This window comes from Chenopodium album, chromosome 9, assembly GCF_948465745.1.
Source record: "Chenopodium album chromosome 9, dcCheAlbu1.1, whole genome shotgun sequence".
In the NCBI taxonomy this organism is placed as follows: Eukaryota; Viridiplantae; Streptophyta; class Magnoliopsida; order Caryophyllales; family Amaranthaceae; genus Chenopodium; species Chenopodium album.
Genome location: NC_137842.1, coordinates 62598170 through 62717053, shown reverse-complemented (window position 1 = coordinate 62717053; position 118884 = coordinate 62598170). Strand labels below are relative to the sequence as shown.

The window sequence follows — 118884 nt, the reverse complement described above, 5'->3', positions numbered from 1 at the left end:
TATTGGTGAACCTATGCCCTAGATCCTTTTATATATTGTTTTCCCTCTATTCCAATTCTTTGTAGTTTAGTTTCATACTCAAATATAAATATTGGTTACTTAGATAATTTAGATTATAATAATTAATTAGGAGTAAAAAGACTTGTTTCCCTGTGGAGATCGACCCTACTTCCCTATCTACTTTAGTTAGAGGATTTAGGTAATTACTTTTGATTAGGGGATACGACTTTACCCTGTCAAATGTACAAAGCAAGATGTTGCATGTGACTTGTGCATAAGTACAATTTTCAAGCAAATTCAGAATGAGCATACGGAGAATTACCAAGAATACATCCTTGAGTACTTGAGAAGCACTAAAAGGAATATTTCTAGCTATTGTGTTAAATGGTAATTTAAGCAAGTTGTCAAAAGGTTACACGAATGCAAGTTTTCCAAACAGGCAAGATGACTCTAGATGGTGATCTAAATGCATATTTGTGTCTGGATGGAAAAGGACAGTGAGCTTGAAGAGTTCAAAGCAGAGCACTGTTGCATACTCAATGTCAGAATATGTGTATTAAACTATAGTCAGATAGTTACAGAGGAAGTTCGGATTAGAATGTCATGTGACTAACAGGTTACCTTTGCCCAAGAACAAAGGAGCCAGAGTCACATCACAAATCCAAACAAAAGGATATGAGATATCACCTCAATTGTGAGATCATTGACTAGCGGAAGGTCGTGTTCTGCAAAGTTTTAGTATGAGTGAGAAATCACTAAACCCCTTCCATGGACTAAGATATGAGAGTAATATTAAAGTCTTAGGATTGAAGCAAGTTATGTAATTTAAGTTGTATATGTTTTGAGAAAGCATATTACATGAGAAATGCATCAATTTGCAGAATTATGTTTAAAATAGAAATTATTATTTCTCTTATTTAATTATGGTTTTGGAAATTAAATAAAATGTCCAAAATAATTATGAATTGATGGGCTCATCAGGTTGATGACTTGGTGAATTGAAACCCCACAGGTGAACAAAATTCATACATTATTTAAAGTTCCTAGTTCGAGATCATTAAAGTGGACATAAATGATTTCAATAAATGAACTAGCATGTAAGAATGATTGGATAGCGCAGTTTCATGGGCTATAGGGGCATAGTGATGCTCGGTCAATCACTTGGATATGCATGAATGATGCATGATCGAACTATTGACCTACTTTGAAGTTCAAGTATAGAGCTTCCGTATATATTAGTGGATTCCTTTGACATGAGTGGAACATTGATTCCATTCAATGGATGTTGTGACTGTGGTACACTCAAACGTCTAGCCGTAACTGGAGATTATAAAGGGTGTTTCCCGGTTATTTCAGAAGTTGAGTGGGAGTCATGTTACCACAAGATTGGATAGAGTCTACCTATTAAATTAGGAAATGTGTCATGACCGCTTGAAGAGGGAGAATTCAGAAAATACGTGGCCGCGTTCAAATGCATTACACAGTAATAATTTCGTTTTGTAATTCTAACTCAGATTTCAAGAAACGATTTGTAGATTAATATGATCTCGACATGTGATGCAATCATATTATCAAATCGACACATATATTGACTTAAGGAATTTGAATATTGCACCCTTGTCTCAGACAAGTGGGAGATTGAAGGAGTTATGTCTTTGTCGTGTGCAATTACTAGATATATAATTGGATCAAATTATGGAGATAATTAAGTTCGTACATTTGGGTCGTCGTTTTGCCATAGCTAGAGGTACTAACGATCTTTGGACTAGTAAAATAGCCCAAAGCCCAATTGGACGGATCCTATAAGGTCACACAAAGGGGCTAGATCGAGCATTAGAGGACGAGGCCCATCATGGGCCTCATCACTCTAGGTGGCCGGCCATGTAGTGGATTAGAAGGAGTTTTGGGCTTCGTGCCCTAGTCTAATTATAATGAGATTATAAATAGACTAGGTGCCTAGGTTTGCAGTAAGGAAGCAATTAACTGATCAGTGTGATCAAACCCTAATTAGCAAACACGAAACCCAACCCCTCTCAAAGTCCTCTCTCTCACACGGCTTTCTCCTCCTCCTAGGCGCCGGTGGTGTGTCGTGGTGGTGGTGGTTCGTGCGGTGGTCGGTTGTCCGTAAAGGTGGTGATCGCGATTTTCCTCAATCACTCGACCAATCTAGTATTGGTGGACGGCTCGTTCGAATCTCGTGGACTAAGTAGAGGAGCAACGCTTGGGGCTCTATTCTCTCCCTGATTTGCCTGTCGAATAGCTTCGTGGAATTCACGCGTCAAAGGTATGATTATGTGTCTTGTGTGTTATGCATGTGATTCTTGGGATTGGTACTTGATTGAATATGATTCATGTTTTTCCGCTGCGTAGTACCTATAAACTCCTACAAAACCCTAGATTCGACCCTCTTTATATAGAGAGTCGTAGAGTAAAAGATAATAATCTATGAGATTCAGAAGATAAATATCTTATAATTTTTTATATTATCTTTTTATTTACATATATCTGACACCTAATAATTAACGAAATTTCGGTGTCAACAAATGCCCCCTCGGGACCTGTTGTGGAGATTTGATATCGGATGCAACTTGGTCTCGAAATTTTCCTGTAGAATTTGAAAGCAAATTTGGTATGCCCCCATTAAATCTACAAGTTTTGATACTTGAAGAGTGGAGATGAAGAGCGAAAATTGTCCCACCGAGCGTGCCAATTTGTAAACCATAAAAATTCAAATCTGCAATATATAATTAAAGAGGTAGAAAAATATACGGGAACAATATTTTCATTGATAGTTTGTGGATTATAACTCTCGTAGATCTCTTGATTCCTCTCTCCAAAGGGGGTTTTAATATGTTTATAGTACCGGGCCTTGTCGGCTTAAATCCATACTATGTACCTACAATGTTTGGTAGTAGGGAGGAGATGGGTCTTTGTGACTTATTCCATCTGAACCTCATTAAACCCTAGATTCGACCCTCTTTATATAGAGAGTCGTAGAGTAAAAGATAATAATCTATGAGATTCAGAAGATAAATATCTTATAATTTTTGATATTATCTTTTTATTTACATATATCTGACACCTAATAATTAACGAAATTTCGGTGTCAATAGCTATATTACACACATTTTGACCTATTCACGAGATTGACAAGTAAAAATATGTTGAGCCAAGCTCGTGAATGATTCGAAGTGAGCTTAAATATTTCACGAAGTAGTTTAGCTAGTTAATAAAACCTCAATATACAACCACCTCCCCAATCATTCAACAAGTGGATTTCAAAATTATGACAAATTGTTTCTATTGCATCAATATCAAATCTAAAGAAGGAAAAATAACATGTGCAAGTGGTACCATCAAATAATTAAATTGAGACCCAAAACTACAAAAACTCAATGTTGTCAGAGAAGATCTGATCATCACATAAGTAAAAGACTCCCTTTTGTTCTCCCATTTTAAAGCTTTCATCTTATCTTTATTTTTCCTTTTTTGTTTTGTACTTTTAAAAGTGGCTTTAAAGGGAGGGTTTCAAGCCTTGCCTAGAAGGCTCTTGTCACTCCCACAACCCACTAATTGTGAGAAAAACACAACTAAGTTAACTTCCAGATCTCATTTATCAGATTAATTAAAACAAATTACATTGCTTTTGGTTGTAAAGATTCATTCTTTTGTCGAATCGAGATCAATGGAAGAAAAATGAAAAAAAAATTTGCTACTAGAATAAGCTTGAATCGATACCCTGTAAGAAACCTTGTACAAGTCATACATATCATATAATATTATTATAGAGAAGAATGCAATATTGCATACATAGTAATACAGAAGTCTGCATTTTATCTTAGAAAATAAGTTTTAAGTCTACATGTTGTATGCTCTAGATTGCAGTACTTATCTTAGAAAATAAACTCATGTTAGATAGTCAGAACTTACAATTACATTAGACGCTATATTTAATGCCTCTCAACACAGTCAAGGGAACTACTTCTTTAACAACCCGGAAAATGTGAACATCAAAGACAGAACTTTTCTTGTTACTCAAATCTCCTTTCTGAAGCAGCTCAAATACACAAACATCATGCTCCTCGAGATTGTTCTCAAAAACAAAAGTCGACCACCCTGGTCTGAACTGACATTGCGAAGGTGTCCATCTGCATCCCACCGTCCAGCTCTCCTCTACTCCTGGAACCCGGAGTATGACATCATGATCAGACTTCTGAAGCAAGTGTTTTACAGCCCATTCTTTAGGGATGGTCTGCAGCCATAGTAAACCAAAGTAGCTTAGATTTGATTATTAAAAGATGTTCTACTTTTACATTGAGAGTAGTAAAATGGTTATGATGATTATGTCACTCTTCTTAGATTAGATCCTTAATTACTACGAAAAACAAGGTGTATAAGGATGCCATACCAGATGAAAGCCGCGATAAACATGTGTACACTTCATCACAATTTCAATCATATGACGTCTCTTACTCATATGACTAATGGCCTTGCTAAGTGCACCTTGTTTCTCTTGCTCTGTAACCTTCCGCCTGTTTGATTTGTAATACTTTTGAGGTTGTCTCGCTGCAAATAATTAACTTACAGTTGCATAACTTAGAGATATATATAGTTATCAAACAAATGAACTAATCATAATAGCATTGATTGCAATTATACACAAATTCTTGTTGGAAAATGTGTGATAGATTTTATACCTTGGCATGCTCTATTTCTCACATTCAGACTAAGATTATGAAAGCGCTTCACATTATGAGATGAATCAGATAATGATTCCAGATCTTCTTCTTCATGTACTATCTCAGTCCTGTTATCTGCATCTTTACATTTTGAACTCTTACTACCTCTGAAATTGTTTTCTTGAGATGAAGAATCTGAATCATGTTCCTCATCTTCCACTGCAATTACTTCTACAGAGTCATCAATATCAGCTTGTAATGTTCTGTCACCTTTAGATTCATCGTTCTCCACGTGTAAGAGGCTTCTACAAGTAGTGTTCAAGGACATGTTTGTATTCCTTGTGAAGTGTGAACCTTCTACCTCGCATCCAGTAGCATCAAAAATCGATACCTCAAAAGAGGAGTCTCCAACATAGCTAAAGACCAAGAAAAAACCATACTTAATACCATGATCAGTCACAAAGTTACCCCAACCATCTGCAAACAGGACATCTTTCTCAGTTTTTTGTATTTGAACTTTCCATATATTCCCACTTTGACCTCTTAGAGTGCAAGAGCTTGAAAGGTCTGCCTTAGAGCATTCAACAAATTTCCTAGGAATTCGCTGCAGAAATTTTATCAAAAATCAACTGTGTTAGAACTAATATATGACTACAGTATTAACCATAGGAATTCCTTTAGGCCTATCAGGTGTGTTAACTTACCAGCTGTTGCTCAAAATTACCAATCATCAACTTGAAAAACCGGTGCTTCCGTGAAATCTCATTCCAATATTTGTCCTCCTCTAAAGCCTTACAAGTTTCACAAACATGTGTCATTTTGCTTTTAACTCAAAATGCCCTTCAAATTATCAACCACCTGAGACACCCAACAAAAGGAAAAAAAAAAAAAAAAAAAAAAAAAAGGCATTCAGATTTTAAAAAAAAAAATACTTCTTGAAATTGAAGGATGACACAGTGGATCCTCTAATGTGTTTGTACGAAAACATTGATCTAAATTTTAATGACAACAGGAGAGATCATGACTCAACTCTGTCTATTTAATCTGATAAAAAGAGTCTAACAAACCATGGAGATTCTCAATCCAACAACAAATAATGAAAAATAAAGGACAAAAGTACCTTAAGACGCTTGGTAACTGAGAAAAATTAAAAGAAAGCACAATAGTTGGCTCATGCTCAGCTTCTTCTAGCTATGTTACAGTTCTACAGAAGTTGCAGCATACAAATATTTTGATGAGATAAATGGAGAAGATAGAAAAATGACTAGGATGATTAAATGGGCATAGGTAAAGTTTTTGCCAGTTTTGTAAAGCTCAACTGCTCAAGTCAATGAGATAGCAGAAAAGGAAAGAATCACAGAAGTGTAGAGGAGGGAATTTTGGGGAAGTTTAACAATGATATATGGAGGGTCTATTTATTTAAAACCTGAGAACGACATTAAACTAATTTTCACTGTAATGGTTTATTTCTTCTTATATTTTTTATGAAAAAAAAAAATAGGGGCTTCTTAGACTTAGTTTCCTTGGTTATTATGCAATTTGCCAATTTCCTATGTTAGGCATCTACCAATGTATGTGAATGTATATGCAACAATTTTTTTTCGCTTTTTTTCAGCTTATAATAATACATATAAGAACAATGTCAAAACCCTGTAAGAAAACTTGCAAGTAACAAGCGATATGAATCATATAAATTAACTTAGAAATACTCACAGGAACTCTGTTGAGCCTTTTCAAGCATGTTAATAGACAGCTTATTACCAACCTAAGCATTATTTTGAAAATGAAGAGCTGATGCATTAAGGGTGGGATGTCATGCCAATTATGTAACTCTCACAAATACAAAGTATAGGATACAAATACTTTCAAAGTACAATTCACACGCGAATCACAAAAACAAAGAAGGATTGTTTTTAATAAGGAAAATTAGCCTCATTCCTCAGTCAGAGGTGATCTTTCCTCGTTTCAATCATAAGAAATATACAAATAGTGGCATGTTCTCCTTTGGTGTCTCATTTTCTGATGTACAAATAGTTTAAATCACAAAAAAAGTGATCTAAAGAATGAAAAATGGAAAGTATCATAACTTAACAAAGTACATTAACGTCTAGACAAAGCCAAGGGGATTTTCAAGTGCAGTTAAATCAAACAAACGTCTAGACAAGCCAAAGGGATTTTCAAGTGCATTTCAGAAAAAACTTCTGCATAATAAGTAGTCTTGCACTCATACAGAAAGAAGTAACAAGATAACATAAGGATTTACAGTTTTACACGCATAAGAGAACCTAAACGAAGCAATAAACACAATTTAGTCCAAGCAGAAACTTGAAGTCATATTAATCTCTATTATTATACAGCTAGATCATAAAACAATCTAAAAGAGATTAACAAAAACGAAAGACAAAAAAAAAAATCTAGCAGCAGAACTGTCAACTTACACTTACAGGAGTTGTAGGCTTAACCGGCACAAAACTGAAAGGCTTCACTAATCTCTTAAGAGCATCAACAATACCACAAAAAAGTTTTCTAGCTCAAGTTCTTTTGGAGCTGCATAGAATTCTCCAATAAGAGAATAATGGTGGTGAGCGAAAAAGCAATGTGAAGGATGATTACTGAAGGAGATGGGCATAGTTGTGTTTTGCTGATTAAGGGATATGAGAGTTAAAATAGAACTGACAGAGTGAGTTGTCATGGAGGGATTTTTGGCAATGTTTAAAATGCTGTTACTTACGAACCATTAAGTTGGATTAAACTTGATTACAAGTTTACAACGCATCACTACTTTTTAAGGGAATGGATTAATAGTAGATTTAATCCCTTTTTTCCTTAATTACTTCAAGAGATAATTATTAGAAATTTAATCCCCTTTAAGGTAATGGATTAATGGATTGATATTGATTTTTAGGAATACATTGATGATTATATGTAGCTAGTCGGTTTACATATAACAAAAACCTTTATACGATTATACATAGTATTATATTAAGGCCTTCTAAATATGCTTGTTTTGTTTTCAATTTCTTCTGACATCTGCAATTGTATATGAAAAGTATTGGCACCCATATTTTCTAGCATTAATACACACTAATTATTACTGTAATAAAATTACGTACACTCCACTATATAAAAGTTGAATCATATAGCCAAAAATGCACTCATTTTGAAGCCACACATACATCTTATTTCACTATTTTTGGACCCAGGAAACAGATGTATATACTCCAAATAGTAATTCCATAAGGATCATAATCAACACACTAGGAAAATGAAAAGCTTATAGGAAGGTAACTAAAGAATAAACCAGTAAATATTCAACACTCATACACTCATTACGTATCTCTTTCGTGTACAGGCTGCATCGTTCAGTAGGAGATAACCAAGCAAACTTCAGTTCTTTAACATTTATGGTCAACATAACTTATCTCCCAGAGCTCGACATCTTTTCCTCTCTCATACTCTTGTACATATTGAGGAATTTCTGAAAGATCGATACGCTTGCCAGTAAAACCTGGAAAAGATACATTTGTGAGGCTTTCATGTTATCCAATTACAAAACTAATGCTTGTCAAACCATACAAGAATTAAGAACAAGGTTATAACATAATTGAAATGTGATTTATAACTAACCCTTTTCGTTCCTCAAAAAGCTAAGGAAATGTGAGTACCCATTGGCAACAACATCAAGATCATGCAAGCTGAAATTGTAGCGCTTCTCCAACGCAAGATACAGAACCTGAGGAGCAAAATATCTACTTCATTATAGATGAAACTCTCTTTCAATGAGGCTATAGGAAGTTGTAAAAAATGTTGAAGAAAATTATGAAAGATCTTCGATTTCCTGCTAAGCATTACTATAGTTTAATACTGCCAAAACAACAATAATCCACGACATAGTTTGGATCCTATCATAGGTTGAGCAAAATTGAAGTGCCAGAACGACATGCTGTTTACTAAGCAGGCTGATACAAAGCCCATCAACACCACTAGTAATAAATCCCAGCCTCAGATTCAATTGCAAGAGGTATTGAAAGGTAAGGAGGCACATAAATTGTTTAAGAAGCAGAATTTCGGCACTTTAATGAAAAGTTTGTTGCACAACCCAAGGGCCAAACAGTTGAGTCCCAAATCGGAGGTCTAGGAGAGTAGGAGGTAGTATCTTAAGAAAGTTTGTTGTCCGATCCTGTGTAGTTCCATTTCCTTGAAAGTGCAATATACTGTTTGACTGGCCACTGGAAGTTCCATTACCTAGGGAAACAGGGGTTTCCTATAAAGTGATTAAATATGTTTTTGCCAACCAAACAACTCCACACTTTTCCACGTACTTTGTTTTATACATGTCAACCACATAAGTACTAAGAGTTGAAGAATGCTCCAAAGTCCAAAGGATAGGAGTGTCATTAAAGGTCTTTACACCTCCTTTTAGACTTAAAAAAAGGTGGTCTACTAAAAATCATCCTTGATTCAAAATAAATTGCCATAAATTTATAATTAAAAAGTTTTTGGAATTTAGCATACAGCACAGCAATTTATTTTAAATACCTTTTTAGAATGTTGGCACATGATCTTCTGCAGAACACTGAAAAAGGCATCAGTTAACTCATCACTATATATCACATCTGCAGCTAACAGCACAGATGCTCTATTAACTTCTTCAACCTCAGCAGATGTCCAGGAATACCTGAATGGAATATTTTACTACTGTAAATAAGCATGCCCTTCCCACTGAAAAATATATGTTAACACAAATGAGGAGGATTCTGATGACCCTCTCTAATGTAAAGGGAAATTAAATCTACAATGAAAAGTCCAGTCACTCCAGAGAGGGATAAACAATATGGTTTTCTCTACCTTACTCCAGAATCCAAATCCAAAGGTGGCCATGGTTTCTGCCAATCAAGCTCTCGTACTTTGACTGGAGATTCACCTCCAAACAATCCAGAGTTGATGTGAGCATTCCTTGCACAGTTGTCGAGAATTTCAATGCCATGGTCTAGGAATGGTTATTATACAGTGCATCATTAGTAGCACATATAGTGCACAAGATTTTGCATAACAATTAATAAATTGCATAATCTCGATCCAGACTTTCAGGACATGAAATGCAGCTTGAGTAGCAATTTAATTAAAATTACCTGTTATGAATACAGCCTTCGCAACATGTGCAATTAATATACCAACCAATCCTGACAAAGACAGAATCAGGATCCTGTGAAACAATGAATAAGGGTTCTTTAGGTTACCAGCATCAGCTTCACATAACACATTTAAATCCAGATTCATAGAATTTTTAAGCATGTTAGAATGTGTAGAGTTATAGTTTGCCCAAGGGCTCCAACATCATCAAGGTAAACTTTAATTATACTATTTCCTCAGTTTTATGATGTTCCTCCTTTTCCTTATAAAATGTTTCAAGATGGATGTCCCACTTTCGGAACTTTTACTCTGTTTTAATGCATAACCTTTGATAAATCTCATTCATTTCTCAATTCAAATAAGATAAACATTATGGAAAAGATGAAGTATTCAAGATCCTTTTTACAACTAAAAGCTTGACTTGCACATCCAATTCTTACGTCATCATGATGAACACATCATATAAGAGAACATTACCTGTGCCAGCACCAAGTTCAACAGCAACAACACCATTGAATACAGACGAAGAAGACATCTTGTGCAATACATAATCTGCTAATATCAATTCGGCCCTCCAAACCTGAAAAGGGAAATTTATAGAAAAAGCTAACAGTCTAGAAAGGCACTTATAATTTCATTCGTATTCAACATTTTCATAATAATAATAACAATAGCTGTAAAATGCATGAAACCCAAAAAGAGTAAAGTCGATAAATGGTGTATGAAAAGCTATAAATTCTTTCACTGATATAGTCATATAAAACTCTCATGAGCTGTGTAAGTGAACTACTAAATCGTGTTCCAAATTTGACTACATCATTGCCATGAACTACATGCAAGTATGCAACTGTTGGAGCATAATGATACAAATAGTAACAGTGTAACACACATACACTACTGACAAATTGTGTACTGCTTTCAGCATAAATATTTATAGCTGCATATGGCTTGAAATCTTGAATGCTTGAACACATAAATAGATTTTCATTTCATCTTATCCTTAGTTATCTTTCTTATATTTTAGTTTGAGTGAATTGGACAGTCACCTGCAGACCCACACTTGGAATGGTTGATGTAATATTGTGCTGAATGCTGACAACACCAGTGTGGTAAGATTGTTCTGCACAAAAACAGATTTCTTCAAACAAGCAGAAATCATAGGTATGGTAAGATTGGTAACTTGCAATGTATCTAGATGAGTGAATTCAGAAGGAAAGGAGTCGAGGATACAATATCCCTTAATCTGATACAAATATAAATTAGGGAATGGGAAGGGCAATAAAGGGATCCATTTTTCTTCTCCTCTTCAAAATCCAGATCTTTCCATTGCTAGAAAGACATGGAAAGAAAGATCTAGCATACTTCTTCCATTCCCCCATCTTCTTTTCCCTCTCCTTCCCTCCAATTTTTTCCAAGCATGATATTTAAGGAAAATTACAGCAATTAAAGCCACTCACAAGATTTCTAATATTAAAAGCAGAAAACAATTGAACCGACACTATTTAACTTCTGACCATTGACCTAAAGCCAAATCATTCCATGATATGTTAGAACAAGGCACATATCAAAATGGCATTTCAGGCATAATAGCAACAGATACTTTACTTGACAATATGACACAAAATATAACAGAGTGAGCTTTAAGAAATTAGTTGACAATGTAACACAACAAATAACAAATGAAATTGACTTTTCGAAAATTTAAGTTTTAAAGACTGGTTTGGTTAGATATTGATCATTAAGCACCAGGGTAAGCTCAAAAGTCTGGTCACTACCTTACAAAAATGTCAGAAGTAGTAAAAGTGGATAAAGGAGAAAAATCACAGATAAAGGAGGATGATAAATGTGGACATGCTTTGACTTACTGGTTCGTGTTCGTCGAGCTACAATGAGATCACCATCTTCATCTAAATCAATAGTTTGCTCTGGAGAACTAGATTCTTCTTTGACATGGTCACCATGTCTACTCCCGGTGAGCTCATCTCCTATAACACTCAAAAACAAGAGAAACTTAATGGGTGGAATTCTTCCAGTTAACAGTTAAGACGAAAGAGCACGAATAAGCGACCATTGAGGCTCCACCAAAATGCAGGCTGAAGAGGGTTCAATGCGAAAATCAACTATAAAATTGATGGTGCAGAAAAGAGTTACTTCTATCGACACAGTATCTAACAGCTAATTATTTTTGTTCAATATGTAACTTCTATGAGCTTTGTCCATTTCCAGCAAAGTATGGTCATAGGCTCAAAGCATAGCTACTGATGTGTTTATTAGCTACAAGTGCAACTTCAATGTAATACGGTGGTTGCAACATAAAAAGGACTTTTTCTGTATTACTGAACTGAACAACCTATTATAATACCTAATGTCCTCTATCTCGTCAAGTTTTCTCTACAGGTTACTAGTGCCATTAGGTATACTGCGAAAGCTGAGAAGAGCATGTGGCCTTTTTTTTTTTTTTTTTTTTTTTTTTTAATATGTTCACCTTCAACCATTCCCTAGCTTCCCATTTGCTCTAGTCTCTCCAAAGCTTTGGATTTAAAAATAGCTGCTTCTCAATAAGTCTTATTTCAACCCTAGTTGTTTGCCTATTTCAGCGTAGGATTTGTTCCAATGACAAATAATTGCAATCATTCTGAAATTAGTTTGGATGACATTCAAAAATCCTTGTTTCGGTACCATGGCCTGGATTCAATCACTTTAGGTTGGCCCGAAAAAAGGGCCTAACCTAATTTCCTTTCCACATCAAAAAAAATTGGCTTGAATCTAATCAAGCATTAAATAAACACTAGGGCCTGCTGACTACAGAGGATGTCAACAGAGCCCCAAATATCCTCAGACATATAAACAAAAACCCCAGGGCTTGTCAGTGACTGAGTGGCACAATAAATCAGTATAAATGATGTTGTGAAAGATGACCAAAGAGACACCTGGGTCAAGTTCTGGCTCCTTAATATAGTCCCTGAAACAAACAAGAAATCTATGGACTCTGTACGAACATTTTGGATAAAGTCAGCAAATAATTTGGTACCATCCGGGTTGCAGAAGTATAAATTAAAAAAAAGGAGTCATGTACTCATGTGAGATTAGAAAAAAAATACTTAACTGAATGATATATATACTACTTTGCAGGGAGAGCTGATTTCATTGGTCACAACTGATTGTGTTTGTTAGCTACATGTTACAAGTTTACAACACTTACCACGCAAGTAATAATGAATCTATCTTACTCAGATTCTTAGTTTCTTCACAAGCACCCCTGTCAGATCCAACACTCTGACATGGGTATGGTCATGGATACTTGACACTTCATTTTGAAACAAAACATGGAACTTTTTCATACAAACAGATAGCCCAAAATTCGGATACATAACAATCTCTAACACAAATGGTCAAGTCCGAGTAACATAGGAAGTAATAAGTTTGTCATAAGATTCACAACCCTTAGATTTATATCAAATACACACTAGTCTCTACACAAATGGTCAAGTCTGAGTAACAAGAATTAATAAGTTTGTCATAAGGCCAGTCTCTAACACCATTGAATCAATGATCAAATCCAAGAAGCATAGGAAGTAATAAGTTTGTCACAAGATTCACGACACTTATATTTACGGACTTAATTTTCCAATTTGCAGAACAACTGAATAGTCTATAACATTCCCTCCCAAATTTTCTTCTGATGACCACAATTACTTGTTTCCCTCTCATCAAGGTTTTCCTGTAAGTCAATAGTGCCTACTACACTTGTACCTTATAATGCACAATGCTTTTTCTCTAACAAACTCCACTATTTGTGAATCAAATCTTTCCACAGATGATAGAAAATAAGTAATGCCTCAAATAGACAGTTGATTATCCCAAGCTAAATTGAAATAAATTCATCAATCTAGGCCCCTAATTAGTTGATTGTACCACATTATAAATGAATAAAAGCCTATTCCCTAAGTCATTTTACAGATTCATTATTAGCTAGCAATTCAATCCCTCCCTCATACCAACATAGCGCGTCATTCAATTCAAACTTGTCATTTGATCTAATGTTCCTGTGTTGACACTATGACATGGGTATGAATCCTACGACACTTGGTGTTGGATTTTTTCACAAATTAAACGGGTCTGAAACAATGCCATGTATCACACGAATACCCAATTCGAGTAACATTATAAACAACAGCCAAAAACTCATACATGATGAAAATCAAGCTAAATTCAGTAAATTTAAAATAAAAACACAAACCAAAAGTAGTAAACACTCAATCCAAACAAACTTAAACATTAATCCCCAACAGAATTCACGACACAAAACGCAAATTAAAGGCGATAATAGCATAGAAACAGTAAGAAGAGATGAATGAAACGAAGAAGATAGAAATTAGGGATTACCAAATGGGAGAGAGAATGTGAAGTGAGAGGTGTAAGGACCAGAGAAGTTAGCAGGGCAACCCAGATGAACTTCGCTCATCACCTCCTCATTTTCCGCCATAGATATATTTGCACTTTCGTCTTTGTGTTCTTCCATTCGTTTATGCAATTTTATTGCTGAAACCACCAATATAACCCCTCATATATATCAACTATCAACCTTATAAACTTGTCCTCGAGTATATACTTCAGTATTCAGTAAAAAAAAATACTGGTAATTCAGCTTAGCAACAATAATTTAAGTTTAATAAATACTCGTCTCAAGTAAATATAACACGGGCTATATACCGAAATGATCAAATGACCCAACATTTAGCTTATAAGTAAGGGCATGTTCATATTTACTGAACTGAACTGAACTGATTGGAGCTGAACTGAACTGAAAAATTAAAATGCATAAAACTGAACTGAACAGATTAGAGCTGAACTGAAAATAAGTAAATATGAACAGGCCCTAAGCCTTTATGCTAAATATTTTAATCTTAATTAGTTTAAAGAGTCAAACTCAATTGTATTTCTTGTCAAAAAAAAAAAACTTGTACTAGTATTTTATTTACTGATGGTTTGTTCAATCTAACTCTTAACGTTGAAGCAGTGAAGCCAAAGGGCGAGCTAAGGCTTAGCTCAAAATAGTTTTGAGCCCTTCTTTTTGTTATGGAAACTTCGCAATGATGTATAAGAGTATAAGACGCGGTTCAAATCTTATATATATGCTACATGTAAGTATGTAATTACAAATTGTATGAATAATGAACTAGTAAAATTATATATATCTTAATGAAACACTGCACTGTTAGTATTAATACTTTCATATAATGCCCATCTGCATGGATTTTATTGAACTGAATTAAGCAAATTTACACAGTTCAGAACCCAGAAAAAAAATTTTTTTACAGAGAACCAAAGACTAGTATAATTCTTCCTACAACTGTGTAAAACAAGATTTTAACAAACTAGAAGTTTTTATAGGTGAAAGGACCAGCATCTTTTTATTACAATTCAAAATCACCTTGTACATTTTTCAGGACAGCTATCCTTTCTGCTAAATCGTCGAATTCTGGCATCCTCGGATGCACATGCCCATCATTGACATATGAAGAAGATCTTACGTGTCTAATAGAAGTTTTAAGCGATTCAGACTGCTGCTGATCAGGTTGAAGAGATATACTCTTGTCCGGTTTCCTTTGACTGTCGTTTGCTTCCTTAATTTGTGGAGATGCAGGCTGATCAGGCTCAGAAAAAAAGTATCTTCGTCTACCTGGAGGTGGAGGCAGCTCAGATTTTGGTGTTCCACTATCTTCTTTTCTTAGAGCAGCTGCAGCACTTTCAGGTACCTTTTTTTTTCCGAATTGAGTCAAAAACTTATCAAGTTTTGCTTCTTCCTCTGCGTCATCATCATCCAGATCAAGATCGTGTCTCCTTAAATCTGTGACCCTCGCACTTAAGCTACCCCTTGGATCAATCTCATGCTCAGCATTTCTGGTTGTGCTCGCAGTGCTTGTTGATGGCTTTAAGAACTTTGTTCTCACTGATCTTGGTCTAGCTTTAGTTGTGCCAATCACGTCATCAACCTCATTCTTCTGATTATTATCTTCGTCTGTATTATTACTGGATTTGATGTACGGAGCAGGAATTATTCTATTAGTGAACGGCTTTCTATAAGCATTGTTTGGAATTTTTTCTTCTTGCATGCTATTTTCTTCCTGTGATTCCTCTGCAATGTTTTCTTTCAGTCCTGTGCAAGAATTGCGCCTTCTGGATTTAACTGGAAGAGTCTGCTCTTCATTATTCTGTTTGACATTATCAACCTGTTTTCCTTTCACAAGATCTGTGGTAGACTTGTTTCTGAACAATGTTTGGCTATCACTATCCCCATTTACAGAAGCAGTTTTTGCAGGTTTTGCCTGAAAATGATTGGCATTATATGAGAAATAGTGGCCTAGAATTAGCAGGTACTCATACATGAAACCTTGTGGTAAACCAACTTACTTGAGTAGGAAGGCTAGGACTTTGCAGTTGCTGCTCCAATTGTACAGGATCCCATGGCACGGAGAATTCTTGTGCTATTTCTTGCATCAATTGCAGCTTCATTTGTGTTGAAGGAGGTCTCGACAATAAGTTCTCCGTGAACTAACCATATTATAAATTTCATACAAACGATCAGGTATGGAATTACAGACAGACCCAATTTACTTAAAGCCATATCAGCAGTAAGGCTATCAAAAATACCTCTTTACTGGTGAATGGCTCTAATGCTTTACCATATTTATCATAGAATAAATTTCTTAGCTCACGCAATTCAGGCAGATCAGAAAATCTAGCTGCAGCGTGTATCAAAGATGCCACGGCAACTCTGCATTCTTCAGGGCACTCACTGCAGAAAAAGCACTTGATATCAATACAACTGTGGTATGTAACGCTATTCTTAAGCAAACAGATGAACATAAGCACAATATAGAAATGACCTTGCAATTAAGGGAAAAGTCTTAGGCCCTCTTCAGTGTTATCTCTAGATTTAAAGACTTGTACTTTCATAATCCATATAGCACAGTTTATTTAATTTCATTCTGTATATCAAATGTACCGTTTGCAAATCCTATAGCAAGCATAATGTCCCATGGTCTAAACAATTACATGTGGTTTAAATGTTAGGTGAGTTTACAAACTATACCATCTAATCCATTTTCAAAGTTAAAACCTCTATACTCCCTCCATTTGAAATTAGTTGTCATATTGTCTCAACCTTCATAAACGACGTATAACAAAATCAGGACCACTATTATATTACAACACAAGTGACAATAGACGGCTAAAATTAGTACGAAATATATGCTAGTAATGTTACCATCAGTATCTGTATACCTCAAGGAATATTAGATATTCTTCCTCATATAACTAAAATACAAAGAGGGAATTAATTATTCTGGGGTCAAAACAAAATGAAAGGCAGTTGATATGATTGCTACCCACAACTTCAACAACCTATTTGACTTTACAAATTCTCTAAAAAACTAAGACCAATTTGACTTTACATATTACTTTATAGCTGAAATACTTGGTAAAACAATTAAAGTTTATGAGTAAACTCTCCTTAATGAAGAGAACACATGCTTGCCAATCACAATCATAACTTGGTAGTTGTAGACATGATATTGAAATATCATAAAAGTCTTCTATCTAAAAAAAAAAAATAGCAGTACCATAGTATACAAAGAAATAGACATTATGATCACAATTCACCAAATGCAAATGATACCTTTGCCTGTGCATTTCCTTGAGATTTTCGATGACGCAGGTGCAACATTGCTCTACGTACCCGTAACACAAGGACAGGTTTAACTCGACATATAGCCCTTCCGCCTACATTAACAGAAATAATATGACACGTAAGTCGTATGTCATGCCTAAATATCATTACGTAGGTACGACTAGTACATTTGAATGAAGATCACACCAAGAAATATCCAAAACATTAAGAATTACCATAGATAAAACATTTGCCCATTCGAGACGACTCCATAAAAAAGCTAAAAAGCTCACTCCAGTTTTCTGTAGGAATGTTGATCATATTTTTTATAAGTCGCTCAACATGACATGGGGCATGTTAGCACTCACCATATAACAAGGTGCTTGTATATAAAATTAACAAGCTTGTGCTTAATGAAAGTAAGTTACTATTAATTATCTACCTAAAGTTTATTTTGCATTAAATACAATCATTGAATTGCTGATGATTAGCTCTATTATTCTTAAATGTAGTTAACATTGTTTAGCATACAAATCATTTTCAAAACGTTACAAAAAGAATGGCATGCAAGTTCCATATACCCTTATACAGAATAGAGGGTTAATAATGTAGACGAGATTCGATCACGATATAATAGGTGAAAGAATAAGAAGATACCCTGCCATAGGCATTACGATCGAGGTTGCTTTTCAAAAGTTCAGCTATATCTTTCTTCAAAAACCTCTGCATTGCATTGCGTCTCTTCTTTATCACCTCTAGTCGCGTTTTTGTGCGACTCAACAATGATTTGCTGTTTAACATTCACAAATCAAAATTAAATTGAAATACTCAGAAACTCAATGCAATTAAAATCTTCATTAACAACTAAACCCAGATTCGCATTAGTTGATACGAGCAACAAAACCCCAGAAAACATGAAAATCTGTAACTACAATCAACAAAGAAAACCCAGAAAAAATCTTTAACCAGGAATCAGCGAAAACTCAGAAAAATCTTTCACTAGAAATCAATATGAACCCCGAAAAACCCAAAATCACATTGATAAAATCTACACAAAAACCCACAAATTTCAATAGAAAAAACAGAGTATCAAAATAATTCTAAAAATCATACCATTTTGTTCTGAAATTACTGCGAAAAATTCCGTCCAACATTTGTTCAGAATAATTTGATTTCCTCAGAATATTATAGTATATATAAAAGAAAAATAAGGAATGAAAAATTCGAATGTGGGAAGTATAATTGTTTGTGTTTAAGCCAATCAAGTCACGGAAAGAATGAGGTAAAATTTTGGATAAGAACAAAATTCTACCCAGAAAAATTAATAATCAAGAAAAAGAAAAAATAGGAAAAGAATCTGATAATTGATGAACTGTGACGAAGAAAAAATAACCCAGAAAAATGAAATTTATAGAGAGAGAGAAAGAAAGAAGGAGCAGCTGAGGTGGAGGGGGGATGCCACGTAGGAGAGAGAAAGCTAAATAGAGGCCAAGAGAATCTATTAACAAAGGTGATCTGAATATAAGGGAGTTGGTTTATCACTGTAATAGTCATACAAAAATATACAATATGGTTATAAAATGATAAAACAGGGTGTAAGAAATTAGGACATGGTTGGAGATGATTTGAACATTTCTAATGTCAAGTTGTTGTGATTGCCTCAACTTGGAGGTTTCAATTTGTAAGGTACTAAGGTGTAGTGTGGCCTATATCGATTGGGTTTATGGGTATCATTGGAAAAAAATTGTCACAAGTTTTTTGGTATAGTAATGTGACAACTTATTCGAATGCTTGTATTTAGAAATTTAGAAATAAAAATAGAATTTGACTTATTATGCAAAAAAAATATTCTATTTTTAAAATTATAGTGATTTATAGATAGTTAACACAAAACCGAATGTATATATTGCAATTGAGGTCAAGCTAGAATAATTTAGGTTTAAATATCCTAGTTATTATTTCGAACATCTAGAAATGATGGAGTAACAAAAAATAATAAATACATTAAATAAAATGTTATACAAGTATGTGATGATTGAGGGAAGTCAACGAACATATCCTTAACTTAATGGAATTTTATTCATGTATACAATTTTTTTTCATATTATTAAAATGATATGTTATTGATTGATAATACTTCATATCAGTTGATACAAAGTTATTTATAACAATGATTTTATCACGAATTCCTAAATTGATACAATACGAAATACATAGTATGTAGTATAATTATAAGTTATACTGCTTCACATATAGTGTTGCACATATCATAAGATTCATAACCATTATAATATAATTTCAGTTAGCAAAGAATATTTATTGGTTAAGATAAAGTTGAAGAGGAAAAGGATGAAAAAAAAGATAGGGGAAAGAATATGCAAGGCAAGGAAGCGAAAAGATAGAAATGAGCTGGATGATTGCAAGGCAATGGGTTGTAACAAACTAATTAAGTTATGCTTGATACTTACGTAGCCGGCGGAATAGGGTTGTGGTGGGGGCTCTGCTTCTCTACTTCTCTATCTCTTACTATATGATATGATATGATATACACAAATTATTTATAAACGTCGTCCTACGTTATACTTTTAGATTTGGTCTTCTTGTTCATCATTTTTGCAATTATGCTTCCCTTTTTAATACTACTTGGATTCTTTTTCTTCAACCTAAGCATACAACATAATATATACTTGTTGTTTTATGGTTTATTCTTCCCTTTTTACTAAGGTTTACATTGTGAATATGGATCGGAGTATATACATACATTAAGGTATCTACTTAGGGCCTGTTCTCATTGACTAGACTGAACTGAGTTAAGCTGAACTGAACTGAAATGAATATTTTATAAGAGAAGGAAATTAGGAGTTGAACTGAATTGAACTGAATTGAACTGAACTAAACTGAACTGAATTTCAACGTAAGAGAACAGACCCTTAACATCCAAGTGTAAACTTCTTACCTATTATGCTCTCGATCTACATATAATTAAGTGCATGAATTGAAGGGAGATGTACTACACCTTGGTCTATTATTTATGCATATGTATCATGAATATAATTATATATAATGGAAATATCCTTTACATGTTCAAAGCTAGATAAATTAAGAATCAAGCTAAGTGATCCAATGCTATTTCCTCTACTCAATTACTTTTCTTAATCGAGACAACCTTTAACTCTTTTGAATGCCTCAAACAAATTAATGAATTAAGATATAGTTGGATAGATGCCCCCATTTAACCCAAGCACTTTGACATATATAGTACCAATACAAGTTAGTATTCTAGTCCTTCTCGATATTCTATATATGCAGTATAAATAATAGATTTATAATTCTATATGCACAACAGGCATACATAAAATATTTTTAAAAACGTATACGCGGGATTACTGAATGTACATGATATATATGCTTAGATTATAATATACGATGATAATGTTGAAAGTGGTAGCTAGCTAGGTCTTGCAAGATGAATGTACATACAATCCACACTAACTCTTGTCTGTACATCAACTGGCCTTTTTCGTTAAGCATTAGTACACCTAGAGCTGTCAGTTTCTGACCCGAACCGTTAAACCCGACTGTTTCGAACCGATCCGAAAAGGAACTGAACTGTTTAAAACCCATTTTTTGGAAACTGGAAACTGACCCGACCCAATTTTTTCCAAACCGAAACTGAACTAAACCGAATTTGTGCAAACCGTTACTAACCCGACCCGTTATCAAGCCAAACCGTTACAACCCGAAACTGAAAGCAACCCAAACCGATTACGTTTAAATCCGATAGTAACCCGACCCGTTTTAAACCGAAAACCGTTAAAACCCGATAAAAATCCGATAAACCTAAATCGTTCCAACCCGTAACCCGTTGTGACCGAACCGGTTATAATCCGTAACCCGTTGTGACCGAACCGTTTACGACCCGTAGCCCGTTATGACCAAACCGTTTAAAACCCGTAACCCGTTATGACTGAGTCATTTACAACCTGTTACCCAATATGTTTATGATCTAATTTGTTTCAACCCACTACTCGATAAACCCAACTTATTTATGACTTGACTTGATTATAACATGACTCGTTCCTACCCATTATCTGACTAATTCGACTTGATAATCATCCGACTCAATTTTAACCCGATATGATTTTGATTAGAAACCCGTTTCAAATTGGGTAAACTCGTTTTCAAACCAACCAAGTTCAATCTAAACCGATTATAACCGAAACAATAATGGTTGGACCCGATTTCACCCGATCTATTTTGAACCGAAACCCATTTTCGAACCGACCCAGTTAAACCCAAACTGATTATGACCCGAACCAATTACGACCCATCCTGATTAAGACCCGAACTGTTTTTAACCGAAACCCACATTAAATGGGCTAAACCCGTTTTCAAACCGACCCAGTTCAACCCAAATTGATTATGACCCGAACCGACTAGAACCCGACCCGATAAGGACCCGATCCGAATAGAAACTGCAATTAAAAAAACCAAACCGAACTAACCCGATAATTTTCAAAACCGACCAAAACCGACCCGCTTATTATTTCAATCCGTTATAAACCGACCCGTTATAACCCGAAACTGATAAACCCAACCCAAACCCGAACTGTTTAACCGAATTGACACCCCTAAGTACACCCTAAAGTTGTCCATATTTGTTGCCAATTGTAACAAAAGTTACTACAATTAGAGACGAAATAAATACTAGAGGAAAGCAAAGGAAAGGGGGGTGGGAAGTGAGGAAAACAGCTGTGATATTAATCACATGGAATGTCTTACCTTAATTTCATGTCCAATTACTTGTGTTTTGTTATTGCTTGGTCCACAAGGTTTAATTTTTATACATGATTCATTGCTTTAATTTTGAATTAGCTAATGCTTGCAATTAAACACAGCCTGAGTTGCTGTACTCAAATGTTTCACTTTATTATAATATAAATGGATAAAACAATCCTCTAATTCATACACCAATAAATGTATCACACTATCACGTCTTCCATTTATGAGTGGGGCGAATGTTTGGTTAGGAGAGGTTTGAGACCAAAAAAAAAAAAAAATAGAGGCTTAGGGTAATTGAGGAGAAATGAGTCAAAACCTCTGTTTTCTTATAATGACAACATTTTGACATGTGTAGTATTCATATACTTCCTCCGGTTTTTTTTTTTTTTTTTTTCAGTTGTAACAGTTTGACTTTTACACTATTTATGTGTTTCACTTTGACTAGCTTTCACGATTTATAGTTATGTAAAAATATAGTCATGTAGGATCTTGTTAGATTTATCTCAACTTATACAATTTTAATATTTAAGGTCTATAATTTTTATATAGTGGTAACTAAAGATATTAACGATTAAAAACACGCATCGGCAAGCTAAGCGTGACAAGAGAAGTGTTGCACCTACTAGTATAAAAAAACAGAGGAAATACTTATTTTGTCTATATTTTTTTTATCAATATATAATAAACATATTTTATGATGTAAAATATTTTGGGATTAGTCTTGATGTAAATTTTCAATAAATCAAACTTTTATACAAGAAACTTCTTAATACTCCCTCCATTTTTAAATATTTGCTCTACTTTTCTTTTTTAACTGTTTTTAAATACTTGATCTACAACATAAATCATATTTTATTAATTTCATAATTTCTCTCCTCCAATTCTCTCTATTACTTTTGCTTTTTGCAATTTTTATTCTTCCACATACCATATTACCTCCATATTTTATTACTTTCTCCAATGTCTCCTAAAACATCGCGCATGGAGAAATGGAGCAAATATATAAAAACAGATGAAGTAATATATAATTAAAAATATTAATGGTTAAAGTTTTGGCATGTGTGTCAGAAAGTATTGCGATTATTATGAAATGGAGAGAATACCTTATAATAAATGGTAGATTGTGTCTGATTAGAAGAGGTTTGTGGTAACTGGTAAAATGGAAGGTTTAAGGTAAAATAAAAGTTTGACTCAAACCTTAAACAAAGTGTTTCGTATTTGGTTGCAAAAGGATGTAGGAAAAGCTTTGAGTCAAAAAAATACGTAGTAACTAATTTTGAAAATGCGTATATAAAGGTAAAGAATATGATTCCTTCCCCACACACACAAAAAATAAATAAATAAAAAAATAAAGAAGTTATTATGTCTATATAATAAACCATCAAAGGCCCAATATGTCTGTCCAAAACGAATAAATCAGGGGCCCAATAGGCCAGTATGTAACTCCAACATGCATTTTTTCTTTTAATAAATTTCTATCGTAATTATATTTTGAAGAGATGCATTCTTAATTTCGCTTATAGTTTTAAGCATGTAACCCTAGTACGGAGTATTACAAATATGTGACTATGGGTCTGTTTATATTTATTGAGCTGAACTGAACTAATTGGAGCTAAACTGAACTGAAATGAATATTGTATGAGAGAGAGAAATTAAGAGCTGAACTGATTGGAGCTAAGCTGAGCTGAAATGAATATTTTATGAGAGTTAAGAGCTGAACTGATTGGAGCTGAACTGAACCGGAATTAAGTAAATGTGAACATGCCCTATGTACTGGTCAATTGTGTGTGTTGGGTTCAATTCGGATATTAAAGTATCAAGTCATATTCTATTGAATTTGAGTTCTAATCATTTAAAATATAATCAAGTTGCACTCAAATCAAACTTTTACCCTCCTATAATCTCTTCTTATGTTCTCATGTAAGATTGTCCATTAATTAATGAATGACATTTTACTATTCCTTAAAAAAAGTTGCTTTCACATCGGATAAATATTTTTTTTTTTTTTTTATGATACAATTACAAATTTATGGCGATGCTTACTCAAGACCAATCGTCTTAAAAAGTGGGTAAAGAATTGTTTTTGATGATGAGAGTGTCCAAATAAAAAGGAATCGGAGAGGCAAATAATATGAGGGGGGATGGTAAAGGATTCAAGTTGAATTAGGGTCTGTTCTCATTGACTGAACTCAGCTGAACTGAACTGAATTGAGCTGAACTGAACTGAACTGAGCTGAACTGAACTGAATATTTTATAAGAGAAGAAAATTAGGAGCTGAACTGAACTGAACTGAATTTCAACGTAAGAGAATAGACCCTTAGTTTGTTTAGGTCTTAAGTTTTGATAATGCACAATATTCTTCGAATCTATCTACATTTATATCATTAATTAAAAGTGGAGGTTAATAAAAGCAGAGCAAACCCCTAAATACTCCACTATTAAAGTGTAAAAATAAATTATACTACCTCCAATTTTTTTAGTTGCAACTTTAGAATATTATTTGTGAGATATAAAATATTTCAAAGTTACAACTAAAAAAATCGGAGGTAGTACACAATACATCCGTCCAAAGATAATAAGACTCGATTGCTCGGATGCATTCAAGTATTTTTTGATGGTTATTTTTAAAAAAAATATCTTTTAACTGATAAAATTCGCTAATCAAGAACATAGTCTAACCATCACTAAAAAAAAGAACCATTGTGAAGATAAAATATGCCCACAATGTTCCATTTGGGTCAAGTGGGTGGTACGTCCGGCTATTATATAATCTTGGTGTCTCTACTTTTTAACTTTTTGTGTTGAAAATAAATTCGAAAAGGGAAGGTTACTGGGTTTATCTTTTCTGGAAAAAATTCCCAATTATTCTCAAACTCAAAAACCAGACCAAACCCTAACCCTAGACAACGCCCAATCATGTCTAAGCAAGGTTCCTCTCTCTTCTTTTTCGACAATTATCTTGAATCGATCATTGAATTTTGCTTTGAAACTGACAATTTTTGCCCTATTTTTGTTTGCAGGTGGAAAGTTGAAGCCTTTGAAGCAACCTAAGAAGGATAAGACTGAGTTGGATGAGGTATTTAATTTTCCATATTTATCTTTTTTTGTTTAATATTGATTTGTTTGTGATTTGGATCGGAAATTAGGTTTTGATCTGTATTGCTTATGCTTTGATTTGTTTTTTTGGTGACTGTCGAATGAAAAGTTGTTTGATTGCTGTTTTTGAGCTTACTTTGAATGTTAATTTAGTTATTTTCCCAGTCTTTTGCTTTTAAATCAATAATTTGTGTCTTATTTATTTATTTATGTCACTTGTGGAACTTTTTTACATTGGAGGTCCAGAAATTAATCCCTTTATAACTTAATAATTGAGCTAATACTTATTTAGTTATTTCGGAGATTTGATAGAAAGGTATAGATTGGCTCGAGAATCTGTTCATCAATCCTTCGTTGATCGAGGTTTTACTTCTAGACTGCATCTGTTTGCCCTGGATGTAGTAAATCTTTTAGTTAAGTTTGTATATGAATTAGTTAACTTTAGTGGTCCTGGTTGATCCATGATGATTACTGAGAAACCTAAGGCGGGGTGAGAGCTCGGTTGTTTGTTTTTCTTGCCTCAAAAATTGAGGTGAGTTATGATTGATCAATTCATTGTCTGTGAAGATATAGGTCGGGTTTCATACCTTATGACTACTGTTTATTGTTAAGTGGTGTACTGAGTATTCCATGTGTTCTGCTACCATGATCTTTGCTCCAAATTGTTAGTCTTACACTTAACAAAGTGTAGTGGCTTTGTTTTAGCACTATGTTTAAACTATGCTATCCCAGGACACATAATCGAGTGTTACGAGATCCACATCTAACGCAGGGTATGAGGGTAGGGAGTCTAGTAGTCTACGTCTGTATTTCCTTGATTTGATCAATCATTTCCTTCATTGGCCCTCTACTAGATAACCTTTCCTAATATTTATTTTTTGTGAGGCATCAATTGTTCCATATGTCTAAGTGGCTACTTTGGGAAACATTACTATGAGCTGTTCTCCTACTCCGAAATGCAACAATTAATTTTTCTTATTCCCGTTACCAAGTATTAGGCTCTTGTTATTTCCCTCCTATGCCAAGGATCTCCTAGTAGTGTTTTTTTAAAATGTGCTAATTTATCTTCATGTTGGATGTATGCCATGTATCTGGTTTTCCATGGTATCTCAAGTAAAATCGTATCTTCTTCTAGCTGTTTATAAATTTCTTTCTTCTATTGGGGACATGTCGTGTTTGTTATATTTTGGTATGTGTGATATGAATAGGACTTTGTCAGTATTATGTATCTGGATCCATTTTTGTTGAAATACTTTCATGACTTCATTTGTTTGTGATATAGGATGACAAGGCTGCTCTTCAAAAGAAGAAGGAAGAGGAGAAGGTGAGTACTTGGGATTTTTTTCCCTAGGTGTTGTGGCTTGTGGGAAAGACAGTTATATGATTTGATTTCTTTGTCTTGAGCAGGCTCTTAAAGAACTTAGAGCAAAGGCATCTCAGAAGGGACAGTTCGGAGGCTCAGGACTGAAGAAGAGTGGAAAGAAGTGAGGATGTTCCTGAAACAATATGCGATGAACCTTGCAATTATATGGTGTGATATTGTTATTGTGATAACTATCGTAATTTAATGGTTGATGTTATAATGCTAGTCCAACTCCTGAAATTGCTAATGGTTTTTCTTATATAAAACTAATAATTTGATGGCGAATACATTATCTTGGTCTGCATTTTTATTCACAGCCTATTTATCTTTTTATACTTTTCTTGCCCTTGATGAATATCTGTTTTATTGTTCTTCGCTACAGGTAACTGAGATATGTTCATACTTTTTGCTTAAGATGTGCTTGGTCTTGCCTAGGTTCATTTTTTATACTACGTAGATCAGTATTGGTAAATATAAGTTAGTGCAGTATGACCTAAGTTGCAATGCGGCATACCAAACAAGTCACGGTTAATTACACTACTTCTGTTTATACTCCAAACAAGTCACGGTTAGAAGAACCTGGGTACCTTGTATAGAACGTGTGGTTCGGGTTCAAAATTATCTACGTGTAGCTTATAGTCTTGGTACTTTGGGAATGTCAAACATAATAATATAGTCCTTGGAATAAATAAAAAAATGAGATTAGAGAGTAAAACAAATCTTAATTCACGAGTATAATACAAAGTATGATTTTGTATAAACAGAACACTATTTATGCTCTTATAAAATCATACTCCATAGCTTCTTAGCTAATTACAAGTAAATTCTAGGTATCTATAATTAGCACAAAGAAAAACATGGAAGTTAGAGAATTAAAACCAAAATATGAGGGAGACTTGGTAGTTGGTAATTTGGTATACTTAATAATTTCTGATTAAGGTTATATCAGTCTTCTAAGTAACATTCGACATGGTTAATCCATGAGCTATTCCTGTCACATTTTGCTATTTAAAACAATTAACTTGATTGATTTGCCACAAAGGTTAGCAAGCCTAAATAAATTACTAATTTAGAAGTCATTTATTACTATAATGATGGAAACGTAAAAGATATAAATTAGTCTTCAAATTGCCCCAAATTTTCATTTTCAAAGACGTGACATAATTTTATATTTTTATCTTTTTCAAAGGGTTACTTATGTCTCCTTTCTTCCATCGTTTTATTTTTATTTAAAAAGACTCTATTGTCATCTTTATATGTTGACTATTAATTTCGGACAGGTACGTACACGGTGTAATAGTGGAGATGAATTTACTTTTTTTTACTATGTTAAAGCAAACATAATTGAACAAATAAGTACAAGTAATATCATCATAGGCATATTTTGCCTCCAAAAATCGTCTCCTTTGCTCCCATAGTTTCCTGTTTTAGTTTTGTAACTTTTGTTACTTTTGCATCTCTGCAAGTTATCTGAATACCGTTCTCTTGGTCTTTGTTATCTGCAAGATCAAGCCAACAGGGCTTGCTTACACTTATTTTCAGGTTCTGTTTCGCACTGTTATCATCTAATCTCATCAAGATGTCTTTACAACAAGATGAATTATTTCCGATTAAGGGTCATGATGAAAGAGGGAGCAAGTATATCAAGTGATAAACTACACACACTCTTCATAAATCAAATGATAAAAGTTAAAACACAGTACACAACAATCAGAAAATCATACATCAGAGATAATTTCCTGAGACTAAAAACAGGTTTAATTTGTAAACTATGTAACAAGATTTATGTAGTAGCAAACATTTGTAAACCGTATTTAACTCTAAAACTGTTAAGCCACACTTGAAGCATATCCATCTTCATTCTGTCTGAACTGATACACCCACGCGCATAGCCTTGCTTTGGACACAACTCACTCTGCAAAATAACAGGACAAACAATGAGAATATATACTGTATAATGTATATCATAATCTATTGAAGAATATATGAATACTGAAAAACGAATATGAATATCGAAGAATTACCATAGTCTTGAAGGTTAGGATGAGTGGGTTGAAGGCGGTAAGGATAATACTGATGAGGCGATGAAGATGAAGTACCAAGCTGGAGTACGGTACTGCTACTTGGCTGGTCTTCTCCATAGATAAACGGCATCTGCCCCATTAGTTGCTGCTGCTGCTGCTGCTCTTGAAGTTGTCCACCTCCCATCAACTATGAGAATGAGATCAAATTAATTTCTTTATAAAGATAAACGCGGTCTAGAAGAGTAAGTTTTATTGTGACTTGCTTACCCAATGATACATGTTTCCATTGTCAGTCTGCAACAATTGTTCCTGCAGTACAATCAATTATAACCCAATATGAATAATAAAATTATGTAATTAGCTTAAAGAAATTATGGTTAAGAGAATTAGAATTAGTCCTAGCATAAATGGATATAGAATTAAGTACAAACACAATCATTTATTAATTTGAATAACCTTTCTGCGAAGATTTTCCATTTGCTGTTGCATGAGCTGGTTCTGGAAGACCAGAAATTAAACATTATTTCAGAATTTTTTTGACATGATTATAAACACATTTTTTTACTAAACAAAATTCTAAATAAAATCTCAAGACTTATAGTCCATTTCTTCCAGTACATAAAGAAAAAAAAAAAAAGAGAGAAAATATTAAACAGCAGTGAATTTTCTTGAGGTTCATCCAAAAAACCAATTAAGTCAGAAAAAAAAGACAGATTAATCACCTTTCGAACTCGAACAACATTCAAGGAAGACTCAAGCTTTTGTTCATGTTTATGCAAGTCCTCAAGGGGTAGAGGACCCAAATCCTCACCCAAGTAGTTCCTTATGCTTTGCTCGGCGTTGTGAATGGCTTCCCTTAACGCTTGCAGCTCCGAAAATAGTTCTGCCTGTACAAGGTATAATCCAACATTTATTCTTTATATTAGACTTATTAAAATTCATGCTAGTCATGATCATATTGGATTAAAAACAAGGGATTAATTAATTTTTCGTGTTTGTAATTAATAATTACCCGATTATCCTGTACTGGGAGCTGAATGCCTTGAACATTCAAATACCTCTGTATGGTTTGCTCTAGACTGCTGTCATGCAAACATACATAACACCTTTATAAGCTCGATCGATCACTCTAGGTCGCCGACCATACAGTCAAAATTAAGAGTACCTTAGCTCGTACAAAAAACACTCGGACCGTGATACTAAGGCCATGTAGTCAATATCAAGTTATACACAACTGATTAATAAAAACTCGTTCAAGGGTCTACAAATCGAGTAACTTAAGAGTCGATATCAAAAGCACAAATAGGTCAAGAAAGCATTGAGGAAGTTGAGCTATTATTCAACAATTTAATTGAATGTGTTTATGTTACATTGTTACATAATTATATAACATCAAGGTCCTAGCAAAATTAACAAATAAAATGAATTTATATAAATTGTATTAATTGATTAGTAGAGTAATAATATACTTATCGCCCCATCAAAATTAATATTTGGAAATTGATCGAATTATAACTTAGGTACATCACATGGATTAATCATTTTTTTTTTTTTTTTGAAACAACATGGATTAATCATTTTAGTCAGGATTATCCAAGTTTTTTATGCTATAATTAACAAAACAGCATATATATTAGAAGAAAAAAAAATAGGGTAAGAAAAATTAGATTAATTCTAATAACATAATTTATTTATTTTTTTTTAAAAAAAGACATCATGAAATTGGTCAAAGATCTCCAGAGATCTGCAGTTAAATTAAAATAAAACTGAGTAAAAGTAATCATTTCAAAACCACATGAAAAAACATCAGAAAATTAATTGATGAGAGGAAAACCCTAGCTAGCTTAGCTACATACTTATAAAAGATGCACAAGAAAATCATGTAAAATTTTATCAAAAACAATTAAAGTTATAAATTTAATAACTTTGATTTCAACTAAATCTAATTAAATAAGAATAATAATCCACATTATTAATTGACATTGACCTGTTGGAAGATTCAGGAAAAGTATGAAGTTTTCCAGTTCCAGAAAAGATAATGAGACCAATTTGAGCATCACAAAGAATGGCAAGCTCTTTGGTCTTCTTCATTAGCCCTTGTCGTCGCTTCGAGTAGGTCACCTGCCTATTAGTCCTGTTCTCTATCCTCTTCATCTCTATCTTTCCCCTTCCCATGCTGTATGTGTTGCTCAATTTTCTTCCTCCCAAAAAAAAAAAAAAAAAAAAAAAAAAAAAAAAAAAAAGCCTCCAAGTGAAAAATGTATGGTATCATTATGTAAGTTAATAATTAAAGAAATAAACTTAGCTAGATTTGTTTTCAATTTATTTGTGGGAAATATATGTTGCTGAGTAAATATGTCAAAAATAACCACAAAAAAATAACTCACATATTACAAGGTTTAAGGCAAAACCCATGTTAAGTAAATTTGTCAAAAATAACCATCATCCTCCAAAAAAATTTACAAGCATAAACCACCACATTTAATACCATACTATTATGATCATAAACTGGAAATATAAATAAACAAATGGTGTAGTAGCTAATTAGGCCGCGTCTTGTAGTTAATTAAACCGCGCCTTAGGTGTGATTGATGAAGGGTATCAAAAACAGGAATATAAGGGGAAAGAGATCAAATTCTAGGAAAAAAAAAATAAGGAAAAAGGCACAAAAAAGAAACAATAATAATTAAAAAGCCCTTTCATTAACACCATTTGAAGAGATGATCAAGGTAGCAGAAAAGTCTTAGAAGCTTACTCTTTTTTTTCCTGAATTTACACAAATCAGCCCTAATTTGGATTTCTTGATTTCTCTTTCTTACTTCTTAAACTCACTTCTACTCCTCAAGCAAGAAATCATAAGTATATGTAATAAGAAAAAGGGTTTATTTTTATTTTATTTTTTGATATAAAAAAGGGTTTTTTAATAACAATAATTGTATGTGTTATATATAGTTCATATTGTCTATTTTAAGTTAACCAACTTTTAAGTTTCTGAAATATAGTCTTTCTATTATAGGAAAAAGTAGGGTTGAGTTCAATAAACCTAAGTTAAATTTACACCTTTATTTTTGCTTTCACTTTGTGTGAGAAACTGAGAATCAACATCCAACCAACCCACTCTTCCCTGACTAATTATGTTTAATTTGTGTGATGAAGACTTATAAGTGGAATCATAATCAGACGAGATTGTTCATATATACTATCCTCTTTATAATAAACGCGTAATTTTTGGGTTTACTACTTTATGCTCCGCGTAACTAATAGTCTTATACCTTAGTGCGTTATGACCTGTATTACAACAAGTCATACTAATTACACTATTTCTATTTATGCAACAATTCAGTGTATTAACTTGTTGCATTGTAATTTTGGGTTCAAAATTATATACTTGTTGCGTATAGTCTTGTACCATAAAAATGTGATCGAGAAAGTTCATTCAAAATACAAGACAGTGATTATTGATTAGAATGAATTTTTGTTGAACAATAATGTAACACTACAAAAACATGGAAAGAAACCTCTTAAAATTGGCCTAAGAAGTCTCTTAGAGAAATCACCTTTTGTAGGGGGTTTGTTTGCTTAACTTGAGAAACCCCTTTTCTGAAAAAGGGGTTTCTTAAATCCAATTCTGAAATCTTTTTACTGATTCTTTTGGCCATTTTTGTAGTAGTGCAATGAGATAAACGAGGTTAAAGAGTACAATCAATTAACTCATAGCTACATAGCTAGTTACAAGCTAAGTAATTTTAGGTAGCAATAATTAGCATATAGAAATATATAACATATTAACATGCATGTTATATAGAGAACTAAAATCCAATTATGAGGATGACTTGGTATATACACAATAAAAACTGAAAAATGTCTAATCGTTGCAAATAATATGTAACGGAGGTAACAAATATCATCTAAGCCTCTTCACTAACTAATTACAATCTAATCGACTTAATCCTTTATATAGTTTTTTTGGTGTTTAGAGAGTCACAAGGGCAGGGGTGAGAATCGATCCCAGGATCTCCTGGAATCGGGAGGGAAGCTCTAACCACTTGAGCTATCCATCACTCTCTAATCCTTTATATAGTTTAGGTCTTAATTTAGAGTCAATCAATTTTATTTGATCACTTTTATTATAATAGAGTGAATTTTTTTTTTTCAAAAGAGCGATAGTTATATTGCCTAATTAGTTATACGTTATGACTTATGAGTATATGTTTCATTTTTATCTTTAATTAAAACAAGAATTAATCAAAACACGCAAAAGACATTACGTAGTATTACTATATCTTGAGAGGGTGGAAAATTAGGTGAAACATAAGTCAATATCATAAACATGAAAAGCTAGTGGTAACATAATAGTAACATGCATGGTAAAAAATGATTGGAAAATTCAGAAGAGTTAGTGGAGAATAAAGAGGTAAAAAACATGGGACTTTCTAAATTTAGTAATTACAAAAATAAAGGGTGGTCCTTCCAACTAGAGGAAGCTGGCATACATATTTCAACATAATTTGCATTCTTTTTGTAGTATGTTTGTTTATCTCTTTTGTCCCTCCAAAACAGTTTTTTCACATGCACCTATTCCTAATCTTCTTTTCAAATTTTCATGGGATAATACTATGGTTAATTACTAAATCGAGTAGCAACAACAATAAGACATGGAAACCTAAATCTCTCAGTAATAGGAAGGGGTCGGCTACATAAACCATTATTTTATCACGAAATTCTTTTAAAATACTCAAATCAAATACGAACTTAATTTTTACTTAGTCATGTCGTCAATAAGTTCCTAGCGGTCGGTCAGTCCACGTATCATCGGGTTACATGCTAGTATGCTACCAACCTCCATATTAGTTTGTCTTGAAGTTTGTCCTGTCAAGTTTTTCATGGCTCGTGCCATGCCCAGCTTGGTGAGGTTGTCTTGGTTGTTCAGTATTTGTGTGGTTTATTAGGCCAGTTTGTCATACAGCCAACCTACCAACAAAGTAGAAAAATTTCCTACAGCGCAGCTTATCTCAGTAAATAAGTATTTGAATGCGAGTAAAATTATAAATATGATTAATTTACTCCATAACTAATCAAAATATTGTTTACATATATATAGATAAACCAGGGCAAATAAATAGAAGATAAACATTTCTCAGGACAGTGCAAATTCCTCGATCATTACTTGAATCCAGCAGGAGACAGAGGCCGCTGGAAACTTCTGCAATTTGCACTCAAGCTCAGGCGCTTGAGCAATTCCTCCAAATCTACACTACTTGAATTGAACAGGTGACAGAGGCACGCGGTAAGTTTTGCAATGTGCTCTGAACTGTCATCATTTGATCTACATTTGCACTGGGATCCGGGTATAAGACCAAATTCTCCAGAACTAATGCATTTGTCAGGAAAAACTGGATCAAATCTATTTCCCTGTCATATCCCAAGAAATTTTTAATCACAATTTTTTTAAGATGATATCTGCAACATGTAGGAACATCTACCAGAGCTGTTCTACAAAACTGTTGTTCTGAAGCAAGTTCCTCCTCGTCATATAACTCAGGATATACAGTTAATCCCTGCAAATTAGATGATAATAAAAGTAAATTTGTTAAACCATTCCTGAATTCAATCCATGTATGTGAAAATATATCAAGTTAGAACAAAGCGACATGTACACTAACCTCAGGGAATACAAGTGTTTCCAAGACAGGCGAACGATTAAGAAATCCCAACAATATACTATCCCAAAAGCTACCTTCATTGAAACCCAGTTCTAAACACTTCAAATAACAAAACACGGGCAGTTGATCCTTTAACTCTTTATGGTTTAATTCCTAAAATCAACAGATAACAAGCAGTCAAGTCAGTTAATCAATTAAAATCAAATTGATGACAGAATGGAGGCAAGATCAGAAATTGAGACAAATTAAACCTCTAAGAATGTATCGTTCACAGTCAAATGCTGAACATTAGACAATGGCCTCAAAAGGCTGAGTTTTACTTGGCCAGAAACCTCAAATGTAATCTCCAAGGAGTCATTTTCAATAACAAGGTCTGCTTTGACAAGGCGATCCATGTTTGTGATGTTGTAATGTGATGCTAAATCACCACCGTAGTAAAGATACTCCAAATTAGGAGTATGAATAAGCACCAAGTCACTGCTGTGATGCTCCTCAAATTTGTTCAACACTTCCAGAGATAGTCTCCGAAGAGATACTTATATAACAGGCATGTTTCCAAGTTGCAAGCAAAGTGAGATCCTCAAGTATAGGGCAGCTTGAAACAAGCCTTGTCACAAGGCCATCGTCGGGAATCATAGCAGCATGTAAGGAGAGTAGTTTCAGGCTAGGAAGACGGAAGGATGTATAGGTTGAAGCTTGATCAAGACCAAGGTTAGTATCAAGCTTCAAAATCTCCAATGTCTCACACTTGAAAACTTCTGGTGGCAGCTGAATAACCCCTTCTTCCCTCACATGAATACGGAGGTTGAGCTCCTTGAGTCCAGAAAAGGTTAAAGGAAAAGAAATCCATGCATTAATATGCGTGGATTTCAAGTCTGGACAACAGCCGTTGCAACACCTATATTCTCTATGCTTGTGATTATCCCTGGACCTCTCAAGAAACGGCGCACCCACTCCGAGACTAAAGCTTGTAAGATAGCGAGAGTGGTATGATTGGAGAACGGAGTCTACAAAGGCGACAAAAGTGGGGAAACGTTCGATTGCATAGGGTGTCACCGAACAATGACTTATAGGCGAATCATCAAAGTTGAGGTGAGTAAGTGAATGGAATATATTGGTAATCATCCTCTTAGACGAGGCGCAAGCAGCAGCAGCATCCTTAGTAGGAAGTGAAGAAATTATATAAATTAACAATTCATCAGGTAGGCAAGTAAGTCTATCAAGGTTTCTATTATGAACGTCCTCCATATCATGTCCAATCGGATTCGGCTCGTTTAACCTTAACAACAACGCCAACAACACAACAAATTAGACAAGTCTATCAAGGTTTCTATTATCAACGTCCTCTTGCAAGGTAGTAGTGGTGCTGGTACAACGTTTCAACCTCATATCCATATAATGTCAGATTGGATTGGCCTCGTTTAACCTCAATAACAACAACAACAACAACAACAACAACAACAACAAATTAAATTTAGAATTAAGTATAAGATTTAAATCAAACTCAACCACATTATCAATTCCTAATAAAAACTCACAAGATAAAGGTAAAAAAAACAAAATCAAAATAATTTTGGTTATGATGTTTGATAATCTAAAATTTAGAACCCTAAACTTAAAGCAGTGATAATTAAATTAGATTGTGGAATTGATATGATGATAACAACAACAAACAAGTTACCTTAGATTCAACGGAGAAAGTCAACTGAAATAACTCTGAGAGGTAGGATGTAGGAATGGTGGCATTGGATCCCTGTTAAAAGCCATGACCAGCTAGTTATAATTAAATTAGATTAGCACAAATTCCACAACCAAGAGGAGAGAGAACAGAATAAGGGCAAACACTTTAACTTTCCAAAACTCAAACCAAAATTTGATACAAGTTATTATCCTTTAAAATAAAAAAAAAAAATAAAAAAAAAAATTAAATTGAGAAATCACATAATTATAGGGATACGTGATTCAATCATCAAATTAGGCTCATAATTTTGTTTTCATAATCTTAGTATTTAGAACTAATAATCGAGACTTTGAAATTGATATGATGATTACTAAAAGAAACAATTTACCTCGGAAACTGCTTCAATGGGGGATACAAGGCCTCGATGGAAAACGTCAAGTGCACTTCAATGGAGAACTCACAGAGAAAGGAGGCACTAGGACTAGGCAGGGGCGCAGGGCTATGCTCATCGTCGTTTTTTTTTTGGGGAAATTCTACACTATACCCCTTAGGTGTTGGCTTTTCCAAGCTGTGCCCCTCACTTTGAAAAGTTCCACGCTATAACCTGTAGGTCCCACAAGTGATTACGCTGTAACATTACTTAGTCACCATAAATGACGGACGTCAGAGATAGTTAATGCCGTCACCTAACTTTTGTACTTTCCCTCTATTTTCATTTAATTCCCTCCCATTTTGTTTCATTCATTCATTCTGATCAAAAAAAAAAAAAAAAACCCTAAATTCAAAAATTCGAAGAGCGATTTGCGAACTGGAGAAACTTTGCTGGGTAAATTCGAAGAGCGATTTTGAAGTGGGTGAAGTTTCTGGTGATTTCTACGTAAAAGGACTTCGAAGGTAACCCAATGCATCCCAAATTTTCCCTCTTTGTAGTTATTGAATTATGTATAAAGATGTTAAATTTAGGGTTTAGATGTTGTAATTTGTTGAAATTAGTTACATATGTGCTTGAATGAATGGTTTGGATGCATTAATTTGGTGGGTGGGGTTATAAACCTTGTTTCCATGCGTGTTGGGGGTAATTTTTGTGCTAGGTTGTTGTATTTGCAATGTTATTGCTGTAGTGTTTTTGGTAATTGGTGTAACTGTCAGTGGTTTGAGAATGCTTGCATGTTTTATGTTGCAGATGGATGAGAGAATTCTAAAAATCCATTATGGTGCTAATTGTGTTCGTGTAAAGGTTGATGATATAGATAGATGTTTGTTAATTAATGTGATTAATGAGATGTGTGAGGAGTTTAAAAAGAGTAAATTTGAGTTGCCAACATACCCTGGGTTGCACTATTGTTTTAGGGGAAAGAGTATAAATTTGGTTGATGATGGGACTATGATGAAGATGTTTGAGAATATTACACTGAAAGAGATAGATGTGTGGGTTAGGTGCTTAGCTAAGCCTTCTTTTATTTGGAATCTTGCCCAAACAGTGAGAAAAGCACAAAATCCTGAGCCTGGCCCACAGGAAAACCTCAATGTTGTTCAAACCCAAAGCCCTGAAATTGATTCTGGCCCACAACCACCTCCCACACATGTGACACACATTATTTCTCAACTCAGCCCAACACAACAACCCATTCTAAAATTACCTGTTAGAAAAAACCCAACAATACTAACTGACCCAGCCCCCACTTGTCCACAACTCAGTAGGAGGTTACCAAAACTTTTAGAAGAGATGGTGACACTATTAGGACTAGGCCTAGGAGGAGGTTTGCAGAAGTAGATGTTCAGCCTGAACAGATTGAGTCAGGGAGTGGTTCTGATGAGGATACTGGTTCAAGGAGTGACTCTGATGGTGAGTATCAACCACAAGTAGAGGATGAAGAGGAAGATGTGCTTAGTGAGGAAGATTTAGATGAAGAGAACCCAATGGATTTGCTTAATCAGAATTTTGTAGATGGTAATTGGGAGCCATTTAGGTGCAATGAGGCTGTGTATGAGGATGCAGGTGATTATGTGAGTAGGCTATATAGGAATGGGGAGGTATTTGATGATGCACAGCTTGGAATGATTAGGTTAAAACCTTGGCAGTTGTTTGTAGATAGGGACCATTTCAAGGATGCCCTTAGAGATTACTGTGTGCAGGAAGGTTTTAGCTTGGTGGTAAGGAAATCAGAGCAACATAGATACACAGCTGAGTGTGCTGATAGTAGATGTAGCTGGAGAATTCATGCAAGTGTGCTGATTGATGGTTGTACTTGGACTATAAAAAGCATAAAGAATGGCCATTCTTGTGATTTGAATATGGTTAACAACCCAATGGTCACCTGTGCTTGGGCAGCTCAGAAACTGATAGAAGATATTAGAGCTACACCTGACATTAGAGGTAAAGCACTTAATAACTTGTTGTGGGAAAAATTTGGTGTGACAATGGCAAAATCAAGCTTATACAAGATGAAGGGTTTGGCTATGGAGATGATACAAGGTGGACATGATGATTCTTATGGGCAGCTACCAGGCTACTGTGAAATGATTAAGGACAGAAACCAAGGTTCTATAGCATTTTGCTTATGGAAAACTCTACAACAACCTCAGAGAGCTCTTCAATTCAACTGCATATTCATAAGTTTTGCTGCTCAGTTCAATGGAGTCATAACTGGTTGTAGGGGGTTAGTGGGTGTGGATGGTTTCCACCTGAAAGGCAACTATGGTGGAGTGCTCCTCTCTGCTGTCTCATTGGATGGGAATGATGAGATATTCCCCCTTGCAGCTGTTGTGGTTGACTCAGAAAATAAAAGCAGCTGGAGTTGGTTCTTTACTCACCCGAAGAACATCCTCACTCAGACTGGAAGAGATGATTGGACCATTATGAGTGATAGGCAGAAGGTGTAGCCACTATCTCTACTTGACTTAATTCCATTCCTGTAATAATTGCGTACTAACTTTCCTTATGTGTTTATGTCTAGGGAATTAATCCTTCATTGGATCAAGTGTGGCCAACTTGTGACAGAAGGTATTGTGCAAGGCATTTATGCAAGAACTTCAAGACTGTGTATCCTGGTGTGGTGATGCACAAACTTTTCTGGGCTGTGACTAATGCTTATTCAGCATTTAGTTTCAAAAAGGCTCTCCAGCAAGTTCAGAAAGCAGCAGGTCTTGGAGCAGTGAAATGGTTCAAAGACATTGACCCTCTTCAGAGATGGACAAAATTCAAGTTTGACGCAAACTTGTGCTGTGATGAGAACACCAACAACTTTGTGGAGAGCTTCAACAACACCATAGGAGTTGACAGGACATACCCTATTTTAACTCTGCTAGAAGGTGCAAAGAAACCACTTACTTTTAGGCAATGTAGTAGTAAATTTGGCATATGATACTAATTTATCTTTGTATGATCAGGTGTCAGAAGAATTGCTATGGTCAGACATGCTACCAGACAACAACTATCAGAGCAATGGAAGGATGAAGGAGTGTGTCCAAATATCAGGGAGAGAGTTAGAGTGGTGAAGAGGGAGTCAAGACTCTGTCATGCATATCCATCAGGGAGGGGAGAGTTTGAGGTGTCAGATGGTAGAAGCATGCTACCAGTCTCTCTAAACACTAAAAGTTGTGTCTGTGGTAGGTGGAAAATTGAAGGAATTCCTTGCAGACATGGAGTAAGAGCTATACTTCATGATGGGAAAGACCCTTTGGATTTTGTGAGTGAATGGTACTCTGTTTCTAGGTACAAGGCAGCCTACAAAGGCAATATCTTGCCCATACCTGATCCACAACATTGGCTTGACCTAGATGTACCTAAACTAATCCCCCCAACTATGAAAAGGAGTGTAGGCAGACCCTCTAGGAACAGGAAGAGAGAGGAGGGGGAACAAAGAAAAGGTAAGAGGAGCTCAACTGTCCAATGTGGGAACTGTAAGCAGTTTGGACATAATACTTTGACTTGCAAGGGTGGACCTACTAAGAAGGAAATGCTAGAGAAAGCTGGAGTGTTCAAGACCACCAAAGAAGCTGCAAAGGCAAGAAAGAGCACAAGGCATTCAAGCTCTCAAGATGCAGATGATGGCAATTACATCAATCCTATCAAATCACCCAACTTTAATCAAGATAATCACCAACAACATGAAATACATAAAAACCCCTATTTTAACTACATCCTTAAAGTAACTAATCAAATCACCTAATTTGTCTACAACAAGTGCAATATCACTAGTCTGCATATTGCCCAGTCCTTGAATATTGCCCAGTCCTTGAATATCACCTTCATCCAGCTAGCCATTTGAAGAAACCACAGTCGTTGCACTTAAAAAACGCTTTCCCTGGGTTGCGATTTGTTGTCGATATTTTGATCTTCGCTAATTTCGGGGGATTGCAACAGCATCGTGGAGGCATGAACTGAAGCGCACAACTCGATTTGGCTTGAAAAGAAGAACGAGAACTTGACATGATGCTTGCGTGAGAATTTCGCAAAAATAATAAAAAAAAAAAACAAAAAAAAATTCAAACCAAATAATGTGGAAAACAGAGTTGAAGAAGGGTTATTTAAGGAGGAAGGTGGAGTACTCTGTTTGTGGAGGGTAATTTTCCCACCAAAATTAACCCCTTCCAACGTTATTTTGTTGGAAAGGGAAAACTAACGGAAAGTTGTAACAGAGAGATAACGGCAAGGGTACAGCGTAATCACTTGTGGGACCTACAGGTTACAGCGTGGAACTTTTCAAAGTGAGGGGCACAGCTTGGAAAAGCCAACACCTGAGGGGTATAGTGTAGAATTTCCCTTTTTTTTTATAACTTATGAGGGTATAAAAGTCTTTTCAATCATTTATTATGGGTATAGTGGTCATTTCCTTTTGTCTTATTAGGACGTTTTGCCACATTTGAAATTCATGTAATACTCCGTAGAGATGATCAACATTGACCTGGCCCGCTAGCACGGTCCAAAAATGGGGTGGGTTTGGGAAACATAAAAACGCCTTTTTAGTTAAGAAGCCCGAACCTCACCTGAAAAAGCCCGCAAAGCCCGTTTTGGCCCGACAAGTCCGCCACTTTTTTGTGGGTTTGAGCACAAGAAATTGTGTTAAGGCCCGGCCGATTTTTTATCACCTCTACTACTCCGCATTACAGTTGGCATAACGACACCTAATAGTAGAGATGGCAATATTAAGTGGATATCCACTAACCCATTCCCCCCGCTATAAATAAATGTACGAAAACCCGAATTAAATGAATGAGAAGCGGGTGACGGATCGGATCGGATATGGATGATACTTTTTTTACCCGCTAACAATCCACCAACTCGTTTAACATATTTTAGATTTTTTAATCTAAAAATTTTAATGATAAAATATGAAATGTGCAAGAAAATTACCTATTTTTTATTGCAAATTAATTTTTCAAACAATATATTGTTATTGTTTCAATTTTTATTAATAAAATAAAAAAAAATTGTACAAATAACCGAACATTAGAGTTTATGTGAGTTTTTTTCCACTTTAATACTCGTCCATTAGTCATCCGCTCCACCCGTTTCAGATCATCCGCGGATGATGTACGGACGGATATGAATGATGGGTGAAGTGGATGACGGATGGATGTGGATGGAGTGATTAGAGTAATGGATGGATGCGGATGAAACTCCACCCGATCCGAATCTGATCCATCGCCATCTTTACCTAACAGCAAGTACTCCGTTTATTCCCCAACAACCCACATCAATGCAATAAAAAATAATAAATGAAAAAAGGTGTTTTTTTCCAAGCTTGCCCGTAAGCCGTAGTTATTGAGTTAAGATATGCCTTTACTTTTTTTAAATCACAAGATGTGTCCTGCAAGGTACTTATTCAACCGTATTCTCTCACGTTAACTCAATGTTAATAGTTGTGTTTAATATTAATTACCCAAATTTGGAGAGAAATTTCACGCCCAAATTTCAACCTTATCAAATGCCATATATCTAATCAGATGAAGATATACTTTACCGCAGTCAAGTAAATCTCCAAGTATTCCCGGGCTGGCAACAAAGATGACAACTCCTAGTTCTCTCAGCTGTAATAATCATTAATTATTAGTGAAAAAAAATGTGGTGTGATAAAATAAATAGATAAAAGACTAACATGAAGATCACAACCAACTCACATATGTCCAGTGTTTTTTTTTAAAAAAAAAAACACGTTTAGTACCCATTTTATTAATCAGTGGACAAATTGTCCATAAGAACGTACGGAGCAATAACAGAAGGACAAAAGTTTTCCCAAACCTATTCTACACCAGAAGGTACTAAACTAGCGAGGTGATGAGCAACATAATTGCCACCCCTTCTTACATGAGACAAGACAAAAAATCAAAATCAGAGCTAAGGAATAAAACATCATTTAGGATCGAATCCAAGTCGGAAAGGAAGGTAGCAGCCTTAGAAAGACGAGACACAATCACTTGGCTATCCGATTTAATAATCACCCTCTTATAGCCATAGCGACGTGCAAATTTTACACCCAAAAGAACAGCTTTGCATTCGGCTATTTCTGCAGACCAATACCCGAGAGAGCATCTGACAACAGCAAAGAGAACCTCACCAGCAACATTCCTGGCTACAGCTCCTAAACCTATCCAGCCTTCATCCTTGAGGCTTGCATCACAATGGACTTTGATAAAGTCCTCAGGGGGGTGCCACTTCTTAGGACTTCGATCTGTTCTTTCGAGGGTGACTAGCTCCATAAATGCTTGTAGGGTATTTGCCACATTCTTCAACCAGCCGCATAACTCCTTCATGGATCACCAAATTGGGAATCTTTTTGTTGTTGAATACCTTTTCATTTCACCTACCCCATATGAAACACATAAGTTCTACTCCTATGGAAACCTTCTTTGCATTCTCACTCTTCCACCTTGTGAGGGTCTCTTTAAAGTCTTCAGTGGGATCGAAATCGATCAATTTCAGGCAGTCACACTCGCGCCATAGGTCCTGTACAACAAGGCATTCAAAAAAAGCATGGTGCATCGTCTCAGGTGGGCATTTATCATGATCTAACATATGCCTGGTGCGTAGCAAGACTCGGGTAGCCAACGAGTTGGTAAATGCTCTCCACAAAAAGTGCTTAACTTTTGGGATAGTTTCCAAATTCAAATATTCACCCAAACCCGATGAAAATCATCTAAGTTGCACAACTTCCCAAGCATGTAAGCCATTTTCATAGAATAAAGACCATCCCCAGTAAACGCCCATGTCAGCTCATCCCTCTGACTTCGAACACTAAGAGGGATTGCAAGAATGCATCTTAAATCTCTCTCATTAAAATTTAAAGCCAACAAATTGTAGTTCCAGTCTTTAGTGTCATCATCAATCAAGTCTTGCACCAAAGATAGCTCAGCATTCCGTGGAGAGGTAACAAACTTCCCATTTTCATCAGCTAGCCAAGAATCATCTAAAATTTTTATCTTTTCTCCCTTCCCTACACGCCATATTAATCCTTTTTTTACCAGTGCTTTTGAACCCCATATACTACGCCATGAAAAATTGCCATTAAGACCAAGGGAGGCCTCCAAAAAAATCAGAATTTGGATAGTACTTCCCGGCCCTCACATTACACACCCATAGAGAGACTCGGGGGAAGAGATAAGCCGCCATGCCTGTTTCCCCAATAGATCTTCATTAAAAACACTTAGATCACGAAATCTCAATCCTCCTAAGCACTTCGGTTTGCACAAAGAATTCCAATTAATCCAGTGCACTTTCCGTCTAGAATAAGAGAGCCCCCACCAAAACTTCGCTGTAAGGGATCTGATCTTATCAATGACACTACCAGGAATCTTGTAAACACCCATTAAGTAAGTTGGAATGGCTTGGATTACCGACTTTATCAGAATTTCCTTCCCGTCCCGCAACAATAATTTTTCTTTCCAACCTTGGAGTTTCTTCCAAATTCGATCCTTCAGAGCTGAGAAAACAATTCTCTTTGATCTCCCAAAAATAGTCGGGATACAAAGGTATTTTTCATGTTTAAATATGAGTCGCATATTCAAAATTTCCACTAACTCTTCTTGCTTTGACATATTAATGCCTTTGCTAAAAGAGACCTCCGATTTTTCATAATTAATTTTCAGCTTGGAAGCTGCTTCGTATATGTTGAGTAAATAAACTTTCTTTGAGAATTCCTCTCGGTTGGCTCTTGCAAAAAGCAAACTGTCATCTGCAAAGAAAAGATGAGAAATTTTTGGACCTTTCCGGCTTGCTCCGGCCCCATGAATAAGTCTGTCATCTGATGCCTTCCTGATGAGAGAGGAAAAAGTGTCTACATTTATGATAAATAGGTAGGGAGAGAGAGGATCACCTTATCTCAAACCTCTAGTTGGAAGAACTGAGTCAGAGACACATCGATTAATAATGAAATAATAGGAGACCGTTGACACACAAGTCTGACCACTAGGGGTGAGCACTACCGGGTACCCGGTGTAAAACTAAAGACCCGGTCCCGAAATTGGTTAGTACCGGGTCCAAGATTTTGGAATCGGATCCGGAACTGGTTAGTACTGGGTCCATAATTTTCAGATCCAGAACCGGAACTGGTAGGAACCAGTTCCAGAACCGGGTACCCGGTTGGCTTATACAAAGTAAAAGAGAAAAAAAATATCAAAGTTGTCCTTTAACAAAAATAATTAAAAAAAAATAAATCAAAATCAAACCCAAACATATTATATGAAAATTGCGAACAAGAAAGAAGAAAAAATTAGATCTAAACATTTAAAGAATATACATTAGCAAACAAGCTAGACTCATATTATACGTATAAATTTTTTGTAAATATATTAGCTGGAATTATACAAAATCATCCTAAAACTCATATTACGGAGCTCGATTTATCTTTAAAGAAAAAAAATCATCTTCATCAGCATCGTGTTCTCGAATTTATCTTTCACCTCATTTCATTGCAAAAGTAAAAATTAATGATGAAAATGAGTGTTTAGATCTAAGAATCTGAAAATAGATAAGATTAGAGTGATTTATTAAAGTTGGGTGAGTGAAATATTTGAAAAAATATCATCAATATAGAGTTGAAGGGGGCGGATGAAACTAGGTAGGTGGGTAATTTGGTGTTAGGTGGCTGACAAAATGAAAAGAGTTTTAGGGTTAAGTATAAAGAATACTCCTTAGATTTAGAATAGAAAGTGGGCCAAGTAATATACGGACCCAATGAAATAATATATTCCTTATAATGGGCTATGAAATGAACATTTATGTGGCAATGCAACTGGTTCCGGGTACCCACCGGGTACCGGGTCCTAAAAATCAAGACTTGGAACCGGAACCGGTTATAACCGGGTCCTAATTTTTGGACCCGGAACTGGAACTGGTTGTACCGGTTCCAGTTCTAGACCCGGCGGGTCCTAACCGGTTCCGGGTCCGGGACCGGGTACCCAATATTTTTGCTCACCCCTACTGACCACCACTCTGCAAAACCCATTTTCAATAGCAGTTTCTCCAGAAAAAACTATTTCACCCTGTCATATGTCTTACTCATATCCAGTTTCATGGCAATTGTACCTTTTTTGCCTTTGCTACATTTTTTCATAGTATGAAAGAGCTCCATTGCAATCAAAGCATTGTCAATAATTAATCTACTCAGAACAAAATTAAAGCACTCTGATTTTCAGAAATAACGCCGGGTAAAATTGATTTTAATCGCATTACAATGGCCTTTGAAGCAATTTTATAGAGAACGTTACAAAGATCAATAGGACGAAATTCAGTCATTACAGTCGGCAATATCACTTTTGGAATTAAAGTAATATTTGTATTATTGACCGATTTAGGAGAGCATATGCCATGAAGAATGTTATTGACAAAAAGAAATACCTCATCACCAACAATGTGCCGAAAACGTTGGTAGAAGATCGCATGAATTCCATCTGGCCCTGGCGCCTTGCAGGGATGCATCTCACAGATTTCGGCATATATTTAATCTTTGGTGAAGGAGCTCATTATCAACACTGGAAATTTGCGGACTGACAGCCTTAAGCCCTCAAGTACACGCTCACAGTCAGCAATTGAGGGGTCACTCGACATAAAAATATCAGCATAGAAATCTTGAACGATCTCCTCAAAGTCCTCTTCTTCAACCTTCCATTCCCCACTATCATTGAAAAGGCCCTTGATTTCATTGCGGTTTCTCCTTTATGAAGCTTTATGATGAAAGTATTTCGTATTCCTATCTCTATCCCGAATTCAAAAAAACTCTAGAACGAAGATATCAATGAGCTTCTTGTTTCCTACAAAAGATCCTCAATCTTAGCCTCAAGAGCTAAACAATCATCGATATTTTCTTTCGAGATTGGTTTCCCTTGCACTTCATGTAAGGCCTTTTCAGCATCTTCAATTTGTTTGTCAAATCTTCAAATTTCTTGCCACTCCACTTTTTAAGAGAACTCAACATTACCTCCAATCTCATCCTTGTATCAAGACTAGCACTACTATTCCATCCTTTACGAACTGCCTTCTCACACGAGGCATCAAGCAACCATGACGTCTCAAATTTAAAATTTTTCTTTCCCCTCCTGCACTTCTTCTTCGGTCTTTTAAGTCTAATCAAAATAGGTGAGTGATTAGACTTAACTCTCACCAAATTCTCCACCTTAGCTTCTAGAAAGATAAGGCACCATTCATCATTGCCACAATACTTGTCTAGCCTTTCTCTAATTAGAGTATTTTTCAGATAAGCCCTTCTCCCATGTGAAATAAATTGGCCCTCGTACCCAAGGTCTCCCAGATTACACGCATCAAGGGATTCTCGAAACTTTGTGATTGCTCTCGTTTTTTAATCTACCCTTCCTTCCTTCTCACTGTAACTCGGGATTTCATTATAATCACCCCTACTAAAATAGGCCCCTCATAAGCAGAGCATAAATCTCGAAGAAGCTGCCACGTCTTCCACTTGTTTCCCGTCTCCGGCCATCCATAAATACTATCCACCTCCAAGAAATACCTCCTTTACATCTCCACAAATGTGGTTCTTTGAAAATGAGACAAGAGAAAAATAAAGAGAATCACTTTTCCAGAACAAACATAAGCCTCTTGACAAGCCATTGCTACTAACTCCAAAAGCACAATCAAAACCTAGTTTGTCCTTTAATTTTTCAGAATCAATTTTATTAATTTTTGTTTCTAAAATAAAGACCAAATCCGAGGCATAATGTGAGCACCACCTTCGTAGTGCCTTAACTGCTAGATGGTTTCCAACCCCTCTACATTTCCAGCATAGGAGATTCATTCTTGTTCGCGGGGTTGGTTTTCTCCAATACCCGCTACTTTATCAATAGCCAATGACTCATGAACACGGGCTCTTTTAGAAATTTCATCCACATCCATCTCATCACCATGAGTCCACTCCTTTCGTTTATCACCAATGCAGACTCAACCTCCTGATCTTTCTCTGTGACTAACATTTCCTTCTCTTCTGAGCTTCACTCCCTTCTTCACCAATTTGTCTTTTGAACCTATACTAATATTAAAAGTACAAGGAACCAAAGATCCTGCAGCAACAATACCCTTTGTCCCAGTCACAATTACACCCCCCCACCACCTGGTTTTCCTCTGATTGATAGTGGTTCCCGCTAAAGTCTTCCCCCACCTTACTTCTTAAATCATAAAGATTAGCTACTGACTTGGCAACAATCATACTTCCTTCTTGTTCTCTCCCCTTGTCTACAGGTTCCTCTGCTTTCTTCTCTGAACTTTCACTAGCAGTAGCATCCCTTTTGCTCATAAATAGGACCTTCCTACAAGCTTTAACTTCTTCTACTTCCTCTAGCACCTTCTGTCTTCCCTTCTTAGGTTTAATTCGGTTTCTGGAAATGGGTAAGGGTTGACATAAGGGCAGTTTTTGGGTTGGGGTTTCGACGGCGGTTTTGGGTAAGAGAGAGGATTTCGGCGATGATGATGGTGTGGGAGAGGATTTCGACGACGTAGGTGTTTTTTGGGTTGTGTGGGAGAGGAGTCCGGCGACGTTAGTGGTTTTAGGGTTGGTGCGAGTGAGGATTTCGGCAACGAGGGTGGTTTTCGGGGAAGGGAAAGGCAAAATTCAGCAGCGTGGGTGGTTTCGCCGGTTTTGGTGGAGGAGATGGGTGCCGACGACCTGGGTTACGGTGTCGGCGGCTGAGGTCTGGTGGCGCCGGTGGTAGGGCTAGCTGGGTTAGGGATTTTCTTTTTTTATATATAATTTTTTTCTTTTTTATTAATTCCATTTTTAAAACCTATAGGCTACTGACACTTGTCACATTTTGGGCCCCACTAACGGATTCCATACAAGAATCCGTTAAGTGGTGGTGAAATCAAATTTGTGAGTTTTTTTGTGGTGCTATAATAATTTTTTTTATTTGTGGTGTTATAATTAGGGGTGAACATGGTCTGGTTTGGTGCGGTTTGAGTCTAAACCAAACCAAACGGCAAAATACGGTTTGGTCAATTTTCCAAACCAAACCATATTAGTATTGAAACCAAACCGCAAAAGCATTTCTACATTTTTCATAATCAAAAGCCCAATTTTTACTGGACACCTCTTTAGCCCCATCTTCATTTACACTAGATTCAAAACTCAATTGTGTTTGCTTTGGCCCTGGGTTTTTGCAACTATTGAATAAATAACTTGAACACTTTTTTAAATGTGATCTATAGGTACTAGTACCATTTAGATTTGGATTGCACTTATAAGAAAACCTACAATAATTACACTCACACCTTTCTACCCCATTAATCGTATACTTAGAGAAGTGATCCCAAATATCTGACTTGGGTTTCATTGTATTTCTTCTTGGTTTCAGCTTACCATGGTCATCATTCATGGTTGGTAAATTATTAGTTTCCACCGTTTCTGCAGTATCGGGGATTGTAAAGGGATTATCCTCTATGTTTGACATCTGAGTCCAATTACACAAATTATACTCCGTATATAATTAGTTACATAACAATTTAAATTTATTTAAAAATTATATAAATATTAAAATGCGGTTTACTGGTTTACAGTTTGGTTTGGTTTATAATTTTTGAAAAACCAAACCAAACAGCAAACCGTATTTCCTAAAAAATCGAAACAAAACCATATTTTTCCAAACCGTAAACCAAACCAAACCAAACCGCTAAAATGGGGTTTGGTTTGGTTTGTTTATAATCAAAATTTGGGTGTTTTTTTTTTGTCGTGTTATTTTCTAAATTTTCCTTTAATATGAGAAAAGTGATATAAAATAATGATTAATCTATCAATACCAATAATTACATGTGCCAAAAATGTGCAATGTAATATGTAGTTTCACGTAATTTGTTAATTTGTAAATACTTATAATTTAATTTATTTAATTTGAGCCCACCTATATAAAAATGTTAAATTCGCCCACTTGTGGCGGAGCAGTAAGAAGAGCCTCCATTTCAAAGTCTTCTTGGGTTGATTTCCTACGCAAATTCGACAGAATCTCCCTCTCTAACGCGCAATTGACACAAGAACATAGCCCATTCAGTATCAAAAGTTCGAACCTTTATACGCTCCAAACCTTTGTGCTTGTGAGTTAGGGAGGCGGTATAACATTTGTGGTTTTCAACGGAGAGGGCGTCGAAAAAAACCCAATGTACATTGACAATAATGTTAGCCTTAAAGTTGTCAACACCTTGAATTTCTTCTGTCGTAAGCACCGGTAAGAAGAACTCATTCATTTCTCCGTCTCGGACGTTGAGTCGCACTCGACATTGCTTCCCCTGCATCGGACAAGTTATAGGTTGCGGCGGTTGCAGTGGTTGAGGCGGTTTCGGTGGTTCCATTTCTTGAAAGTAATGATCTTTATTTATGATTTTTTTTTTTTTTTGTTTTTTTGAATTTTTTTTCCAAAGATTTTGAATTTTTCTTTTTAGGGGACGAAGATTTGAACTTGAAAAAATTAAACTATGAGTATATAACTCCTATAAAGTTAAGGGTAAGATAAGTACTTAATTTTTTTGGTGCTGTAAGACAAGTCCTTAATGCTAAGGTAAGAAAAATTAGATAAATTATCAGAATATATTTTTTTGACATCATAAAATTGGTCAAACACAGAGGTCAGGAGATCTGCAATTTTTTTTTTTTTTTTTTTTTTTTTGAAACCTCAAGAAATATGCAATTATAAATTAAAACAAAACTGAGTAAAAGTAATTATTTCAACGCGTAATTTTTGGGTTAACAACTTTATGCTCCGCGTAAATAATAGTCGTATACCTTAGTACGTTACGACCTGTATTGCAACAACTCATACTAATTACACAATTTTTATTCATGCAACAAGTCATACTTAATAGAAGAATCAAAGTACCTTGTATTGTTTCATCAACCTTCATTCAAAAATAAAAGTTTCTTTTATACTTCCTCAGTTAAGTTTTATTTGCAACTTTGATATGCAACACGAATCCCAAGTCAAAATTTCATAATGGTGATTATGGAATGAAAGGGTTTGTGATTAACGAGGAGAGAGATAAATTAAACATGATTAGTAAACTACCCAAGCCACTCACCATGTGACCAGGCCACCACCACCAAAACCAGACACCACAACCGACACCACCTAAACCAGACTAGCCACCACCACCAACACCCCCCCAAACCCAGACCACCGAAACCACCAAAACTACCAAACCCATACCACCACAACCACAGACACTACCAAAATTCCCAAATCCAGACCACCACAACCACCGATACTACCGAAACTCCCAAACCCAGACCATCACAACCACCGACACCGCCGAAACACCCTAAACCCTACCTACACCATCGATCTACACTAGAAAAACCCCCACTGAAACCCCTGACACCACCTAAATCTAGACCACCCACCAACACCGACACCATCGACACCACCCACAAAACCCACGAAAATCACTTAAACCATCCACAAGACCCACGAAAATCACTAAAAGCACCCATAAACTCACCTAAAATCATCCAAACCACCCACAAACCCACCAAAAATCACCGAAACCACCCACAAATCCACTAAAACCCTTAAACCCAGAATACCCACAAACCCACGAAAATCATCCAATACACGAACACATGTGTGTTGCTTCCCTTCTTGCCGCAAAACCACCATAGCCACGACGACGTTGCTGCTAGTGCTTGCCGGAGTAGAAATCAATGGAGGTTGTGATTGAGAGGAGAGAGAAAGAGCCAAGTTGGGAGTTGTTAGATCCAAATTAATTTGTTAGTGTAATGTAATGTAATTAATCATTTAAGTGAATGTTTAATTTTTAAAATAAGGGCAATATTGACATTTCCAGCAAAAAAAAACTTACTAAAAAGGGAAAGATTTGGGAAAGTTGCAAATAATACTAAGCATCCAAATATAGTAAAAGTTGCAAATAAAACTTAACGGAGGTAGTATTAACTTGTAATTTTGGGTTCAAAATTATATACTCGTAGCTTGTAGTCTTGTATTATGAAAATGTGATCGAGAAAGTTGTGATTATTTATTAGAATATCTTATGGAACAATAAGACAATAAGATGAGCGAGATTAAAGTGCATAATCAATACAATCATACTCATAGCCACATAACTAGTAAAAAGCTAAGGTACTTAATTTCTAGGTAGCAATAATAAGCATATAGAGATACTACCTCCGTTAATGGTTATCTGCAACTTTGGAATGTTTTATACCTCACAAATAATACCTAAAATTGCAGATAACTATTAACGGAGGTAGTATATAACATGCATGTTAGAGAAAATTAAAACCAAAATATGAGAAGACTTGGTATACACAATAATTTATTTTTATTTTTTTTGAAAAAAACAATAAACACTTTTTAATAATTATGTAGCCTAATAAGTTTTTATGTACCATGAATTATAATTAATAATTCTGGTAGATAGTACAATACTTTTTTCTTTTTCTTTTTTTTACTAGCTAGTTGATCGATGAAGGATAACGGTTTACGCCTTTCTTATATTCATCTCCAAATTCAAAGCACGAGACAATAACATGTAATTATGGTGAGGCTTTGCTTATCGTCTTCCATAGAACAAATATCATTCAAGCCTCTTTACATACTAATTACACTCTATTTGACTTAATGCCTTATATTGTTTGATTTTAAAATGTTGTAGTCGAATAAGTTTATTTTTTAAAAAAGAGGGATAGTTATTTTTTTTTTTTTAATTTTTTTTTGACAAATAGAACTAAGAAAAACAAACAGAAAGTAACTAAAAAACTAAAAAGACCCAAAAAGAAAATGACGACAACGGGCCTGACCCGCCAGCCAATGAGCAGGAGAAACCCAAGAGCGCACTACGTGAAAAAACGAAATTGGCACCGGTTCAAAACCCCTCAATGCCACCGGTTTTGAACCGGTGCCAATGTGGGGGGTGCCAATTAGTGCATGAAAAAGGCACCGGTTCAAACCGGTGGTAAAACTTGTTATTGGCACCGGTTAACCGGTGCCAAAAATGCCCAAAAAAAATATGATATCCTCCTTTTGGCACCGGTTAACCGATGCCAATGTCCAAAAAAAATAAAATTTTATGTTTTTTTTTTTTTTGTCTTTTTTCTCTTAAAAATTAGCAGAAAAATCATACAACACCAACTATAATCGAAATTCATAATCAATAATTAATTACACACCAAATGCTAAAGTATAATTGAAATTCATATATAATCACCAAAATGTTATATATAAATAAATCTGCCAACAATAATAATATCTCCAATAATACATAATAAAATTAAATTAATAATCTGTAATTTTACATTTGCCAACAAAAAAAAAACAAAAAAAAAAACAAATGGATTAACGAATATTGTTTAGCAGTTGCTGAATAGTACAAGCAATATCGGCCTTCAATTTGCTCCTCCGACCCCGAATTCGACGAAGATACTCACGAACTGGAAAAAAAAAGCCAGAAACTCAGAATTATAAAAAAAAAATTGAAAAAAAAAAAACAAAATCCTCGAAAAAAAATTTTAAAAAAAAACCCGACAAAACTCAAAATTAAAAAAAAAATTCGAAAAAAACACATGCATGTACGAATTAAACCCAGAAAAACTGATTAATTAAACCCAAAATTAAAATGCATAAAAAATGAAAAAAAATCGAATTAAATACAAAACCGATTAAATTCGGATAATTATACCCCGAAAAATCGAGAAAAACTCGAATTAAAATCCAATAATCGATTAAGTAAACCCAGAAAAATCGATTTAAATCCAAAATCAAACCCAAAATTAAATCCAACAAAATCGATTAAAATTTAATTAAACCCATAAATTAAACCCTAACCTTAAATAATTATACCCAGAAATTGTTGTTGATGTCGATGGGCTTCGCGGCGGCGGTCAAACTTTGTGGTGGTGGTGGCGGTTTTGCGGCAGTGATGATGTGGTAGTGGTGGGCTTTGAGGCGGTGCCGCGGTGGTCGAATTTCCTTTATAAAGAAAGAAAGAGGAGATCGAAGAAGAGATGAGAGGAGAGAGGAGATCGAAGAGGAGGGAGAGGAGATGAGAGGAGAGAGGAGAGAGGAGGGAGATCAGATTAGAGGAAATGAAATGGAGGCGGAGAGAGAGAAGCTAAGTTAGGGTTTTATGTACAAAAGTTAGGGTATTATTATGTTCTAGAAGCAGAGATGAAACAAGACCAGTTTTTTTTTAACCTTTTGGCACCGGTTCGGTTTGAACCGGTTCCAATACTCTACTCTTAACACCCCGCCCATTTTCACCCTTTTTTTACCACCGGTTCTTAAGAACCGGTGCCTATATCTCAGTGCCAATTACCATTTTTCTACTAGTGGCGATCAACTTATCGAATATGACAAACCCGAAAGTTATCCATTACCTCTTGAATATTCTCGAGAATCCACAAGCAATCGATGTTATCCCTGGACCTTCCACATATCATAGCTACCATCTGAGCACTATTTATATAAATTGAAACGGAAAAAAACTCCTTTCGCAATGCAGCTTGGAGAGCCCAGCAACAAGCCTGCAATTCGGCCTGAAGCGGAGAAGAGGTCCAACAGGCTCGAGCACCCCCATCCTTAACCTCATCCGAATGCAAATCCCGAAAGACCCAACCCGTACCCGCATAATTAGCCTCCCGCTCCCAAGCACCATATATCATAATGAAAACATTAAGCGGATCCTGATCCGACCCCTTCAGCCAACCCGAATAAACCGCAGAAGAATCCGAAGAAAAACAGGAACGGGAAAAAACCACGGAGAGAAACGAGAATGCCTCCTTACTGCGATGAAACCAATTACATGTGAGCTCCCTGATAGTAGCTGGAGAAAACACAGCACTGCGGAAAACCAGATTATTACGGGTTAACCAAACAGCCCAAAAGGTAGAAAGGAAGAGAAACAAGGCCTCCCAAAGCCCCCGACGGGCATAGCAGGAAATAACTGTAGACATCCATTCTTCAAAAGGAATATGAGAAGGGCCTTCCCCCTCAAACCCAGGTGGAACATCAAGAAAGTGATCTCTTGTAACAGAGAAGTTCCTAAATAAGTGGGAATCGCGCGAAGCCGTTTCAGGCTGCTGACAACACAACACACACACCGAATTTACAGGAACACCCTTCCAAACCACAATAGAAAACAACGGAAGAGCATCGTTAAGCAGCTTCCAAACAAAGATCTTAAACTTTGAGAGAATCAAAAGCCCCCAAAATGACCTCCACCATGTCACAGGAACCGAAAACCTAGGGGACGACGCCATCAACTGGCGAACAATCATGGAATACGCCGACTTGGTCGTAAACTGCCCATCCCGACTAAAATTCCAGTAAACAAAATCATCCATAGGACAAAGAGGACGATCAAGAGACAAAATTCTTGCGGCCGTATGCCTATCAAACAGCCGATGGATTCTGGTAGAACCCCACGCGTAAGAACGCGGATCAATGATAGAGGAAACATGAGTCGGAAGATCCGACCCAATCAAACCTGCCTTAAACTGCACTGGTCCCTCCGGGACCCACTCATCCTTAAGAAGACGAACATTGGAGCCGTTTCCAACCTTCCAAACCAAACCCGAAGCAAGAGAAGTGTAGGGAATAATTTCAAGCTTTAATCCCACTAGCTTGAACCCCACTGTGATCATACACTAAAGTACGATGGCGTCCAAAAGGGAAGAAGATAGAGCAAAAGAGTCGCCAACAAGTTTTTTAGGAACTTGTAAACCGTTCATAGGATGAAGGTTACACCCCTTAACGATCCAAGAGATCGTCAACTCCATAAGGTCTAGAACCAAATAAGGGTTCGGGGATGAAGGTACAAATCCAACCTAAAAGAGATTGAACCTGCCCTAATAATAGGCCTCTACTTTATTCTGATCATATTCATGTGCGCTTTTTAATTAACATGCAATCAATAGGATTAACCCTAAACCTGTTTATCTATGTTGGTTGAATTAATGCACAAATAAACTATTATTGGCGATCACTTGAAATTATAATCACATTAACCCTAAACAAGATTATTAAGTATCTTATTAAGCGTGATTACAAGTACTAATTCCCTTTAAACATGCATAAAAGGCGTGATCAAGCAATAAAAATAAATATCAAGCAACATAATAATAAATAAATATCATGAATAATAATTATAATCATCACAAATATAATTAAGAATAATCATCATGATAACACCCATATTAATCATAATAATAATTATTATAGCAATAATAAAATTATAATCATAATAAAATAATCATCATCAAAATAATAATAATCATAAATTATAACAATTATAATCATAATCATGTTCATTTTAATATTAAAGCATAATAAAAATAGCAAGATCCTAGGCATGATACTAAAAAGATTAATAACAACCCCTAGCATGTCACTAAGCAATAAAAATAAAATCTTTAGCCCTAACATGATACTAACATCAATAAATATTAGGAAGAACATAGGAAGCATCGCATGAATCATATTTAATATTAAAATTACCCTAGACATGATACTAGGAATATCATAATAACAATATAAACATGATTTCTACATCATAATATCAATAAAAATCATTAAAGTACTTACTTTGATGCTTCGTACCTCTTTCTAATAACAAAATACACATGTTAGTAACTTCAAGGAAAATAATTAACAAACAATTAAATTAAATAATTGAAATAGAGATTTGGGACCAAACCCTCAGAAATTAAACCTTTCACGTCTAGGGCGAAGGCAACTTCGAATATGGCTAGGTGTTTATAGATCTAATGAATGTGGAATTTTGTATGTAAAAAGCAAAGTTTAGAAGAAAGAGAGAGAGAGAAAATAATCAAGAAAATCTTGATGAGAGTTCATGAGAATTGGTGAATGAAAACAGAGTTTTTAATACGTTATTTATAGAGAAATAAGCCAAAAAGATAAAATATCAAAACAGAGCACTTGGCGCACGCAAAACAGAGCTGGCGCCAGCGCCAGGCGCCAATGGCTAGCACCAGGCGCCAATGGCTGGCGCCAGGCGCCAGGCCTGGTTCTAGGCGCTGATTTCAGAAATTCACGCGTTTTTGTTTTTATCATATCTTTTGATCCGGAAGTCCAAATAAGGCATATAATATGTCGTTGGAAAGCTCTTAAAGTCTACTTTCCAAACCAATTAGAATCAAAATAAAATATTTTATAAATAAAAATATATGATAAAAATAGTGGAAGGGTGTCAGTTTTGGATAAAGTTTCATGTCTCATTCATATCTTTTTCGTTATAACTCGGATTTAATATTATAATATATCATTGGAAAGATAATTTCAAGATCTATCCAACCATATAAAATTTGGATAAATATTATGAGGCACGAAAATAAAGTCTGAATATATTTCACTTCATACAAAACAAAGATTCTTAAAAGGAGTAGTTTTATTCAATTTCAAACTCTTTAAAACATAATTATCAATCCTAACTCCATTAGGATTTAAAAGAACCTTCTAGAGTATTCTAAAAGACTATAATCAATCCTAATAGCTTTAGGAATGATAATTAATAATAGGCCCTCTTCTAGATCATTGGGCCGCATATAAAAACCAAATCGGGCCCAGTTTAGTATTTTGGCCATAACTTCCTCGATATTCATCGGAATTGGGCTTATAATATATCGTTGGAAAGGTCTTTTCAAACCCCATCCAACTACACTATCATTGGACCCATATAATGGACCAACCAAACTGGATTGGCTGTTTTCTTAAAATAAGCTTTCAAAAACAGAGAGAAGAGAAAAGAATTAAAACTATCCGCAACACTAAACTTTCCACACTTTCACTTCATTCGATTATGATTCGACGTGAAAGGTACTCATCACTGGGTTTGGTTTTGGGGAGACACAAATGGGTGTCTACAAGAAGAAAACCCGCTAGCAAGACTTTTACTACCCCAAGAAGATCGGGGCATCCTTTGCGGGTTTAAAGAAAAAAGCAACGGGTATTTTGCTTGAAGAACCCTAGAAGCTAGCCGGGTGCGGATTCTACCTTAAACGCTTTCCAGCTAGCAATGCCGAGTTAAAATGCTGCAAATGTCGAAAATCCAATCCTCCCAGACCCTTAGGAAGGTGCAATAAAGAAGAGGAGCGAAGGGCCAAACCCTTGGAGGAGGAAGAAGAATTCCACCAAAATCGTGTCAGAAGACGGTCGATACACCCCGTAATGGAGGCAAGGACACGAAAAATCGATAAAATATGATTAAAGGATGCGACCAAGACAGAGTTTTGTTGGGGTTTGGTGAGTCCGACTCACCGCGGAAACAAACCCAAAAACAAGACCGCACTCGCAATAAATAAAACCATAAACATAATTAAATTAATCACAAGATTAAGATAAGCTAATTACCTTTGACGCGTGCTTCGCTCCAAAATGAGCTCTTACTTGAAAGCTTCAAGTCCCGCTCACACGGAGACCTCCAACGAAGTCCACCCGCACCAACAAAAACGACTAGGTCCAATGTCTTGGGGTTAGCAAGACCCGACCAATAAAACCCGAGTAATTATATTGAGTTCAAAGGTTTTCACTAATTGTGATGCCTTTTTCAACTCTTACTCAAGCCACATTCCCAATGCCCATACTTGGGTATTTATAGGAAATGATGGGAGTATCATTTACTCTCCCATCAATGTGGGATAGTATGATTTTTCCATTTTATTTTAAAGCTAAAATAAAATTAATAATCAAGCTAGTAATAAATCAACAAGTGGCAAGCTCATGTGAGTGGTTTGGTGAGGACCACTTGGAGAAGGGGGGGGGACCAAACTTGCTCCCCACTCCCTCTCCCATAACCGGCCACCTCACTCCACACACACTCAAGGACCACAAGCCACATGGCACCCACCCTTGGGCACCAAGGCAGCCAAGGTGGGCTGCCATGTGCTGCTGTCCGTGGCAGCCACGCCCAGCAAGCCCAGCAGGCCCAGCACTCGCATGCGGGCTGCCAGGCGCTGCTGGCCAGCAAGCCCAGCATGCTTGTGCGGGCTGCTGCTGGCCTTGTGCCTTGGCCAGCGCTGCTAGGCAGCAAGCAATGGCCTAGCCATGCTGCTGCTAGCTGTGGCGAGCTGGCGCGCCTAGCGTGCTAGCTGCTGCAGCTTGTTGCGGCATGGCTTGCTAGCCATTGCGCGCACAAGACTGTGCCTAGCATGCTAGCACGCACTAGGCAGCGCCTAGCCTTGCGATGCTAGCATGGGTGCGCTAGCACGCACCAGCCAGCCTAGGCTCGGCTTGGTGCGCATGCTAGCCACCATGCTAGGCCATACGCCCTTAGCACTCGGTTTGCTTGGGCATTTCGATGCTAGGGGTATTTTGGTCTTTTGTTGATTTATTACTATTTCTCGTCTCGTCTTTCACTATTTTCGACTCGACTTCCGACGCTCGGTTTCGACGCTCTAAGCTCGAATTTCCGACGTCTAAATAAATATTACTCGGTCGACTCGTTAATTCCTTCCGAATTAATTGTCGTTTCGGTTTGTTGAATGCTTGGGTGTGACCCAAAGGGTTCAGTCAAGATTAAGCTGTAATATTAATTATTCATTAATATTACTGATCGGAAGCGGCCTCCACCCAGGCATTCCGATCACTTGACCTCACTGAATATATTAGCTTTCTAATAATTCTGAACCCACTAACGGAATAGTATACTTGTTCGAAGGACACCATTCCTTTCAAGTTTATCACTATTAACTTAGCCGTTGCTGACAAACCCAAAGAGGCAAAATCCGAGAGACGACTAGCAACCTTGTCCACCAGATACCCAAATTTCGAGACCTTACTGCGACCCATATCCACAGGAGTCCCTAAATAAGAGCCCAAAGAGTCCAAATGACGAAGACGAAGACTGGAGGCTAGGAAATCCTTGTAGTCCGACGGAGTATTTGGACTGAACTTAACAAAGGACTTCTATAAACTGATCATTTGACCCGATTTATCACATAAATCGTGAAGAAGTTGCATCAAGTTGTTACAAGCTGACGGATTCACCTCAAAGAAAAGCAAAGAGTCATCAGCAAAAAACAAATGGGAGATAGAGGGGGCTCCTCTAGAGATACAAATCCCCTTAAACAAAGAACGCGTCTCATCCTGGCGAAGCATTGCTGACAAAACCTCCATACAAAGAACAAACAAATAAGAAGATAAAGGATCACCCTGATGAAGACCACGAAGGGGGCGAAAAGCCGAAGAAGGGTCTCCATTGATAAGAACCTGATACGAAACGATCGAGACACATTGTTGGATTAAGTGAACCCAATATGGCGGGAAACCAAAGGCCTGCAAGGTCTTGAAGAGGAACTCCCAACTAACGCGTCCATAAGCCTTGTTCATATCCAACTTCAAGGCGGCAAAAAAACGCTTTTTAGCCTGAGAGGCATTCATAAAGGATATAACATCATGCGCTATCAGGCTACTGTCCAACATCTGACGACTGGGGACAAAGGCATTTTGAGAATCGGAAACCAGGGTAGGAAGAACCAACTGTAACCGACTCGTAAGGCATTTGGAAATGCACTTATACAAAACATTACACAACCCAATAGGACAAAACTGAGAAACCAACTCCGGTTTATCCAATTTAGGAAGTAGATCCAAGAAGGTTCTATTCCATTACTTTAAAAGGTAACCATGAGCAAAAAAGAACTGAACCACGCTTACCACCAGAGGCCCCACCAAATCCCAGTGTTGCTTGAAAAAAGCTGCTGAAAAACCATCTGGGCCCGGGGATTTGTCATCATTAATACTGAACATGGCCTCCTTAATGAGCTGAGGAGAGAACGAATTTAGTAGAAGTTGTTGCTGATCCAGAGACAGTCGAGGCAGATTAAGATCCTCCCACCATGAGGAGTCAGTCGGATGAGGGGCAGGAACCGTCCTATATAAACCCTGATAGAAAGAGATGATCATTGATCGAATATTTGACAAATTGGAGGTCCAAATAAACTTCACTATTGTCTTTAAGAAAATAAATAGCGTTACGGCGGCGGCGAGCTTGGACCATGGAAAACAATAACTTGGAATGGGACTCTCCTAAAGCATCCTATTAAACTTTAGCTCGCTGTCTCCAGTAAAGGAATGCCGCTTGAGCTTCATCAATCCATTGTTGACGAGAACTGAAAAAAAGAGGGATAGTTATACCGCCTTATACGCTACAAGTATATGTTTCATTATTTAATTAACCTAAACACACAAAATACATTACGGAGTACTCCCTCCGTTTTTAAATACTTGATCCACTTTCCATTTGCGGTCGTTTTTAAATACTTGCTCCATTTTCTTATTTGAAAAGATTTTACAATATTTAATCAATTTCTCTCACCTAGTGGTCCCAACATATATTCTCTCTCCTCCAATTCTATCCACTACTTTTGTTTTCTATAATTTTTTATTCTTCCACCAACCCCACTACCTTCATATTTTATTACTTTCTCTAATTTCTCCTAAAACTCCGCGCGTGGAGAAATGGAGCAAGTATTTAAAAACGGAGGGAGTATTACTATATCTTGAGAGGGTGGAAAATTAGGTGAAACATAAGTCAATATCATAAACATGAAAAGCTAGTGGTAACATAATAGTACTCACTAGTAGAATAAATGTGATGGGAAGCTATTATTGGCAAGCGGTTTTAATAATCCGCTTCCCATTACTTAATAAAAAAAAATAATAAAACCAATGAAATGGCAAGCGGTTTTGGCGCGAACGGCTTGCAATTTAACTAATGGCAAGCGGTTTAGGGTTGAACCGCTTACCATTAGTTAAATTGGCAAGCGGTTCAAACCCAAACCGCTTGCCATTTAAAAAAAAAACCCTAAACCCGTGCCCACCCCTCCCTTTATTTCTCTCTCTCCTCTTTCTTTACTCAGCTCTCTCTCTCTCTCCTCTTTCATTTTCGGTGCTCTATCTCTCTCCTCTTTCTTTCTCCCGTTTTCCCCCTCTCTCCTCTTCTCTTTCCTTCAATCCTTTCTTCTTTCACTTTCTTTTTTTCTTTGTTCTTTCTCATCTCCAAAAAATCGAACCAAAACCAAAAAAATTCGAGCAAATTCGACCAAAACACCAAGTTTTCGAGCAGATTGAGGACAATTTCGAGCAAATTTCGAGTACAATTTCAAGCAAATTCGTGCATGCGTTTGGGTGTTCAAGTTTTTTAGGTCAAATTCGACCATGAAAACTCTAGATCTAGAGTTTTTATGGTCGAATTTGACCTTTAAAACCTTAATTTCAAGCCCAAATTGGCGTTTTCATGGGGGTGGGTGGAGGTCGTGGTGGGCTAGATGGGTTTTTTTTTTTAAGGTGGGTCGAATTTATTTTTTTTTTTAAATTTCGATTTTAGATTTATTTTTGGTGGGGGTGCGGTCGTGCTGGGTGGTGGGTCGTGGTTTGGGTGGGGTCTGGTCGTGGTTTGGTTGGGGGTCTGGTTGTGTGGGTGGCGGTTGTGGTTTGGGTTAGGGTTTTGGTGGGTTTCGGTGAGGGTTTTGGTGGGTGGGGGTTAGTTGGTGGTTCTAGTGGGTGAGGGGTGGTGGGGGTCGTGGTGGGTTTTGGTGGGTTTCGGTGAGGGTCAGTTGGGGTTCTGATGGTGGTGGCTGCTCGTGGGGGTCGTGGTGGGTGGTGGTGCTGGACGGTGGTGTTGGTGGTCGTGGCTGGAAGTCTGATCTGGAATATGAGTTTTTTTTTTTATTATTTGTATTAATTTTTTTTTTAGGAATATTATTTGTATTAATTTTATTAGTTGAATCAATTTTTTTAATGTAAATGTAATATTACAACAAATAATTAATAAAAATATTAATGTTTTTACATATGTTTGGTTTATATATCAATTTTTGTGGAAAAAACCCAAATGGGCAGCGGTTTGGCGCCAAAACCGCTGCCCTTTCTCTAGTAATGGCAAGCGGTTCAAAACCGCTTGCCATTAGGGGGTTTGAACCGCTTGCCATTACGTTTATTCTACTAGTGACTAGACCCGGCAAACAGGTCATTCAGGTCGGGTTCGGGTCGGGTCAATTCAGGTCGGGCAAGTTCGGGTCAGCAAATGTTCTGGTTGGGTTTGGGTCGAGTCGAGTTGATTCGGGATTCAGGTCAAAATCGGGTTAGCACTTCGGGTCAAGTTCAGGTCAGGTCAAGTTCGGGTCGTGTCAATTTGGGTCGGGTTTGTTTGGGTCGGGTCAATTTTTAAGATCAATTCTTGGGTCAATTTCGGATCGGGTCAAATTCGAATTGAGTCAATTCGGGTCGGGTCTATTCGGGTCAAGTTTGTGTCGGGTCACCAAAATAAATTCACTTAAAAAAATAGTTGGAAAAATAAAGTAAAATCGTTAAAAAAAAAAATCATGAGTACCTATTACGTAGGAAATAAAGAAGCCCTAAACTAAGTAATTCACTATTTCACCCTATTCACTTAGGATTCGGGTCAATTCGGGTCGGGTACCTATGAGTCGGGTTGATTCGGGTCAATCAATTTGGGTTAAATTCGGATCAAGTCACTTCGGGTTTCGGGTCAGGTCATTCGGGTCGGGTCGGGTCACTTCCTCATCGGGACATGTTTGGGTCAACTCTATTTCGGGTCGGGTTGGGTTACTTCGAGTTTGGGTCATTTTCGGGTCAATGATTTCGGGTCAACTTTTGGGTTACGAGTCGGGTCATTCGAGTCGGGTCAATCAGGTTGGGTCAGGATTGCCAGGTCTAATAGTAACATGCATGGTAAAAAATGATTGGAAATAAAGAGGTAAAAACATGGAACTTTCCAAATTTAGGATTTACAAAAATAAAGAGTGATCCTTCCAACTAGGGGAAGCAGGCATATATAAACAATATATTTTTAGTATTGTTTCTTATCTCTTTTCACATGCATATATTCCTAACTTCTTTTCAATTTTCCATGGAGCTAATACTATGGTTAATTACTACTTCCTCCGTTCTTTATTACTTGATCCGCTTTGACTTTTACACTATTCACCATCCCTCCTTTGACCGTCTTTTGTGAATATATGTAAGGAAAAATATATCCATGTATGATTTTTTTGGATTCGTCTCAATAAGTACTATCATAATATATAACTTTTATAATTTTTACTTATGAAGAATTTAAGTTATTGATCGTTAAAGTTTTGCATTGGCAAGCGTGATAAAGGAAACAAGTCAAGTAAAAAATAACAGATGAAGTATATCAAGTAGCAACAACAATAAGGCATGGAAAACTATAATTATTAATAGGCCAAGGTCGACTACATAAACCATTATTTTATAATTTATCATGTAACAGTAGTCCTTTTATTTAAAAGTGCTCAATTATTTTAACTATAAAATCGATAAACTACCTACATAGCCACATAGGGGTGTAGCCATGTAGCCGTGTAGCTAAAAATTTGTAACTTTTGTTGGGTCATGGGTTTACAAGCCCACATTTGAAATGACCAGTGTGAAATTTGATGCATGAAATCCTTTCAGAAGGGAAAGAGGGTATAGTATGAAGCTTCTCTAAGCTACGTAAGCCTGAAAACAAGTGGAATATATTACCGTATCAACATAATGGCCAACTACATAACTCCAAATAAGATGTAATTAGAGAAGTAAAGGCAACTTACAAGGGTATGAAACCATCCTTATTCCTTAAATAACATTACAAAACCTATTAAAATCACCTCAATACTACAAAATTAGGATAACTCCTCAGGAAAACACTAAACCCGCACAGGACCTGAAAAAATTGACGTCATAAACTCCTGTGCTTAAGCCAGAGAGTTGATGTGGATACCAACCTTAGCTCTGTCATATGCAGGATCCATGCATTTGACTATGCTACTGAGGATATCGAATATGAATTGTAATGACTGCCTAATAGCAAGACATTCATTTATCACTGCGGTTTGTCTGGGTTTTCTTGCTCTTCCTTTTCCGGATCTTCCTCTTCCTTCTTTTCTTCCTCATCCTCGTCTTCCTCTGGTGGATCAGCAGGCATAGGAGGTGGTAATGGTGTTTTCATAGGGCTGAATTGAGGAAATATATCAGGTCTTCTCCCAGGCTTGGGCCTCTCCCACTCCTGTCAAGCAACAAAATGTTAAATTTGCAGTGATTTACAAGTCTTTAAATGTAAATGTGAAAGTTATAGACAATTTTCCCTTCAACGACACAATTAGAACCAGTGATGTCATGGATGGATTGACATAGTATTATTTTAGTAGATAAAAATATACAAGACATAATTGGAGCATACAATTTTCAGTTCTCATCCTTGACTAGGTCTAGGTTCACCTAAAAATGCTAATGAATATGTTCAATTGAGAGATTTGAATCCATTTTAGTCACGCGTTTTACACAATTACCCATTTGAATTGCACCATTAACACATTTACCCTTCATCATTCACACAGCTACACAAAAAAAAATAAAAAATAAATAAATAAATAAAAAATAACTGCCTTAACAAGACTCATACTATTGCCCTAATTTGCATTTTAACCCAACTTCGTGCTCAAAAGCCTCAATGACTACTCTCACAATACCATAAAATAAATGAAATTATCGGGAAGCTTTATATTTTGACAGCATCATGGAATCAATGATGATTCAAAACACTTATCTGTAGGCACAAAGTATTCCCTGTCATCACATTTGAATTATGTAATAAAAGTGAATCTTCCTTTTCAGTATTCTAATTCATCTTCCCCTCTCATCCCTTGTACACTCCTCCTTTGTTCTCAGTTTCACTCGAACAGAAGCTAAGGAATTTAATTAGAGCTTATGTACTTATCACTTATTTGCTTAGTTATTTGAATAACTGAATAGGTACAAAAAACAACACAGCAAGAACAAGCATAGGTCTTCTTAGGCTTGTTCTATTCATCAAATTCTTCCTCACCCCTTGACCAAAAGAAGGCATCCCCATTCTCCTAAGGCAAAATCACCACGGGATTACCTCAAACAAAGAAAATCCTTCTTTTAGGGGAGGAACAAGTAAAATAAAATGCTAGACTTAGAATTAGTAACTAAGATAACTAAATGGCTGATTGCCAATATTGCCAAAGTCACCTCAAACAAACTTTTCAAGACTGCATAAGGATAATTTGCCAATTACTACCGCAAGTTAATACTACTTTGTAAATTACTACCGCAAATTAAAAAAGTTGTGAATTACTACCGCAAAAAATTTTAAGATGTTGCGTTACTACCAAACCCCCATTAAACCCAACTATGACGTCATTATATCCCTTTAACCCGTGTTTGACCATGGTTAAGGGCTTTAACCAACCCCCCCAAAAAAAGAAAATGGATTAGGGATATAATAACGTCATGATTAAGGGCTTTAACCATGGGTTAAAGTGATATAATGACATCATAGTTGGGTTTAATGGGGGTTTAGTAGTAATCGCAACATCTTAAATTTTTTGCGGTAGTAATTCACAATTGTTTTAATTTGCGGTAGTAATTTACAAAGTACGCTAGTAATTGGCAAATTTTCCACTGCATAAGGACTAAAAAAATGTACGAAACAACTAAACAAGAGCACACAAGATATATATATAGCACTGAAGCTACAATCCTATCCTCGTCCTTTCCCCAAGCCACAAAAGAAAGTACAGAAGGCTGTAAAGTAAATTCTAGGCATTAATTAAAAGGATATTGGAGCTAAAGAATGGGAGTGAGTGATTAAGAATTCACTTAATGCAATAACACTCCTATGTTTGGTTTGTAATGTAAAATGTATAAAAATATGTAACAAATTTACCAAATCAAGTGAGCAACCTTCGTAAATCCTCTCCCTATCTAAAATTGGCATTTCAATCCATTAGAATTGCCAAAGTGTATCAAATCCCACCAGGAGGCAGGAGCAAGGGCAGGGTGAAATCGAAGGTATAACAGTTTTATAGTTTGAATGTAATCCCCTATTTGATTCCTAAACCCATCAAAGAAATACAGTACTTGTAATTTAAGAATATCGATAAAACGATACCAATTCCGATGTCCTTATAACCTACGAAGTAAGACAATATTGACAATAATTGCACGGTGCTAGACAAGTTATTAGCCACAACCCTAACTAGATAACAGGTAAGGGGAAAATACCAAAACAAAGGTAAATGAATGATTGCTAAAATTCTAAGACGTAAAACCTTATCCTTTAACCATTCTTCAAAAAGAGAAATCCAGCAATTCTAAGATTTCCAACTATAATCTCAAATTCTTTCAATTGCTTTGTGAACCTTAAAAAAGAATTTTTTAATCATGAAGACTTATTGAAAAACGCTCAGCAAACAAAAGTGCAGATTTATGATATTCTCAATTCTCAAACCAATAATTTCAACTTATTTTCCCTAAAATCACAAGATTGACATTGTGAAAACAATCCATCATCAAAATCAAAGTACTAGGACAGCAATTAACATCAGAAAATGCCACAAATTAAAGCAATTACAACAAATCAATTTTTCCATGATGAAATCAATTCGAATTCAAAACCCTAGAATTTGATTCTAATTCTAATATTACCCACAATTCAAAAATTAATCAAAGAAAGAGGAACATACGATAGGAAAATCGAGAGGAGAGCGACGAGTCATCTTCTCTTCATCAGGAGCCATACAAACAACCATAGAACGACGAGATTTCACCTTCAAAGAAGAAGAAGAAGAAATACGAGTAAGAGAAAGAGGAGAGAGAAAACATCTGGGTCCAGTAAGCTTGAAACTGCTTGAAGAAGACGAAGACGACGACGAAGAAGAAGTCGATACGCTTGAAGATGAAGGTGAAGGTAGAAAGGAAGCCATGGGAGCAGTAGTAGAAGCTGAAAAACTCAGCGACGCCATTGTTGAAGCAACGGAAGTTTTCTCTCTCTAGAAATGGAGGAGTGAATGGGTGTTGGGGTTTGAGGCTGAGGTTTTGTGGTTGGTTGGTGAAAGGCGAAAAAAGAGATGATGTTAGTGTTGTTTTGGGGATTTTATGTTTTTTACTTTGCGAATAAATAAATTGTCTTAAATGTAAAACCGACTCAAACCCTTGGCAACTTGACTAAGGAACTGGGGTCGTTTGGTTGTGGGATGATTTACAAAAATATAACTTTTAAGAAACTTATTTACGGTTTTGCATTGGAATGAAACTTATTTACGAAAATATAGTCCACGTAGGCTTGGAGATACATTTGGGGGTAATTTTTTTCTTTAGAGACAAACCGCTACCTTAAGTAGCGGTTATAGTCTAAAACCGCTACTTGAGGTAGCGGTTTGTCATTAGTACTCTAAGTAAAGATACATTTAATCAATTTATGAAGGGTAAAACTGCTACCTCAAGTAGCGGTTTTAGTACATAAACCGCTACTTGAGGTAGAGGTTTTACTTTGAAAAATAAAATAAAAACTTATTCGAGCCTACGTGGACAGTAATTTCGTAATTAAGTTTCATTCCGACGCAAAAGTGTAAATAAGTTTTAAAATAACATCTACTTCTGTTCGGTACTCTACTTTGGGGTCGTTTGGTTCAACAGACTGAAATAGAATGGATTGAAAACTCATATCATGGTGGTACGAATCGAGAACCCTAATTCTAATTAAACACTTAAGGTTTTTTTTTTTTTTTTTTTTTTTTTTGCTTAATTTCAGTTTAGTTCAGTTCAGTTTAGCTTAGCTCCAATCAGTTTATTTCGTTTCCTGATTTCTTTCTTTTTCTCATAAACAATTCATTTAAGCTCCGTTCAGTTTAATAAATCAGAACTGGGCCTTAAACTTGTTTAGAGAAAAATTAGATTGGATTTACAACTAGTTAAGAGTTTGTATTTCGAGTGGAATGGACTCAAAATATTTGGGGTGGATGTGAGATTGTAGGGAGTTGGAATGGACACTGAAGTTAGATACCATTAGTATGAGACTTCATAGCAAAAACAATAAATTATGCTTTAACCAAATATTGAAAAGGAATTTACTTTATTTCAAAGGCCCAACCAAACACCCCTTAGCGAAAGGCTTCGATGGTAAATAATGTTTGTGGTATTAAATCTCACATTTTCAATTTTGAATAACTTATTATAACAACTATACCAAAATTTGAGAAATTTTGAACCTATTTACTCGATGTTAAGAGTTATTTCCACTTCTTTTTCTCAAGCAGATTGTTCAACCAAGTTAAGGTAGTTTTCAAGCAGATAAAAATGAGAAAATACTCGTTTACCAACTTTCCACTAAAATAAGAGAGGAAGTATGAAATAATCAATCATCAATAAACCTATATTAAAGGTGAATCTTAAATGACACAGGTCATTTTATGATAATATAATTTCCCGCAATTTTACTTTCCAAAATTTTCTTTTTATGTTACTAAATCTTACAAATCAATAATAATTATCATTTTCAAGGATAAATATGTAAATGATATTTCATTGACTATTAATAACAATAAATTTCCTTTTTATATTACAACAAATTTAAAGTTGGAAAAACATTATTCAATAAATCAATAATTTAGAAAATTTTTACATATCAACAATAAGAAAAATGTATAAACTAATAAAATCAATTTTATTTTATTTTTAAAAAAAAAAAGAAAGAAGAAGAAGGGTTTTTCTACCTTGTACCCTCCTAAATTCAAATTTCTACCTTGTACCCTCCTAAATTCAAATTTCTACCTTGTACCCTCCTAAATTCAAATTTCTACAAGGTGACTTTGAGTTATTAGTTTATTTTATGTTATACCCTTGAATTTTTGGATTTTTCTATATGGTACCTTTGAGTAGTAAAATAAATTACTCTAAATTAATTTGAATCAAACCAACACCATATAAACGACTTATTTAACACCCTCAAAGACACAACTAGCATGTTTATTGCCAAAAAAAAAAAAAAAAAAAAAAAAAAAAAAAAAAAAAAAAAAAAAAAAACCTAACAACTTGAGTCCCCTCTAAAACAACCTCATTTAGTTAAGCAGGATGAAAAAACTTTTTCAAATATCAATTATCTACCTTCAAGTTATTTAAATAAATGACTAATTATTTCTTTTAGCCGAAGAAAAAAAGCGCAAATGAGCTAAAACTTTAAGGGGGCGTTTGGTATAAATTCCGTAAACGAAATGGAAAGGATTTATATAAGTTAGGGAAAGGGTAATGATACATGTTACCTTTGATATATGTTTGGTATCTTTATAAAATGGAAACAAATTGAGGAGTTTATGATTGAGGAGGGAAACACATTTTGTTTCCACTAGTTGGATAAGGGTAACAATTTGGGGGATTTTGTTACCCTTTGAAAACGGTATTTGTTACTTATAGCTCATACCAAACTAATAGAAACGAAAACACTTATTTGTTTACGTTTCCTATGTTATAAATTTTCATTATGTTATAAATTTTCATACCAAACACCCCCTAAGTTTTTTTTTTTTTTACAAGAGAGCTAAAACTTTAAGTTAATTAGAGTATGGTATTTAAAAAAGGGAGGAAAAAAAAAGATGATCTGTTGGGACCAGGATATTGAACCTGACGTGAATCGAACACGCAACCTTCTGATCTGGAGTCAGACGCGCTACCATTGCGCCACAGATCCCCGTTGTTGATAATTATACTTCATTATATAATTATCCATTTTAATTACATAGAGTTGTTATCGTGGCATCAGCATAAGGCCTTATCCAAATGGGATTCTAGAAGCATCTTTTATTTTTTTTATTTTTTAATAGAAGCATCTTAGCTTTGCGTGAAATGTTAAATGAATCGTTTTTGGCATGTTCAATTGAATTTTTTTCCCCATCTGTACAGTATTTTTTAAAGTGTTATATTTATCAAATATGAAGTATAATTTATAATTGTAATTTTTTAAAATTACACTTTTTATTTTATTCACAAAAAATTATGGAGTATTTTTTAATACTCTGTGTTATATATTTCTTCTCTTATTGGTCTCCATTCAAACCCATAAATTATTATTATTATTATTATTATACTCTGTAGTGTTGTTTTTCATTTACATTTTTTTGTTTTTCAATAAACTATAAACCCTACTTTTTTTTTACAATTTTTTAATACTCCAGCTAATCACTTCCGTCTTATTTTATTTAAGGTAATAAAATTGCCTAAAATCACGTGTCAAAACATGTAACACTTACTGAGTAGAAAATACAAAATAATTTTTTTATTATTAATTTTTTAGAGCAACAAATCAATGCTATATACTAAAAGACACACCAACGATGACGCGTGTCATCTCCTGGTAGGTTTTTTTTCATTTTTTTAAAAATATTTTAATTAAGGAAACAAATCATTTACAAAAATCATATTTTTTTTTGTACATATTTCATATTGCCACGTAATAATTATTATATTTAAAATAAAAGATTTATTCGCAAATCTTTATAAAAAAAATTGGGCAATATATACCAAAAAAAATATTGCTCAGATTTTTTGCCTACTTTGTTTTAGTTGTGTATTGGAAGCTACAATTAAAATTGCAAATATCAAATTAACATGTCACATACTTTTATTATTTCTTGACTAATTTATGATTATAATATTTCTCAATCAATCAATAATATATAACTATATATAAAGATTACCGTGCATGGCACGGGATCTAACCTAGTTTGAAATAATTTAGTGTCAGGGACTGTTCTATTCAGCTTAATTTCAGTTCAGTTTAATTTAGTTTCTAATTTTCTTCTCTCGTAAAATATATTCACTTCATTTCCAATCAGTTCAGTTCAATTTAGTAAATGAGAACATGCCCTTACACCTATTGACTTACCTTTTTTGGCCTTTATTTTATACGTTGGATTCAAAATTTGACAAATTATTATTCGTAAAAGATAATCATATTTCAATTTAAGAGTTAAAATATGATTTACAAAAAGGTAGATGAAGTTTTTATAATTTGAGGAAAAGTTAGTTTATGATAAGGAATCCATGTTCATATTAGATCTAAAATAATTTTTAATACTCCGTACAATCTAACAAGTTGAAATAAATTCAAAGAAGTCTATATAGTTCATATAAAATAAGATAAATTCAAAGAGGGATACCCAGTAATTCCCCAGATAAACAATTGTCTACCTTTGAAATATAATTTGTTATCTAGGGGTGTATAATTGTCTTTTCAAATACCAGTGGAGGGGTATATGCGTCTTTTCATGTACTAGTTGAGGGGTACATGTGTAATTTCCTCACCAAACAGTAAAAGCAAAAGGCAAACAGTAATTGGACAGCTCACCAAAAGTACTGAATAAATGACCCTGCTTTTTCAATATATTTACAAAAATGCCATCAAATTAACAAAAATTCGTTTATCTAGCAGATTAACTTGTATTTTCCCAAATTCAAATAAGTGAAAATTAATTGAATTAAACACACTATAAGGGCCTGTTCTCTTACGTTGAAATTCGGTTCAGTTCGGTTCGGTTCGATTCAGTTCAGTTCAGCTCCTAATTTCCTTCTCTTATAAAATATTCATTTCAATTCAGTTCAGCTCAGTCTAGTTAATGAGAACATGCCCTAAGATAACTTTAATTGAAATATTATGTACTACCTCCGTCCCTTATCTACATGCCTATTAGGCTATTATGTAAATAGACATGTAGATAACATAATAGATACGAAGTATGTAGTACTAAACATAACTTTAATTGAAATATGATTATCGGAACATTATTTTTTTTTTTGGTATTTTACCCGGTTCACCCTTAGAGCTAATCATTATGGGAATATAATTGAAGGGGTAATAAAGATTTGTGAGTAGCTTACTTAATAAGGAGAATCAAGATCATGACATCTCGTCATCATCAACCCATCAATTCACCCAATCCAACTCAATCACCAAATAAAAAAAGTTTGTGATGGTCATTCTTTATTAATATTTTTTCAAAGAATTTAAAGGTCCATTATATTACGTGTCTTTTACAATTGGGCCACGTGCCACAAATTGTGGTGCAATTTTACTTAAATAAGAAAATCTTAAATTGGAGCAGTATCCTAGTCCCAACAAACTTGCACCGTGTGATCACTTTTTGTTTCTTTCATCTTTTTAATTCAAATTCCCAATTAATTTTCTCCCTCTTTGAATCAATTCCCTCAATAAATATCATTATTTTATGTCTCGATTTTTATCGCTTGAAATTGAAATTTATTTCTTATAAGAAGCTTGAATCTTTGGGATAAAAGTGAGAAGATTCACAAAACCATATCCTAAAAAGAGTGGGAAAGTTCTAAATTGCTCCTTAAATTTGTTAAATAAACTCAGGAAAGAAACACCCATCTGAAAATCCTATCCGTATCCTCCTTAATTTCGCAAAAAAAGAGATTTTGCACAATTACATTAATTTTTTTTTTTAAAAAAAAAAACACCCTGAAATTTTCAAGGAAAACAAGGGTGTTTTGATTAGGTGGGTATTCTGCAATTTGTTAAAATAACCCAAAAGCAAGTATAATCATCTCAATTTTTCTTTTGGGTTAACTTTAAATTGAAGGATTTTACCCAAAAACAGAATTTTTACTTGGAAAAAAAGAGGATTGATTAAAAATTAATTTTTTTTTGAGGATTGGGGGATGCAAAAGGAGATAAAGATGGATTTTTGGCCAGAATTTTTAGCAAGTAGTTGGGGGAAAGAATTTATAGCAGGTGGGTTTGGTGGAATCGCCGGAGTTGTCGCCGGATATCCGCTGGATACGCTCAGAATCCGGCAACAGAGCTCAAGTTCCGGCGGTGCAATCAGTATTTTCCGGCGAGTTCTTGCCACCGAAGGACCCTCTGCCTTTTACAGAGGCATGGCTGCTCCCTTAGCCTCTGTCACTTTTCAGGTTTGCATAATTTTTTTTATTTAATTTATGTTTTTTGGAGTATTTGTTTTTTTTTATTAAATTGCTGTTATTGGTTTTGGGATAATTACTTATTTTGATGGTTCTTTTAGGATACTAATTGATCCTGGGAAATGGGAATCCACCGTTTTTTGGGAATCTTATGCCAGTTTCTGGGTAAGAAAGGAAAAGGTCCAATCCCCTGTGTTTTAGCAATTGCATACAGTATATTGTATATTCATGTCTAAAGTGTATGCATGACAAGTTATTAGAGTACCATTTTTATTTCACCTTAAGTATTTGTGTAATTGTATTCTTGGGATGTTTGATCCTTAGACGTGGGTATGACACTTAGACACTTCATTTTGAATAAGAAGCATGCAAAAAGCTTATAAGCCATGACTCCATAAGCGCGCACATGTGCACTTAGACACTTGTACATGTGCGCGTTTATGAAGTTATGGCTGTGTGGGACACCACGGATGTTTATGTATGAGTCCGAGTAACATAGATAGTCTCTGCATTTTGTCCTGATTTTCAGGCTAGTAACAAAGCATAGTTCTTGGTTTTGATGTTTTTATCAACCCAATTTCATAACAAAGCATAGTTCTTGGTTATGAATTTGATAGAATTGAATACTACCAGGCCACCATAATGTCATAACTATGTGTCTATCTGATTCACTTGATGTTTTTGTGACATCCTTGGGCAATTAGAAAAGCTAAATTTGACAGAAAAATAGTCTCAAGCATTCAATATGTAGATCTATCATAGCCTTGGAGAAACCTAGCTTCAATTGTGGTTGTGATTTTATGCTTCAACTTTTAAAGAATCCTGTTTGCATTTTCTTTATAGGTTATATCTTTTAAGCCTGTGCTTTCTTACCTTTGATTTGCAGAATGCCATGGTTTTCCAAACATATGCAGTCTTATCTCGAGCATGTGACAAATCTGTCGATCCAAGAGAACCTCCTTCGTATAAGGGGGTAGCCCTAGGAGGATTTGGCACCGGGGCACTCCAAAGTCTTATACTGAGCCCCGTTGAGCTGCTAAAAATCCGTCTTCAATTGAAGCAAAACACCCATTTGGTATCAAACACTGAAAATGGTCCCAAAAAATTAGCCAAAACCATACTTAAAAACGAAGGTCTAAGAGGGTTATATCGTGGCTTAACCATCACAGCCCTCAGAGATGCACCAGCTCATGGGTTGTACTTCTGGACATATGAATACATGAGAGAAAAGCTCCACCCTGGATGCCGAAAGAGTGGCCAAGAGTCCCTAAATACAATGCTTGTAGCTGGGGGTTTAGCTGGAGTTGCGAGCTGGGCCACATTGTACCCATTAGATGTGATCAAGACTAGACTCCAGGCACAAACGAAAGCTTCAATGACATACAGTGGAATTGTCGATTGCTTTAGGAAGAGTGTCAAGCAGGATGGTTATGGAGTTCTGTGGAGAGGACTAGGAACTGCAGTGGCTAGGGCTTTTGTCGTGAATGGAGCGATTTTTGCTGCCTACGAGCTTTCTTTGAGGTGCCTGTTTAGTGGTGTTGGAACTGTTGGTAATGAGAGTCTTCAGACTGAAAGCACATTGAAGGCCTCAGGACCATAAGATTAATTCCCCTGAAATTCTAGGGTGACCAACCATTTGGGCAATTGAAGCGAATTGTTTCATGGATGATCAAATTTGGCACATCGACTTATATGATTAGTAATTTAGTATAGGTAGAGGAGTTCTGTACTTCATTTGCTGCTTGTACAGAAACCTCAGCTGGACCTCTGTTGTATCAACATTAAGAAATACTAAAGAAAAATATTGATTTACCATGAACTTAAAAACCAGAGGAAGTGGCATATCCACACTTTGGTTGACAATGTATGAATTATTGATTCAGTGACAATATGCCTAAGAGAATTCTGGTATCTTAAAATGTTGGTAACAATGTTACATGTAAATTTCAAATACTACCTCCAGTCCAAATTACTCGCAACTTTGGGGTTGTGAGATATAAAATATTCCAAAGTTGCGAGTAATTTAGATCAGAGGTAGTACTATTATACAAACAATTCAAGAAATCCAATCATCAACAATTATTTTCAGTCATAGAAAATGCGATAACTTGTAGTGACATTTACGAATAACTAGTAATTATTGGAGAAGAGGAGATGCCTATCAAAATCGCGGATATATTAAGATGATGGTGTGAAATTAACCTAGGGATTTAAATATTTTTAAGATCAGCTAAATATATCAAGTGCACGTATGGTTGAGTGTTCTTAGGACCACAAAAAGGTTGAGAAAGAAAGTAAACAAGTTCTGCTGACAAGATAAGATCTTTGTTCTTGATGACGCAAGTAAGCTGTTGGTTTCCATGATGTAAGGAGATATCTAATCTAACCTATGCTTAACCGAATCTTTGAACTTGATCTTACAACTTGGCTCCCATATCATATTTCTCCATGCTTTTGAATATGTCAAGATATGGAATCACAGATCACCTTCTGAATCTGTGGGTCAGATTTTACAGGATCAAACCTATGGGTGTGGGCAATAAATAAGATATTCAAGAGGACACTCAACATCCTTTTGATGGTTGGTTCGTTAAAGACTTGAAGTGCCACGTAAATTATTAGGTGAGCTTGAGATTATGGCTTTTAAGACGTAATGGTAGTTGATGTGGGTATCAAAAGTTTGCACTTTTAAGTTCCAACTAGTTCACGATGACTAAAACATACACTGTACTAAACTTATTACAATCCGGTAATAGATTGATTAAATAACAACAGGGGAATTGGCTTGACTCACCTAAATAAACATATATAAACAAGGTAATAATAGTCTCAAGTTGACACTTCTAAAACGCAAGCTGATCATTCTTCATTCTAACAACTGCAATGGATTGTCACTTGCATATTGCATCCTTCATAAAATACTACTGTGTACTATAATCATCAAAGATTGTAACTAGCACCTATATAGTTACCAAACAAAATACCAAAATGCTCATAACCAATGCCTAAAACAAGACCCTTTGTTGATTGAGAGTATTTAATTCGGCGGAAGTAGTTCGACCATGTGCTGCTGCTGAAACTGCATGCAAATCCACCGATATCAATACACCATCATTTAACCTCTGCTTCACCACTTAAAGTTGGCCACACTATCTAACCATTCAGAGGCCAATTTCCTAGATAGACCGCGTTTAATTCTGTAACAGCCTTGCGTTATAATACGAGTACAAAATTTTTATGATGTTCTTAAAACAAGTGTCACTAAAATATATATATTTTTTTTAAAATGATTAAATTCTTAGGATTAACAATTCAATATAATTTCAAAATCACACGTCAATTAATACAATGATAGATATCAAATTATTAAATGCTTTTGAGAGACACTCTTAAATAATGTCGCAATAATACATGAGACAATAACAATAATGTAAGAGGTGTACAATCGTCAACTTATTATCTAGGGCATGAGTTGCATTTATCAAATCTACAAGGACATGGTCCAAGGTGTGTCAAAATAGATCTCTTTTCCACAAGACTTTGAAACTACAAATAAATAAGCTCGTCAGCTTGTGCATAATAAGATGAAGAACCCCCCATGTTACAGAATTCTTCTGGGTTGATGATCAGCACAGTGGATATACTCGCTTAGGACAAACTTCTGAGTATTACTCTACTGAGCTTGTAGCAAGCTACAAAAAAAGTAGAGATCCTACTGTCCCAAGTACTTATTGAAACTTCCGTTCAAAAAAAAAAAAAAGTACTTATTGAAACTTAGAGTTCGGATTTTTTTTTTTTTTTTTTTTTTTTTTTTTTTTTTTTTTTTTTTAGAGTCGTGCAACGAAGGGCACTGACTAACTGAATCTGATTTATCATGCTGCAGATCTGCACCTTGTATTTAGAAGATAATACTACCTTGAGCTTTTGCAGGTTTCTTATGATGAGGCAAAACCAACAGCAACTAATGTTTCTAGACTAGATCTAAACAAAACATGCCACCAGCTCTTATTGGTTAAAAAGTTGTCGTTGCCTACAGACAGTAAGCTGTACCAAGTTACTCCTACATACTAAAAAAGATGGGGGAGTGGGAGAGTGTAGTGAAGCTATCAGCAAGATCAGATGCCCAATAAACAGGTAGAGAGTTAACTGAGCATAAGCAAAACATCAATCTTTAAGTTCATCATCAAAGGGTTTTGCAGCGCGTGTTACAGGGAAAGCATAACAGCAACTTTACTTTAATCCCAATAGGCTTACTCATACACCATATACAGAGAAAGATAAAACATGTGTATATAGGATAAGAAAGAGATGCCACAAGGTTGACAAGTACATTTATATCAAATACAAGGCCATTATAACTTCCCAGACACATAAGCTTGACATTTTGACAGCATCAATGCTTACACAACCTCTACCATCCCTTTGCACTCGAAACCCCATCTCTTTGCACTCAAAACAGGTAAGCCGTGAAGCAGAAATGAAGAATGCAGGACCAACCCAGTGGGTAAATGGTATTATCACCCAGCTATGTACTCACTTGGCATTTGCATAAAAAATGCCAACCTGTCAAAACTCATAAAGTTACACGAGAGACAGCATACAGAATACCAACATTATCTTAATTCTTCTAATATGCTCCTGCACAAGCCCTTAGACAGCCAGGGTAAAGGAAAGTTGAATGTATACTGGCCGTCTGGGTCAACCTAGAATTCACTCGGTTCAGGATCTGCTGCCACTGCCTATAGGGGATAGGAAATCTACTTACAAACAATGCATGAGATTATTGCCAAGTATTAACACAGCTAAAACGACTACTATAAGTGCTTGAAATATAGTAGCCTAAAACAGTCATAAATCACAATTAATCATATAGGAGGAAAGAAAATTATATTTCTACATCCTACTAGATTTGAGTGTTTTTAATTTCATAAAATTTAGAATTTCAAAATCACTAATATTACTCCATGCTGAATAAACCCTTTTACTACAACTATTTAACAAAACCAGGGTCACCGAACCAACAATTGATTTCACCTCCTAGTACTTTCAACACAACACTTCTAAGCTTCATCATTGCATCATCAAATTGGTCATCACAGACAAGAAAAAAAAACCTACACATTCTTGACTTGTATGATCGAATTGTTAGTAAAACTATCACTAACCCTCATTGCTATGCTTGTTGGAATACAGTAAATCATTGATTGACAGTACAGACACAATCTTTAGTATTTCTAGCCTCTAGAATATAGATCCAGTAGTATTGCAAAGATCTTCAGCTTAGATTTGTTTATGTTACACTATTTTTATTGAAACAAGCTAATTTATACATTTTAACTATTGGTGAGCTGGCCATGGGAATCGGAGTCTCCTCCAAATGGGGTGGAGATGCTAATTGTAAGCTGACCATGGGAATAGGACTGCTTCTTACCCCCCAACCACCCAACTGGATGGGGTAAAGATGTTATAAGTACTGACATGATGGGATTAGGACAATCTCACCTCCCTATCCCCCACCCCCCAATGGGGTGGAAATGTTATTGGTGGGCTAATCATAATGAAAGTAGGACAACCCCCGTTCCCCGATACTCTAATGGATCTAGGAGATGCCTAAGGACATTGTATAATGGCAACACTATTAGAAAATCTATGCAAGGGTAAGATTTAGAAATCAAAGGGGCTCCAACATGGCTCAAATTTTTGAGATGAGCCTGTATCTGAAAACTAACCATATATTCTTTGCACACACATTCCAATGATAAAAATTACATCACGAAACAAATCCTTTCTGAGTAAGTAACTAAGTAATAAAAGTTTCAGCAAAAGACAATTGAACAAGAACAAAGACAAAGACAGCAACTTACACAAAGAGTAACTATTTTATTCATTCATATCTCTATATTTCCTCATATTACAACAAACAGTCTCAAGTACATAACCAAGTACACAACACAACTACAACATGATTCATGTCTCATGAAACCACATATTTTTCTATAACAACATCAAACAAGTCAACAAGATCAACATCTATGAATTCTAGCATAACATATCTCAACTCTTGATCAATAAAGTCAGAACAAGATACCTTCCATTCTTTCAAACTTCAACCACCCTGTTATCATCATTGATATTCATCCTCGCCATTGCACCACTCAACCCGGAACACGCCTCGGCCAACACAGCCGGATCATTATAGTTCCTGACCGCCTCCACAATCGCCCGAACACGCTTAAACGGGTCCGACCCATCGAAAACCTCACCTCCAATGAACACCCCATCACACCCCAATTGCATCATCAGGGCAGCATCAGCAGGAGTAACAATCCCACCGGAAGCGAAATGAACAACCGGAAGCCGACCCATTTGCTTAGTTTGAGCAACCAAATCGTAAGGAGCCCCAATTTTCTTAGCAAAGGTGAAAACTTCATCATCATCCATATTATTCAATACCCTAATATTACCCATTATTTGCCTAACATTTCTTACAGTTTGCACAATATTACCAGACCCAGATAAATCCCCTTGAGTCCGAATCATAGCAGAACCTTCTCGAATTCTTCTCAAAGCTTCACCCAAATCTCTCGACCCACAAACAAATGGGACCCTAAAATTGTGTTTGTTGATGAAATGATCTTCATCTGCAATTGATAAGAGCTCATTTTCATCGATGTAATCGGATCCAATTGATTCAAGAATCTGGGCTTCGACAAAATGCCCGACCCGAGATTTAGCGATGACGGGAATCGAAACGGTGCGTTTAATCTCTTTGATTACAGATGGGTCTGCCATTCTTCCGATACCCTTTTGATCTCCGGCGACAGAAATGCAGCAAGCGCCTGCACTTTCAGCGATTTTAGCTTGCCGTGGATCGGAGACTTCGACGATTACGCCGCCGCGAAGCATCTGGGTTAACCCGACTTTGATCGAAAAAGGGTTTGTGTTTTTGTTGGTGTCGGTGGTGACAATGGTTCCATCGTAAAAAAGTACAACGCCGTTGTCCGCCATTGATGCACACTAAGTGTTTGATGAAATGCCTGTGAGAAAAAAAAAAAAAAAAAAAAAAAAAAACAGAAATTCTTGATGATTGATGAGTTGATGTTGATGGGGTATAAGGGTTTTTTCGAGAATAAAAATGGGGAAATTGAATCTAAAGGAAGAAGAAGGTGAGCCCTGGATTGTTCTGGAAAGTTCTTAGGAAATGGGGAGATTTTAGGAGAGAGAAAGAAAGTTGATTGTCACACTTGTAAGGTTGTCCATGAGAGGAGTGTAGAAACTTCGTGTATTAGGAAGATGATGAATAATATAACGTGCTTAATTACTTTGGATTGGGCTCTATAATGTAATAATGTCATAATGATGATTTTTTGTAGGAGTTTGGGATTTGTGAAAATTGATGTCCAAATTGATTAAGGCTTGAATTTTATTGTACAAACAAGCCCAACTAATTGTCACTAATCTTAGGAGTTAGGACAAGTGTTAAGAAAATGTGTTTTCGACTAATTGGTTGGTTTTGAATTGAGGAGTATAAGCGGGAAGAGTTTTACAAAATAATCGAAACAAGAATTTACTTTGAAAATTTAATATTGACACAATTACAAATTTACAATAGTGGGGTAGTTATTACATTTCTGGGCCATAATTATCTGTATATTGATACATTTAAGACATGGTCTCATTGACTGAACTTTGTTGAACTGAACTTATTAGAGCTGAACTAATCTGAAATGAGCTAAAATGAATATTTTATAAGAGAAGGAAATTAGGAGTTGAACTGAACTGAAAATAATCTGATGAAAACAAAGCCTTAGATCCAGTTTTTTTGGGCTGTTGTAGTCTACTCTACTTTACTAAAATCTGTTGTCTCTGCTAAAATCTACTCTCCAGAGCCCTACTTTGCTAACATTTGTTCTACTCATAAGCTCAAAAGAACATGGCCTAATTCTCAATGGAGAGAACGATTCTACACATACATGAACGAAGTATAGTTTGGCATGCCCACTTCATACAAAAAAATTTCCATACACTAGTATTTTACTTTCAAATATAACGAGCATGACCAATATCTCGAAGTTTGATCTCATAATACCCTTACTTTCTTAATCTTCATTTACCTAACACCCCCCTTGTTGCAAACTTGCAATCAACAACATACCTCTAATAAATACGAAGTTGTCATTAGCTTTGGTTTTCTTGCATTCCACTTTGACTCTGCTCTAGGCTTTATGAGTAAGGGTGTGTGTTAAAAGAAAAGGTTAATAATTTACCAAGGCAAAAAAAATGAAGAAGGGCAAAGTTTGCAACAGTAGTGATGTTGGTGGGTTTGAGGGAGGTGGATGAAAGATTGAAGGTAGTAAGAGGCGATTTGTAATGGTGTATATAAGGTTATGTGCAAAGGAGGGCGTAAAAGATTATGGATAGCTTGGCAGCACATCTAAAGTAGCATTTGTGGGATTATATTAAGGAGACTAAGGCGTAGATAGAGGTGGACAACATGTTGTGTGGGGCCACCGCAGGCCGTGTCGTGCCTGCAACTTGGCGGGTCGTGCCAGGCCAGGCCACCATTTGGCACACCCTAGCCCACGGCATGACATGACCGATGTGCCTCACGTGCCGGGCCCAGAATTTTTAATTTTTTTTAAAATTGATATATATATTTATTTTAACAACTTTTAAAATGAGTATATTTAAATAATGTTATTAATTTATGTTTATGTTTTTGTATTATTATATTATTAATGTTGATTTTATTATTATAGTTCTTTTACTTCTTTATTAAAACTGTTTTATGGTTGTTGGAAGCAGCAAAATATAGCCGTTTGCACGGGCCGTGGCGTGCCTCTTGTCGTGCGACGGGCTGCAGACACCCAAATGTGTCTCTCATAGAATCAAACCCAGTGATAAATACCTTTCACGTCGTTTGATTATCGAATGAAGTGAAAGTGTGAAAAGTCGAGTGATGCAGTTGTTTTTATTAAAATATCTATCTTTCTGTTTTTGAAAATGTGCTCTATTTATGAAAATATCCATTCCAATTTAGTTTGGTCCATGATAAGGGTTCAATAATAGTGTAGTCGGATCGGGCTCGAAAAGAGCTTTCCAACTATATATTATAAGCCTAATTCCGATGAATAATGAGGAAGTTATGGCCAAAATACTAAATTAGGCCCGAAATGAATTTTATAAGCGGCCCAATGATCTAGAGGAGGGCCTATTAATTATTATCCTAAAGTTATTAGGATCGACTTTAATCTTCTAGAATAATCTATAATGTTTTTTTTAATTCTAATGGAATTAGGATTGATAATTATATTTTTAAAGAGTTTTACTTGGAATAAAATAAGTGTTTTATGATAAACCTGATTTTAAATTGATAAACTTGAATTTTCTACTTAATCATATTAAGAAGAGGATTCCGCGTACAAAACGCGTTTTACTTCTGACTCAGCGCAAGGCGACAAGCCTGTCACCAGACGACAAAGTCTGTCGCCTGGCGCTGGTTACTGTTGTCTGGCGCTAGCTCATGTCGTTCGCGACAGGAGGTTTTTTATTCTAAATGGAACTCAATTTCTTTTCTATTAGTTTTCGGACTATTTTTCTATAAATAGGGTCCTTGACCTCTGTTTTCGAACCACCCAGAATTCTCTAATTCTCTATTCTCTCTCTTAAGTAATAGCTTATTCTTTCTCCCTCTTGCTTTCTAAACTAGCTTTTTCAAAACACCATACCGCATACATCATTTCTAGACACATCTAGCTAAGTTTGAAGTTGTCTTCGCCCGAGACGTGAAAGGTTGATAATTTCTGAGGGTTTGGCCCCAAATCTTATTTCAATTCTTTGATTAGATTTATTATTTAATATTTTCCTTGAAGTTACTAACGCGTGTATTTTGTTATTAGAAAGAGATACGAGGCATCGAAGTAAGTAATTACTCTAATTATTCTTTTGATATAGAAATCATGCTTTAATTATTTTAATTCCTAGTATCATGTTAGGATGTCTTTATGATTCCTAGTATCATGTTTAGGGTAATAACTAATATTCCTAATATCATGTATTGCTTTCTAGTATCATGTTTAGATTGCTTCCTATTCTTTCTAATATCATGTTAGTATCATGTTAGGATTAAAGCTTTGATCTTTAATGTTTAGTGACATGCTAGGATTTGTTATTAATCTTGTTAGTATCACGCCTAGGATCTTGCTATTAATATTATGCTTTATTGTTAACATGGTTGTTATGATGATTGATATGATCATTATTGTTGTTATTATGTTGCTTGATATATTATTACTGTCATTGCTTGATCACACCTTTAATTCATGTTTAAAGGGAATTTGTACTTGCAATCACGTTTAATAAGATAATTAATAATTTGGTTAGGCTCATATGATTTTAATTCAAGTGATCGCCAATAATAGTTTTGTTTGTGCATTAATATTCAACCAACATAGATTAAACAGGTTTAGGATTAATATATTGATTGTATGTTAGTCAAAAAGTGAACATGAATATGAGAAGAGTAAAGTAGAGGCATATTATTAGGGCATGTTCAATCTCTTTTAGGTTGGATTTATACCTTTATCCCCAAATATCCAGTCATGGTTCCGGACCACTATGGAGTTAGCGATCTTATGGATCATGAAGGGGTGTAACCTTCACCCTGTAAACGGTTTACAAGTTCCTAAAAACTTGTTTGCGACTCTTTTACTCTAGCTTCCTTCCCTTTGGACGCCACCATGCTTAAGTGTATCATCACAGTGGGGCTCAAGTGTGGGATGCTTGAAATATTCCCTACAAGGGCCAAATTACTATACCACCCACCGTGCTCGTGCTGATTTTTAAAAATTGTGATTACGGCACAGCCCACAACCCACTCCTCGATCACCGTGCCGTGCCACTAGCGGGGTCGTGCCGGGTCGGGCCACCACCATGCCGTGCTCGTGCCGCCCGCGACCCATGCCCACCTCCAGTTGTAGTTGATGGTGAAAGTTTGGATTTTTTTTTTACAAAAGAGCTAGCAAAGAAAAAACTAGAACTGAAAAACACAACTGCCTACGCCAAGCACAACTTGCTAACCAGTGAGTCAGGGTAACCCAACCTCGAGGAACTTTACGAACTTGACACACCGATAGGGAATAAACCATCATCTGTAATTCCTGAATGAGCCACCAAACTGAAAGTCCATTGAACTTGAAACATAAAGGAAAGAAAGGAGGGTCGCACAATCGATATGAATCCATATCTTCAAGAATCCGTTACGAATAGCAAACTGTAGCCCCCATAAACAGGCTTGAAGCTCAGAATGTGACGCTAACCCAGCCATAAAGGCACGACTCTCACCACCTAGATACTCTGAAGAAAAAAGATCACGAGTAACCCAACCTGCTCCAACCCTATTAGTGGAACAGTCCCAAGCTCCGTCCACAGTCAAACAAGCCGTTGGGTTAATACTAGGTAACCCCTGAAAGCAACGCCACGGAATGGCCGCCACCTTCGGCAAACAAGCCGAACAGTCCCCCCCCCCCCCCCCAAAAAAAAAAATTCCTCAACTCCTGAGCCTGAATTAGAACACAATGGTGGAACCAATCCTTCGCCGAAATCTCAATTATCCCAAGCAACTAAATTGCCTGTCTAAATGTCAACTAATTTTAGGATGGCCAAATAGCCCATAGGATAGCAAACAATGCCATAACATTATTCCAAGAACCATCCAAACTAAACCGGGAAATAGGAAAGTTTATATTTAATTTGGGAAAGCTAACAAAGGTAGAGAAGAGGTGGTTATGGAGCAATCACAAGAACATACACATCAAATGTCCAATATGTTTTTTCCTTTTATATAATTAGTTATAATGTTTTCGATCTTGATCTTTCATTCTCTTTCATTCACTCAAGGTCTAATTAAACACAATGTTCAAACGTGAACAAGTACCTCTTCCCCAATTGGATAACCTATCTTAGATTGAAATCCATATGTATGTTACCCTATGTGCAACTCTCACTATAAAGTAAAAATTTGTTTGGAGTCGAGTATCATTTAACATAAATTTTTTATTTATTTATTTTTAAATTCTCTAACTTAGAAATTGGTGGTGAAGTAAATATATAATGCAAATAACTATTTGATGAGAAACTCAATGAGAGAGGCAATTCCAACCAATCCCAGTAAGGAAATCTGACTACTGGAATCTATATTTGCATTTTGTTGTTGGCTTATGGTTTAGGCATTATTAAGGAAAAAATGTCAAACTAATTTGAGATGGATGAAGTAGACATAAAGATAGTAACCAAGTAAACATAAAATATAGTACCAAATTTGGCTAAATTTTATAAATCTATTTTATTATTATGTTGTTATATATTAGGTCGTATGGTGTAGCTTTTATGATTTTGCTATACATAATATTATTATTATTATTATTATTATTATTATTATTATTATTATTATTTGTTTATTAACCTTTTTTATTATTACCTTTACCTACTCAAAAAGTGAAAATAGATATTATATTATTATCATAATAATATGATAGTATCATTGTAAACACAAATTTTAAATCAGCAAATATATAGATTCAAAACAAAGGCAACAAAATGTTAATTTTATTAATTTGATAATTAATTTTGGATACAATCTCTTATTTGTTCCTCTGATTCGATCTCCACTTTATCTTTAACTTGTTTCACGGGCTGAGTTGACTCTTGATTAAGGGTCGTCGAGGCTTGATCTCGATCGAAGACACTTGATGTAGAACTTTGACTTGGGTTCTTGATTGAGGGTCGATAAGGCTTGATCTCGATCAATGAGTATTTGATGTAGAGGTTGAACTGGTTCTTGATGATTTGAATTCCTTCTTTCCTTCGTGTTGAGGGTCGTCGAGGCTTGATCTCTTCCACGGGTGATCTTTTAGAGTACAACGGCACATTGATTGCTTATTGTTCTTCTTCTAAGTTTTGAGAGGATTTCATTGGATAAGTTTAGAGTATTTGATGAGTTGTTTTCTTTGGAAAGGTTTTGAGTATACGAGAGACTTTCTCTATATTTTGATCTCCTTGTTTACTCTAGGTTTATCTAGGGGTGAAAGTTCGGTTTGCGGTTTGGATTATAGCCAAAACCGAATCCAATCCGAATTAATTCGGTTTCGTAAATCTCAATCCGAATCCAAACCGAATTAAGATTCAATCCAATCCAATCCAAACCGAATTAATTCGGTTTTTCAAATAAGAATCCAATTCAAACCGAAATTTGTTCCCTTATTTTGCAACATTCAAACCCGAAACTCAAACTTCACCCTGAAAATTCCTATAATCATTTCTTGTTAACTACATTCTTTGTGAGAGAGTAAGATATTGAAAAAGGAGAATTGAGAATTAGGTTCTTTTTTTTAAGTTTATACATGAAAGGGGAAAGTGGTTGGATACTTTGAAAAAGAAAATGGGCTTAAAGTATTGGGTCGAAATTCGGTTTGTAATTCGGTTTTCGGTTTTTTTAAACCACAAACCAAATCCAATCGGTAATCCATATTTTTTAATTTTTTCAATCCGAATTCAAAAAAAATCCAAACCAAATTACTAATTCGGTTTGGTTTTCGGTTCGGTTCGGTTTTAATCTGAATTACTTTCACCCCTAGGTTTATCTCTAAATTTTTCATGTGCGTGAAATGAGGGAGGAGAGTTCTATTTATCGAAATCTATCAAGCTAGGGTTTCAAGGTGACCATTAAATGGGCCTCATATCCATTTTCACCTCATTTTTCAATAACCCATTTAAATTCTAATTAAATCTAATTTGATGACTTTATTAATAATTAAATGAGTCTAACTAAAATAAATAACATGGGCCAAAGTAACCCAGATTAATTATTTAGTCAATATTTTTTAAGGGGGGGAAAGGAAAATCAATTAATTAAGAAGTAAAACAACAATAAATGTTCCAGAATATGCACAATTTGCATAACCCACATATTGGCTAAACAAATCCTGCCACAAAAACTGATTGTCAACAGAAAAATTAGGCATCAGATTTCCAAAAACTACAGAATTACTGCTAATACCCAAGTTCAAGTACAGGCACACATCAAAACACAGAAGCATTCTTTCCCGAAACAAACACTGCAGCTTCTTATATTGCACCACTATTGGCGAGATCAGTTTCATAGAACTCTTTAACGCAGTTAGGAGGTTCGCCATGAATCACCGTCTGATCATCCCTGTCCATAGCCATCTTTGCCAAATAATGAGCCACATTATTGGCATCCCTGGAGACATAACTAAAGCTGAAATTGCATCCCTGGTTGAGTAAATGCTGCATATCCTTAAGAATAACAGCTAGCACATGAGTCCCCTGCTTATCAACATTCTCGATAGTACTCTTGAGGGACTTGGCATCAGTCTCAAGAATCGCCTCCTTGAACCCTGCATCCACCACCATTTGCATACCGCCTCTCATTGCTATCAATTCTGCCTCAGCAGGAGTACGGGCCTTAATGGTCCAAGACTTCCTGAAGAACCAGGTGCCATCAGACCCTCGAACCACTGCCCCAACACTTGCTTTGTCTTCATTCCTCCAAGCCCCATCAGAGTTTACTTTGACAGCTTGTCCCATTGGTCTTTCCCAAGTAGCCTTAGCTTGATGCACCTGAGCAGCCTTAACCTGTCCCTGGAAAGCATTAACAGTAGCCACCAAGTCCACCATATATCTATTAAACATTGTAATGGGGTGAGTCATAGCTAATTGGAAAACCGCAGAATTCCTTGCCCTCCATATATGCCACAAGGCCACTGCAAAAATAGTCTTCCAAGTAGCACTTTGATTTAAGTTGTAATTAATCCAATCCTCCCAGGAACAATTGAAGAAGGTATGGTAATTAAAATTACTTTCCATTTTATTTCCCCCAAAGACTCTAGACCACGAGACTCTAGAATTTATGCAATCACGAAACATATGGAGATGGTTTTCATTATCCAAGTTGCATCTAGCACATAAAGGATCCAGATTATGCATTCTTTGAGCCAAAACTGTTCCTACTGGCAGAATTTGATGACTAGAATTCCACATAAGCATTTTATATTTGTAAGAAATTTGAAGGTGCCAAATTTTTTTCCATTGAATATGAGGGAAAGCGGGATGAGGAACAAAGTTGGAACACAGACCATAAGCACTTTTTATAGAAAATTGACCATTTTTCTCTAGACCCCAACAAAGAGTATCATTTACTTTAGCCACCCTTGGATGAGGGATTTTTTCAATTAGAGAACAAAGATTATCAGGGATAATATGTCTAACCCTATCAAGATTCCAATTTCCATTAGAAATAATATTGCTAACTCTCCAATGAGCAATAGAGTCCGGAATAGGAGTATCCATAAGCAGATACAACGGCTTATCCCCAACCCAATGGTGATACCAAAGACAAATATCCTCCCCATCCCCAATCCTATAAGAAATGCCCTTTAAAAGAAGCTCCTTCCCTTTTAGAATATCCTTCCAAAGAGGAGAGTCCCTATAGCTCGGAATGCTATTGAGAAAGGAGGAATTTTTGAAATATCTAGCCTTTAAGATTCTAACCCAAAGCTTATTTGGCTCATGAAGGATGCGCCAACCAAGCTTTGCCATGAAGGCCAAATTCCAATTCCTAAGCTTTCTCATACCCAAACCCCCCATTCCGGAAGGAAGACAAACCTTCTCCCAACTAGTCCTAGGAAGGCAGTGAGACCTATCAACTTTATTCCAAAGAAATCTCCTACAACATTTTTCAATTTCATCAAGGATAGAACAAGGAATGAGAGTAGATTGCATAGCATAAAGGGGGTAAGAATTTAGCACCGATTTGATGAGAGTACTTCTACCGGCCAAATTAAGAAGCTTAGCTTGCCACCCTCTAATCCTATCCTTAGTTTTAGTAAGAAGATCCGCATAATCACTTTTCCTAAGCCTATTAGGACTTATGCTAACTCCTAGATATTTTCCGAATGAGGGAGCCCCCTTGATATTGGAGGCTTGAAGAATGGCTAACTTAAGAGTAAGACACATTTTTGGAGGAAAGATAACCTTAGACTTATTAGGACTAATGAAAAGGCCCGACCTAGCTCCAAACTCCAAAAGAGTATGTTTAATGACTTCCACATTTTCCACCGAGGCCTTAGCCAGAAGGAAGACGTCATCGACATAGAAAAGGTGAGAGACACTAACATCTTTATCAATTTTGATTGGGAACCAAAGTCCGTTATGAACTTGTTCCTCAATCATAAGAGATAGTCTCTCCAAACAAAGGACAAAAATGTAGGACGAGAGAGGATCTCCTTGCCTAATACCTCTTGTAGGAACAAAACTATCCGTAATTTCTCCATTCCAAAGAATAGAGATATTTGGAGTCGTAATGCAACTCAAGATAAGCTTAACAAGGGAATCCGGAAAATTAAGACCTAACAAAGTTTCCTTTATAAAACCCCACTCCAAGTTATCATAGGCCTTAGAAATATCAATTTTAAAAGCCATAAGATGTTTTTTGCTAGATCTTTTAAAAAGGTGGGAAATTTCTTCAATAACAAGGATGTTTTCCTCAATAGATCTTCCTTCTATAAAGCTAGATTGATCCGGATTGATAAGCGTCCCTAAGAGAGGCTTAATTCTATTAGCAATGATTTTAGTAATAAGCTTGTAAATAGTGTTACAAAGGCCTATTGGTCTAAATTCATTCATAGAAGAGGGATTGTCGATTTTAGGAATAAGGGGATAAAAGACCTATTTATTGAAGAAGGAATACTGCCCTTCGAAAAGCATTCAGATACCAAGTTAATAATAGAAGTACCAAATGTGTTCCAATGCTTTTGAAAGAAGATGGGTTGGATCCCATCCGGGCCAGGGCATTTCATAGGAGCCATAGCATAGAGGGAATTTCTAATTTCCAGAACACTAACACTACTTGTTAACATGGCAGAATCAGTGTCAGAGATAAAAGAATTAGGCACAAAGGGGTCAGTTCTTGGTTAACTCAAATGAGTAGAAGTAAAAATGGATTTGAAATATGAAACACACATAGACTTAAGCTCACATTGGTCATTAATCCATTCCCCCTTGTCATTTTTTAAACACAAAATTTTACCCCTGCTATTCCTAACTTTCACCCGAATATGGAAATACTTTGTGTTCCAATCACTATACCTCCGCCAGTTGATCCCAGCTTTTATTTTGAGCCATATTAATTCTTTCACGAGTAAGAACATCATTAAGTTGCTGAATAAGCTCTTTTTCCAATTTTACCAAGAAAGAACTATAACTATTGCAGAGAGCAGATTGAATTCCTTTTATGCGTGCTATTAGTCTATTCTTATTCAGGATAGACTTATTAAACACATGTTTATTCCAAATCCTTACTTCATTAACAAAGCAGTCCCTTGATTTAGCAAATATGCCATTACCCCTTCCCCATGACTCCACAAAGAAAGGTTCAAATAACGGACTTTCTAACCAAGACTCTTTACATCTAAAAGGAAAATTACGATTTGTAATTAAAGGGCAAGTAGAAACCATGATTGGACAATGATCAGAATAGGTTTTTGGAAGATGAAATACCTGAGTGTTTGGGTGCACCTTTATCCATTCAGCATTAGTTAACGCCCTGTCCAATCTTTCCCTAATTAATTCTATCCCGTCACGTCCATTATCCCAAGTGAACTTGGGACCATTGTGGCCCATGTCAATTAACCCAGCAGAGTCAGTCCATTCTGAGAACCCCTTTCCTTGCGAGTTACTCAAAGGTCTTTCCCCCATTTTTTCTTGTTGGTTCAAGACCTCATTCATATCACCCATGACAAGCCACGGGGTGGTAGCAGGAGGGTTGTCTGATTGCAAGGCTTTCCACAACTTATTTTTGTCATGAGCCGACGAAGGGGCATGAATACCTGTTATTAAGACCTCTGGCTCCAAAGGTGAGAGCTTGAAAAGAGAGTGAAAAACATTGGGGGAGTCAGCTACATGATCCACCAAAACAGCAGGCTTCTTCCACATGGTCCAAATACCTCCTCTAAGCCCATTAGCAGCAACTATTCTATACTCATCAAAGCCCAATTTCTTATGAGTTTTGCTAGCTACATTTTCATCACTAGTTTTGGTTTCTAACAGAATGAGAATATCTGGATTATGAATACGAATTACCTCCATAGCATGAGAGATAAATTCTTTATTTGCCGCACCCCTGACATTCCAAAGAATAGCTTTCATACTAACTATAGGAATATGAGAAGCAGGAAAAATACCCAATTGACGCTGTCTAAGCTGAGTTGTGGTTGGCAAAGGTATCATCCACTCCTTCCGTTTGTCCAGCTTCCCCATTGCCCAAATGTCTTCTATCGACAATGGCGGCGCTGTCATTCTGATTTCCGGGCACCAATTCCCCGTTGACACGTGATTGATGACCAATTCGAATCCCACGATCTCCTTCGTCGTTTCCAGCGCTACCATCACAAACTGCGGCTCCATTAGATTTAGCACAATGCTTTTTAGCCGAAGAGGAAACATCGGTGGGTCTCTCATAGGGGGTACAATCGGTAGAAACACCTCCCCGTAATCTGGAGTGATTGGGGGAGTAAACTGATCCATTAGAACTCTCAATCCTAAATCGATTTTGTATAGAGTTTCTGATGGGGTAGGAATTTTTGCCAACGGCTGCCAAATGTACGGCGTCGGAAACGTTGGAAATAGGTGCTGTGTTTGGGAGGGGTAAAGATGGCGGGTAAGTTTTGGATCAGAGGGATGGAAGTCGAGGGCGGATCAAACGAGGAGATGGTGGTAGAATGGTCGGAGTTACAGGGGAGGATGATGACGGCAGGAGAGGGTGGTTGGGTAATAGTTGATTCTGAGATTGGCGAAGGTGATGAATTTGGTGAAGGTTCAACACTGATTTCCTGATTTGTGCATCTGACGGAGGTAGGGGAGAGGAGCTCAAGCTCCGATTGGGGGAGTTTTCGGGGGGATTCATGGTGGGAAGGCGAAGAGGTAGAAAAGGTATTTTCTGGTAGATTGTTCGGAACAGTAATAATTCCGGGTTTAATACCGGACGAAGCACCGGTAATCGAAGAGACTTCATTAGCTATTCCTGGAGAATTGAAGCTAGGAGGAGTTGGACATTTATTATTGCTTTTTCCCAATGAAGATGTTTTTTCTGGGAAACTATTGTTCTGAAGCTTATTGGTTTGGTTTGATTTTCCTTTATGCAATTGTTTATTTGCATTTAATTCTATTGGGTTTTGATCTTCCTCCTCTAGCACGCTCCAATTTAGTTTTTTATTATTAAAAAGGTGGCTACCTTGCTCCTTAGATTGTTTCCCTTTGTTGCTAGTGTTTTTCCTTTCTGTTAATATCCCCCTTTTTGTTTATTCTTTTTCTTGAAACAGCCAAAAGCCATGGCCCATATTCCTCCTTTTTGTTGTTTTCCTTTCTTACAATCGTATCTTCACCATGCATCATGCAGTCCTCCTTACTTGAACAAATCCCCTGCTTCTCTGAGATATCCTTTGCATGCATACCACCTTTTCCAACAGAAGCTGTCTCTGCTATCTTTACTGAGGCCTCCATACCTTCCTTGTTGCCTGCACCCTCCTGAACATTACTCTGCACACTAACCCCACTGTTCCAATTGCATTGTTCTTTCTTGTGCCCTATTCTTCCACACTCAAAGCACATAGTATGAATTTTTTCATATTATATTTTTTGCCAAGCTTTCCCCACCCACACTTTTGTTACCAAGGGTTTATTGAGCTCCAATTCCACACACACCCTAGCATACCTGCACTTTTTGATCTTATCTGTGGAATAATCCACTCTCATAGGTTTCCTTACTACCTCAGCTATCTTGTATAATGCCTCTTTATCATAATACTCAACTGGTAACTCTGGGAATCTAATCCATATGGACACACTATGGAAAATTTCAATGGAAGGTCTGAAATTTGGTTTCCATTTTGCTAACATTAAGTAATGATCGAAGACAAACCACGGACCTCCAAACAAGGCTTTTTCCAAATCATCTTCCAGCGTGAATCTAAAGAGGAAAACCCCGTTTTCCATTTCAATAGTTTCAAGGCCCCCATTTGCATTCCACATTCTACTCACTCTTGAAGCCATAAACTCAGTTCTAACCTTCAACCCAAGACATTTTCCGATTAGAGTTAATCCCCAAGGTTTACGAAGCTCCTTGATTTTCTCCTTCGGAAATCTGACTGCATGCATATGATTAGACATGTCTTCCTCTTCATCCTCTAGATCATTCAAGCCAACCATTATCTTTCTTGCTTCAGTAAACCATTGAGAAGATCGAGTTACCGCTTCCCTAAAGGAGCCTCCATGTTTAACTAGGTGAGAAGAAGCTGTATTGGCTATCTGCTCTACCTCCTTACACTCAGCATGCCTTTCCTCACCCTCACCCATTACCTCATCTTCAATGACATTTGGGGTGGCTTGAATTTCTAAATTGACGATGGACCTACGAATGAGATCTTCCTCCTATATGGACTCCACATCCATATTAGATGAATGAGCCATTCAGAAGTATAAAGAACCACTTAAACTAAAGATTAGGACGTGACAGGATAACAAAAATCAGATTAAGACGGACTAGGCTTTAACTAACACTAAATGCATAGAAAATGCCACTCTTACTCCTATAGAAGCAAGCTCCCGGAGCTCTAAACACCAGGGTGTTAGAGTAATCTCTGATGACTAAACTCCTAGAGAGAGAAGAGAGAAAATTCAGTACCTTAATTTAATGAATTATTGAGTATTATTTAGTCAATATACACAAGTCGATTGTTTGACTTTGACCCGAATAATATGTAACAATTCTTGATAAAATTTTCGTGCCTACAATCATACCTTGTGTCTCCATACCATACGGTATAAGACATAGCATTTTAATAATGTATTTTTGTAAATTCATTATATCATGGCTCTATTCAATGTCTTGTAAGAAAGGAAAGACAAGACTCAAGATCATGCAAAATTAAAGCTTGATCAAATTAATAATCAAAGTACCCTCAAACACAAGCAATTAGTACATTAAATAAAAATTATTTAATCCCTAAAAAGTCTCAAACTCCATACTTCATAATTTTGGATAATGAACCATCTAAAAACGGTGATTATTTAGCTCAATTTAAAAATTGGACCCCACCATGTGCAACGGTCAATACATGCCAAAAAATTCAAAAAATTGGGCCCTTTTTTCCTCAAGAATGTCTCATTCCCATTTCTCAACCAATCAAAAATCTCACATGTGTGCAATGCATTTCGCACGTGCCACCTCCCCCTCTTCAAATTTTTTTGAATCCTCTTTCTTTTCTCTCTCCTCCACAAAAGTGAGAGTGAGACTGAAATCTGCAAACAATCAATTGTAATTTGGAGTAAATGCTAAGAAATTTCATGGTTTTATTGGTTTTCTCTCTCTAGAAAATTTAAGAAGAGAGAAATTTCTTCAGTTTGTTTTATACTTTGATAAATTGAAGATGAACAACAATAGGCAAACGCAGAGATCTGGGGTTTCAACTGCCCATCATCAGAGACAACATTCTGATAATTTTTTGGATAATGGGTTTTGGGCTCAGTCTAATGGGGCTCAACAGGTTAGATCTGATTCCTACATTTTGCAAATTTGATATTTTTTCAGTTTGAATGTTGTGGGTACAAATTTGATGTTGTTTGAGTTAATTCATTTTCTTATTCTTCAAATTTAATTGGTTTTGAGTTGATTTAAGTTTATGGCTACTGGACATTTGTGGTTAATTTGTGTTGAATTTATCTGGGTGTTTGATTTTTTGAATAATTATAAATAAGTAGAATTTGGGGTTTATTGTTGTTTGAGTTAGTGCAATGCTATATTTTTAAATTTATGTGATTTTGACTTAATGTAAGTTTATGGGCACTGAATTGCTGGGCTAATTAGTGTCAAATTTATCTGGGTGTTGGAAATTTTGACTGAATATAATTAAACAGTAGAAATTAGGTTTTAATGGCTTCAAATATTCTGGGGTAATGTGAAAGTTAGGGAAAGTTTAGGGATTTAGTTTAATGATTAGGAATGGTGAATGCAGGACTATGGGTATTATGGGCAAGGAACAAGGGGAAGTAGGAATGGGCAGAGAGGTTATGGCAACGGCAGTGGGGACTTTTATACGGAGCCATCAACACCACCGGTGAATTCGTCCCGGATTTCGAGGAAGAACAGTGAGGACCAGATTTCGCCGAATGATTTCAGTCCCGGTCTTTTAGATCTTCACTCTCATGATACTGAACTCCTGACTGAGGTGGGTGTGTAATAAATCTCCTTGTCTCTCTCAATGCCTTTTTTGGTTTCGTGTTGGATTGCATTCTATATTTATAAATTACATTGTTTGGTTAAAGAGTGAAATTCAAGTAACCGGGATGTTGCTTTGAGAGATGAGGATGGTGTGTTGTTAGGAGTTTTCACATTTCGTAACACCAGTTGGTTGTTTTCCAATGCACACTACTTTACATTATTGATTGATATTGATTATTTTTTAAGAGGATTACCTTAAAATCAATTTTAACATTGTTTATTGTAAAATTTGATCTTTTTATAAAAAGGTCAGAAGTTTTAATTTGGAAGGTTCATTGGAAGACAATTGTAGAGTTTCTGTAGACTAATTTGCAGGGCATGTGTTTCTTTATTGGTAATCTTTCAGGTCTGCCACCTTGCTTCAGTAGGTGAATTGAGGTCTTTCTTGGTAGTTGGGTGTGTTTGTTAGGGTAATGTAAGTTTGTAACATGGTAGGGCATTAGTTCTGAAGTGATTTATCAAATTTGTTTTTCAAAAGGTCATTCTGAAACCATTAGCTTTCCTGGGTCTACAATCCTTGTTGTCTGAATTCTGCAATTAGGGATAGCAGATCTTTCAAAAACAGCATTTAGAAATACTACGTAGTCGATCAATAACTGAAATTGTTGTCATTCCTTTTGGCTTCAAGGTTCTGATGCATCCATGCTTGTACAATATGGTTTTTTGTCAGTTGGCTTGCTGAGAGCCTGAGATGTGTTGGTAGTTTGGAAAAACTATTCATGATAACATGCACATTTCTTTTTCATGTTTCTTCCAGGTCCAGTAAATGCTTTATTGTCTGTAATTTTGCAGATGCCTGCTCCTGGTCAGTACAATGGCTCTATGTATCAATCCATCCACAGCCGAAGTTTTGACGACTTTGAAATTCCCACAAGCAAGCAGAATGGGACTAATAGGGCTCGTGGTATGCAAGATAACAATCTTTTGAAAAGTGTTGCTGTGGAAAAGGATAGAAGTAATTCTGTTGCAAAAATCAAAGTTGTGGTATGCCTTTTTCACCCAACCTAAGTATAAAGATCTCACATTCTGTTCAATATTTCCTCTGTTTGTTTCAAAAATTTGTGTTGTTACACATTCTCAGGCTAAGCTATTAATGTAATCAGTAGATCTATCCTCTTCTGGTGATCTACTACCAGTTTCACTTCCTCAATAGCTTGGGAGACATGTTTTATAACAAATTAGAAACTGTGAAGTACAATATGAGTGACTGGAATGCTATGGGTTGATGCTTGGTATATATTGGAAAAATATCTGTTTCTCAATGTATTGGTTGAAAATCCCAGAAAGACTGAAATTTCTGGATAATTGACTAATGATATACATGTAGTATCTAGCCATTACCATTAAACTAGTGAGTATAATGCATGCTTAACAACTTCTGAAATCGATTGGCTATTAACTTGATTAATATTCATACTTTGTTATTAATTAACACAATCAGACAACAAATTTGCAGCACACTTTTTGTTCTCCGGTGTTGGGCTTGTAGAGATGCATGTCTTTTTGTGTTGTTACTCTATGTGTCTTTTTTTGTTGTTGTTTTTATGTTTGGGTGGACTCATTATTTTTTTGCTTTTCCTTATATGCATGTGTAGGTTCGGAAGAGGCCTCTTAACAAAAAGGAGCTGACTAAAAATGAGGAAGATATTATTGATACACTTGGCAACTCTTTGACGGTTCATGAAACTAAATTGAAGGTGCATGTTGCTGATAAATTCCAATCTTTGATTGCATTCTTCTTTTTTTGTTTTCCTTAAGTAAAGGGTTAAATGCTGTACAATCTGGCCCTATATATGTTTTTGGCTGGAAAAAGTGATCTTTCAGTCACATAATCATCTGATGTTGAAGTGGCAAAATTTACGGGTCTATAATTGTTCTAAGTTTTCTCTTGTTGTTTACCTCTGCCGTTCTGACCCCGTCTTTTTGATTACTTTGATGAATATTAAGCAGGCTAGATGAACACTTTTTTCCATGAAAGTGAAATGATTATATTGATCTATGATTGCTCTATTTTTTCTTCTGCTGTTCGCCCTCTGCCATTCTGACTCTCTCAATCACTTTGATTACTTTGATGAATATTAAGTAGTCAAGATGAGCATTTTCTTCTGTTTAAGTGAAATGAGGATTTTATTGCACACAATTCATGCATTTATTTAGTAAATTTCAAGTGTAACAAAAACAAAGGACATAACGCACTTGATGTTTATTTGCTTTCCGCTTTTTTAAATTATGGATTTTCAAAGGACAAAGTAATCATCACTCATCATGCTTCTTCTTGTGTTGCTTGACTGCTTCCCTATATTAATAAGTATTGCAACCGCTTAAAATTTCTTAATGACTTGTTCTCTGTACATTTGACATGTTTGTAGGTTTGTATGCAATTGTTAAATCTGATGTATCAAATGCAAAATTAAATTGTTTTGACAGGTTGACCTGACAGAATATGTGGACAAGCATAATTTTGTCTTTGATGCTGTGCTGGATGAAGAAGTTTCAAATGATGAGGTGAGGTGACACAAGTGAGATGATAGATTATTAATTTATCATATTATTCTTGGTGGTGGCTTTCATATCTTAAACCAATCAATCCTATATTTCTTTTTGCTCCAGGTCTACCATGAAACTGTGGAGCCCATTGTGCCTATTATTTTCCAACGCACGAAAGCTACGTGCTTTGCCTATGGACAAACAGGTGAGTCGGTAGTTCCTAGTTTAGGATTGACTGTTTGTCTACTTTGTCATACTTGTAAATCCTTGAATGCTAGCTTTATATGTAGTTGAATTATTTTTACGTTTTATTTTGCTGGAATCAGTTTAGGCATAGTTTTGGTTTTTATGCTCAGTAGCTCACTGTTATGAGCATGTGAGATTCAGTAGTCATATTGTTCAGTTTCTGCTTGGATGCGAGCTTGATTCTTAAGACCAGCTTTGGGGCTTGAATAGTGTGATATAGCAGTATAAGGAGATATCGGAGGAATATCATGTGAAGTATAGAAACTTTATATCTTGAGTCTTAAGACCAGCTCCGGTGCTTGAATAGTGATGTAGTAGTATAAGGAAATATCGGAGAAATAGAGACTTTATATAGCTTTACATTCTCCACCTTGTCTTGAGTTGATAGGATACTGGTTTTATATCTGCAATATGTTCATAGGTAGACTCTGTCTCTGAATTTCCTTGTTTATGTTTAATTGGTGGTTCAAGGGCTGAACATTCATGTGGATTGTAATGCTGCATTGATACGAGGGTGCTCAACATGAATGTAATCATTCTATGTGCTGCTTTTGCATTCCAGGAAGTGGAAAGACTTATACGATGAAGCCTTTGCCCCTTAGAGCTTCCAGAGATATTCTACGGCTAATGCATCACACTTACAGAGATCAGGGTTTTCATTTGTTTGTCAGCTTCTTTGAGATATATGGTGGAAAGCTTTTCGATCTCCTTAATGAGCGAAAGTGAGTTGCTTCATGTTTTCATTTAAGTTTGCACTTCTTGCATTACCTGCTTAGTTGCTTGAATCTGTTCTAAAGCTAAAGCTCAAATTTGTAGAAAGCTTTTCATTAGAGAAGATGGAAAGCAACAAGTGTGCATAGTAGGATTGCAAGAATATAAAGTGTCAGATGTGGAGATGATCAAAGAGCTCATAGAGATAGGAAGTGCCACCAGAAGTACTGGGACTACTGGTGCTAATGAAGAGTCCTCCCGCTCACATGCTATACTTCAGCTTGCTATCAAAAGATCAGTTGATAAAGCCGATACAAAGCCTCCACGACTAGTTGGAAAACTTTCTTTCATTGATCTTGCCGGGAGTGAACGAGGTGCAGATACCACAGACAATGATAAACAGACCAGGTAATGCATCTTACCTCTTATTGATTAGTTATTCTTCCCCTTGTATAATTCAAAGAGATACCCACTGTTAGTCATTATTACTCTCTCTTTTGTGTGTATTTTTTGTACTTTGGAAAGTATGTCTGATTTCCGATTTACTTGACCGTATATCCTGTCTCTGTGTATGTGGTTGATTTAAAAAATATGTCAGATTTTTTATTAACTTGAACAAATTTTTACTTCTGGTTCAGACCCAAATTGTGCTTCCTTTCAGACTTTGGTGCATTGCATCCATATCTTAGAAAAAAAACTAGGTCTTACCGATAGCTTGGAGTTATTTGACTTAATAACTCTGGGGGAACTGATCTGAACTTGTTAACTTTAGATTTTTGGCCCAAGTGAATTGATGGAATGGTGTAGGCCCCATTGCATTTTAAACTATTAGTGTAGTATCCTATTGTTGTGTCTTGCAAGCATAACATACTTTCTAGATTTTTGGATTCAAAGCCTAACAGGTCCTATCATGGTTGGTGGTAACTTCTCGAGTGAATTTAGGGCATGTTGGAGTATATTAATACTTGATTCTTTTTTCACCCATAACCATAGTGAGCTTCAATAGAATAGAGTTGTGTAAGTGGCTAAGCAGCACAATATCATTATATTCTATGCTACCACTTGATTGATTGGCTGGTTTTTGAGTCTATTCTAATATGAAGCACAACTGTGAGTCAGTGAGTGTAATATAGTTTTGTAATGTCAGATAACTACTTCAAATGTGCAGTTTTGATGTCTCAAGTTTAAATTTAAAACCATTGGTGACTACGCCATTATATAACTTAATCTGTTGTATATCATGCATTTGTTCTTTTTGTTCTCCATCTTTTTTGCTTGTCTCAGTCTTTTCACCCTTTCAATTTTACAGGATAGAAGGAGCTGAAATCAATAAAAGCTTGCTTGCCTTGAAGGAATGCATCAGAGCTCTTGACAACGACCAAAATCATATACCTTTCAGAGGGAGTAAATTGACTGAGGTGTTGAGGGACTCTTTTGTTGGAAACTCAAGGACTGTAATGATTTCTTGCATTTCCCCAAGTTCCGGCTCATGTGAACACACTCTTAACACACTGAGATATGCTGACAGGTATTTTTTTTCTACAGATAGAATTGCACCCACTAGCATGACTCTCAATTTTAAATAAACTGGTTTGTTTAATTGAATGTTAAACATCATTTTATATAAATGGTAGATATCATTATAATTAAAAGAATATTTAATGTAATATACTTGTACAAAGTGTAGAGTATATACATATACTTCCTCCGTTCTTTTTTACTTGACTTGCTTTGACTTTTACACTATTCACCACCTCTCCTTTGACCGTCTTTTGTGAATGATATGTAAGGAAAAATATATTCTTATGATAACTTTTTTAATTCATCTCATTAAGTACTATCGTAATATACAACTTTTATAATTTTTACTTATGAAGAATTAAAGTTATTGATCGCTAAAGTTTTGCATTGGCAAGCGTGAAAAAAGAATCAGGTCAAGTAAAATATAACAGAGAAAGTAGATAATTTACTTTTTCTCAACACAATAATTTTTTTAGCCCCATCAACCCATAAAACCTTGCCCTTTCTTTTGGCCAAGTAGAGGGCAAGTTTGCCAACACAGAGCCTTGACTGTCATTATTTTTAATTATTCATTAGTAAAAACTATAACAAGTTAATATCTGAAAATATACGTCGAGACTATATAACAACATATATATATATATAAGAAAAAAGGTCAAAGTATATAATAGTGCAAAAAGTCAAAGAGGAGTAAGGTTTCTTGGGATGCAGAGAATAATTATTTTGATTTGTTTAATATGGAGTATTACTTTTTTTTTTTGAAGGAAATATGGAGTTTTACTTTCATCCCATGGTAGTCTTCCTCTATATTTTGGGCACATATGTCTGGGAGAGCTCTTAAGATGGAGCATATGTTGCAGTATAAACTACAAGTTTAAAGAACGAGTTAAATCTAAGCTAGTGGAAGTTGTTTATTTATTTTTCTTGTTTTACTAGTGAAAAGGAAAGAGAAAGAAGAATAAAAAGTGGGAGGGAAGGGTTAATGGAATAAGGAATTGGAAAATTGGGAATAGTATTTGGGGGGTGGAGGGAGTACTCTAAAAGATTAACTATCCTGAGTATCCTAGGATTTAAAAAAATTCCCCTGGTCCTGACTGGGCTTGATGTGATTGCACAATTATGTTTTTCACTACAATAGTATAATTGAAATTTCCAAAGGAGTTTTTGTTGAAAAAAAAAATATAGAGATAATGTGTATCTGACTCTCTACAGGGTGAAGGGCCTTTCTAAAGGAAACAATGCAAAGAAGGACAATTCACTTCCTACTGCAAATTTAAGGGAATCGACAAATTTTCCATTATCTTCTGGTTTACAAGCTGTGCTTAAGGATGACAGCAATGATTCTTGGCCCCAACCTGTTGAGAGAGATGAGTATGATATTCCTGAAGAAACGTATGATCATCCAAAAGTTGCCATGAAGAAAAATGGAAAGCTTGACTCAAGCGCCTATGCTTCTGAGGATAAATTAAGGACTGTCAAGGGTCAGGCAAAATGGAAAGACATGCCCAAAGTCGAGACAAAGAATCTTGATTCAGATGATGATGACTTGAGTGACCTCTTGCAGGTACAATTAGTACTGTTGATGGTGGCTCTAAATCTGAAGCGATGAATCCTTTCTTGACCAGAATATGATTTAAATTTTTACAGGAAGAAGAGGATCTTGTCAATGCTCACCGAAGACAAGTTGAGGAGACTATGGATATTGTAAGAGAGGTATGTACATGTACATGAGCAATGTCATGAAATAACTTGCATCTCATAACATATTTTGTTATATTGTATATGTGCACTCGAGCCTGAGCTTCATTGCATCATATCTTTTCTACTTTAGACTAGATAAAATCCTGAATCCTTCAATATATTATTTTTTTCAAATCGCAGGAGATGAATTTGTTGGTTGAAGCAGACCAACCGGGGAATCAGCTTGATGATTACATTACTAGACTCAATGCCATTTTATCTCAGAAGGCTTCTGGCATTATGCAGCTGCAGACACGCTTAGCTAATTTCCAAAAACGATTGAAGGAGAATGATATTTTGATGTCATCAACAGCTTATTGATCTTATTGTGTCTATTGAAGAAGCTGGATTTCATAGAGCAGCTTTCTACATAGTGCAACTCCATCAATTGTTTATCGACAAGCTTATGTTGCAGGATTGTTGTGCCTTGTTGATATGCCTGCTGCCTGCAGGAATTTTTTTAACCCTCCTGCTCATACGTTGCAGCTGCTACCAAGTTGGAAATGATTTTCGCTTTTGGAGAAAGCCTTGCTCATTCTCTTCGTGTTATTGTTTCATATTATGGCCAGGAGAGGATATGTTACATATAAACATACTATGAGAAAGAGGTGTTTCATCATAGTTAAGCATGCATTTGTCAAGATTTCTAGTAAAATAACCTCCCTTGACCACTGTATATTATTTGTCAGCCGAGCTTTTTTGCATGATATCTAAGATAGCTGATGATGGTATAGCAAGATAACTTTTAGCCACGGCCATTGGTGATATGGTTCAATGTGCATCATTTCCTACATCACTTTATAATATGAAGTGCTTGTTCTCTATGTTTAACTGAAATTGCTAAGTGGAGTGCACTCTTTAATCAACTTCTGCTCTATACAATCCCTACTTCGGATTATTTAAGAATGATCTCACCTAGCAAAATGTCCCAAGTAATTCTTCTTGCAATTCAATTGCCCTCGGAAAGCCTCTCTGAATGGACAGGATAACCCTATCTCTTTCAATGACTTCTTACAAAAAACTTCTGCAGATAACTCTGTGAAACCAAATTTTATGCATCAGTGATTCATTCAACCACAGTTTTTTCTGCTATATTTAGCACCTGATGACAATTTGGACAACAATTCCCACAGGCTATTCCTTCATCTTTCCTCTTATCCTAGAAATCCTACAGTCACTCAGTCAGTCCACCTGCCAAAGAATATCATGGCATTGCTCGCCTGTTAATGGCTAAAACACCTCCGCAGTTTCTCAACCTTAATCTCTTAATTTTGTCATCATAGTAATGTATTTCAACCTGAAGTTCAATATAAAGGATCTCTTAAAACGGACTCAGGGGTCGAGGGTCCAGGCCTACAATTAAGCCATGGTAGGATGGTCCTAGATTGGCATCGCTTTCTAAGCCATCTATACATAGCTGTTCCTAAAATCTTCAAGTAAGTAGCTCCAATATTAATATTCATTCCCTTGTGTTCAAATTTCAACTATTATTCCTATTGCAAAACTCTACTTAATTTGTACCTACTATCCTATGAGGTAGTAGTGACTTCTTCCCTCCAATTCCCTCCTTTGACAGTTGCAAGTACTAATATTACTCGAAATAGGTATAGCTCTACCTTCACAGCTCAAACCTGACACTAGAAATATCTTCATCCCTTTTTCACTCCCTAATTTGACTATTTTTGGGAATATTTATCCATGAGTAGATTTACTCATCTCACTGCCCGGTCTGCCCTTTCCCATACCCAGATGTCTCTATCAAAACATCGTCAAAAATGTCATCCAACTCTGTGCCACCATATATGAATAGAATGTTCTGATACATCATAAAAAAAACAGCAAACTTTCAAAGTTGCAGAATATGAGCTTCTTTCTTCTCTTCACTATATTTGGACAACCACAGTCCACAACTTATAATGCACTGAGTTAATGCACAAAAAGTCATGAATTCAGCTTTGTGCCTTTGAAATGACATATTTAAATTTTCGCGAAAGGATTACAGCTTTGTCTAACCAATTTTATATCCTGGTGTCAAACCCCTTTCTGACCCTTCTAAGAATTATTGGTCTAAGGTTTTCAAACCAGCAAGCGAAACCAGCTTGTGATTTGAACTTACTTTCTGCTTATATAAAATCCAGGAGAACTCAGAGCATTGAAGAGATTCACTACACATTCTTCATTACTCATTAGTAGCCTTTGCAAATTATATGGAGCTGGTTTGTCTGATTCTTCCGTGCCTATCCAGTTCTTTAACTTCTGAAGTCAGGCTCATTTCTGTTGCAGATAGTTTGACTGTCTGGTATCCATGCCTTGTAATTGTAGCTAAGTTTTAATTTCATGCTAAAAAAAAACAATCCATATTCGGTCAATGTACTATCAGCTGTGTATTTTGAAGGATTGAGACTTTCTTTTTACAGCAAAAAAAACAGCTTTTTGTTCATCTTCAGCAATAAATTTAAAGATTTAACAAAAAGCTTGATTACAACTTTTTTGTTTGTAGATTTTTTTATATGTTTTCCTGCAACACTGATAACCTTATTATCTTATTACATAATAAAAGTAGTACAATAACACACACTGGACAGTTAAGCACACAATACTCAAGGGGTTGAAATGGAAGGAAAAAAGAGGAAATAGACAATCAGAAGAATATAATGAGACCTTGAGATGAAGATCAGATCATATATATGTAGTAAATAATCTGGTTAAAGTGCTAAGGGACCGAGTCTCCTGCTGCTCGAAGAGCTTATGCTGATTGAAGGTTGTGGAAGGTGAAAATCCGCGTACATATCCATGAAGAACTTGTTGACAATATCTACATACTCTGGACAAGTAAGGCGCGAATAGTAGTGAAGAGCTTCTTCAACATCCAATGTATGATCCACATCCCTTACATCCATCATATCTAACTCTTTCATTTTTTGTGCTAGTAAGTAAGCATCACCATTTGCAATTGCATACCTAAAAGAAGTTGAAGTTGTAGTAGAGGGCTGATTTTTCTTAGGACCTTCAATTTGTTTCGCGGTCTCATCAGCTGTATCCTGTGCAGTTCTGATTGCTTCAGTGCTGTCATGAGCATCAGTGTTGGTAAATTGCTTCATTGAACTGTCAGCATTGGCTCGGTCAGTGTGACCGGAAACTGATGATTGGTTGCAGTTGAAGAAGTCTGGATAGATTTGATCTAGGTGATGGCTTCTTTGGTTAATGCTGCTGCAAGATAAAGGGTTTAAGAATAAGGTTCTGGGTATCTTATCATAGCTTCCAAAGAGGAAGTTTCTGATGTTTTGCAGAGATTTTTGGAAGAAATTTTTAGTTTTTTGCATGGTTTTCTTAAACAACATTTGCTCTCTCTTTTCTTTTTTCTTTTTCCCTCTCTAACTTCAACTACTAATGTATTATGAACAAGGCTAAATAGAAGAATGAGTCATGTACAAATAACCATCTAGTCCTCTAGAAATAATGTCATAATTAAACTAGTATTATTCAAAGTAAATTTAATTTTTACATTATTCCCATTTCTTTAATTGTACTTTTATAAGTCATCAGCGTAATAAATCTTTCTAATACAAAAGACAAAGTACTTATTCCCTTCGTCTCAAGATACACAGTACAACAAAAAAAAAATGATACAATATCTACAATGAATGTGTACTATGTACCGTGTACGTATAGGAAGTTTCATTCAAATAATTATCTGTATTATGTAGTATAACGAGGGATCATAAAATCACCAATTTTTTACCTGAAGGTTAACAATAGATCTACTTGGTAAATTTGTAAGAAAAAGATAGTGGCATTGATTAAGGAAGAAAAGCTAAAGGCAATAAGTGGAAGATGGGTAAAAGTTTATAAAGGTCACATAATAGCTCTCAAGCACTAAGTAAATCATGATCAATTATTGGTTAAAACCATGCGATTCCCGAAAATGTAGGGCAATTTTCATGAATTGAAAGCAACAACAATGAACAGGGGATTTTGTTAATTATGATTGAATTTTAAGATTACAATCTTAATGTTTTATACCTTCTTTTATTGTTATTAAAGTAGGATTAATTCATTCATTAGAGTGGCCTAGTTGTTTGCTGGTCCCAAGATCTTTGTAAACAAAAGGCTTCAATCATCATTCAAGTTTTGTTGATGGGGCTAATATACCTTGCTCATCTTATAATGTGGTGTCAAGATGTAGATGTTTGCATTTAACGGATGTTAGATAGCTCGTTCATTCAGTTAGTTGATCGATGATATTAATTGTTTGGTAAAATTAGTTGTTTGTTAACACGGGTTTTTTGGGTTTAAAGCTAAGGATAGAAAACGATCTCATGATCCTGAATCAATCTTACCTGCTAGGATGCTGATAAGTTTTTCAATTAGCATGATAACAGGATTGTATGAATTAATGTACTACCTCCGTTACATATTAGTTGCAACTTTAGAATATTTTATGTCTCACAAATAATACCCCAAAGTTGCAACTAATATGTAACGGAGGTAGTAGTGATTCCATACAGTAGTGCAACATGCTAAGATTTTGCAGGCATTATGTAGGATGGTGTTGGCACTAAGCTAAGCATAATTTCATTTGTAGAGTTGTTACTAGCAATATGAAACTCACAGGTTGTAAGGAAATTGGACAATAATGGACCCAAAAAATTTGCTAAATTCAGAGGATACACTTTAGAAAAGCAATTTATGGACCTGCAGCATAGTAGTAGTGTGGTCACTTTCTTACACTTGCCATAATCAATTCTTCGTCCGTTCAAAATTGTCACGTATACCATATATTAATATGTCCGGAAAAAGTTGTCACATTTTTTAACCATTAGCTTAAGTTAGGATGGTTTTTTTTCTTTAACTTAGGCAATTGCTTAAATGCAGCGAAGATTTCAGTCATAACACAGCCACTCCATTTGTACTTATGAATGTTTAGCGAAATCATAAGTTTCATAACATATTGATATTTTCCTAAAAGAGATTGGGACAATGTGACAACTAGTTCTCGACTAAAGAAAGTATTCGGACATTCATTAAGAGATAAGTCTGATACTTGTTAATCAATGTTCTTGGCAGCTAAGACCAAATTAATGAAACATCAGTAGTTAATCAGATAAAAGTGTCTGTACATGTCATTTAGTAGACAAAGGAAATTTTAGTACAGTAGAAGAGGCTTCCTATGTCAGTTTTTTGACAGTACAGAAAAAAATGACATTTCAAGTAAGTTTTGGCAGGTGACATTATGTAAGCTGTTGAGATTGAATTCTTGCTCTGATTTTACAACTGAATTTGTTGAGAATCATAATTAGAATAATAAAAATGGAACCCACTTTGCAATTTAATTTCTAAGTTGACACACACGTGGCCACATGGGATATCACTATACAATTCAATTTAACTCGGTAATCTATACAATACTATAAACTTACAAAGTAAACTAGATAACCATAAGCGCTGATGATTAAAAAAAAAATAGTTTACATAAGGGTTAATAAGTAATAACATTAGAGTTTTGTTTAAACTAAGGAGATGTGTTCAATACGGATTATAAAGGCGGATCATATACGAAGTATAAAGAATCGTATTAGGTTATTGATTTTAGGTTTGACTTTCGTGTGTACAACTTGAAAATTGTCAATCTGCATCATAGGTTATAAGTAACAGACACATATATTGAATACATATGCATAAATAAAATCATAACACATAAATAAATTTAAATAGCTACTTTAACGACTAAAACAAGATTAATAAAAAAGAAAATACAAGGTACGTTTGGATTAACAGAGCATCAGCAAAGAAATTAACAAGAAAAAACAGATGAGATGAAAAAAATGAATTAATTAAAGATTAAAGAAAAAGAGTGTAGAACTAAGTATTTGTGTATTACTTGTATATTGGAATTAAGAGAGAATATGACAAGAATGATCTAATGTATCCAGAGTTTGATCATGAACATTGAACAAATATTAACAACAGAAAACTCTTGAACTAAATTGCTTTACAATTTGTCAACAAACTACCAAGTTAACATAGATCCTACATCAAAGGTGCCTTGCTAAGCACGGCTCGTAATTTGGAGACATCGGCCGCTAGTATCCAGGAGACGATGGCGTGTACTCCGATGACTTCGGGGTGTACTCGGGTGAGCAATCCAGAGTGGACGATGGTATGTACCCGGATGAATATTTCGGAGACGCCGGAGTGTACTCTGGTGAATATGAATACGGTGAATAATTCGGAGATGACGGAGTATACTCGGGTGAATATGTAGGAGGCGACGGAGTGTACTCGGGTGAATATGAATACGGTGAATAATTCGGAGATGACGGAGTATACTCGGGTGAATACGTAGGAGACGACGGAGTATACTCGGGTGAATATGAATACGGTGAATAATTCGGAGATGACGGAGTGTACTCGGGTGAATATGAACGAGACGACGGAGTGTACTCGGGTGAATATGTAGGAGATAAATAGGGTGAATATTTTGGAGACGACGGGGTGTACTCGGGTGAAGTTGGCGTGTAATCGGGTGAATATTTGGGAGGTGAATAATTGGGAGATGACGGTGTGTACTCGGGTGAATATTTCGGAGATGACGGGATATATTCAGGTGAATAACGAAGAGGAGACGACGCCGATGATGCGTGGGATGAGTATGTAGGAGGCAATGGGTTGTACTCGGGTGAATATTTAGGTGAATCAGGGGTGTACTCGGGTGAACCCAAGTGATCAAGAGGAGACGATGGAGACAACGGGGTGTACTTGGGTTTGTATTGGGGAGTAGAAGGGGTGTACTCGGGTGAGTAATTAGGAGATGACATCGATGAATAGGGGGTGTACTCCGGTGAATAAGACAGCGAGGAGTACTTGTATCGAGGAGTTGAAGGGGTGTATTCCGGTGAATTGCAGCGGTAGTAAGGGTGGTGCGAACAAGATGATGGAGGGTTTTGGGGCTTCCACATTTTTTAATGTTTGATTTTGAATAATGATTGTTTAAGCTAAAAAAATTCAGGAATAACGTCAACCCTTATGCATTTCCAGGTTATATAGGCTACATAATAGCCGACTACAATTGGGATTGTGGCGGTGCCGCGTTATTTTTCTATATTTCTCAATACTCATTGGCTGATTTTGATGCGGGAGTATCTTAACTATTTTATCTTTTACGCTATTTTAAACTCACTAGGATATTCATATTTCATGTTTTTTTTTTTTTTTTTTTTTTTTTTTTGAAGACCGTGTTATTTTCTATTACATGCTCTTTCTTAGTTGTTTGTTTGATTAAATTTGGCGTTTTACGCGCATATTATTATACATTCTCTTTTGTGTTAAACTGATAAAAGTTATCTTAAACTTTGTATAATATTTTTTTTTTTTTTTGTAATAGTTGATTATATGTGGCGTCATAATAGATGAAATATATAGATAAATTTCCTTATAAAAAATATTTAAATAAACTGATCTTTAATATTATCTGTATATTTTTTACCAAGTAGGGAACATGAATCTCTAGTCTTATGTAGATATTTTGGATTTTTATAATTTTGTTATATATATTTTTTTAAAAATACTCAAAATCATAATTTCTTCTTTATACTAAATGATTTTATCCATTTCAAAATAATTGACTATAGTTTGCAGTAGAATTTGGGGAAGTAAGGCAGGATTCTTTATTCAGCACTTTAAATTTTAGTACAAGCAAAGTAAGCTAGTATCAAGGTGTCAACAATTTTCTTCAAAAAAAAAAAAAAATAGTGTCAATAATTAATCTTCTTTATTTAAGCATTAAATTAATTTTCGACAAAAAAAAAAAGATAAAACATTAAAATTTCAAATTAGGTGTACAAAATGACAAATAACAAATAATATTAGATTATAAGTTCATATAAAGGTTACAAAGGTTCAATTCACAACATAAATTTGTTCAAATGACTAAATCAACATATTTGGACAAGTGCTTTAAAGATTAAATGAAAAAAAAAAAGAGAGAGAGAGAGAGAGAATGAATTAACATAGAGAGTAGCTTAAGTTCGAAGATCTTATCATTGACTAGCAATTTTTATACCATGAAATTGTGCTGATTTATAGCCATTATAGCTGTGTACTGTATCATGAACACTTACACAACCTTAGAAGTAAAAATATGGCTAGAGTAAAAAACTTGTCATCGCTGAATCTGGCCAAGAAACCTATTGTATTACATCTATCTATACAAGGGAATGATCTCAGAGGTGGCTGTACACCCTGTACTTGGTTTGCTAAGTTAAAACTGATTCTCTAGTTTTGAACATTACCTTACTTTATTCTTGTTAATCTTAAAGAACTGATGTAGCAGTCTGTGAACTTCACCATAGTTGGAAGTAGAAGAGATAAGACGGTCTTGAATCCATTGTGGTAGTTTGCTAGCTGGGTGTGAAGAACTTCGCTTTATAGGGTCAGAGACATATCGTGAATCAACCAACAAAATAGCAGCATAATCATTTATGTGACGAATTGCTCTGCCTGCAAGTTGAGAACAAGTATACATGTATGAGGTTAAAACTGTGTTTGGAATACATGATATAAGCATAGATTGAAAAGCAAGCATCTAATTATAGGTCAAGTTCTGATATTGCTTACCAATTGACTGATTCACAGCTTTCATACAAAGATTTTCATAATACTCCTTGCCTCTTCGCTTGCAACGTCGTAAAATGTCAAACCCAGAATTAAGATTTCCTCCATTATATGCGTCATTATTTGAAACCTGTAGTGTGTTGGTAAATTTGGTGTCACCAATGCCTTCCATGTGCTTTATTCTCTCAATCAGCTCAATATCTGATGGGCTAGGGTAAGGAAGCCCGGCCATAACAATACATCTGCCCATTCCATCACTGAAGTTGATGCCTTCTGATATCTTACCACCAACTACAGCCAATAATACTGCACCATTTAGAGATGTTTTGCTTTCACTTGGGGCTTTATTAGAAAGCATGTCAATTGTATCTTTGTACTCCTTCAGAACACCTTCAATATCTGAACTGCTTCGAGGTTCTCTAAACAAACGCTTCTTTTTTGTAATCCTGTTTAGAATGCCACTTGTTCTCCATACCTCATAGACCTTGTCTTCGTAGTCAAATGAAGAGAAAAATACAACTATTCCTTCAGGAACTACACTCACCAAATTGCAAAGCATGAGACCAAGCTCCTCAATCTGCACTTCCAAAATACATAAACAAAGAACAACTTTCAGCATTCAAATATTTGGCTGAATAGTTACTTGAAAGAAGAATGTTCATCAACAAGAAAACAAAAGGAACTCCAGGGAACTTAAATTAAGGTCACCAAGAAGACTACACCAGAGCAGATATGTACTTTAAAGAATCGATATGACTTCAAATTCAGCACAATGTCCTCAGGATTACAAAAATACAATATAGCAGTCTTGCAAAATGAAACAGGAGGGCAAATGACGGACCATTTTTGGCGAGCTTCTGGATGCATAGCTGAAATCGAATGACAGGCCAGATGGCCCACTTGATACAGCAACTGGTAGGATACTCTCAGGAGGGATGATATGACCACATGAAAAGAAATGCAAACTCTCTGATGGTAGCCAAGGGAAGAGTCTCTCCCTCGTCTCCTCTATAGGTTGCAGAGTTCCTCCAGCCAAGACAACTGCATGAGCTTGATTTACAATCTACAAAATGGCCATCATTCATTTAGAGGAGCCAACTAAACCTATCCAACCATGAATACCACCACACAAGGTAACAGTAGAAAGCAATGGAAGGTAAGTTAGCAAACCTCAGAAAAAATCTTTTCACCAGTGAGCATAACATATTTGATGAATCCATCTTGCTCGGACAGTTCTTTTGATCTCAGCTTTGAGACTATTATCCTCCCATCAACATTTTTATTTGTCAATGATAATAGCATATCAAGTAGTGCCCGAAATCCAGACAAAGTACTTCCCCCTTCTTTACTGATAGAATCTCCAGGGATCTGCTTCTCCAAGCATGTAACCTTATCTCCATATCCACTGACCTGAGCATTAAACTATGACAGTAAGCTACACAAGATTGCAAGGAAACACAAAAAATATTATGCATAAGATAATGCTGCAAACATTTGCGCACCTTGTGAATGATGTTGCTTTCCTTAACGTAATTTATGAGCTTTACAAAATTGATGTTGTCGATATTCAAAGCAAATAGAAAATCATTTATTGTCACTGATGATTCGTTTGGACCTTTTGTAGCTCTATCAACAGCATTGCTAGTTACATTATCATTTGTTTCATCCTCATTGAATATAGCTTGCATGAAAGCTCGGGTCAGGATCATTAAGATTTGGATATATCTCCTATTTCCAGGCCCCAAACGGCTACGGAATTTTTCAAGGTAATTCTCCAAGCATTGATGCAAGTTTTCCAACTGAATAGAAGACAATCAAAATTAATTGAATTTTATAACCTAAAGCAATTAAACTGATGGAAAAAAATTTGTCATTTTCTTTTTTATGTATGTAAAGAGCTCCAGTAGTCCAATTCAAAACAATACCAAAGAACGGCCAATTCATGATAGGAATTCTGGTGCTAATACTCTAATAGGGAATGAATGAGGAAAAAGTTACCTGTGACAAAGTAATCTTTGCATCATACATGCCAATAAGTGAATCAGCTAAATTATGAGCCTCATCTATTATAATGATATTGTTCTTCAAATTTATTCCAAGGGATTCACGAGAAGCTTTCGATAATAGAGATTGATAAGGAAGCACAACAAGATCCGCTGTTGGAACCATACGTCTTGAGCCATAGTATGGACAAGTTCCTAATCTGCTACCAAGATCAACAAGATCTTCAATATCTAAAGCCTCTTGCTGAGAGACATCACTCACGAAATCCTTTTGCAACTTCTGTTTTCTAAGCATTGGGCAGCCTGCAGAAGCCTTTGTCCGCCGTACCCTTCCTCCAGGCTCCAGCTTCTGAAATCAGCAGGTGCCATGTCAGAGTTAAGCATTTAACTGTTAAGAGGTTACAAATTGACCTATCTCTGGATAAAGTGATATGGTTATAAATCTTACAGGTAACAACATAAGTATGCAAAAATGTACAGAAATATCATTCAACACAATTCTGGCAAAACAAAAAGGTTGTATTGAATTGGAAAGCAGCAAAAAGTGCAGCAGCTTCAGACAAGCATCATGGGGCTTGCCTCAAACAAAACAAATAAATTAAACATCAAGTGAAGAGGCTCTGCAAACTCTTGATATTAGAATGATGTTCCATAGAGAATTACACAACATGGAACCTTCAAACTGATAATTAATGATTATCTAGTTATCTACAAAGGGGTAAAAATAAACCATACATATAAATCTTATCCAGGAAACTATCAGCAACTTAGTTGATTAATATCCAAGTTTGACACTACTTAATATAAAGCAAGAAAAGACATGAGAAATCAAAATGGATATAATATTGGATAAATCAACTCCGTGATAGTCATAGTGCCATCATAATTTAGAGATTCAACATTAGTACTAAGTAGTGGATTTTTAGAATGAGTATAATTATCAGGCTATTTATTGTGTCGCGTGAGTCTGGTGGGGATTCATTTGATATGAGGCTCACCACCCTCTAAGGAAGAACATTTTAGCCAAATAAACTTTTTCTCTTAGAATCAAGTACCAGAACATTCACATGTGAGATTGAATAATACCAATGTGACAGTATCTGCTCTAGAAAGCCAATATCATATAGTTGCCTTCCACAAATACATGTAGACTAAGCAAATGATCAAACAACAAACATGTCCATTACAAGTGACATTCAAAAGTTCAAATAATAGTGTACTATAATGACACTAGTGATGAGTTGATGAGGTATAATGACAGCACAAAATAACTGTTCATCGATCTCTATTGCAGGATAAGCTGAAAAAGCAAATCTAAATAGCAAGATATCACACACCTTGATCTTAGAACTTCCATTTTTCTTACTATTGTGCAGCTCCAAACAACGTTCATTGATGCAAGCAGGGTTACCAATCTTCAGCACCTCTGAATTAACATAAATAAAGAAAATCCCACATTGCAAAACATTAAGAAACATGGAATACAACTTTGCCACCAAGCAGCAGGAATGTAATACAGGCCACAGCTAAATATAAAACGAACAAACTTCCTCCCATTATCATAATACAGTTAGAAAGCCCCAATGCCACAAGACTCCATCTAAGAAAAACTGATTCTTATTGGTTTCGTATAACTAATGATGGCAATTGGCAAGAGATGTGTTAAAAAGTTGCAGGTTTCAATAACATTAGACGATGCTATAATTTCATACATATGATGCACAGTTGCTCAATGTAAATTAAAAGAGATAATCCTTAACAGCTTTTGCCAGGATTCAGGATCAAAAAGTTAATTATTTATTAAAATTATAAGATGAATACGGATGTAACTCAGAAGATGCAAATAAATCATGGACAACAGCATTGTCTATATACCTTGATTGATGCAGAGATTCTTCCTAGAACCTAAAGAGACAACCTTCAACTCAGAACCAAACACAGTCTTATTCAACTCTTTTATAAACTGGGAAAGCTGCGAATGTGTTCTACTACAGAAGAAAACCTTCAACCCCTCTTCCTCTCCATCCAACTTATCCTCTTCATCCTCGTCACTCGACGAACTAATCGAACCCTTCCTCTTACACACCCCACCCTCTTCCTCTTCTTGTTCACTCTCATACTCCTCTACCAAAAACTCATCATCATCATTCAACAATTTCCCATCATTTCCCTTACCATTTCCCCCCTTCTCAACCCTCTCATTCTTCCCAATTCCACTCTCATTGCCGAACAAATCACCCACACCACCTGCTCGACGATTTGCCTCAGTGAACTTTTTTGACTTAACCCCAATTTTCTTCTTCTCCTGAACTGGGTTTTCTTTATTTACCACAAATTCTCGCATCCAATCGGGTTCATCATCAGACGGACATGAATTCCCTAAATTGGGTTTTTGCTGATTTTTCCGATCGACGAGCCACTGCAATGCGCTGCAAATAATGCTTAAAGTTTTCCCAGTTCCTGCAACACCCGAAATTGTTGAGATTTCGAGAACATTCTAGAATAATCTAGAAAGAGATGAAAAGGGGTATTACCGGTGGGGCTTTCGAGCATGGAAATACCGCCATTGTCGAGAAATTGATAGAGGGAGTTCATGAAATCGAGTTGAATGGAGTACGGTTTGTATGGAAATGCTGGAAATTTCTGCTTCCATTGTTCTTCCTTAGCTTCTACTACCATTCTTCTTCTTTGCCTTTTTTTTTTTTTTTTTTTTTTTTTGGAGAATTTCTGGTTAATTTCTCTCTCCTCGAAATCCTATGAGCATTTGGGCAGTGAAAGGCGCCATTTTGGTTGAGTTAAGCTTAAAAGCGCGGGAGATGCCCAAAGTCTAACGTTAATGACTTTTGGAAATTTTATTTTAAAAAAAATATAACTATTTTGTTGGAAAAAAACCTTATAATTTTTTTTTTTTTTGTACTAATTTAAACCGTATGTTGCACAAATTAAATAGCTATTATTTGTTTAAAATAGTTGTTGATATTCTTTAGGAAAAATTGTTCAAAATAGTACAAACTTTGAGCGATCCGCTAAAAATAAGTCAATCTTTTAATCATTTCTAAATAAAACAAACTTTGAGGGATATCCGTTTTAAACAAGTTATTTTACCTACAACTTATTTAGGCGGTTAATTTTTTTGTTTATCTTATAAAGTTGTTTAATAGTTTTTTTAAAAAAATACAATATCACGTGTTCCATATAACTTGTTCATGAGGTAACTAATCGGTTTTAACTAGTTTAAAGCGAAAACCCTCAAAGTTTGTATTATTAAAAAATAATTAAAAATTTGACTTGTTTTTGACGGATTGCTCAAAGTTTGTATTATTTTTAACAATTTTTCCTATTCTTTATTTGAAAAAATAGTAAAATCATAATTTCATTCATTTATTTTGGAAGAAGTATTGTATCTATTTAATCATGAAAATTTGAAGGAAAAAAAAAAGGACATGTGTCCTTTAATGATGTCAGCATGTTTTGTTTTAGTAATAGTTAATAGAATAGATTTAGGAAATCTTATAAAAAAAAATTGACAAGCATAAACCAAATTGTAAAATATTTTTATTGAACACAATTTGAGGTCTCTAATCACTCAATTAACCACTAATTTCCCCTTCATTCTTCTAATTACTCGTAACTCTCACTAACTATTTGATAATTAAGTTGATTTATAAATAAAATAAAAGAAAATAAAAAACAAATATCACCCTCACCAACACCAGTGAGCCACCATCTCCTTCTCCCCCTCCCCCCATCCCCAACGCCACCGCTTGGAACCCCTCACCCCCGCAAAACCGACACCCTCCCTTTCCCCTTTACCCTAGACGACCACCTTCCTCTTGAAAACCACCAACCAATACCACTTTTTGCCATAACCACAACCCAGAAAACCACCCCAAAACCCCAACCAAAAACGCTTTATATGCAACCAAATCCTCTCCTCAATCTTCAACAAACCCTCCTTAAACGCCGCAATCTCTCTCCTCCCATCTAATTACAACTTCGAAATCCACAAATTTGTCCATCAAATCCTCTCTCTCTCCACACCTTCACCACGCATCGTGGTCCAACTCCCCGAAGGATTGCTCATGAATCTTTATCAACCAAAAAGCTAATAAAACTCAACAATGTCTTCACAACTACAACAAATCAACCTCACTTAATGACTCCATGACTCTCTCCGTACCATCATCTCCGATCCTCCTTTTCGTGGTTCCGAATCATATGGAGTTAGTGATCCCATGGATTATGAATAGAGTGTAACCTTCAGCAATCCTTCACTAGTCAATCGTTGTTGCTTATCGTTGTCCCTTATTCGTGGTTGCCTTATAATGATCCATGAACGATTTACAAGTTCCTTAAAAACTTGTAAGCGGCTCCCTAATTTGCTTTATCCCTAATCGTATATGTTAATTCCCACTTTCTATGAGTACCAAGCATATTCACAACATGCTTACGTAGGCGCGTTCGAACGACGCCTACACATTGTTAGTGACAATTTAGGAGAGGAGATTCCCTTCTCCTCACCCAACTCTTCCAAACTGACTAGTCACTGATTGGGATCGATTGACTGGTTTATGGTGGATTGAATTGGTGGGTGATAGGGTGTATTTTGTTCTCTATGTAGGTCATGGTTAGCCTTGTAATAGTACAAATTTTAATGTCCGCATGACATTGCTAGTGATGACCATATAAGATCAAAGAATAAGTCTCGTGTAAAACGAGTGTACATTTTTTTTTTAAAACTAATCAATTCATTGATAAAAAGTCATTTGACATCTACAAATGAAATCTAAATTAACAAAAACATAAAATTGAATCAAATTAGGGTTTCCTTCATCATAGCTACGATAGTTGAAAAGATCTTGCACTGTGGTACATCTCTCGCACACATCGCTGGAATATATAGCTTTTTCGAAGAGACATTCTAACAATTCGATGTAGTCGTAAGGATGATTCTCATTTGATTCGCCTGAACGCATTTGAAAATTTGACAACCGTTGCGATCTTGAACAAATCTTTACCAAAGAACTGACAATAAGGCAAAAGATGATTACTTTTTTATGAACCATAACACACAAACAAACCCTAAACAAACAACTAAACTAATAAAACTAACGACTCCCCCATAGAGAGACACTCCACCATAGGAAGACGGACGAATATCTACACTACTTGTGTAGATTTATTGAAATCTAAATAAAATTTAGGGAAAAGGGTCGGAAATAGTCTAATTTCCGAACAAATTAGACTATTTTCGGCCTAAAACGGCCAAGATTTTGGAGAAACCTTAGGAGAGAGGAGGAGAGAAGAGGAGAAGGGAGGCGAGATTAGATCAATGTTTATATTTTGAGTTTTTTTTTTAAAAAAAAAAAAAAAAAGAACGAGTGTACATTAGTTTCATTGTAAAACGATCCGTTTAAGCGTAACTTTAAGTATATTTAGGGTAATTTTAACCACTTAAAGGGTAATTTTTAATTTGTCGTTGGTTTGAATTTTATTTTGATGTGTAATTTCTTATAGATACGGGATTACATACTATAAAGACTAATATGATTAACCAAATAAATTATAAGTTTTTTGTAAGATAAAATATATTAATTAAATAGTAATAACTTTCGCGCTATAAAGATAATTTTAAGTACTTTTAATATACTTCCCTAGAAAAAAAGTACTTTTAATATACTAGCTTTCCTAAGTCAAGGTCTAGGGTTCAAACATTGATACCACCTCTCTTTCTCTCTTCTCTCTTAAGTACTTTTATAGTCTTGTCATATCAAACACAAAGATGACTCGTGCCATTAAGGAAATGAAAATAATATATAATTAGATAAGCCTCGTACGATGCACGACATAAAAATTTCCTCGTATGAGATAAATTATATATATATAAA

General features: G+C 35.7%; 11 protein-coding genes, 1 long non-coding RNA gene and 1 other non-coding gene across 14 annotated transcripts; 3 read left to right on the top strand and 10 right to left on the bottom strand.

Moving 5' to 3' along the window:
* Positions 1–3756: 3756 nt before the first annotated feature.
* Positions 3757–5892, bottom strand: LOC145560089 (B3 domain-containing transcription factor VRN1-like). The gene is made up of 5 exons (XM_081621347.1): positions 5800–5892; positions 5384–5537; positions 4698–5283; positions 4409–4566; positions 3757–4252 (listed from the first exon to the last, which is right to left on the bottom strand). Exons 2-5 carry the CDS (start codon positions 5495–5497, stop codon positions 3938–3940), a joined length of 1173 nt encoding a protein of 390 aa, XP_081477473.1. The 5' UTR covers positions 5498–5537; positions 5800–5892; the 3' UTR covers positions 3757–3937.
* Positions 5893–7691: 1799 nt separating this feature from the next.
* On the bottom strand, positions 7692–14335 carry LOC145560088 (uncharacterized). Of its 2 annotated transcripts, none has more exons than XM_081621345.1 (9): positions 14199–14335; positions 11678–11797; positions 10859–10950; positions 10290–10392; positions 9812–9862; positions 9528–9669; positions 9219–9357; positions 8307–8412; positions 7692–8187 (listed from the first exon to the last, which is right to left on the bottom strand). In XM_081621345.1, the coding sequence occupies exons 1-9, from the start codon at positions 14332–14334 to the stop codon at positions 8075–8077; spliced, it is 1002 nt and encodes a 333-aa protein (XP_081477471.1). In that variant the 5' UTR covers position 14335; the 3' UTR covers positions 7692–8074. The 2 variants fall into 2 exon arrangements, with proteins under 2 accessions (XP_081477471.1, XP_081477472.1); XM_081621346.1 differs by having other exon boundaries at positions 7697–8187; positions 10859–10932.
* A 714-nt stretch (positions 14336–15049) lies between these two features.
* LOC145560087 (uncharacterized) lies at positions 15050–18928 on the bottom strand. Its single transcript, XM_081621344.1, has 6 exons — positions 18598–18928; positions 18142–18274; positions 17494–17597; positions 16467–16611; positions 16227–16367; positions 15050–16141 (listed from the first exon to the last, which is right to left on the bottom strand). The coding sequence occupies exons 1-6, from the start codon at positions 18636–18638 to the stop codon at positions 15230–15232; spliced, it is 1476 nt and encodes a 491-aa protein (XP_081477470.1). The 5' UTR covers positions 18639–18928; the 3' UTR covers positions 15050–15229.
* Positions 18929–25040: 6112 nt separating this feature from the next.
* On the top strand, positions 25041–27061 carry LOC145558688 (uncharacterized). Its single transcript, XR_014092597.1, has 4 exons — positions 25041–25196; positions 25288–25343; positions 26646–26687; positions 26771–27061. It is a non-coding gene; the product is annotated as an uncharacterized LOC145558688 (long non-coding RNA).
* Positions 27062–28509: 1448 nt separating this feature from the next.
* LOC145557897 (MADS-box transcription factor 23-like) lies at positions 28510–30983 on the bottom strand. Its single transcript, XM_081619075.1, has 7 exons — positions 30738–30983; positions 29763–29829; positions 29473–29637; positions 29207–29248; positions 29018–29059; positions 28728–28937; positions 28510–28641 (listed from the first exon to the last, which is right to left on the bottom strand). The coding sequence occupies exons 1-7, from the start codon at positions 30923–30925 to the stop codon at positions 28510–28512; spliced, it is 846 nt and encodes a 281-aa protein (XP_081475201.1). The 5' UTR covers positions 30926–30983.
* Positions 30984–33788: 2805 nt separating this feature from the next.
* LOC145560086 (FBD-associated F-box protein At5g22730-like) lies at positions 33789–36618 on the bottom strand. The gene is made up of 5 exons (XM_081621343.1): positions 36483–36618; positions 36095–36166; positions 34665–35839; positions 34414–34566; positions 33789–34308 (listed from the first exon to the last, which is right to left on the bottom strand). The coding sequence occupies exons 3-5, from the start codon at positions 34806–34808 to the stop codon at positions 34000–34002; spliced, it is 606 nt and encodes a 201-aa protein (XP_081477469.1). The 5' UTR covers positions 34809–35839; positions 36095–36166; positions 36483–36618; the 3' UTR covers positions 33789–33999.
* LOC145557896 (putative F-box/LRR-repeat protein At3g44810) lies at positions 34906–35661 on the bottom strand. Its single transcript, XM_081619074.1, has one exon. It carries the CDS (start codon positions 35659–35661, stop codon positions 34906–34908), a length of 756 nt encoding a protein of 251 aa, XP_081475200.1.
* Positions 36619–64070: 27452 nt separating the features above from the next.
* On the bottom strand, positions 64071–67480 carry LOC145558687 (uncharacterized). Its single transcript, XM_081619996.1, has 2 exons — positions 67075–67480; positions 64071–64589 (listed from the first exon to the last, which is right to left on the bottom strand). Exons 1-2 carry the CDS (start codon positions 67351–67353, stop codon positions 64407–64409), a joined length of 462 nt encoding a protein of 153 aa, XP_081476122.1. The 5' UTR covers positions 67354–67480; the 3' UTR covers positions 64071–64406.
* A 2521-nt stretch (positions 67481–70001) lies between these two features.
* TRNAW-CCA (transfer RNA tryptophan (anticodon CCA)) lies at positions 70002–70073 on the bottom strand. The gene has a single exon. It is a non-coding gene; the product is annotated as a tRNA-Trp (tRNA).
* A 2430-nt stretch (positions 70074–72503) lies between these two features.
* On the top strand, positions 72504–75133 carry LOC145560085 (mitochondrial arginine transporter BAC2-like). Its single transcript, XM_081621342.1, has 2 exons — positions 72504–73312; positions 74208–75133. Exons 1-2 carry the CDS (start codon positions 73061–73063, stop codon positions 74919–74921), a joined length of 966 nt encoding a protein of 321 aa, XP_081477468.1. The 5' UTR covers positions 72504–73060; the 3' UTR covers positions 74922–75133.
* A 4048-nt stretch (positions 75134–79181) lies between these two features.
* On the bottom strand, positions 79182–80640 carry LOC145558686 (pyridoxal 5'-phosphate synthase-like subunit PDX1.2). Its single transcript, XM_081619995.1, has one exon. The coding sequence runs from the start codon at positions 80327–80329 to the stop codon at positions 79421–79423; it is 909 nt and encodes a 302-aa protein (XP_081476121.1). The 5' UTR covers positions 80330–80640; the 3' UTR covers positions 79182–79420.
* Positions 80641–94673: 14033 nt separating this feature from the next.
* LOC145558685 (kinesin-like protein KIN-13B) lies at positions 94674–103211 on the top strand. The gene is made up of 12 exons (XM_081619993.1): positions 94674–94941; positions 95410–95622; positions 96468–96659; positions 97271–97372; positions 98103–98180; positions 98286–98367; positions 98971–99130; positions 99225–99527; positions 100429–100647; positions 101853–102204; positions 102288–102353; positions 102522–103211. The coding sequence occupies exons 1-12, from the start codon at positions 94825–94827 to the stop codon at positions 102699–102701; spliced, it is 2064 nt and encodes a 687-aa protein (XP_081476119.1). The 5' UTR covers positions 94674–94824; the 3' UTR covers positions 102702–103211.
* Positions 103212–110437: 7226 nt separating this feature from the next.
* Positions 110438–115675, bottom strand: LOC145560084 (uncharacterized). The gene is made up of 9 exons (XM_081621341.1): positions 115531–115675; positions 114872–115456; positions 114334–114422; positions 112992–113345; positions 112496–112792; positions 112164–112403; positions 111835–112056; positions 110997–111570; positions 110438–110879 (listed from the first exon to the last, which is right to left on the bottom strand). Exons 1-9 carry the CDS (start codon positions 115673–115675, stop codon positions 110668–110670), a joined length of 2718 nt encoding a protein of 905 aa, XP_081477467.1. The 3' UTR covers positions 110438–110667.
* Positions 115676–118884: the final 3209 nt, after the last annotated feature.

Bases quoted from the DNA above. Each gene is read 5' to 3' on its own strand.
- LOC145558687 (XM_081619996.1), bottom strand. From the start codon at position 67,353: ATGGCGTCGCTGAGTTTTTCAGCTTCTACTACTGCTCCCATGGCTTCC. The intron at 64,590-67,074 runs GTATGTTCCTCT...GTTGCTTGACAG, and splicing joins CTCCTCTCGATTTTCCTATC to GAGTGGGAGAGGCCCAAGCC.
- LOC145560085 (XM_081621342.1), top strand. From the start codon at position 73,061: ATGCAAAAGGAGATAAAGATGGATTTTTGGCCAGAATTTTTAGCAAGT. The intron at 73,313-74,207 runs GTTTGCATAATT...TTTGATTTGCAG, and splicing joins TAGCCTCTGTCACTTTTCAG to AATGCCATGGTTTTCCAAAC.
- LOC145560089 (XM_081621347.1), bottom strand. From the start codon at position 5,497: ATGACACATGTTTGTGAAACTTGTAAGGCTTTAGAGGAGGACAAATAT. The intron at 5,284-5,383 runs GTAAGTTAACAC...AAATTTCTGCAG, and splicing joins GTAATTTTGAGCAACAGCTG to CGAATTCCTAGGAAATTTGT. The intron at 4,567-4,697 runs GTATAAAATCTA...AATTATTTGCAG, and splicing joins GAGAAATAGAGCATGCCAAG to CGAGACAACCTCAAAAGTAT.
- LOC145558685 (XM_081619993.1), top strand. From the start codon at position 94,825: ATGAACAACAATAGGCAAACGCAGAGATCTGGGGTTTCAACTGCCCAT. The intron at 94,942-95,409 runs GTTAGATCTGAT...TGGTGAATGCAG, and splicing joins AGTCTAATGGGGCTCAACAG to GACTATGGGTATTATGGGCA. The intron at 95,623-96,467 runs GTGGGTGTGTAA...GTAATTTTGCAG, and splicing joins ATACTGAACTCCTGACTGAG to ATGCCTGCTCCTGGTCAGTA.
- LOC145560088 (XM_081621345.1), bottom strand. From the start codon at position 14,334: ATGGAAGAACACAAAGACGAAAGTGCAAATATATCTATGGCGGAAAAT. The intron at 9,863-10,289 runs GTAATGTTCTCT...TGTCTTTGTCAG, and splicing joins TGAACTTGGTGCTGGCACAG to GATTGGTTGGTATATTAATT. The intron at 8,188-8,306 runs GTTAGTTATAAA...TATCTTTTCCAG, and splicing joins CTTTTTGAGGAACGAAAAGG to GTTTTACTGGCAAGCGTATC.
- LOC145560084 (XM_081621341.1), bottom strand. From the start codon at position 115,675: ATGGTAGTAGAAGCTAAGGAAGAACAATGGAAGCAGAAATTTCCAGCA. The intron at 113,346-114,333 runs GTGTGTGATATC...TGCTGATTTCAG, and splicing joins ATGGAAGTTCTAAGATCAAG to AAGCTGGAGCCTGGAGGAAG. The intron at 112,404-112,495 runs GTGCGCAAATGT...TTTAATGCTCAG, and splicing joins AAAGCAACATCATTCACAAG to GTCAGTGGATATGGAGATAA.
- LOC145560086 (XM_081621343.1), bottom strand. From the start codon at position 34,808: ATGGATCGCCTTGTCAAAGCAGACCTTGTTATTGAAAATGACTCCTTG. The intron at 34,567-34,664 runs GTTTAATTTGTC...TGTTGATTTTAG, and splicing joins TGAACGATACATTCTTAGAG to GAATTAAACCATAAAGAGTT. The intron at 34,309-34,413 runs GTTAGTGTACAT...TCTAATTTGCAG, and splicing joins AAACACTTGTATTCCCTGAG to GGATTAACTGTATATCCTGA.
- LOC145560087 (XM_081621344.1), bottom strand. From the start codon at position 18,638: ATGTTGGACGGAATTTTTCGCAGTAATTTCAGAACAAAATG. The intron at 16,612-17,493 runs GTATCATTTGCA...CTTTTTCTGCAG, and splicing joins AAGGAAATGCACAGGCAAAG to TGAGTGCCCTGAAGAATGCA. The intron at 16,368-16,466 runs GTATTTTTGATA...TAATATGGTTAG, and splicing joins AGCCATTCACCAGTAAAGAG to TTCACGGAGAACTTATTGTC.
- LOC145558686 (XM_081619995.1), bottom strand. From the start codon at position 80,329: ATGGCGGACAACGGCGTTGTACTTTTTTACGATGGAACCATTGTCACC.
- LOC145557897 (XM_081619075.1), bottom strand. From the start codon at position 30,925: ATGGGAAGGGGAAAGATAGAGATGAAGAGGATAGAGAACAGGACTAAT. The intron at 29,638-29,762 runs GTAATTATTAAT...TACCTTGTACAG, and splicing joins TCCCAGTACAGGATAATCGG to GCAGAACTATTTTCGGAGCT. The intron at 29,249-29,472 runs GTGATTAATCTG...CTGGTCTTCCAG, and splicing joins ATGTTGTTCGAGTTCGAAAG to AACCAGCTCATGCAACAGCA.
- LOC145557896 (XM_081619074.1), bottom strand. From the start codon at position 35,661: ATGGAGGACGTTCATAATAGAAACCTTGATAGACTTACTTGCCTACCT.